General features: G+C 50.1%; 2 protein-coding genes and 1 long non-coding RNA gene across 3 annotated transcripts; all 3 read left to right on the top strand.

The window, feature by feature from the left end:
- Positions 1-21,535: 21,535 nt before the first annotated feature.
- Positions 21,536-35,249, top strand: LOC149346860 (uncharacterized). Its single transcript, XR_016292111.1, has 4 exons — positions 21,536-21,655; positions 21,757-21,780; positions 32,975-33,072; positions 35,160-35,249. It is a non-coding gene; the product is annotated as an uncharacterized LOC149346860 (long non-coding RNA).
- Positions 35,250-41,568: 6,319 nt separating this feature from the next.
- LOC149346858 (uncharacterized) lies at positions 41,569-110,220 on the top strand. Its single transcript, XM_089586700.1, has 8 exons — positions 41,569-41,910; positions 48,442-48,655; positions 50,863-51,013; positions 60,020-60,141; positions 70,421-70,571; positions 71,445-71,621; positions 93,911-94,027; positions 110,058-110,220. The coding sequence occupies exons 1-8, from the start codon at positions 41,652-41,654 to the stop codon at positions 110,205-110,207; spliced, it is 1,341 nt and encodes a 446-aa protein (XP_089442826.1). The 5' UTR covers positions 41,569-41,651; the 3' UTR covers positions 110,208-110,220.
- On the top strand, positions 85,899-86,913 carry LOC149346859 (uncharacterized). Its single transcript, XM_089586019.1, has one exon. It carries the CDS (start codon positions 86,002-86,004, stop codon positions 86,911-86,913), a length of 912 nt encoding a protein of 303 aa, XP_089442145.1. The 5' UTR covers positions 85,899-86,001.
- Positions 110,221-127,159: the final 16,939 nt, after the last annotated feature.

Raw genomic sequence — 127,159 nt, 5'->3', positions numbered from 1 at the left:
GGCCATTTGGGTAATTAAGCAATTAACTAAGCTCAGTCCCACTTAATTGGAGCATCACTATATGGTCCCTTTAATTGGTTGCATGGTTACTAGCCCAAGTACAATTGTCCCCGTTTGAAATTGGCGCACTGTGACGTCACGACCGTTTCGACCAACTGAAAAGCGTGACATTCTCTGTCGACAACTGCTGCTTACAACGATGAGACATTAAAGCGTTTCGCCTTAAAATTTTCCGTATCTCCGCAATGATGACTTTGTCCTACTTGCTGGGGCACGCTGTCAAAGACTTTTTAGAGCTGGAGAGGGAATTTCGGACGTTTAGTAGTTGTTTTATAGCTATGATATAGATAGTCACGAGAGTTTTGTTGCTGCAAATGTATTTTTCGCCTTATTCCGGATTTCTTCAAATTGTTAATACTGTTCATATCGGCACTCCCTGCGTTCAATCCGTATGCTTGAGAATGCAACTTTCTTACGTGCTCTTCAAGGGGATTGTTAGTATTACAAAGCATAAACCAAGTATAGTTTTCACAGCGGTAAGCAGTAAGAGCCGAGATTGCGGTGAAGTACTTTAATCTTCATCATTGTGTTTTGCAAAATGATTGTGCTGAGGGGATCTAAATGAATTCAAGCGTATGTGTTACCTTTCAGTTAACGAGAAGAAAGACTCGCTTTATTTCTGCAAGCCTCATCCACATCATATTGGGACAGGTGAGCCTATGGGTGGATCAAGCAAAGCCCAATGTTGAGCTAGTTGGTGACCGTTCATGATGTAAAAAATTAAGGGGGCGCTTTGTTGACCTAAAGTGCGGTGAGGCGAAAGCCTTAAGCGTGGTGCTGCTGCTTGTGTCACTCATATGTGGTTAATGACAAGCTTCGCCTCTAAGAGTGGAACGCGACAGCGTCTTGCAACGCTGCCAGGGAGTCCACAGAGCGCCATCGCCCGTTCGGCTGTACGCCTTGCTCCTCGGTAAATTGGTTTTTGAGGAAAGGAAATGTATCTGTCTCGCATGTCTCGGTGGACACCTAAACCTCGACGTAAGGGGAAGGGAGGAAGATCGGAGCGAACAGATACACCGTACTCACTAGAAGCGTCTTTGCTCAGTCCAAACCGTCGAGCGGTCATGGTGGAGTGGTTAGCGTGCTCGTCTCGCACTCCGGAGACCCTGGTTCGATTCACCAACTCTACCAATTTCCTACTCGGTTTTATTTATCTGGTATGACTAGGAAATTAGGTTAATTAGGCTGATTGGTTAATTAACTGAGTAACTAAGTTCAGTCCCACTTACTAAGAGGGTCACTATTGGTTGCATGGTTACTAGCTAAACTACAATTGGCCCTGTTTGAAATTCTCACACGGTGATGTCACTACAATTTCGACCAATTGAAAAGCGTGACATTTCTGTCGACAGCTCCTGCTTACAACGATGAGGCATTAAAGGCTTCCGCCTTAAAAATAGCGCGAAGGAAACACGACAGAATGGACAGGACGACGCAGACAAGCGCTTTTCTGCGTCGCCCTGTCCGTGCTTCGTGCTTCCTTCTATATTTTTCACTTTATATGGACACATGTTCAACATTCTCGGACGAAAAATGTTGAAAATTGAAAAATTGTAAGATACTGTTATGGAAATATTGAATGTAAAGGCCTATTCTTCTGATATGTAGCCAAATGTTTCTTTTAAAGTGTTGGTTGGTTTGGTTCGTTTATGGGGTTTAACGTCCCAAAGCGACTAAGGCTATGAGAGACGCCGTAGTGAGGGGCTCCAGAAATTTCGACCACCTTGGGTTCTCTAACGTGCACTGACATCGCACAGTACACGGGCCTCTAGAATTTCTCCTCCAAAGGAAGGAAGGAAGGAAGGGAAAACTTTATTTACACTAATGGTTTTTCCTGCGGTTTGGGAGCATCTTCAGAGACGTCTTGGTTCTACCCCCAGGAGCCTTCTCTGTCGAAGTCGTCCGCCTCTAATCAGTGGTCGGTTGCCCTCAGTCCAGGGCTCCGCTGGCCACTGCCGCCCGTTGAGCTCGCTGTACCAGACCTTGTTGGTCTTCGCAGCGGTCGCTGGACAGCAGAGTCTCCCACTGCTCCGCACTCGGGTTTTGTATTTCGAGGACCACGTCTATGTTTTGGCAGGCCCATGTGATGTGGTATAGTGTAGGTTTTTCGTCGCACCAGGGACATTTGTTCGTGTATATCGTAGATTGCATTTTGTTTAGTATATTGATACATGCATTCGAAGAAGAGACAGAAGTAGCGCATGCGCCCTTTTTGTGGTAGACTCCCCCGGTGTTCCTCTCCCGTGTGCTTTCCTTTTGCCTTTACTACGTACAGGTGAATACCAACCTTTTCCACCCGATTCTTGGCCGATCCCCCAGAGTGAGTATGTGCCATTCTGTCGTAGGCTACAACAACAACAACAACCACTAGGGGACCGCCGCAGGTTTTTCGTCTCTGCGCGGGTGTTCTTTTTGGCGTTGCACGCTACAGTTTGGTGGAGCAGTGCTGGGTACGCTTCCCGACCTGCAAACTCCGTACAGCGTCACTACGGACCTCACACCGGTTCACCAGCGACCCAGCCGCCGTCTCCGCGGAGAGTCGCCTGAATTTGGGCCCCTTCCCCCGCCAACAAGGACGACGCAGCCTCGACCGCCGAGTCCATCTGACATGGCCACTGACACCAGGACCCAGCCGCCGATCCAGCCTCTACCGTCGAGTCCAACTGCCATGGCCGCTGACACCAGGCCCCTGGCGCCGATCCTTTGCCACCCACCGCGAACACCGCCATCTTTTCACGGTGACGTGTTCGAAGACGCTGAGGACTGGCTGGAGACGTTCGAGCGGGTCGCACGCTACAACGGCTGGTGCGACGAGCGCAAGCTGGTCGCACGCTACAACGGCTGGTGCGACGAGCGCAAGCTGAATAACGTCTACTTTGCCCTGGAAGAGTCTGCTCGGACGTGGTTTGAAAACCACGAGGCTACACTTCCCACCTGGGAGACGTTTTGCCGGAGTCTCCTGGCTACGTTCCCCAACGCTGACCGCCGGGAGAAGGCCGAAGCTGCGCTGCACTCCCGAAATCAGCGCACGAACGAAAGCGTGCGCATGTACACCGAAGACATGGCCCGTCTTTTCAAGCGCGCCGACCCCAACATGACAGAGGAGAAGAAGCTGCGCCATCTCATGCGTGGGGTTAAGCAGGAGCTGTTCGCGGGCCTCGTGCGCAGCCCACCCCGCACGGTGGCGGAATTTCTAACCGAGGCGACCACGATGGAGACGACGCTGCAACAACGGGCCCGCCAGTACAACCGGGACATCAACTGCATGGTGCCCGAAGGCTTTTCGTCGTGTCTCGGCGGAAGTGTAGACACCTTGCGTGAACTAATTCGCTCCGTTGTCCGGGAGGAACTGCAACGGATCCATCTGCCTCAGGTTGCACCTGCGCCGCTGGCAGCGCTGTCCGAAGTTGTCAGGGACGAGGTGCGACAGGCTGCGCAGGCACCTCCTGTCCCCGAAGCGCCATCCCGGTTCGATGACCGACCCACGTACGCATCTGTTGTACGTCGCACGACAGGCTACGGTCCCATTACCCCAACGCCTGGCGTGAGCAACATCGGCACATGTCACGCAAGCGTGCCTGGCTACGGTGTGACCCCGTCGACCTCCGTGAGTAACATCGCCACGTATTCTGCAACCGCATCTGCTACAGCTGGGCCACGCCCTCGCAAGTCGGATTTGTGGCATACACCGGACCGCAGGCCTCTCTGCTACCACTGTGGGGAGCCTGGTCACCTCTACCGCGCCTGTCCGTACCGCCAAGTGGGCCTTCGCGGTTTCCATCCCGACGCACCCTGCCCTCAGAACGGCGAACGACCGCATGAGATTGCACAGCATCTCTGGGCACGCCAGAACCCTGCCTACTCTGGAAGGCGCGAGTCCCGTTCCCCTTCGCCTCTCCGTTATCGCTCTTCCAGCCCTGGCCGCCAGAGTAGCTCTGCTGGCCGTCGCTCGCCGAGTCCGCGTCGGGAAAGCTAACACCAGCGACCTCTGGAGGCAAGGCCGCTGACGTCGGGATGTGTCAAGATCCTCCATCGCGGAACCCTCGAGCCGACGATACCCGGACAGAGAGAGGCAGCGACAGTATCAGATACGCTGCATCCGATTTGCGTGTGACAATTGATGGCACTGACATTACCGCGCTGCTCGATACCGGTGCTGATTACTCTGTTATGAGCCGTGCCTTCGCTGGAGAACTTAAGAAGGTTCTGACACCGTGGACGGGGACCCCCATTCGCACCGCTGGTGGCCACCTAATTTCCCCTGTGGGCAAGTGCACGGCTAGAGTTGGGATTAGTGGTTTTACGTACGTTGGTGAATTTGTCGTACTCCCCGAGTGTTCCAGAGACTTGATTCTGGGGATCGACTTCCTGCAGTCGAACGGCGCTGTGATTGACTTTCAGGAGGCACGTGTCACGTTCTCGACCAAACAGGCCGTGGCGCGCTTTGACTCCCGCGATCCCTGCAGCAACGCTCTGCGCATTGTCGAGAACGACGTCACGGTGCCGTCGCGGTGCAGTGTTCTGGTGCTCGTGCGGAACGACCTCTTTCATGACTACGAGGGCCTAGCGGACAGCCATAGTCCACTGCTGCTTAAGCGGGGACTTGCCGTTGCAAGAGGTCTCGTCCAACTACGTGACGGCCGCACCCACGTCCTCCTGACTAACTTTGCCAACGAATATCAGCACCTGGCCAAAGGCATGGCTATTGCCTTCCTCCACGACGTTGCTGAGGTTCCAGGTTTGTGCACCGTGGGAGGACCCTCTCCGGATTATGCTGGCCCACATCACGTTCTTCAGTCAGTCAGAATAAATCCTGCCTTGCCGTCGGTTCAGAGGGATCTTCTGTCGGCCCTCTTGGCAGAATTTGCGGACTGTTTCGCTACGTGCTCGAAGGTCGGCCGAACTCCACTCGCCAAGCATCGTATCATCACTGACGAGACTACGCGACCCGTCTGCCAGCGCCCATATCGTGTTTCCCCGGTGGAGAGAGAAGCCATTCAGAATCAGGTTGCCGAGATGCTTGCAGACGATGTCATTCAGCCGTCCACCAGTCCGTGGGCATCGCCTGTGGTTCTTGTCAAAAAGAAGGACAATACTCTGCGTTTCTGCGTGGACTACAGGAAACTTAACAGCGTGACCAAAAAGGACGTTTACCCGCTGCCCAGGATAGATGACGCGCTCGACCGATTGCGGAACGCCAGATACTTCTCGTCATTGGATCTTAAAAGCGGGTACTGGCAAATCGAAGTGGACGAGAGAGACCGGGAGAAGACGGCTTTCGTGACGCCTGACGGCCTCTATGAGTTTAAAGTGCTCCCATTTGGTCTGTGCTCAGCACCGGCCACTTTCCAACGCATGATGGACACTGTCCTCTCCGGCTTGAAATGGCAGTCCTGCCTGGTGTACCTGGACGATGTCGTTATATTTTCGCCCACCTTTGACCAACACTTGGAGCGGTTGCGCATTGTGCTACAAGCGCTCAAATCCGCGCAACGCACCATCAAAGCCGAGAAATGCCATTTTGGCTTTGAGGAACTTCGCTTTCTTGGTCACGTTGTCAGCGCGCAAGGTGTTCGCCCGGACCCTGACAAGACTGCTGCCGTCTCAGGTTTTCCACGCCCAACTGACAAGAAGGCCGTTCGCCGGTTTTTAGGCCTGTGCTCCTATTATAGGCGCTTTATTCAAGATTTCTCGAAAATCGCGGAACCGCTGAACGCACTGACCCGTGACGACACGCCCTTCCTGTGGGGGACCGACGAAGAGGCTGCATTTGTCGAGCTTCGCAGCCGTCTGCAAAGCCCTCCGATACTCGGCCATTTCGACGAGCATGCTGCCACGGACATCCACACTGACGCCAGCAATGTTGGCCTTGGTGCAGTACTGATCCAGTGGCAAGACGGTGCAGAACGGGTCATCAGTTATGCTAGTCGGACACTTACGCGCTCCGAGACCAATTATTCTACGACGGAGAAAGAATGTCTTGCAGTGATATGGGCCATCTGCAAGTTCCGACCGTACCTCTACGGACGACCCTTCCGTGTGGTAAGCGACCACCACTCCTTATGCTGGCTGGCGAGCCTCAAAGACCCCTCAGGACGCTTGGCTAGATGGAGCTTACGCTTGCAAGAATACGACTTAACAGTAGTTTACAAGTCTGGCCGCAAGCATCAGGATGCGGATTGTCTGTCGCGCGCGCCTATCCCAATCAATACCGAAGAAACCACCGATGATTTCCCTTTCCTGGGCTCTGTTAGTACCACCCAAATGGCGCAGCTTCAGAGGGCGGACACGGAGTTGGCACCGCTCATCGATTACCTCGAAGGCAGTGAAGCTCCCATTCCGCGTGTTTTTCTTCGAGGGCTTCACACCTTCACTTTACGGTCTGGTGTTCTCTACAAGCGCAACTTTGCCAACAGCGAAGAAGTGTTCCTACTTGTCGTACCATCACAGCTGCGGTCTGAGATCTTGAGTGCCTGTCATGATGCACCATCCGCCGGCCACCTTGGAGTCAGCCGTACACTCGCGCGGGTTAGACAAAAGTATTATTGGCCCAGGTTACTCCCATCGGTGCGGGCCTACGCCAAAACATGCCGTGAATGCCAACGTCGGAAGACTCCTCCATTGAAACCGGCCGGATTTCTTCATCCCGTCGATCCACCGAAGACCCCTTTCCATCAAGTGGGCATGGACCTCCTTGGCCCATTTCCGAAGTCTTCGTCTGGAAAGCGTTGGATAGTCGTTGCGACTGACTACCTCACACGGTACGCTGAGACCACGTCTCTTGCCAAAGGCACTGCTGCTGAAGTGGCGCAGTTCTTCGTCCACAACATTGTCTTGCGTCATGGAGCACCCGCCGTTGTTGTTACTGACCGGGGAACTGCTTTCACGGCCCGCTTAACCCAGTCCGTGATGACTCTGACGCACACGAGCCACCGACGTGCTACGGCGTATCACCCGCAGACAAACGGGTTGGTAGAGCGACTCAACCGCACACTAGCCGACATGCTATCAATTTACGTTGACGTCGAGCATCGAACTTGGGACGCCATTCTGCCGTACGTAACGTTTGCGTACAACACCGCCCTGCAGGAAACAACCCGACTGACCCCCTTTCAGCTTGTCTTCGGTCGCCAGGTGACCACTCCGTTGGATGCTATGTTGCCCGTCGACCCTTACTGCGACTCTGACGCTGACATCGACGTAGATACCTTCGTTCAGCGTGCTGAGGAAGCGCGTCAACTGGCCCGCCTGCGCATCCACCGTCAACAGGAGGCTGACGCCACTAACTACAACTGTGGACGCCGTTTCGTCAGTTATGCTCCCGGCGACCTTGTGTGGATTTGGATACCTGTTCGTCGCCGCGGGCTCTCTGAAAAGCTGCTGCGCCGATACTTCGGCCCTTACGAAGTAGTGCGCCGCATCAGTGATGTGACTTATGCAGTTGCTCCCGCCCCGACAGCTTGTTCATCGCGCCGGTCGCACCGAACTGAAGTCGTACACGTTGTTCGCATGAAGCCTTACCACGACCGGCTACCTGACTGAACTGCGGTCCACTGCAGCTGTGTTCTACCCTTTCGCTGACTTTTCACTCCCAGCCGCATCGTGTCGATGCTGCAGAAGAGGGGGGCAGTGATACATGCATTCGAAGAAGAGACAGAAGTAGCGCATGCGCTAGAAGAGGAAGAAGTTAGTTGGCTCTCTCGCGCGCGCTCGAACCACTAGGGGACCGCCGCAGGTTTTTCGTCTCTGCGCGGGTGTTCTTTTTGGCGTTGCACGCTACAATATGTAGGTTTGGGAAAGAGCCTGTTTGTAATTGTCTCCAAGTGACAGCTTCCTCTCTGCTGAGAGATTTGTGCGGTGGTGGTGGTGGTGAAAACTTTTAATTACTGAAATAGAGTTTGGGAGCCACAGAGTGGCCCCGCTACATGGTCGGCGTCCCTAGTCCGGGACACCGCATGACAATGCCCCGTCTCTAGCCCGTTTCACCAGAGCCCTTTGGGACTCAAGCGAGGAGCAGTTGAGAAGGGCAGTCTCCCATGCCTCTCTGGAAGGGGTAGGGGAAGGGGGGAGGTGGGGATTTTGAGTACATGCCCACACCATGTGGAAGATATCATAGGTCTCCCCACAGTGTGGGCATCGCCCATCCGTGTTAGGATCGTAATGCTTTAAGATTGCAGGACAGAGTAGAGTACCTGTCTGCAGGCGCCTTAAAGTTCGCTCCTCCGTCTTACTCAGCCCCTTTGCAGGGGCCGGGAAAAGGCTGTGGATGCCGCTATAATGCGTTATAATTTCCTTGAATCGCAGCAGCGGCTGGTTAGTCTCCGAGCCAGAAGAGCTGGGATGAGGAGCCCGGTGAGTAAGCGCTCGGGCAGCCGCGTCAGCGGCCTCATTACCTCGTAAGCCCTGGTGGCCAGGAGCCCAAATGATTCTTTTGGGTGTTGGATCAGTGGCAGTCCGTCTTAGAATACAAGCAGCTAAGGGGGAGATCTCCCTGCCAAGTAATGATCACATGCTTTTCGGGAGTCCGTAATGATGATTCTCGAATTGGCGTGGGCGGCAGCAAGCGCTATCGCCACTTCCTCGGCTCGCATTGAATTCGGGGCTCGAAAAGAGAGTCCATCAACGTGCATTTCCTGGTGAACGACAGCGGCCGTGTAAAATCCCGTGGGCGATGGGCCTGCTACGTCTACATAATATACACCAGGTTGGCAGCCGTGTTGTCTCTCAAGAGCCCGAGCCCGCGCTTGTCGCCTGTTTACGTGCATGTCGGTGTCCATGTTACGGGGGAGCGGGGAGACCCAGAGCATATGGCGCCGGGATATCGCATTCTTCTGCCTCTATAGTTTTGTAGTATGGCCGAGTATTCCCTGGGTGCTGGCGCGAGTTCCGCGGTCTCGTCGGAAGCTCGGAAAGTAATGTATCGTCGAGCTATCCTGTCGGCCTCTCGGTTCCCTGCCACCCCCGTGTGCCCCGGTACGCACACAATTTTGTGTCGGATCTTGTCGTTTTGTTCTTCCCGGTTTTTAATTCTGTCACTCGCTGCGAGGAGTATACGGAGCGCATGACGACCTATCCTGCCATTCATGTAATTTCGGCAGGCTGTTTGAGAGTCCGTAAGTATTGTTAGTGACCGCCCGGTTCTATAGCCCTCCGCCACCGCTAGAGCAACGGCTACTTCCTCGGACTCTCCTCCAAAGAAATTTTCCATTGGTCGCATCAAACAGTTAAGACTGCCGTAGAAGACCAATGGTGAACACTTTTGACGAAAGCAAACACGTTATTAGAAAGAAATGCAAGACTGCCGTCAGGTGATCTGCAGATATATTAATTCTTATAGTGAAATCTTACACTATATGAAAAAATGGCGTTCATCAATGGTTTCCCGGTCAAAAATGCTTTTGTCCAGAAATGTTGGGTATGGATCGCAGTGCGCTCCTTGATCACTATTTCATGTTTCGGTATCTAGTTAATATCTATGCGGGAGTTGGGGGGGGGGATTTTTATTTTTTCAACTTACAGGATCGATGGCTCATATCGTCGGCTCCTCAGGAATCGGCATCGTCAATTCCATTCTGCGAGTTATACTCAGCTGTGGGAGTGGGGTTTCAGAAAGTCATATCCATTATTTTGCGCCGTTGATGCCAAATCACTTTGTCTCCCGTGGACAGGAGACCACCGTTTCATGCGTTCGCCGGGGGTGCAGCTCAAATTGCATTACATTTTTATTGTGTAAGCAATACCACGCCAGGTTTCAACCTTTCGCGTAGGGGTGGCGCGAGGCACGGTTGACCTTTAGAGCGACAGAAGATGGGCCCCCACTTCAAGCCGGCAGGTAAGGGCAGCGCGAGGCATGGGGCGCAACAGATGGAGCGTCGTGCAAGAACGGCCGTCGCTGGACTCCCACCTCAAGTCGTCGGATTAGGGCGCCGCGAGGCACGGCGCACTACAGCTGCCGCCGCGCCTCTGCCGAGTGGAGGCGCTGCCGTCGCCGCGCTCTCGCCAGCTGTGGAGTGTGGAGAGGACACTGGAGAACGGCGGGGGGGGGGGGGGGGGGGGAGTATAAAATAAGCGCCAGAGCAAGTTGAGTTAACTCGCCTGCAGGGGGTAGGTCAACTGGATTGACCCGCCTTTCTAAAAGCACGGAGTCGAATAGCCCGGTTAGCGAGAAGGGAGAGAATAAATAGGAACCGGTTTTTCGCCTGCGCCGTCGCGCCTCCGAGACAGCGGTGCCATGCCGCCATATTATAGGCTGTCACTGCCCTCTCCAGCTTGCGCTGTTTGACGCTTGGTGTCGCTGGAGTTGAAGCGTTCTCGACTCGTTCAAAACACGCAGTCGTCGAGTTGGGCTGACCCAGCTCGACGACTTTCGAGTTCATGTAAACGCCGCTCGTATTTGGGTCCTGAAAAAAGTTACCTGGATTTTGGCAGTGCTAATACGCGCGACGAGCCCATTTTGAGATAATGCAACGCAAGAAAGGCAACTCATATAGCTCGCGTAACTTTTAGGAAAGGCACAGTAGCGTAAAAGGCGTCCGTGTTCGCATTTTGCGCTACTGTGTCTTTCCTGAATATGCACCAACACACCAAGCTTCAAGTGCTTCTCGCGTAATTTTGACATGAGCAATTTTGAACCACGTTGCCAAAAGTAAAGTGCGGAACTGCGCTCACCTTCAAAGCTGACGCCATCAGTTTCGCAATTTAATCTTGCCCAGAGCAATAAAAAAAGCTAGTACCCTTTACTTACATTCAGCTATAGTGCCTAATTCAGCTCTTCAGCTTGTGTAATCTTCGCATATTTGTACCATACACCTACGGAGGCAGCACTGAGGCATGTGACTGTTTTTGAAAAAAAAAATCGTTTTACGTTAAAAAAATTGCTTTGTATATTCATTAATTCGGTCACACATCGATCACCTATGTGTATGCTGATGACATCGCCTTTTTTGCTTCAGAGAACGACATTTCCTCTTTGTACCAGTCCTTACAGTCCTACCTGAATGTCCTAGACCAATGGTTAGGAGACAATAATCTGTCCCTTAATGTCAATAAATGTGTTTTATTGGTTTTTCCGCTCTCTCGTCCAGTTAATATCTCTATTGTTTACCGGAACCATGTAATTCCTCAAGTGCAAAGTGTCAAATACCTCGGAGTAATTTATGATCCTTCTCTTTCCTGGGGGGCCCATATCGAGCAGATCACTGCGAAAGGAGTCCGAGCAGTCGGTATGCTGCGCAGGCTGAGCAATGTTCGTTCTGGCATGAGAAGGCACTCACTTCTTATGATTTATAGTATGTACGTCCGTCCAGTCTTAGAGTTCGGCTGTGTTTTATTCTCTGGTGCGCCAGCGTATAAACTTCGCCCCTTGATTCTCTTGGAGCGGGAGGCGTTGCGCCTTTGTTTGGGCCTTCCAAAATTTGTGGCGAATTCTGTTTAGTACCTGGAAGCGCGTATTCCATCATTGACTTTTAGATTTCGGCTCTTAACGGTGAAAACGTTCGTAAGAATGTGCGATTATTCGCTTCATGCCTCCAATTTGATCTTCCTTCGTCAGCCTCGGCCATTTTTCAACGAATCCTGGTCTCGTTTCCGTACCCCTCAGATATGTTTGGTGCAATCCCTCCTGGACCCCTTTAACGTCCGCATTTCGGACATCCGTCCGGTATGTGCCAACTCTTCATCTATTCAGATTGTCTTCGATGACATCTTCCCAAAACATGCAAAGTTAATGCCTTTTCATTTGCTCAGCGGTTTATTGCAGGATTACTAGCTGTGCTTTAAATCTCATGTGCTCATAGCGACAGACGCCTCACAGTGTGAAGAAAAGGCCGGTGTTGGCATTTTCTCCATCTCCCTTGACTGGTCATTCTCACTCCGCCTTCCCGATTACACCCCTATTTATTTGGCCGAATTTCTAGCAGTAGTCTTAGCGTTGCGCAAATTAAACAGCTCCTTGTCTTCTGTCATAATTATGACAGATTCATTATCGTTGTGTTCCTCTCTCACCGCGTCTACAACATCTCAGGCACTTCGGTTACTCAAATGCTTGGTTCCACCCCACGTGTGTTCATTACGGTTGGTCTGGGTGCCTGGGCACAGAGGAATCCATTTGAATGAGGTTGTCGATACCCTGGCGAAGGCATCTCTTCACGCCCCAGTCGTATCTGTGCTTCCACCCAGCGCATATATTACGGCGGCCAGGTTTCGCAGGTATCTGCTCTTGAAAGAATTCGCAGCATCAGCTCTGACCTCCTCTCCCGAATTCCGGCATCTCCTTTACCCGTGGTGCAGTAAAGGATGGCGATCACGCAAGCTTGAGGTTTCCTTCACGCGTCTACGTTGTCGCGTGCCTCACTTAAACTTCTACCTTTATAGATCTGGTCTGGCGGTCTCCCCATTGTGCCCGTTCTGCGGAGAACCCGAAACGATAGATCATTTCTTGTTGACCTGCCGCCGTTTCTCCTCTTTACGGAGCCGCCTGCTGGAGCTTCCGTTACGGCAGCTTGGTCTAAGTCTGTCTGCCGGGGTTGCTTTGTCTCTTGGGGCTTCCTCCCTTGGGCACAGCAACTGGAATGTGCTCTCCGCCATGCAAAACTTCCTTACAGACACTAAACGGCTGCCGTCTTAAAGGGACACTGAGGAGAAATTGAAGTTGGCTTGTATCGACAGAATACCAGCTCCTGATTACAAAAACGCCACTCATACTGACAACAAAGCTCTTGTAACGTAGAAAAGAGCAAGAACCAAAATACAGGTATCGCCGCCACAGGCCAAACTCGCAAGTACAAGCGTGATGAGATCATAGAACAAAACAGTGTTGCTAGAACGAATGGTTCTAGCTACACCAGGAACCGAGAAACCATGCATCACTGAGGCGCAGCCAATGCATGCGCAAATCTCCTTGACGTCGCCAGATGGCGCCACGTGCCCGGCTGCTACGCGCGCTCCTGAAGCATCGGGACAAATCAGCGCCTGTTTTCCGGCGGTAGGCGGGCTGCCGGTATTCCGCTAGCGGTAACAAGGTACACGGTATGCTAAAGGTGTCTATTTGCGAGAACTTCGTTGACGACTTCGAGAACGAGATCCATCGTAACGCTGGCAAAACGCCAGTGCAAACGTAATCGAAGCGACTGTAGCGACGGCCGCAATAGCCGATAGATGCCTTCAACGTGCGGCCGGCGGTAGCTTTCTTTTCGGCTGCTGCTAGGCCGCACTGCTGGCAGCCAGAAATCACGGAGTCTGCGTTACGTCATGTGCACGTCATGTTTCACGTCTCTTAGTCCTCTGTCGTCATAGACGAATCCCAAGTTTGAATCAGAGCGGCGGGAAAAACTTTTTCAACTTCGAATCCAAATTTCTTAGAAATAAATGCATCTTTCGCTGCCGGCCAAGTGGCAACAAAGCCATGACATGCCGAACTATCGGATTTTACTATAAAAAAAATATTAATAGTGCTCTCCTCAGTGTCCCTTTAAGCTCTGCTCTTTCTCATGATCAATATTCCTCTGGAACGAAAGCTTTCTGAAACGTGGAATATTTAGCCCCGTTCTCTATTTCAGTCGCCGATCTCACAGCATTTGTTTAGCCTATTTCAATTACACATCTGAGATCCTTTCATTTATTTCCTAATTGCTATTATTATCATAATTATTTTATTTTTCCCCACCATTATTTTCTTGTTTAACATTTTGTGCACCTATCAGTTGCCGCCTGTGTCTTGGCCAATCCCCCGCAGTGTGTACGCGCCATTACCTAGAGGACAACAACAACAACCGCTCCTGTGTCGTGTCCCCTCCCCCGTGGTGGGTACGTGCCATTTTATTTGGGGCCAACCAACCAACGAACCGCTCGAGGAACCATGAAAGAAGAAGAAAAAAAACGAACCGCTCGAGGAGCTCGCGCACACAGCGGCCAGGCCTAGTGTCACGTCACCATCGCTGCTGTTGGGTTGCGGCTAAGTACCAGGCGGTGCTGAGTTATTCCTCGAATTTCTGCTTGATTTCTTGTGTTTTCTTCCCATTTTCCAGGGTGACTGAACGCGGGAACGTGGACTGATGTCCACAAACTCTCCCGGCCAGGGGAACACCCCCTGGTCAGCTTGTCTCGCCCCAGATGAGCTGCCTCTTGATTGTTTCCTCCGTGGCGGAGTTAGCAGCATACCGGTTGCTCTCGTCCCCGCGGATGACGGCTCCATCAAGCTGAATAACCCCGAGGCTGTTCAGGCTGCGCTTAAATCTACCACCCCCCATTACATGAAGATTACAGACGTCCGGCAGTTCGGCCGTGGAGGGATCGTATGCAGATCGCCAGACCAGGCATGCGTAGCCGACCTGCTGAAGTGTTCGTCGTTTGCCAAGCACCCGGTGAGCGCGTTCATACCTCCTCATCTGGCGTGTTCGAAAGGGCTAGTCCGTGGCGTAGACCCACGTCTAAGCGCGTCCGAGACATTAGAAAAGCTCACTTCGGCTGGCGTGATCGCCATTCACCGATGCAGTCGTGTGGTGGATGGAACAAAGGTACCAACGGAGACTGTTATTGCTACATTTGCGGGGCTGTCCTGTCCATCTGAAGTTAAGGTGTGGCCTTTGATTTTCCGTGTGGATCAATTTACATCGCGGCCCCTTCAGTGCCGTAATTGCTGGAGGTTTGGCCATAGCGCCAAGGCCTGTAAATCGAGTTTTCGCTGCTGTGGGTGCGGAGAGAGCCACGACCCCGCTGGGTGTTCTGCTCAACAAGAGAAATGCTGTTTGTGTGGCGGTGGACACTCAGCAAGCCATTCCGAATGCCCAGCGCGGGCTGAGGAAGTGCAAGTATTAGAGTTGATTGACAAGCGCAGGTGCTCAAGACGTGAGGCAGTTGCAGTCATCAAAGATAGGACATCTGGCTATGCAAGTGTGGCAGCGCGGCATGCAACCGTTGTGGATTCCTCCTTGTCGCAAGCGATTGCGGCGGCGGTGGAGAAAGCAATGGCAAGTGCCATGGATCGCATAGTTGAAAATCTGTCCGCGTGCATTTCGCAGGTCATGGCATCCCAAATGTCCACTTTATTGCAAGCTTCTATTGCCCCCCTTTGTGGCACAATCACTTCTCCATTGGTTGCACCTCCCCAACCTTCTGTGCCCGTGACTTCCAATCCACTGAGTCAGACTCAATCACAGCCTTCGTCTATCCCTACAACCAGTTATCCACATCACAGTGAGACAGAACTCTCATCTGAAGAGTGCGTTGATATGGAGACTGAGATGCGTGCTCAAAAGCGCAGTGCGTCTCCGATAGGTGGTGCTAGTCCGTCTTGCTCTCAGTCGAAGAATAAAAAGAATCACCCTAGATCTACACCCAAAGGCAGCATTTTGGATCAGGCGGTCTCCGCTGCGGCCCTTTCGGCGACATAGGGTCGTTGAAGGTGTTGCAGTGGAACTGCCGGTCTATTCTTTCTGCTTCAACAGATTTAGTTTGTTTAATCAGTAAATTAAGTCCAGATTTAATTGCTCTTCAGGAAACGTGGCTCTCTAAAGATTCTTGGTACAATTTACAAAATTATCGTTCTTTCAGGCTTGACCGGCCCTCAAGAGGTGGTGGGTTGCTATTGTTCGTATCCACAAAATTTTGCCACAGGGCAACTGTGTCATTTCAATATATGGACAGGCAGTGCGAAATTCAGGCTCTTGATCTCAATATTCCTGGATATCAGCCACTCACTCTGGCTAATGTATATTTTCCAACAGGTGTGCATGACGTTCGGCCTCTTGACTCGTTTTTGTCTAGTTGCAGGAAACAGGTTTTAATTGTTGGAGACTTCAACTCGCATCATGTTTCGTGGGGGTTACGTACAGATCGCTGCGGTACGCTCTTATGGGACTGGGCTTGTGTGAATAACCTAATATGTTTAAATTCGGGTCTCCCCACATTTGTCCGTGGTCAGGCTCGCTCAGCGTTAGACTTGTCATTTTCTTCCCCCGGAATAACTGTGTCCTCTTGGGCGCCAGTTGACTGTGCCTCTAATAGTGATCACCTTCCGATCAGCTTCCAAGTTATGTGCCAGTTGACCTCTCCTAACAGCACACGGCGCACATTCATAAATTACGACAGTTTTAAAAATGCCCTCAAAGCAGACCTTCAGGAATTATCTCATTCCAACAGTGGAGATAATGCCATCCGCATTTGTTCAATTTTGGATGGAGCTCGTAAAAAATCGGAGTTCTTGGTTCAGGCACATAAGGGAACATCGCCGTGCCTTTGGTGGAACGCAGAGTGCGCTCGCGATTATAGGCGCCGAAAGGCTGCTTGGAAGAAACTTCTCCATAATCAGTGTCCCAAAAACTGGATCGATTATAAGTTCGTTGCAGCTACGTTTAAGCGCACCGTATCTCGTGCAAAGGAGTTGCACGATACTGAACGCTACGAATTCCTTTCAAAATCTGGTAATAGGCGTGCTCTATTCAATTACCTAAAATCCAGGAAACTAATCTCGTCCACCATGAACGCTGTCTCCCTAGTTCAGTCACCGGCTGAACTTGCACAGTCCCTGGAAGAGATAGGCAGAGGTCTTGAGCGCCGGTTTACGGCTCTTCTTCCTTCTCCTCAGAGATTTCTTGCCACTTTGGACGATTTCGAGGAGGTCACCCTCACTGAGCTCTCGAACACTGTATCCCGCCTTCCACCCGCGGCCCCTGGCCCTGATGGTGTGACTTCTTCTATGATTAAAATATTGTTCGAGGAATCTCCCACCGACTTACTGGCGCTTATAAATTACTCTCTTAAGGGGCCATGGATTCCAGATGAGTGGCGTTTAGCAAAGATTATCCCGTTGCTTAAAAAGCAGGGAGATGGTTATGTGTTAGACAATATAAGGCCAATTTCTTTAACTTCGAATCTCGTTAAGCTAATTGAGAGGGTGTTGCATAGTAGAATAATGTCTGTTATTTCAGAGGCTGGGTTGTTGAACCCTTGCCAGATTGGTTTCAGACCAGGATGCTCTATATGGTGTGCCCATACCGATCTGGAGAGCCGCATACAGTTAGCTCGGCGCCGAAATCAATACGCAGCGCTTGTTACTTTAGATGTATCTAAAGCCTATGACAGCGTTGAGCACAGGACGCTCTTGCAAAGACTGCAGGCAGTAGGACTTCCGAGATACTTTGTGGCTTGGGTTGCTGAATTCCTTGCTGACAGGGAATTTTACTGCTTTCAGAACGGTGTTTCATCAAGCAAATTTCGACAATCGAGAGGAGTGCCCCAAGGGGCGGTCCTCTCCCCTGTACTTTTTAACATCTTACTCAGCAGTATTCCCTGCAGTCCTCAGGTGGCCACCTATGTGTATGCTGATGACATCGCCTTTTTTGCTTCAGAGAACGACATTTCCTCTTTGTACCAGTCCTTACAGTCCTACCTCAATGTCCTAGCCCAATGGTTAGGAGACATTAATCTGTCCCTTAATGTCAATAAATGTGCTTTATTGGTTTTTCCGCTCTCTCGTCCAGTTAATATCTCTATTGTTTACCGGAACCATGTAATTCCTCAAGTGCAAAGTGTCAAATACCTTGGAGTAATTTATGATCCTTCTCTTTCCTGGGCGGCCCATATCGAGCAGATCACTGTGAAAGGAGTCCGGGCAGTCGGTATGCTGCGCAGGCTGAGCAGTGTTCGTTCTGGCATGAGAAGGCACTCACTTCTTATGATTTATAGAATGTACGTCCGTCCTGTCTTAGAGTTCGGCTGTGTTTTATTCTCTGGTGCACCAGCGTATAAACTTCGCCCCTTGATTCTCTTGGAGCGGGAGGCGTTGCGCCTTTGTTTGGGCCTTCCAAAATTTGTGGCGAATTCCGTTTTGTACCTGGAAGCGCGTACTCCATCATTGACTTCTAGATTTAGGCTCTTAACGGTGAAAACGTTCGTAAGAATGTGCGATTCTTCGCTCCATGCCTCCAATTTGATCTTCCTTCGTCAGCCTAGGCTATTTTTCAACGAAACCTGGTCTCGTTTCCGTACCCCTCAGATATGTTTGGTGCAATCCCTCCTGGACCCCTTAAACGTCCGCATTTCGGACATCCGTCCGGTATGCGCCAACTCATCTATTCAGATTTTCTTCGATGACATCTTTCCAAAACATGCAAAGTTAATGCCTTTTCATTTGCTCAGCGGTTTATTGCAGGATTACCTGCTGTGCTTTCAATCTCATGTGCTCATAGCGACAGACGCCTCACAGTGTGAAGAAAAGGCCGGAGTTGGCATTTTCTCAATCTCCCTTGACTGGTCATTCTCACTCCGCCTTCCCGATTACACACCTATTTATTTGGCCGAATTTCTAGCAGTAGTCTTAGCGTTGCGCAAATTAAACAGCTCCTTGTCTTCTGTCATAATTATGACAGATTCATTATCGTTGTGTTCCTCTCTCACCGCGCCTACAACATCTCAGGCACTTCGGTTATTCAAATGCTTGGTTCCACCCCACGTGTGTTCATTACGGTTGGTCTGGGTGCCTGGGCACAGAGGAATCCATTTGAATGAGGTTGCTGATACCCTGGCGAAGGCATCTCTTCAAGGCCCAGTCGTATCTGTGCTTCCACCCAGCGCATATATTACCGCGGCCAGGTTTCGCAGGTACCTGCTCCTGAAAGAATTCGCAGCATCAGCTCTGACCTCCTCTCCCGAATTCCGGCATCTCCTTTACCCGTGGTGCAGTAAAGGATGGCGATCACGCAAGCTTGAGGTTTCCTTCACTCGTCTACGTTGTCGCGTGCCTCTTTTAAACTTCTACCTTTATAGATCTGGTCTGGCGGTCTCCCCATTGTGCCCGTTCTGCGGAGAACCCGAAACGATAGATCATTTCTTGTTGACCTGCCGCCGTTTCTCCTCTTTACGGAGCCGCCTGCTGGAGCTTCCGTTAAGACAGCTTGGTCTAAGTCTGTCAGCTGGGGTTGCTCTGTCTCTTGGGGCTTCCTCCCTTGGGCACAGCAACTGGAATGTGCTCTCCGCCATGCAAAACTTCCTTACAGACACTAAACGGCTGCCGTCTTAAGCTCTGGTCTTTCTCATGACCAATATTTCTCTGGAATGAAAGCTTTCTGAAGCGTGGAATATTTAGCCCCGTTCTCTATTTCAGTCACCGATCTCACAGCATTTGTTTAACCTATTTCAATTACACATTTGAGATCCGTTCATTTATTTCCTAATTGCTATTATTATCATGATTATTTTATTTTTCCCCACAATTATTTTCTTGTTTAACATTTTGTACACCTATCAGTTGCCGCCTGTGTCTTGGCCAATCCCCCACAGTGGGTATGCGCCATTTTCTAGAGGACAACAACAACAACAACAACACAGCGGCCGTTTCTTGCACAGTCCCCGTCCTCGGAGCCGCCGTGTCCGCCATCTTGTCTTCGCCCAGGTCCCTTCTGCGAGCGAGGTGCCGTCCTATTCGGAGCGTCCCCGAGGAACCACCGGGGTCCCTTGCTGCTGCGTCTGGCCGCTGCTCTCTGGCCTAGTCCTGCCAGCTGTACACGAGCGGCCACCAAGGGCTTTCCTCGGACCGCACAGCCTCCGCCTCAGAGACGAGGTGGGCCAGACGCGTGTCAGTATGAGTGGAAGGCTTTGTTTCACGTCACGCTCGCCAGCTGTCATCGCCACCGAGCTCGACCGCGAAGATGTGCACAGCGTAAAAAATTGCAAGCTATTACAGAGGCGGAGCTATACTGTCGTCTTTGCAGTTGAAGCTACCAGTAGTCTACCAGCAAGTGCCGTGTCGGCAATAATGCGCTGTTAAGCTCGGCCTTGATAATTGGACGTTTTCAAGCATGAGTTTATGCCGGCGATTAGACATGAATGCTTTTAGCAGCGTATTTTACTGACACAACGTTGTTCATGAAGGGAAGGTATCTGTTGAATTGTTGGTTCATGCGACATTCACCCGTGTGTCGAAGTTCGAATCTGTCAACCGTACTTTAGCACCTACGGTACGGCGCTATACTGCTCACTCCTTCTTCGATGATTGGATTATGGCCACGACGGCCGCATATCGGTGGAGACTGAACGCAGGACATTATGCACTTCATGAATGATACGTATGGCGCTCTTAAGTGGTGTAGCAGTGGGATCTCCTTGAAACTTCCTTTGGTAACAGATGTGCGACCTCCACTGAGAGGGAACGAACACCTTCTCTTCTACTCCGCGGCATTGCAGTGAAGTGAGTCACTACAATGTATGCACACGTATCGTCTGTCCTGGAAGACGTGAAAATTTTTCTGACTTCTGCATTCCTGTTTAAGGCTTTTGGATTTCGAAGAAAACAGGTCCTCTAAGCTTAATTTCGCACCTTGTTCGTGTAATTGAGTGAAAAATCATGGCAGCACTGGATCTATTGCAGCAAATACTGTCTTGGGACTAAGTTAGGTGGCCGTACTTGCGCATGAAGAACCACCTGTGCTTAACGCACAGTAGAACGGCACACTTTTTGCGAACGCCGGACGCCTAGAAACTGTCAAGGTGATTCTTGCACATCCAGCGATGTAGGAACTGTCACTGTTCCTTCCCATGGAGGCAGAAAGAACAGCGATTGCACTGTTGCGCCCCTACTCTGCCTATGTGGGGCTCCCTTTGCTAGGTCTATATGTAGACCTCTCTGTATGTCCTTTGGGAAAGTGTGCATGATGTCACTATGCTGACACTTCTGAGGGCACTGTGGTAGGACCTTTCAGCTTGGTACATTGTCATGCAGCGTTGCATGTCGTGCCATGTTACAAAGACGTCATGTGCGATGTAGCTATATGCTGGCCAATCAGCGTGTCAAGTTTGACTCGCTTCGCTCTTTCTCCCCTTCCCACTTCATCCTTGCATTAATTGGTGTAACGTCAACACCGCAGAACCGAGAAACTTGCTCATACAGCTGACACTGCGAAGCCTTTCCCTGGTCATTTTTCCCTGCAGTTCACAAATGAATGCAGCGCTGGTCGAAATCAGTGCGGCACCCTGCACTGTTATTCCTGCATAACCCTTGACTCATAACTATGCATTAAGCACCACTATATAGTCAGTATTTTTGTCGCTGCTTTTTACTGGATCTCAGGCAGACTCTAAGGCACCGCTCAGACTCTGAGACTCAGCTCAGAGTCGTCCGACTGGCTGAAAACGCTGCCCGAGTCCAAGCACTCCAGGCCGTCGTCTAGGCGAATGGGCTGAAGCCAATCCTGTATCCGTCGGAAAATAAACTTACCTCCTCCTCCTCCTCCTCCTCCTCCTACTACTACTACTACTACTACTACTACTACTACTACTACTACTACTACTACTACTACTACTACTACTACTGCTACTACTACTACTACTACTACTACTGCTACTACTACCACTACTACTGCTACTACTGCTACTGGGGTAGACGTCATCAATGGGTTTTGTAACTTACTTGCAAAAACGCAGCATCATTTTTTTGCTGAACGCACAGAGGCAAGTGCAATCTCCTTACCGATCTTTTTTTGCAGGTTTAGGGCCAAGGAGGGACCGACAAAAGCACTGCACAGCACCGCCGTCCACTTTTCGAATAGATCCTTCTTTGGTTAGGAATACTTCTGAAGCGGAATCTTAACCAGCCTAACCATGGGTAAGTCGTAGCTATGCATGTATTGCTTCTGTATTTCAAACCTTGCACGTTTGCCCCATTTTCTTCCCCAACCATTCTCACATCTACATCTTCTTTTTCAGGTGAAGAATCAACCATCGAAGGAAGTAAGTATTCGGGCTCATACCTAACCACGGTGCTGAACTGCAGGAAACTTGAAATATTCAAAAGGCTTGAGGCTATAGTGTCATTCACATTAAAGAAAACCCACCATCGCGGATCAGAACGTGCAGCTGGTATGGCGCTGCTCATTTCAACGGAATCAGTCACTCGGATACTTGACGAGGACTAGACAGCATTCAATGTAAAGAGAGCCACGTTATTTGCTCAGCTAACAGCATTATAGTGTATAACGTTCTCGGCGTCATTTATACTGCCGCAGTGCGCAACCTATAGGGCCGCATTCTGTAAAAATTTCCCTCACAGTTCATTTGCTTCTCTGCCATTGGTCGCTGTTCCCGGTGATGTAGATCGTGGAGGTTCTGGCCGCTCTAAGCATAGAGGAGCATGTCCGTGATGCCACTTCTTGCAAAACGTGTCCCATGCCCAAAACCCACTGGCTGACCGATGCCGACGCTGGCAAATCACAGAGCAGGACGACGCATCGCGTACTGCCCCGGCTGACAAGCTTCATTGGTCCTAATCCTCATCTCGCGAGAGAGAAATTGTGTGCTGGTTCTGCGAGCAATTGTCGCGTCATGGGCCTTGGGTATTCTAACCGGGTGCGGAGGAACTAGGGCTACCAACAACGGCGCCGCGACCACACCATCCAGGCTTGTGTTATTGGTTTTTTGTTTTACCAGACCTCTCGTCATGGGCAAATGAAACGAAAACGACGTATTTTGTTACAAAATAAGGTCCGTGTTGCCGGCTTTTAAGTATAGACAAGCCCGTATCTGGAAGCGGAAATGAGAGGTGGCGCCACGATTTTCTAGTGGACACTATGTACACTGCATAATCATCATCATCACCCTGACTACGCCCAGTGTAGGACAAAGGCCTCTCCCATATCTCTCCAATTAACCCCGTCCTTTGCCAGTTGCGGCCCCCGCATCCCCGCAAATTTCTTGATCTCATCCGCGCACCTAACTTACTGCCGCCCCCTGCTACGCTTGGAATCTACTCCGTTACCCTTAAGGACCAGCGGTTTTCTTGCCTTCTCATTCCGAAACGAAGTATCAGAATTTATTGACACCCGAGTGCCAGCGCTAACAGCCGAAACATGCCCAGAAACCATCCTGCCATTCTATTTTAGCGTATGGAGCGTTGCGCTGGAAGAATTCCGCCTAGATGTAGTTCTGAATAACACTGCATCCTCCGTGTATTCAGCGACACTACGTACGCCTGAAAACAAAAAAAAAAACCGAAGCAGCGTTTCGTCATAAAGCGTCAATTGGCTTGCGAATATGCGTTGTCGCCGCGTCAAAGTCAGAACCCACCTGTTGAAAAGCAAATACCCACAGCAATCGCGCGACGAACCTTGCAGCGTGTCCAGTGGAAGCTTATTTCTGCCACCGGTTCATGCTGTCTGCGGTTAAAGCCAGCGTGAGGACAGTGTACCTTACCAGTACCATTGAACGTTCATATTTCTTCAGGCAGGCAGGCGCTGGGTTCTACCAAATTTGTGCGTTCTCGAACTAAATCCCTGCTAATTTCACTGACGTGCTTAGTATGCTCCCATTGCCGTTAGAAAGGCTGTCGTCAGAGGTAAAGTTGACTGCACGATTGAGCTTGCGGTAATGCGAGTTTCAATGCATTTTTAATGTTCAGCTATGTCCAGCCCAGCTATTCTGGGCAGAGCTCCTTCTTACCGATAGTTTTATGCAGTCATGGTGTGTCGAGTTGAAGTGCCGGGAGAGAAAGTGTAGTAAGGGGAGAAAGGGGGGCAAAGGAATAGGAAAGCGCGCGTCACGAGTGCTACGTAGCGTAAAACAAGGTCACGCATGTCACTTGTTCATTTTATTTTTCATACCCTCCATCGACGAAGCATTATACCAGGGACTGGGTTGACAAAACAAATCATAAGACCGAAAGCTGCAAGCAATAAAACAAGCAAACTCTAATACAATAAGGGAAGTATAAGTATAAACCCTTCCAGCAAGCAACAAACCTAAAATACAAACAATTCCGATGGGAGTTACAGAAAAACCATATCTATTGATGTTCCATCGGTATCGATCGATATCAAACATTTATTGAGCCATAATTAATGTTATTAGGTGGTCGGGAGTACAGCGTGCCGAACAAAGCGAGAGCGGGTGTAGAAGGAGGGGGGAGGTGGAACATCAAAGTCATGACTGACGTCACTGTGTTCAAAAGAATCAGTGGTTGCCATTCTGGCCAATCAGCGTCATGGAATAAGCGTCGTAATGCGAACGGCGCCGCGTAAAAGGAATACGCGGCCTTAACAAAAGCCACTGCGACACAGCAGATCGCGCATGGCGACCGCTGCATAAGCTTGTGATTGTTGCAGTTTACATTGAAGGGGCTTCCCCCTTTATCAAGTAGGCATGATGCTCGCAGCAATTGCCGCAGGCGAGCGGTAGCATATCATATTCCACAATCAGACAGGACGCAGAAACTGGGTGTTATGGATCCTCCAGATGGGCCTCAATATCGGCCAGAGGCGATAAATAAGGCTCCCCTGTACCCAGCGCAACTGCCTCGCTTAAGGACTAACACACACGTTGTTCGATCGCAAGACGTCATTTCTGGTTCCGCAGCTACCGTGCTGAAGACACTCTCACTGTCTTCGACACGTCTTCGACAGGGCGTATTAAGAAACCCCATGCCGGAGACAAAAGTGGCCGGATCCTCCATTAAGACGTCCGTCATAGTTAATGTGATGGTTTATGACGTTAAACCTCATAAACTATATCCCACATGCCATCGCATGTATTCGGCAGCGGCAGTGCCTTATGGGGCCCAGTGTCATTATCACTGAATTCATCAAGATAGCATTGGTTTGAGGCGTGTCTCCTCATTCACACGGTTTGCGTCGAGGTTGAATAGGCGCAATTACTAAGCGCTACAGCGGTTTCTGAGGATTAGAGCACCCAGCAGGAAAGATAATGGGCCCTGTCTTTTGTTAACAGCTTTTCCAGCTGGCACCGAAAAATGTCAACCGGTTGCGTTGAAAGTGATAAACAAAATCGCCGCAATTGTCGCAAGCGTCGGCGGGAGTGCACCAAGGAGTGCAATTTAAGGTATAAATTGCTGGATTTTTTATGAAAGATGGGGAAGACTAGATTTTTAGTATCAGGAATGTTTGGCAGAAAAAAATATACCGTTAGAGTCTTAGTCTATAGCACCACCTAAATCGTTTCGACTAGAAATCAGGAAAACTCGGGAAGAAGTCGATAGACTTACTCTGAATAAGATATTTTAAAAATATCAGCACGCTTAGGCTAAAAAACGAAAGATTAATCAGAGAGGGTGGATCAACACTGCTGCAAAAAACCAGAAAATGAAAAGGCCAAAAGAAAATGTCAGCACCCTTGCGGTCCATTCGCGCACCGTGAAATCATGAACCATGGACTGACGTCACAATCTGCACTGCTGTGGCGAGAAATGAGAATTCTATTGAGGCGCATATTACCGTTTTCGAGTAAAGCCGCCGCGAGGGCTAAAAGGTTATGGCGCTCGGCTGACCCTCAAGATGCGGGTTCGATCCCGGACGCGGCGGTCGAATTTGGATGGAGGCGAAATTCTAGAGGCCCCTGTACTGTGCACTGTCAGTGCACGTTAAGGAGCCCTAGGTGGTCGAAATTCCCGCAGCCCTTCACTACGGCGTCCCTCATAGCCTGAGTTTCTTTGGAACGTTAAGCACCAATAAACCACGATTCCGAGTAAAGACACTTTGCTACGTGAAAGAAAGTGAATAAAAATATTAGTTTGATTCTGTAGGCATATAAATTTCGTACTCTTACAGATATCTATTACTCTTAGATATCTCTTACAAAGGTATATCTTACTCATGCAGATATCTGGTGCAGACAATGAAATGTTCTAGCCCATCAGTGCTTGCACCCGGTGGAAAGGAACTGAAATATAAAGCCCAGACTCGTAAGCCTAAATATGTAATCATGGCGGCTAAAATCCTATAGCTTTGTCTAGACTTGGTATATACGTATAGTGTGCGGCAATTTCTCGTTACGTGTCATCATTTGCATATACTTCTCTTTTACAGCTGCGATGTCGACGATGGGTAAGCACCATAACCCGGGGTAGTCTCGGGAAAGAAATGGGCACTCATTGTTTTCAGCTTCATGCTCTTGCCTCCTGTGACTGCAGTAATCGACGCCTGACATCTTATGTATCTAAGGTTGTACCCGGTAGCAAGGACCTGAAATGGAAATGTTCACACTCTGTTCAAAGCAAATGTTTGACAGGATGGTGAGCTTCTATACAATCTCTGTGAAAGCCTCTGATATTTGACGCTGATTTTGGATCTGTTTGATAGTTCATGTAACGCGCTGAAATCCACGAACCAAATTGTGCAGGTGTCCTGTCACCAGCGTATTGAACATACCTTAATTGTTCAGTTCTACTTCGAGTCAAGACTTGACTTTCAGCTTTTTCGATTACGTGGTAGTACATTTATTTCATTTGTGGCGAGGATATTGAGAGTAAGACTCACTGTGAGTAAATGTGTGTCATCGGAATGGAACATTGTTCTTTGTACAATTTCCAGCTTGAATGCAGCAGTGGAGCAAGAGGTGTATCGGATGTATTCTGGTTAAAAGCGGTGCTGATGACTCTCACGCAATTATCTGAGCGAAACTAGGCCAGTCTCTTTTTTTTGTGCCAAGTATATGTGAATCCCTTTCTCAACGCCGCCGTCAGTCAGCGCTCAGAGTTATCAGTGTGATAGCAGCGTGTACATATGCTCGTTTGGCTGAGTGGTAAAAAGAAAGAAAACATTAAGCGTCTATGCCGCGAGCGGGAGGAGGATAAAGTTTTTTTTAATATTCAATCTGATTTTGTTGATAAATTAACCATAATATGTCACAACCTTCTAAGCTCACTTTGTGACGCCCATTTACTGCTCTCTTATACCGGGTGTTTCACCTAAGACTTTCTGCAATTTTTAAAAATAAGCTATTTGAATTAGATGCGCGCTTTTTCTGGCATAGCATTGTCAGTGGTGTAGTACATCATAATGCAGCTAAGACGTGCTAACTAGCAGGCTTGTTAACTAATATTTAATAGTTAACTTTTAAACTATTACCCTTGGGTTCCTTAATTATTCAGAGGCATGCAGCCCATCGGACGTAATGTCCATATCCGTATTTAGAATTTCGAGCACGCGATTATCCTCGGCGCTGTGGCCCAACACATTTCGCCTACATCGCGCCAAAATACATGCGGTTTGAGAAGCTTGCAGGCAAAGCAACCTCTCCAGTGAACCTAACTCGTCGAAATAGCCAAAATTTGTTGGGCCACAGCGCCGAGGATAATCGCGTTCTCGGATTTCTAAAAACGGATATGGACATTACTTACGGTGGACTACATGCCTCTCACTAATTAAGGAGCCCAACGGCAATAGTGTAAAAGTTAACTATTAAATATTGGTTAACAAGCGTACTAGTTAGCACGTCTTAGCTGCATTATGATGTACTACACCACTCACAATCCTATGCAAGAAAAAGCGCGCATCTAATTCAAATAGCTTATTTTTAAAAATTGCAGAAAGTCTTAGGTGAAACACCCTGTATGTGCTCGTTGGCATAGGCAGGGGAAGTGTTTCTGTTATGAGTTTCGCTGAACAACCACGCGTTTAAATTTGTATTTCATTTGCTTTCGCAAACCGTTCTTCCCCTGGGGAACTTTCTGCAGGATGTTTATGTCTACGTAGCTCTCTGTGACACATATCGCATAAAGGCTCGTCCACGAAATCGGACTTATCTGCCATTGCTCCAAATGTGAATGACACGCGCAGATATGGCATCAAGGAGGCAAAAAATAACCGCACAAATGGATGATGTTAGCCTATATGCAGTTTTGATAATTTTGCGTCGTACAAAACAAAAGGCAATGTCAGCTGCTCGTGCTCTATAATAAACACGACGCATTCAGCCTCTAATGTCAGAAGGTTGGCCCCAATAGAGGCAGCTGTTTTCCTAGCGAAGACGACAGAGGAGAGTGTAAGGTTAGAGGGCTTCGGCCTAAAAAAACAATTCCTGACGTCTGACAAGTGTGCCGAAATCATGGAAGCCTCTATAAAGCTCACATGCCTACTTCAGTCAGCATCGATTTGTTGGAGCTCCTTATATGAAACTATCGGCTCCGTTACATCAGCTGACACGTCTTTCTTTCTACCTCAACCCGGCAGAAATCGCACTGCACTTTGCAGGGATAACAGTAGCGCAAAAGTTGGCATTGAAAGAGGTGTGCTGTAAATGCTCTCGATTTATATATGCATACAGCTTTAGAATGCAGAGACCGGGGGTTGCATTTGAATTAAAAGCGTTGGCAGTTTACGCAGCTATGCTATTAGAAACGGGGGCGGTGAAATTTTCTGCTTTTGCAAACAAGATTCGGCGCCCATTCTAAAAAACACCATTGAGAAATCCTCACTTAGTGAGCACGTCTCGAATACGCCCTGGTCTACAACGACGCCGATAGGTAAACGGGCATCATGGGAAAGACGTTTTACCTTTGTGCATTTGCGATATTGTGTTTGAAAACTGAAGCTGTCCGTGATGTCCAGTGCTGTTCAAAGCGCTACTAATAATTTAACTCTGTTTTTCAGAGGGGAGCCAGATGTCGAGTAAGTGCCAAGAATCTAAACAATATAACTTATTCGCAGCTGCTTCCCAAGCTAAAAACGCAACACCTACACCTGCTTGAACCTAGGCAACGCGTGCCCAAAGAACGGCAGTTTAGGGGCGAGCGCCCGATTTAAAATCAAATCCGCCCTTAATAGCTCATACTGTCGTCTGTTAGCAGAGGGTGTCACACCATTGGCAGCGTTTAACTCGTGTTAACTCAGGCACTAAAAAAGATCAGAGAAAACGTATGGTTGCGTCAGAGAGAGGCGCAAAATAAACCTAGAATCCACGCTTGATGACTGTAGATAATTAGTTAATCAATTATAATCAAAAATGTTCAAATTGCATCGAAATACCGCGGATGTCGATATAGCCACGAGAACGGTATGACGTCAGATTCACCAGGAGTCGTCATGGCATAGTGAAAATTGTCACAGAATGGTCGGGAAAACACCGTATTTGTGTCAAATTAGACGGAAAAATGTCTAATTAAGCGTAATTACCTCTCAAGATCCCCGAAAGATGTATAATATTAGTATGGATATAGCCACGGGAACGGTGTGACGTCGAATCCACCGGAAGTCGTCACGGAATAGTGCCATCGGCTTTCGACTTTCAACTCTAATTGCTGAAGTGTCCTCTCTCTCAATTGGCTAAGGCTGCCCTTTTGGCGGAAGGTTCCATTAATCACACCGGCGCACCGGGAAAGCACCACGATGTAGAGACCGTATGCAAACTTCTCGCCAGAAAAATGCATTTCGATTCGACTCATCTTGTTTGGTAGCGGTATACAAATTCCATACTGCCCTGACCTGCAGAAGCGCAACCTTTGCCTAGTTGAGACGACAGCACGTAAATACGAACGCTTGAGCGATTTCACCTCTACACGCGACTCACATCACGTCGTTGCTCAATCCGGCAAACGTTAACGAAAGCAGCTCACAGCCGACTTCCAGATGGTAGCTGACACTTTGTCCTCATCGTCGTCATCAAATCATCGTCATTATTATGCTGCATGTAAGGGAGTCAGGAACTTGCTCAAAGCAAACTAAAAACTAATCAGCTTTCTCAAGTAGCGATGTAATCGGTTCGAAAAGTTATTTCTCACTTGTGTGTCAGATTTGTGCACTGTGTAGTTAGTGCACGAAGTGGCGGCTCGTTATAAAGAGCGACCACCATAATGCCTGCCGCAACACCTAGAAGGATTGTGCGCAGTGCATGCGTAGGAGTGCGACCACCCCGACCGCTATCGCTACGTTGACTGCGGTGCAAAAACTGACGTGTTTCGCCAGTGCACATACCACACGAAGCACGAATTTCCAGCGCTCCGCGGGGGCACCAACCCGCTGCAAACTATTGCAGCATACCTCAAGGTTGACGGAAGAAAAAAATGGCAGTGGCTTAGCTCAGCTAGACCAGGATATACTTAGCGAAAGCAGTTCCGTTTAATGACGTTTCGGTAGCGACGTCGCATTTCGGCTAGCAAAGCGAGCGGAGCCGTGCGCAACGACGAGGCAAGCGGTGTGACGTCATACCAAACGGCGGCGGCGGCTCCGAGGAGCGCGGTCTGACGTCATGCCACATGGCGCGGCAAACGCGCGGCGTTCCCCAGCGGCGGCGGTTGCTAGGCAATGGCTCAAGGTCGGTCTCTGTTCCTTCTCGGAGCACCACCACAGAGAAGTCGCAAGTTCGTGGCCAATGTAGCTAGCGCTATAATAAGCAAGGTTGTCTCAAGAACGACAAGCACAACACAGACTGTGCTCACGCACGGTTATGAACTGGCCACCTGAAGTTGTTGAACCTCGATTTCAGAGAAGAAATGTCATTGCTTTCTTTTGCATCCATGGCACATTGATTAGGGTTTATTGGTGCACTTTGTAATTTGCGCAGCACAGTTTAGGCTTCATGCCGGGCTCCGTAAGAATAAAGGAACGATGTCAAATTATTTCGATGCTATTCATGTTCATAATTAGTTGAATTTTCGCTTATATTACAACAAATACCTTATCATCAACGTCATCAGCCTCACTACTCCCACTGCAGGGCAAAGGCCTCTCCCATGTCTCTCTAATTAACCCTGTCCTTCACAAGTTGCAGCCACCGTATCCCCGCAAACTTCTTAATCTCATCCGCCCACCCAACTTTCTGCCGCCCCCCGCTACGTTCGCATTCTCTTGGAATCTACTCCGTTACCCTTAAGGACCACCGGTTGTCTTGCCTTCGCATTACATGCCCTGCCCAAGCCCATTTCTTCCTCTTGATTTCGACTAGGACCTCATTAACCAGTGTTTGTTCCCTCGCCCACTCCGCCTCCTTCCGATCTCTTAACGTTGCACCTATCATTATTTCTATAGCTCTCTGCGTGGTGCTTAACTTAAGCTGAACGCTCTTTGTCAACCGACAACGCACTTCCTCACCAGAACAAGATTTGGCCACCCTGGTGTAGTACTTGGCCGCGACCTTCTATGAACGTACCTTATAGTACGCCCAAAAATTACTTGCATTTCTTTCGAATTTACTTCAACGACAGTCGAAAGCGAGACAGAAAAACAAATTTGTTTAAACGGCCTTTGTCCTGGTGCAGCTATGGACGCGGTCGTTCTTTATATTTTGTTAATAGAATGTCCATTTCCTGCGCCAATATATTTTGACTAGCGAGGCGAATAGTGGCGTCTCCACCAGAGAGGCAGCTGGGGCTCCAGAACTTATCTAATTTTCTTCACCTGTCGCTTTTCACTCAACCCGCAAAGATGGGTTAAAAACGGCTAATCGCTTTGTTAGATTGATTCCTGCCTAAATCACTGTCCGAGTTATATCCAACGATGCACAAAACATAATTCATCAATAACAAACACAGCGACAGCGATTGACCACAGAAAAACAGTCAACAGAAAGGAGATACGACATTGCTTTCATTGAATACGGTGTTAGTTATTCGCCGTTGGCAGTTACCCGCCGTCCAACAGCGCGACACCACCAAAACATGGCTCAGAATTAACGTCGATGACGTTTCTACTGCACTAAACACGAAGAGTCGCGTACTTGAGAACGACGCCGTTAATGTGACATAACGTTAGACTTTCTTCTTCCCTGATTAGCGGCAACAGCTTTGTTGACGTCAGTCGTACATGAAGCCGCAAATCCGGGCTTTATTTATTTACTGCATGCCGTTCTTACGTTTCATTTCATTTTCCCTAGCAATCGAGGGTGGAGGAGGGTAAGTATAGATAAAAAAATTACTTGAGTACCTCAGGATTCTGTTTTTCTTTTTGAGTTAGTGGTGTCTGGAATGGACCCATAACCATCTCACCAAACAAATGTTCAGTTATTCAGGCTTCTCCATTGACATCAGTTCACGTAATGAGAGGAGCGCCACATCAAAACATGCAACTGCAAAACGGACGACCCCGTCATCCGATTTGGTATTCAAGAGTTTTTCTCGAACCTTCCGCCGCCAGTGATTGTTTTAATACTGTGCTCTTACCGTTACGGCGTGGCATTGCTATTCGAAGCCTGTCACCCCAGGGCCGCAATACTTGAGCTACAGACCGAGTGATTTTTTGAATCACTGCGTGAACAGTACTACATGCCTACGTACCGTCCTTATCATAGCATATGCTACACCAATACAGAGCAAGCGTTACTCACCAGCCGGTGGAGGAAAAAATCACCCATTCCGGCATGCAGGTAGAGGCTGCGTCCGCACTGCACTTATCGACATCACTTATTTCTGCGGCCACGTATAGTTACTGTAGCCGAACACAGGTTCGGCCATCTTGAGGCACTTTCTGTTGAACGCGAAGTTATATGGCCTGTTAAGCACTGCACGTTGCAGCACTAAGTGGAAAATATATTTTCTAGAGTGGCGCACAGATCCAAGAACTATACTCTTTATTGCGGCAGCTTTAGAACGATTATCGTAGCGCAAACCTGGTGGCGACGGGCGTTTATCTCAATAAGCGTAGAGTGGGTAACTTTGGCAGGGGAGGTCGAGGGAAGGATGTGATGTCATGCACTGCCGAAGGCTAGCAGGTGTGTAAAGGGAAGCGGGATGGTAGAAGCGAGTAAGAGCGACGTAATGTTTGACGTGGAACGTAGCGTTCCTGGCTCTCGGCCAGTCACAGAGGAGTATGGGTGAGGCCTCCTGTCGACATGCAGCCGCTGTCTGCTGGGTGGACGCAGACGCTAAACATAAACTGCAGTAATATAAGTTTAAACATAGGAGCAAAATGTCTCGAAACAGGAAAGAAACCGAATAGCACAAAATGTGAAAAGAAGAGCCAAGTAACTAAAGAGAAAAGAGCTCGAATGACCACCCCGATCAAGTCGGGAATTCAACAAAATCCATTCAAGTAATCTGCGCTCGTATTCAGTTCGGCTTGCACTTTGGCTCGTGGCACACAGTGATTACGGTTTGAGACTAGCAGTGTCCACGTTGGGTTAACCGGCACAAACCGCACTACCAGGCTTCTAGCCTGAAGACAGATTAAAGGCTCGAAATGGGAGCACCAAAAAATTTGCTTTGCAGTCAGTCCGACAACAAAGCTGGCCCGGTGATCCTCGTGGGCCTCTGTTGCCTGCTTCTGCTGGTTTTTGGCGTCATGTACATGATCTTTGGATCTTCAGGTAAGTACGCACTCGATATTATTTAAATTAGTGTGGCTGGTTTTAAGAAAGTTAGCAAACAGGACGGTTACCACTGCGTAACGCCATATTCCGCCGGAATGCTTTTCAGTGGTGAGCATATTTCCTGCGCATTAATATTTGTCTTCTTCGCTGGTAGTGTGCGCGTGGCGTCAGTATGCTGTCACTCGTGACGTCAGTGCGTTCGAACCAGTCAGCGTGGCGGATCTAAGAGGCCTCATACGTGACGTCGCAACTTTCCTACCAATGAGCGCGGCGCAGTGCAGCTGCGTCGCTCCCCCCCCAGTACCCTTTCCTCTTCGCACTCCCCCTCGTGACGCCAACACTTCGCAACTGGGAAATCTGCCCTCACAGCTGTCACAGCTAAGCGCACGCTACATACGCAGCATTCGCTTAGGACACAACCCACGAACTCGTCGCCCGATAAGGTCGGCAGGTCTGTGCACACGCATTTGATAGAATGGGACAGATTCCGACAGCCGGAATAACCCTAGTGACGCCAAGATAACGATATCATTTCCTTAATTCTCCTACTGCCAAACGTCGTTGTTCCAAAAAAAGACCACTGCATAAAACTCCCTGCTAGTGAAGGACACACCGGATGTGATCATTAGTTTTGTGATGTTGTCCCATTTCAAGAGTTTTTTTTTTCTCTTTAAGGACTCCAGAAACACACTTCTGTGAGAAGGCGTAAAAGCTGTCTGTATATCAGGGATATTTCAATTTCTATGTACAATCAGATAATAAATATGACAGTTGCGATGTTTTCCGTTCTTATATGGTGCAGTATGTGAAAACAAAATTTTTAAGAAAGGTGTGTTCTGAAGGAAGTTAGTACTCTGATGACATGATGACGTCTTTCAATTTGGGACATTGGCAACTAAAAAGTTAAAAAGGCGCAGCATAGGAAGGCCTCACTCCACTTACGATCCTTTCGATACGAACCTCTTCGCGAAACGTCGAGAAGAGGACAGAATCATTGCTTCCCCCTCGTCTCCGTGTTTCACCTTTTAAGCTTTCATTGACTTTTTCCTGCTCTTTATCTACCACATATCGAATGAATTATCTAGTGGGGTGTTATTTACCTTTATTGTTACCTGCAACACTAGTGTGAAAAGATGACTACAAAAGATAACGACTCTTTGTTTTTAGTCTCCCTTGCAATGTCCCGCACTGCGCCAATCAGAACCCTGAGTTCAACCGCTACGTGACCGCATGTGGCGCACTATAGAGCGCTCCGCCTCCTCAAATAACACGGTTCTCGTTGCTCAAGCCATGCATCTAAAGATGTCTGCCGAAGCCTGTCTAATTCTATGAAGCTTACGATGTAAAATCTTCACTTGGTCTTGCCGACATGCGGAACCTCTTCAATGACAGCCGCCAATCCCCTTTGTGCAATTCGCAGGCATTACGCTTCCACCTGCTACCAACGCCAAAAACAGATGCGCCTCCATTAATGTAAAGAGGCCGCGCACGCGCTCTTGGCACCTCATAGAAGTCCACTGAGCTGTGCTCCTGTGTAATATAAGCACCCGCAAACGCTGGAACACACAAAGTACATAAGCTTCCCTTCATAACCTTGTTCTTCATTGGGAATAGCAGAGTAAACAGCATTCTGGAAGTCGTCAAAGTCAGTAACTTCCTGGCGACGATCTTCAAGCGCATTGTCCCCAGGAGTATAAGTGTGGCCGTCCGAAAGGCATTCTTAGTGCTCAGAAATATAGCAGGCCGGGAGCGGCCCATGCATAGGAATCTGAAAGTGTGGCCACCAAGGGATCCAAAACAATGTTATAGCTGCTCTGTATGGAGCAGGAGCGGACGCTGTTTTGAAGAAAGAGCGCATCCTTTTCTTTCAGTTCTAGCGGCAGCGGAAGTGCTGAAGAGACTGTAGTCTCTGTCCACAACCAAGCTACTTCGTAAAAGGTATATAGAGGCAATAAGGACGGGAAAACTAGGAGTGCTCTTCGTTCTAAGGATCTGAGAAAAGAACTTTCGCCAGCGGAGTGCTGGCGAGTGGAAATTCGGCGTCTATGGTGATACAACCAAAGCTGTTTTTTCATTGTACGCAGATGTCGTAAAGGACCCAACTGAGGGCGGTAGTGGCGGCGGTTCCGATGGTTCACCTTCCGGATACAAGAATCCCCCGAAGCCGGCCGCAGGTAAGCGTCGGTGATCTATTTATTCATTGTGTAGGGGTGCGTTTATTAGGCGTCCTCGGAGAGACCGAGCCCCTGTGTAGGATCTGGCAGCGTAGACAGGCGTAGCCAGCACCAAGGGAGCGGGGCAACTTCGTCGTCGTCAGGCGCAGCGTAGTGTCTGTGCATGACGGTAGCGGAACTCGTGACATTTGGCACACTAGAATTTCGACATACTCTCGGGCAGACTTTCTCAGTCAGGAGAGACACTGTGAAAAAAGTGAAACGTGCGTACTCGAAACGCGAGTTATGTTCTAAGTCAGTAGAAGCGATAGGGACAGCACGGTATACACCGACGCTTCCCCGTACTATGGTGAACGAGGAAATAAAATGGTGGCGGTAGTCGTCAACCACCAGGGAGAACACATAACGATCCTCACGGCCAGGGCATCAAATGTAGCAGAGGCGGAGGAGATAGCGATAGCCCTAGCAATGAGGGAGGGGGATAGAAAGGGGAGACCCCTGAATATCTTAACAGACTCACAAGAAGCGTGTCGAAACTGCACAAAAGGAAGGGTAGGCAAAACGACACTCAGGATCCTCAGCGAGGGGACACCCTCGGGGAGGAGAGAGAAACATAACATAATTTGGATACCAGGCCACGCGGGGGTCTGGGCAACGAAAGGGCGGACGAACTAGCTCGAGGGCTTACTATCCGAGCTGGGGGGTCACAAGCCCCGGAGGAGCTCTGGACTAGCCTAGGGGCCGGGTACTCTGAAACACTAAGTTTATACAGGGGGCTAAGATACAAATACCCCCCACCACACAAAGAGCTAAGCAAGGAAGAAGCCGTAAAATGGCGGAAGCTACAGACAGGCTCCTTCCCCAACTTATATACTAAGTAAGATGTTCCCGACACAATACCGCGCCACATGCCCTTGGTGCGAAGCGAGGCCAACACTATACCACATAACATGGGAATGAGACAGAAACATATCGTTCCACAAACACGACACACCAAGTGCGGAGCAATGGGAGAGCCGGCTCACCAGCTGCGAGCTAGAGGCCCAAAGGGCACTCATAGCACACGCAAGCGAGGTAGCCAGACTCAGTGGAGCCCTGGACTAGGGGACCACCCAAGGCTAAGGAGGCAACCTCAAGACTTGAAGAGAAGACTTGAAGAAGACCTCCACCGCAGGCTAAATCTTAAAAATCAATAAAGTTTCTACTCACTCACTCCGAAGGAGGAGTTCCACGCGGCCTTATATAGCGAGAGGACTGCTTCAAAAACTCGTTACATAAGGGCTGTCCTTCATAGTGCAACGTACGCAGAGAACAACGGGTGGTTGGAAGTGTTTTTCGGGATAGGAATTAAAGGCAGCACTGGGCTTATTGCGTTGATTTCCGTTAGAACTCCAGGCTCTCACCTTAACTGTGATGTACGGAAGAATGATGCCTACTTTGAGGACTACTGTTTCAAATATTCGTTGACATTTCGTTTATGCTCGGAATACTTATAGCAACGTGTTATACTGCACATAATTTATTATGTCGTATCAATGCCATACTTTTGGGGCCTATTATAGATCTTTTATTAAGTGGTCGTTTTAGCAGCAGCCAAGAGGGTCGCCGCTCTGTCAGCCACGTTGCTGCCTTTTGTCTCGTCCCCCAAAGTATTTCTGCAACAGAATGTCTCCAAAGAAAAAAAATAAGAAAATAAGTAAACAAAAGAAAAGAAAGAAAGGAAGAAAGTGAGACAGAAACAGAAAACAAGAAACGAACATGTAAAGGAGAACAGAAAGAAAGAACTGATTGTTACAAAGGGGGGACTGTACATTACCCACGTATGGTCTTCCGCCAAGCGCGCTAAATGTTGTGTTTCCCGCCAGAAAAAAGTAAAGCTTTTTCTGAGCTATTCTAGCAGCAAATCGAGAGGTCAAGTATACCTTTTTCTTTTGCTACCTTGCGACCCAGGGCAAGAAGCTGGTTTCTTTTCTAGACGTAAACGGTGCCGAAGCGAAGCTTCGGTCGGGCAACCGCTTTTTCTGTGCGTTGCAGCTTTAGTCCCCGCGTGTACGGCGGGTATTTTAAATAACGAATCGACTATATTCACAAAATATGTGGTATATTGCACGACGGTGAATTAACATGGTAGCGACGCGACATTGCAGTGGTACAATGCAGCCCGGTAGAATAACGTTAATGACACTGGCGACAGCATATCGGTAGATGCGTATGAACCAGTTGTGGCTTAAATATTAATGCAATCTAATCAACATAATGTGGTTCTGGTAGCCCAGCAGGTTCCTGTAGGCTGTCAGGACAATGCGCAGCGACAGCACGAGCACGCTTGTGGGCGGGAGACGTCCGCACAGAGCAGCCCTCCAGCGAGAACCCTCTGGTCTAGCATTGCCGTTACACATTTAAATTCTGCCACGGCGCGCCTGGTCGGGTTTGCAAGTTCACGCAGGTCCGAACCGCTGCTGTTCCGAGGATTTAAATCTATAAGCGGCCCGGTGCCCATTCACGGGCGCCTCGTGCAGATATTCGTCCGTGTTTAGCGCTGTTTCCACCCGGTAGACCTTAGCAACGAAGTGCTAAGCACAAACCGCGTCTACCCGCCGCGGTGGCTCAGTGGCTATGGTGCTCGGCTGCTGGCCCGAAAGACGCGGGTTCGATCCCGGTCGCGGCGGTTGAATTTCTTTGGAGGAGAAATTCGAGGCCCGTGTACTGTGCGATGTCAGTGCACGTTAAAGAACCCCAGGTGGTCGAAATTTCTGGAGCCCTCCACTACGGCGTCCCTCATAAACTTAGTCGCTTTGGGACGTTAAACCCCATGAACCAAACCGAACCACAAACCGCGTCTACCGCGCCAGCTAGAATTCGCAGTAAATGGTTCTCTGTGAAGCCGGACCAAGTTATGTCCACAGCACACAGAAAAAACTTTGCTAAGAACACTTGCTCGGAGGTCTGCCATTTTCTGCATAGCAGCAAGGCGGAGCCTGAAACTAAAGATGAGCCATGTTCTGCCTGACGGCACTTTAAGAGAAACACTCAGATGCAGTAGCGAAAGTGGAAATATTTTGTTCTCTCGGTAGTGCGACTCTCTCTTGATGTCCTGAAGGACATCCGATTGTTCGCCGCTGTCCGGCGGCTGTTGGGTAATGAGGCGGCGGTAGTACTTTGAAAACTAATTCCCAGGTGTGTTTTGCGTCGGCGGACCAACACGAGGTACTCTCGTTAAAACAACACTCTAAGAACTGATACTCTCTATAATAGAGCATACCAGCTACTCTATTCTCTTTAGCAGCAGTTTACTCCGCCCAAATTTCCTAAGGAGTGAAACGCCTCCTTCGGTAAAGAGTAAAACTGCGAGTGCACTCCCTTTAGGTCCTGAGGGAGTTGGAGGTTGTTTGTTTTCTTAGTTTCTGTACTGCAGCGAAGCCATATATAGAGTGACCTGTAACTCGCATCTCACGCAAACTAGTGATAAGCAAAAAACAAACAAACAAGAAAGTGCGCTGTGCTCCGCCCACAGAGCCAGACCTTGTACATAACCTGTACGTGCAGTGTAAACTTTGGAGATTACTGCGTTGCATTGATACAGCATATTTGATCTGATTTCAGTGGATTTTACGTCCCAAAGCGACTGCACTGACATCGCGACATCCCAAACCGAAGTGCACTGACATCGCACAGTGCATGAGGCTTTGGCATTTCGCTTTCATCGAAATGCGACCGCCGCGGGGTTCTGAATAGCGTATACCATTCAGCGAAGTCATGCACTTCCGTACAAAGCGTATAAGAAGAGACTATCATGGTAACAGTCGCAGTTTATCCTAAACATAGGTTTATTGCTATGTGAATATATTTTATGCCCTTCGGAACCGGCATTCACATTTTACAACATCTGTTTCAACACAGCGACCTCCAAAGAAAAGCGGTTCGCAGAAAAGAGCGATGCTTCTGTTAAAGGAAAACACTTCTGTCAGATCCCGTAAACCTTCGCGGTCGATGGCGAAACATTAGTCTAAACACTATATATTGCATTGCTACTACGGTATGAATGATGGACGAGTGCTCTAGGTAAGCTACACATCATTTTAATACAAATAATTGTGCATCAGGACACCAGTTAACTCGTTCGCGAAGTACGAGTCAACGTACCGTGCACCATGAAATTGCTGTCGAGTAAAGATGTTCCGTGGCGTTCAGATGTTGCCTTTATTGTTTCATCGTTTACTGAGTTGTGCCAACTCTAACCAGCCAGCGATCTACCAATTTGGAGAACAGATTTCGCGACGTATACGCACGAAACTACCACTGAACTCAAAATGTAAGTATATATAAATATTCAAAAGCTCCAGCACCTGTTCCAAGTGTAGACGAGAGGTACCAATTTGTTCAGAAGAGTGAGGGATGGAGGACTCGGGCTTGGACATTTATTTGCGAAGCAATTGGTCAATAGATTCTTGTTTTTGCGCGATGTTAATGATCCTTTTCTGCGCACAGTGTGCCAAGTAAGGCTCGGTAGGGCTTTGCCAGACTTTGTGATTTCAACTGAGTGTATGACGGGTGGCATGTTTGGGTTTTTCAAGGGGATAGTTGCCAGCGTCCGATTTTTGAATTCTAGATTTTCAAAACAATATTTGAGTGATGTGAGCCGGAAAGATTTGTACAAGGATTTGTGTGACATCCTCTTTCCGGTGCCCTTGTACAGGGCCATGTACTGTGGAGGGCCGGGCTACAACGTATTGAAAAGAGTAAAGAAAATGAAGGTACCACCGGGAGTCAAGAGTTTCTTCCTTAAGTTGCACTCTGGAACTTTACCTGTGAAAACTTTTCTTGAGGCAAAACAGATATTTCTTCCTTGGGGGTCGCATTGTATCATATGCAAACAGCCGGAGACAATTGATCACGTCTTTTTGCACTGTTGGGAAGGGGTCTATTTCTGGGACGTGCTGCAGAGGACTTTAAAGAAACAGCTTCCAATCCACTCATACGGAATAAGGTTTTTGCCAACCAAGAACGAGGATGGGGTACCGTTAGACTTAGTCATGCAATGTAGTGCTCCCCGGTTCGAATCCACGCACCGGCACAGCTTTTTTTTTTTTCACCAGCCATTCGTGATAAAGGAGTGTATCTACTCCTGCAGAGGGAGTACGCCTTGAAGGAGTGCGGCGATTCTGGAAAAAGGAGTGAAATATGGGACAAGCGTATACTCCATCGAAAGGAGTTCCCCGCACTCCTTTAGTTCTTAGAGTGAAGTCATGGAATAGCAAAACTTATCGTGCGAATTTTAAAAGGCTGTTGCATGCTCAACTTCGCTTCTCTCTTCGTCCTGGCGAACCGTGGCCAAATGAATGCGTGTAGACGGATTGGCTTATACTCCTTAATTCCATAAGTATAGCGCGGCGAAAGGGACATCGAAGAAAGGAACATGCAGGGCCCTGTTGGTCGCGCTGTAGATTCCTCCCGTCACCAACTCGCCGAACAAATTAGCTTGCCGAACTTAGTCCTGCATGAAGGAAGGCAACGGTCCCCGAAACCAAGTAGCATGGGGGCTTTCTTTAGATATGTGGTGTTTATAAATTAAGAGATTAATAGAGTAATAATGGTTATAGGAAGCAGATGATAAAACAACCACATGCCACATGTATGTTCCCAATCAATGACCTTCTAATTTCGCATCCGGTGCTCTACCAACAGAAATACGGCGACGGCTGTCCAGACTTCTACTTTAGAGACTTCAAGACTCTAAAGTAGACTTCAAGGCTGCCAGAACCGAGGCCCTCGTTGTCTATTGAGCAGAAATGCGAAGGGAAAGAGGGGCGAGTTATGACATATATAGCCCTGTAGTGGGATATGAGGTAACCACTTTGTGAAAGCGTCAATTTAGGACAAGTTTGCTTCTACAAACAAATGCACTAGCCAGTTAGAGCCCAGTTCCAATTCCATTTTTCCACTAGAAAAAAAGCAATTAGGGCTATATATTCTTCAGAAATTGTAGTTTTTCACTCAAATGGGTTTTAACTCTTCGGCATCTCCACAGATGCCACGCCTATAAATTCTGTGTTGTGTTAAAATGAAGCTAGGCGAGGAATCGAGATTCCCCTACACGCGACGAACGCAGGGGATAACGCAGAACCTAAAACGTCTGCAAAAAACCAACCCCACTTCGTGTACGTTACACACTATATATAGGCCGGAATATGTAGCGGCGCTAGCTGCACTATAGCTTCAATCTGCACTCGGAACTGTCTAGATGCTACACTGAGGCTTGGCGTTTCCTCAGAATACATTTATCGGGAATAAAATATCTGTTTTCATTTTGCAGGTGCTGAACCTACAGAGAAGTCCACCAGCAAACCGAAGACCACGACTGAGGCACCAACGCCAACAACCGCAACTACTACTGGGACTACTATGACTACTATGACTACTACGATGGCCACTTCAACCACTATGGCGACGGAAGAGGCGACGACAACGGCAACAACGACGACGACAACAACGACAACGACGACGACAACGACGACGACAACGACGACGACAACGACGACGACAACGACGACTAAAAAACCGACGACGACAACTAAAAAAACGACCACTACTAAGAAAACTACAACGACTAAAAAGACTACGACGACTAAAAAGACGACCACGACCACCACAAAGAAGCCATGTAAGCTCAATCTTGAGTTTTCAATGCGCGTGCGACGTCGAACACTGCCATTTGTGTCTCGGCTCTCGGCATTGTGGACCAGCCACCTGCATTGTTAAATTGGATCATCATTAACGGTAGAGCACATGGAAGTGTCCATAAGGCCCCTAGCAGTGTTGCTAAGGCAGGCGCATGGTGTGCGATTTCCAAAGCACATTTCTCATAACAACCCCCTCGCTGCCTAGTGAATCTTAACTGTGCTCATTCTGTTAACCCTTCACAAATGCTGTTTAAGATATATGACGGCATCAGATCGCTGAGTAAAAATCTCAATATAACTTCAGAGGCCTCTTGGCCCGAGGAATGGTACTGTGGACCAGATATAATGCGCAGTGCCATCTAAGGTTCCGAAATATTTTATTGTAATAGCTGACCATTTCAAGTCTTGCCGTTCAGGGCTATAATATCCATGTTAACGATAGAGATAAATATGCTTACACAAGCGCACAAGTTTTTCACTCAATGGTGACATTTGCGAGAAAAGCACGTCACTTCAGACTTACTATAATTTATTTCGTACAGAATGCGAGGTAGAGATGCCACGTGCGTCATGTCACGTCATTCACTACCGGCTTGCAACAGCCGATGTAACTTCCTGCTAAAGAGCGCATTACAATGGTGCAAGTTGCATCGGCTCGTCTTCTGCAGCGACTGTGGTACATATACCCCAATTAAACTTGGTGTCCAACATTGTTGCGGTATTAGTTCCTTCTCCTCGAAGCAAGCCTGAGAAGTTTCAAGCCGCGCGAGGGCTGCCCACGCTAGCATTTCTTCAAAAGCTCACACGGTCGTAGGTTTTCCCACTTGAAATTCAGAGGCATATCGTATAGAACATGTAACAGGTGGTCCGTTAATCACTTTCGAGATATTGAGGCAAGCTGAATGTACGAAGGGGATGCGTTTATGAATCGCACCGTGTGCAGCCACTACGTTCATAATTCGAAATCTTTGCGTACCTCTCGTCCCCAAATAAACCGAAACCTAACCTGAAGGATACCGCGCCCACGCTGATGTAAATCCCGCGGTAACGCATTCAAAAAGGGCATGCAAAGACCTTCTCGCAGGGTTTTGCGGCGCTGCTGTAGGCGGCCGCGTTTGAGGCGGTGGAATCTCAGGGTAAGAGTTTTGCTGTAGAACGGTGCGCACGGCAGCCCCTGTACAGGGGTATTTAGATGTATGGATGTGCATTTTGGATGTGGGGCTAAGAATTAACATGCAGAAAACCAAAGTAATATTCAACAGCCTAGCAAGGGAACAGCAGTTCGCAATTGGTAGCGAGGTGCTGGAAATAGTAAGAGAATATGTCTACATAGGGCAGGTAGTGACCGCAAATCCAGATCATGAGAGGGAAATAAGTAGAAGAATAAGAATGGGGTGGAGCGCATACGGCAGGTTCTCTCAGATCATGAATGGCAGCTTACCAATATCCCTGAAAAGAAAAGTATACAACAGCTGTATCCTACCGGTACTCACCTATGGGGTAGAAACGTGGAGGCTAACAAAGAGGGTTCAGCTTAAGTTAAGAACAACGCAGCGAGCCATGGAAAGGAAAATGATAGGTGTAACGTTAAGAGATCGGAAGAGGGCGGAGTGGGTGAGGGAACAAACTCGGGTTAATGACATCTTAGTTGAAATCAAGAGGAAGAAATGGGCTTGCGCAGGGCATGTAATGCGAAGGCAAGATAACCGCTGGTCCTTAAGGGTAACGGAATAGATTCCAAGAGAAAACAAACGTAGCAGGTGTGGGTTCCTAAGTGGACACAGGCCACCACCCACCGCGGGTTCGAGCTTCGCGCGAGCCAAGGGCCCCGATCAGCCGTCACCACACACACACTGGGACACCGATGCGGTGCACTCAACCTCCGCTGGGAGGAGAGCGATTCGCCGCAAAGAAATAGGCCTCCAAGTTCACCAAGGAGACGTTTATTCACGTCGTCCTTCAGCAGTACACACGCACTCAATAGTCACCCCGTCCCGGGGGCGCGCGAGGAGCAAGGCTCCGCTGCGCGCACGAAGCGACTCGAGCAATGTGCGCCGCTAGCACGCCGCTGCAGGAGAATGTCCCCGCGGCAGTGCTGTGATCTCTCTCTCGTGTCGACCGTTGGGCCGGTTGCGAGAGAGAGTGGGCAATCAACGCAAGGTACGCCTGTCGGAGGTCGCTGGACCCCGCTGGACAGGCTCGAACCGCTGCAGGTCAGAGGACACGTGCGGGCGAGCTCGAGTAAGCACTGGTCCGAACGGCAAAGGCCGGCACGGACAAACAGTAACGTACGCACCTTACGCTGTCTCGGAGGGATCTCTCTCTCTGGGCCCCGCTCGGACGGTCGCGGGATGCGCGGCCGCCAAAACGGGTCCCGGATTCCCGCCAAAAGGCGCCAATGGCAAAGGCCCTTGGGGAGCCGGGGCGGAGCTGTGGCTAAATGACAGTGATTAGTCACCCAGCCGCCTCTCCACCGCCTGAGGCGGGAGCAAGGGAAAGAGGAGAAACAACGCGGGCGGCCGGCACAGCCGCGCAAAGGCGACGGCGGAAAGCCAGATTCCCACATCCCCCTCTCCTTAAATGCCCTCCTACCCATCGGCAAAGCACGCGGCCAAAATAAAGAAATCAATACACAAAAAAATAAGCTACACTTCAGTTCCAAAATAAAGAAATGAATACACAAAAAAAACTAGATACACTTCAGTTCCAGCCACAACAACGTAAGAAAAAAAAACAACACAAACAAAGGAAAACAAGGCAAACAAACAAACACGGGCATACGCTTCAGTAAATCAAAGCAGCCTGCAGATTATATACACGGTACACAAGGAGATGTGAATACCACTGTACAGCTGTGTTACAGGTGGATGCCAGCCTCAAAGTTCGATGGCGCGGCAAATTGGGCCGGTCGGCGACTCACCGCTCGCAGACTTCAAGTTGAACGGGTTGGGAGGGCCGACGACTGATGGCGGTCTTCTTTCCGTTGATGTATGGTGCGTTGATGACGACGGGGCCGCGGCAGAGCACTGACCTCGCGCCCTTGGACACGACATCACGTTCGGGCACAAGAAAGTTAGTGCACCCCTTTCACGCCGGCTGAAACGGGCGAGGACGTTCGGCGGCGTCCTGATGTGTAACCTTGGCCACAGCGAGGGGTCCTTCTCATCCTCGCGCTCACGCAGAAGCACACAACGGCACAACCTACAGGCGTCGCCTTGGCTCATGGTTACGCGCGCACACAGTCACAGCCACAAACACGCATACACCGGCACGTGCGCGGACGCTGGTCGGCGACAACGATCCCCTCATCAGAAGCGTCCAGAGGCGCCGCGGCGAGGGTCAAAGGGTGCACTTTCCGCCCCCCATCGTCCCAAACGCCCCGCCAACTTCCCCTCCATACGGGCCGCACAAAACTCGCACCGCGACACACGGCTCCTTAACGAGCCAACCACCCACAGTCGGGCCGGAAATGAGAAAAGGCGCGCTGTACAAACGACACCTAATCCAATCTATTCCTTCTAGAAGATAAGAGCAAGCACGAGCGGGCTGAAGTTTGCCTATGTACATCTCGGTACGTTAGAACGAAAACAGATGTACAAGCGGGGAAACGAAAGTGGCTAGAAGCTGACTCAAACAAAACAAATAAATAGATAAACACACAAGGCTGGAACTGAGCATGCTGCAAAAACAAAAAAAAAATAACACACCGTGCTTCGCCTAGGTAGGGCCTGACGAGAAAGCTCGCCAGCTAGCTGAGGCTGCGTGCCTTCGGTTGCGGAAAAAGTCCGCCGTCCGGCATTAATCACACCGGTGACCGTCGCCTCAGATTGTACCGGTGCTCCGTACGCTTGCGTTCCGCAGCACCTGTTGTGCATTTGCGCTTGCCTTTGATACCAATGGGTACCGGCGCAAGCTCGTCAGACCGTGACGCGTAGGCCTTCAGGTCTATGAACCCCTGCTTGCTCCTGGGGAAAGGCCCCATCAAATCGCAGGTGGCCATCTGCCACGGACGCACACTGTCAATCGGTTGCTTCATTCCAGGCGGCTTGCCGCCCCGTGACTTCACCGCTTGACAGACATGGCAGGAACGGCAATAGCGGAAAATGTCACGCTTCATGCCGGGCCACGTCACCGAATGACTCAGTTTTGCAAAAACTTTGGAGCCACTCAGATGACCGGCCAGTGGCTCGTCATTAGAGAATCGCAAAAGTGCGCCTCTTAGACTTTTGGGGATAACCACCTTGAACGGGTCGATGGACTCGTCATCGGTGGCTATGTATTTCAGCACGAGCCCGTCATGGTCCAGCAAATATGAATCCCCGGGGTTCGCCGCGACACACGCTGGCTTCTGCCCCCCTGCGCCCGCTACAATACAAGTAGCGTCACGGCGCTCCGTCTCCCTGAGACCGTCGCTCACCTCGCGACAAAAGGGGTCATTTTGCTGGGCTTTCAGTAGCTCTTACGGCTGAAAACGATTCCAGTCATCCCAGAGGGGAGCATGGTCTCGTCCCCACTCAGGTTTGCAGCCAAAATTTCCGTTCGCGTCGGCACCTCCGAGGCGCTCACGAAGAGCTTTGCCTCTCGTCCGCTTTGCGAAGCGCTGCTCGCCTGGTTAGCGGAATGGGTTAACCCGTTTGCGGGTTCCCCCTCCTTGCCGCCCGGCGGCTCGTCCGCTGTTTCGCCCCCTCCGCCTACAGGCGTCAAGGCGCCGCTGGCGAGTGGGGCACGGGATAGCGCGTCAGCTACCACGTTTGTGCTCCCCTTTCGACACTGCACGGAAAAGTCGTAATGCTGTATCAGGAGAGCCCAGCGCGCCAGCCGACCCGCAGGCTCGCGGAGCCGCATCAGCCAACTGAGCGCACTGCACCCCTGCCTCAGTGGAGGCTTGGGCGGGCTGCACGAACGAGGGAGGCAAGGCTCCTAGTTCGATGAGCGGCGTGGTTTCCACAGGGAACCGGTCCAGCGCCTCGCCGTTCCCAGAGCAGAATTGACTGCTCGCGGTGCACGGCTGCTGCTGTTCGAAACTGCCGGTTGCGGCAGCGTGACACGAACTGCTTTCGCACTGGGCGGAAAGCGTGCACAGCTGAGGCATGTGACCAGCGGATGCACCGCAGGGTGCTTCCGATACAGCTCCAATGGGAGCCGCGTGGTCGACATTTTGGGTTGTGTTGCCGTAAACCCCAATGGGGGCCGCGGCCAACCACGGTGTCTAGCTATTCGAAGGAACAGCAGCCAGCGGATCAAACGACGCTACAACTCCGTAGGGAGCCGACATGTAGCTGCCGAGTGCCCCGCTGGGGGTGGTAGACATGGTGCGCAAGCGTGATCGGCAAGGCGACCTGCTCGGCTAATGTGCCATCAAAGGCGTAAGCGCCAATGACTTAGCACGTTGGGCGCCAGTTGTGGGTTCCTAAGTGGACACAGGCCACCACCCACCGCGGGTTCGAGCTTCGCGCGAGCCAAGGGCCCCGATCAGCCGTCACCACACACACACTGGGACACCGATGCGGTGCACTCAACCTCCGCTGGGAGGAGAGCGATTCGCCGCAAAGAAATAGGCCTCCAAGTTCACCAAGGAGACGTTTATTCACGTCGTCCTTCAGCAGTACACACGCACTCAATAGTCACCCCGTCCCGGGGGCGCGCGAGGAGCAAGGCTCCGCTGCGCGCACGAAGCGACTCGAGCAATGTGCGCCGCTAGCACGCCGCTGCAGGAGAATGTCCCCGCGGCAGTGCTGTGATCTCTCTCTCGTGTCGACCGTTGGGCCGGTTGCGAGAGAGAGTGGGCAATCAACGCAAGGTACGCCTGTCGGAGGTCGCTGGACCCCGCTGGACAGGCTCGAACCGCTGCAGGTCAGAAGACACGTGCGGGCGAGCTCGAGTAAGCACTGGTCCGAACGGCAAAGGCCGGCACGGACAAACAGTAACGTACGCACCTTACGCTGTCTCGGAGGGATCTCTCTCTCTGGGCCCCGCTCGGACGGTCGCGGGATGCGCGGCCGCCAAAACGGGTCCCGGATTCCCGCCAAAAGGCGCCAATGGCAAAGGCCCTTGGGGAGCCGGGGCGGAGCTGTGGCTAAATGACAGTGATTAGTCACCCAGCCGCCTCTCCACCGCCTGAGGCGGGAGCAAGGGAAAGAGGAGAAACAACGCGGGCGGCCGGCACAGCCGCGCAAAGGCGACGGCGGAAAGCCAGATTCCCACACAGGGGACGGCCGAACGTTAGGTGGGTGGATGAGATTAAGAAGTTTGCGGGGATACACAGTGGCGGCAACTGACAAAGGACAGGGTTAATTTGAGAGACATGGGAGAGGCCTTTGCCCTGCAGTGGGTGTAGTCAGGCTGATGATGATGATGATGTGCATTTTGGCCATTAGTGTGTCGCGCCAGGCTGACAGGGTGACAGAAATGAGTTTCCTTTCTCTTTCACCGCCGTGCGCTAGCCGTGCGCTACGCAACGCCACTGGACGATCGCTGACTCACGCCATACCTTTCTCCCCACTCGCTGGCAGTCTCGGTCGAGGAGATGGTTTGCACGGTTGGAGCCCGGGCGGTTGTGAAGCAAATGATTCCCCCGGATGGCATCTGCCCTCTCCTCTACTACAGCGACGTAGTGGTGTATGCAAGAACACTGCATGCCACCCGCGTCGAGAGGAGCTGGAGAGTATTCAAGCAAGAGATCAAATCGCGCAGTAAGACCAAGGGTGGCATCTCATTCGACATCCGGTGAGTTCCGTTTCTTCGATGCGTATATCCGCGCCTTTTCCGATGTATCAGGGGGGGGGGGGGGGTGCAGCCGAGTGGTCGCAGTCTAGCTTGCCCTCTTGTTTGCAGTTCGCACACTGAGTTGGCACACTGTGGCGGTGCTTCTTTGAATGTACTAAGGCGAAAGCCTATAATGTCTCATCGTTGTCGACAGAAGCTTGTCAGCAGAGGTGTCACGCTTTTCGGTTGGTCGAAATGGTTATGACGTCAGTGTGCGCGGATTCGAAGTATAGAGGCCACCCACGGATGCCGGACGCCCCATTTTCGAGCACACGCAAACTAATACCTGTCGTCCGCTCCGACAGGGGGCGCAAGGCGTCCATGGGTGACCACATTACACACCTAATTACTGCGAACAGAGACATGGGTACCACCGAACTCGTTGAAGCAGAGAGTCGTGCTAAAGAAGCAGTCAAAGACGGCAGTCAAAGTGTGTAGTTGTAATATGTAGTCAAAGTGTGTAGTCAAATAAAGCATTATTACAGCACAAACAGTCTCGCAGTCAGTGCCAAACAGTGCGCCAGGAAAGGCTTTCGCCTTGCAGAACTTTAGAAAGCCAAAGTGCCCCCTGAATTTTTTTGGTGTTGTCCTTACCGAGTATTTGAAACGGTCAGGAATATCTCGATTGGGCCTGCTTGCTTCAGAAGAACGCGCATGGGATTAGTGCGCACAAAGGACCTTTTCATTTTGCCTAAGGCGGCAAACAATTTATAATATTCTCTTACGACATCTCAGCTTCCGTTTCAATATCCGGACGCTTAGCTATGGCGCCAGCTCTTCGTGCCGGTGACGACAAGCCCGGAAAAAAGTGTTAATTTATAGGTGCTTGAAAATGTTTTGTCATTCTGGCATTTTCGGCAAAGTGGCCCAACATCCTGAACATGCAGCGCTGGTAGACGAGGGACGAAGGAGAGACGACACACACAGGGCGCTGTGCCGTCTGTTCTTCGTCCCTCGTCTACCAGCGCTGCATGTTCAGGATTTCAAATCAATTTCCCCAGCAACACACCCTGCTCAAGTCAGCGCCCTCTGTGTGAAGTCTCTCCTTCGTCCCTCGTCTACCAGCGCTGCATGTTCAGGATTTCAAATCAACTTGCCCAGCAACACACCCTGCTCAAGTCAGCGCCCTGTGTGTGAAGTCTATCCTTCTTCCCTCGTCTACCAGCGCTGCATGTTCAGGATTTCAAATCAACTTGCCCAGCAACACACCCTGCTCAAGTCAGCGCCCTGTGTGTAAAGTCTCGCCTTCGTCCCTCGTCTACCAGCGCTGCATGTTCAGGATTTCAAACCAACTTGCCCAGCAACACACTCTGCTAAAGTCAGCGCCCTGTGTGTGTCGTCTCTCCTTCGTCCCTCGTCTACCAGCGCTGCATGTTCAGGATGTCAAACCAACTTGCCCAGCAACACACTCTGCTCAAGTCAGCGCCCTGTGTGTGTCGTCTCTCCTTCGTCCCTCGTCTACCAGCGCTGCATGTTCAGGATGTCAAACCAACTTGCCCAGCAACACACTCTGCTCAAGTCAGCGCCCTGTGTGTGTCGTCTCTCCTTCGTCCCTCGTCTACCAGCGCTGCATATTCAGGATGTCAAACCAACTTTCCCAGCAACACACTCTGCTAAAGTCAGCGCCCTGTGTGTGTCGTCTCTCCTTCGTCCCTCGTCTACCAGCGCTGCATGTTCAGGATTTCAAACCAACTTGCCCAGCAACACACTCTGCTAAAGTCAGCGCCCTGTGTGTGTCGTCTCTCCTTCGTCCCTCGTCTACCAGCGCTGCATGTTCAGGATGTCAAACCAACTTGCCCAGCAACACACTCTGCTCAAGTCAGCGCCCTGTGTGTGTCGTCTCTCCTTCGTCCCTCGTCTACCAGCGCTGCATATTCAGGATGTCAAACCAACTTTCCCAGCAACACACCCTGGCCCAACAGGCCACGCGGAAGAGATTAGGCAACAATTATTCAGTTATTTTTTGAGATTACATTATTTTTGAGATTACTTTCAGCTTAAATGAAAAAATCCTAAATTTGCACTTAAGCTAGAGAAGAGGCCTAGCGTGTTGTAGTAAAGATGCGCTAATGTTTTCTTGACCTGTTTTCGCACTTAGGCACAGGTTTCAGTGAAAAGGCCATATGTGACACTCGCTGTCTACTAATCAAGGCTTTATTCTGTTCTAGGTACACCACGGCCCAACAATTCGACAATAACGTGAAAAATCACATGAACAGTCTGGCAAACCAGAACATCAAGAACTACGGCTTGCTCACAGTTGTTGCGGTAACCTCGAATCTCGCAAGCGTCATGCAAAAAGCAAAAGCCGTGCTTGACGTGAGTACCGAAGATAATAGCTTAAATCCAGCAAACCACAGTGTCGATTACTGTATCGTGTGGAAGCTTTTAGCAGCGGGTTGGATACCAACGTCGTGCCCTTGCATGAAAGAGCAGGCATGACTTTACAGGCGGTACTTGCTTTTATACATAACAGAAGCCCTTTTATGAAAGAACAGATCGTTTTTCATACTGACGAGAGAGTCTGCTCACTTATTATTGTATAAGGACAGACTATTATAAAGCTTATGAAACATCAATGAATTTTGATTTTAGAACAACCGCTTTCAGTTACCCGTCTTTCGGAACAGGCCATTATAGTACGGCCAAGTACTAAGTCGGGCAGGATATAACATGAAATTTTCCAGCAGTCATTTTACGGCCGGATAAGAACATCCTCATCTTTTGTTTTTCTAGATTGAAAAGCAGCGCCTCACTCAGGAGGTCATTTTCAGCCTTTTTGTGCATGGACACTCTGGCTTTAAAGTACGCGTACCATCACTATTAGTTCAAAGACAATCTGAATGCTCACGCACCAACATTACATACAGAGATAAGATCAGGATTCTTCGGAGTATCTGATCCAATGAACATAATGCCTCTCATGGCAGATCTTTGAAGTTTGCTGACTTCTGAATAGACAGTCAATATTTATATTTATAACCTATTCCTCCAACTCCCCTCCCCTCTGCATTCTCATACAGCAGAACACAAGACTGCTACTCAAGTGCCTTCAAAATGTCTACCCAAACTTTAGGCTGTGAAAGAAAACTGCTCACAACACTGCTGCCTTTTCACTTATCTCGAAACTCGATCGCATGCGATTTGCGGCCTGTTTTTTTTGGGGGGTCCCTCACAAGGGCGTCCGCCCCTGCTTCCTAGGGGGAAGGGGGAGGATTCCGCGGACCGAAACCTTATCTCCGCCTTTCTGTTATTCAGAAAGGCGGTTATGTAAGCGTGTGTTCTAGTAGCTACGCCTAAGTCAGATAGGGCGCCTAGTATGGCTTTGTGCTGGACATTGTCAAACGCTTTCGTGAGGTCTAGGGCTAGTAGTGCTCTCGTGCGCTTGGCGTGTCTGGGGTGTAGAATTTCTTCGGAGATCTGGAGCATCACGTCCTGCGTGGACAGGTTGCTTCTAAATCCCAGCATCCTATGGGGGAAGAGATCCTGGTGGTGCATGTGGTTTTGGAGACGATGGAGTATGACGTGTTCGAGGAGTTTCCCCAGGCATGATGTGAGCGATATGCGACGGAGGTTCGCCAATTGAAGTGGTTTTCCTGGCTTTGGAATAAAGGTGACCTTAGCGTGGGTCAATTCCGGGGGGAGTGTGCCCTCCCTCCAGTGTTTGTTGAACAGTTTGGTTACGGCTTGGATCGAATTTTCTTCCAGGTTCCGTAATGCTTTGTACGAGATTTTATCTCCGCCCAGCGCCGACGTGGTGCGCAGTTTGTGCATAGCTGCTCTCACTTCCCAAGTCGATATGTCTTCGTCGAGCTCGGGGTTCGGAGGGCCTGAGTATTGGGGGAGTGGGGTCTTAGGTGTGGTTGTGAGATACCTGTCTTTTAAGTTCTGGATCAGGATGCTGTCGTCCACATCTAATTTGTGAGCGATGCGGGTCACGTTACGTTGTTGGAAGGCTTTAGTGCTCTCTGGTTCCAAGAGGCAACGTAGAAGTTTCCACGTGTCTTTCAGTCCCAGATTTCCCTCCATGTGGTTGCAAATCTGGCCCCACTGTTGACGGGTTAAGTGCTGCATGTGTCTCGATCTTTTTTACTCAGGCCGCTATCCTTAGTTTTAGAGGTCTATTGTGTTTGTTTTTGAGTCACCTTTTTTGCATGTTGGAGTGTGCTTCCCACATGTGAAGAAGTCTGCTGTCCACGATGTCCGTTTCCCGATGGCTGGGAACTTGGGATGTGGCACTTCCGACGTCCTTCGTGAGCGTATTCACCCATGTTGAAAGATGTTCTATCTCAGCAGGGGATTCCTTCCGGAGATTCCTGAATTTATCCCTATCTGTGATTGTAAGTTGTTTTACAGAGGGGGTGATTGACTTCAGTACGAAGGTTGTTTCAATGATGTAGTGGTCGCTGCCTAGGGAGATCTGCGTGTTGACGCACTGACATTGTGCGATGTTTTTGGTGATTGTGAGATCTGGGGTGGTGTTTAGCTGCTCGCTGTTTGTTTCCTATGCGCGTGTGCTGTTCTGTATCGTTAACGAGGGTTAGGCCCTCATTTTCCATTAATGTCCAGAGTTGTGATCCCTTTCTGCAGTTATGCTTGTAGCCCCAGCTTATGTGTCTCGCGTTAAAATATCCTAGGATTAGTAGCGGGTTTTTCGCGCTGATCTTTAACGCTTTTCTAATGACTGCGACAAGGGGGGCTCCGCTGCTTTTTGGGGCGCTGTACGTGTTGAGGATGAATAAGCTAGAGCTTCTTCTAGTGTTTGGAAGGAGCTCTATCAAGTGGCAGTCTATATTTTCTTGTTCGATTTGGTGATCTGTAGCCGTGTAGGTTCTATGGATATTGGTGAAAACAGCGCGAAAGAAGAAGCCCGAAGGCGAAACGAGGAAGTGACAGGAAAGAGCGCTGACTGACAACTGAATTTATTGAGCGAAACTCGCGCAATATATAGGAAGGCAGTGCCAAAGATAGTCAGATGCAGTCAACGTCACATGGTGCAAAGAGCACTAACAAAACATGCGAGCATTGCATGCAAGAGAGCTTCCAACTGCAGACCGCACGGTTAATACAGGCAGGTTTTCCGCAGACTGTGATTTCGGCAGTGACTGAAGCTCTGCTTCAGAAAGTTAAAGGCAAGAAGAAAAACGTTACTCAGGAAAGCAATAGGAGGGTGAGGCCTGCCGTTATCCCGTATTCCCACCGGGTAGCACATAATTTGAAAAAGGTTGCAAATAAATATGAGATTCCCGTAGTCTTTTCTGCCCCTTGCAAGCTAGCTACGTTGTGTCACAGGATAAATAATGAAAAGCCAAGACAGCAAACCTGTGGCGTAAAGCATGCCAACATGTTCGTCAGGTGTAGGGAAGGTGTGATTTATCAGATTCCGCTTACATGCGACAAAGTTTATATTGGTCAAACCGGAAGGTGCCTGAACGAACGTTTAAGGGAACATGAGCGCTCACTTGAAAAAGGCACTGGCTCTAATCTAGCGCTTCATTGCAAAGATTGTAAATGCATGCCTCGATTACGCGACACTATTGTTCTTGATAGGAGTAGAGACAGCGTAGCCCGGGAGTTGAAGGAGGCTTTCTTTATAAAAAGAAAGGGCTTGGAATGTGTCAGTGACGCGTCAAAATCATTGTACAGGAGTGAACTTGCCTTTTTGGAACAACATTGCTAAATTTTTATTGTTGACTACGCATGTTTCAATCGTTGAGTGTCACTGTTTCATCGTTTTATTGTTAAGGTCTGTGCATGTTTTAGCCATACGTTGTTACATTCAGTTAGTTTTTATTCTTTCCACAATTCCATTTCGTCATTTTTTATCGGTTTTACCCTTGTTACCTGCTATGGATGTTTTATCGGTTTTTATGGCTCTTTACACCTTGTGACATTAACTGTTTAAGTCATCATGTATTTTTTTTGTTACCATCCCCTTGAGATTCTGCTGACTTTTAGCCTTTTCACCCTGTTATTTTTTTATCGCTTTTATGGCTCTTTACACCATGTGACATTAACTGTGTATAATCATTAAGTGTAGTTTTCATTTTGTTACCATCCCTTTTGATATTCAGTTCACTGTTAGCTTTTTCACCTTGTTTTGTTTTTATCGCTTTTATGGCTCTTTGCACCATGTGACGTTCACTGCATCTGACTATCTTTGGCACTGCCTTCCTATATATTGCGCGAGTTTCGCTCAATAAATTCAGTTGTCAGTCAGCACTCTTTCCTGTCACTTCCTCGTTTCGCCTTCGGGCTTCTTCTTTCGCGCTGTTTTCACCAATATCAGAATGGACCAACTAGCCCAGCAAAAAGTTCTGCTAGGTTCTATGGACAAGGGTGGCTATCCGCGGGGTGGTGGATGTGTTTGGTTGGTGAGGGGTGTAGTTCAGGAGTTTTGCAGGGGTTTGCGTCTCCTGCAACGCGATTACCGCTGGGATCTCCGCGTCGGAGAGTGATTGTATGTAGAGCTGCAGGTTGCTGCGTTTAGAGCGGTAACCTCTGCAGTTCCACTGTCACACTCTAAGTTCCTTGCGTGTTACTTCCATCATGAACTAGCTTAGCGGGGGCGATTGGGTTGAATGTGGGTTGGGAGGAGGAGAGTTTCTCTAGGCTGCTTTAATGGTGAGCAATGATAGCATCTTGTGCACTCATCTTTTGCTCGAGCGCTGCCAGGCGGCTGTTGACTGTTGCTTCCCAAGTTTTTGTTTCCTTGGACATGTTTTCTATCTTTTGTTCGAGGATATTAATAGCCCTAAAGATTGTCTCGAGGGACATTGCGCTATCGGCTGTGGTAGAGGTCGGTTCCTTAGCTTTCACGCACTTTACCCTCCCCTTATACACGCTCGCGCTATCACCAAGTCTACACAAACCCCTCCTGTACCCTCTGCCACCACCCCAAAGCCACTCTAGAACCTATCGTTTTCCTCTGCCCGGCGGATCCTCCCCCGCGGGGCCTGGAGCACCTTACCACTTGGGAGACCCTACTGCGTTCTGAGGACCCGGCCAAGCAAGCCATCGCCGAAGGCCGGGCTGCCGGCGTCATGAGCCTACGGGACATGAACGTTTTATTTATTTATTTAGTAAGGAACCCACAGCGCCGTGGCATTACAGTGGGGGGGGGGGGGGGGGGGGGGGTGTGCAATGTACAACAAAGAAGCACACATGACACCTCCGCTCGCAAGCAGAGTTACAAGCATAAAACTTTCACCAGGTACATCTCACTTCAAAAGAACACATCACAATCGCATCACATCATTAAAGAACGAAAGAACGCATCATTTGATGTCACACTCGCAACATCGCTCGGTAGTCTGTTCCATTCTCTAATGGTTTTCGGAAAGAAAGACATTTTAAACAATTCAGTTTTTGCCGCGAATTCGCGGACTTTAAAAACATGGTCAACACGGTTGGATCTATAAAAAGGCTCCTGCACATACCTTTCGCGTTCAACCCGAACAGTTGAATAATAAACAGCATGAAACAGCTTCAGACGCAACTTCTTTCGGCGCGTGTCAAGCAATTCCCAGTTGAGTGCATCCTTCGTACGCGATGCACTGTAACGAGCCCCGCGTGTGCCAGACGCGAAACGAGAGGCAATGCTCTGCACCCTCTCCAACTTATCTTTATCTCTAGCAGTAGGCGGGTCCCAGACAGTGCACGCGTAGTCCAGAACCGACCTGACATAAGTCTTGAATAAAATGTCACGACATGACAGTGGAAAAGTGCTTGCATTTCGGCGAAGAAATCCCAAGTTTCTGCATGCTTTAGCAGAGATATAATCGACGTGACGGCGCCAGCTCAAATCAGGAGTAAAATAAACGCCTAGATATTTAAATTCGAATACCTGCTCTAACATTGTGTTCCTAATAACATATGATTACACATCAGGGTTTTTCTTTCTTGTAAACTTCATATGGACAGTCTTGGACAAATTCAAATTCATATTCCATTTAACGCACCACTCTGAGATTCTGTTCAAATCTTCTTGGAACATTTCCGCATCTCGATCACTAGTGACAACACTATAAAGAACGCAGTCATCCGCAAATAACCGCATTTCAGATACTATTCCGTCACCAATGTCATTCACGTAGAGCAGGAACAATAGTGGCCCTAACACGGAGCCCTGGGGAACACCAGACACAACCTGCACTCTTTGAGACTCGGCGCCATTCATAACCACAAACTGCTGCCGTAAACATAGGTAATCTTTTACCCATGATATCACTTGAGGGCTAATATTGTAAAAAGACATTTTTTGAATTAGTAAAGAATGCGTCACGGTATCAAAGGCCTTTTTAAAGTCCAAAAACACGCAGTCCACGCTAAGTCGCCTGTCCAGTGCCTCAGCCAAATCGTGCGCAAATTCAGTCAGCTGCGTAGTACACGATAGGCCCCTTCGAAAACCATGCTGACGAGGATTAAACAATGAATGTGCGTCCATATGTGCTGCTATACTGGTGAACAAAATATGTTCGAGTATCTTGCACGCAACTGAAGTTAGAGATACCGGTCTATAATTTGATACAGTGTTGCGAGGGCCAGATTTGTAGATTGGCACAACACTTGCAATTTTCCAGTCATCTGGAAGGCAGGATTCTTCAAGCGATTTTTCAAAAATTATCTTTAAGTAGGGTGCAACCGACTCAGCACACAGTTTGTAGAATTTGTTTGGCAAGTCATCAGGACAACCAGCCTTAGCAATCTTAAGATTCTGCAACAGAGACTGTATACCGTTGATGCTGATCACAACATCATCCATAACACTCGCCACTGGCTGGAAACTCGGGGTATTCATATCGGCATGTTCGATTTCAGAGCTGAAAACAGAGCTGAAATATTTATTAAAGAACTCAGCTTTTTGTGCATCATCGTCAACAAAGGTGTCACCAGAAACAAGAGGTGGTATAGTTACAGAGTCTTTTCCATTTCTCTTTACATGTTTCCAAAATTCCTTTGGATTTTCTTTTAATTTCGTCTCCATTGAAATGCCAAACGAATTTTTTGCAGCTGCCACAGCAAGTTTCATTCTTCCGGCAATTTCCTGAAGCTTGAACCAATTCTCACGCGTCGGATTTCCTTTAAATTTAACGTAAACACGTTGCCTTTTGCGCGTAATACTGCGTAGCTCCCGAGTAAACCATGGTTTGCTTTTACTCCTCCTCTTCGTTAATATCCATGCCGGAACAAAGCACTGCCTCAGTTCAAACATCTTATCCTTAAATCTAGACCATAGTTCAACCACTCCAGAGTTATCGGCATGCAGTGAGAGCAGTGCGGCCGTCCGGGCGACCAAGGACATGCGTGTCCCAAACTCCCCGTTCCAAATAAAATTTTCCACCAGGGGTAATCTCCTAGGCAAAGAATCGACGGCTTGGGACAGTCGCACTGCACAGAAGCGCGCACCTGAGCGTCGTCTTCGTTTCAAAATACTTCGTAGTCCTCCTAGCGTCCGTAGCAATATAGTCTCAGAATGTGGGTTCACTGAAGTATTTCATTGGAAGATGTTTAAATATAGCGATATATGTCTATTTTCAGCATGAATACTTGTTTTGTATCGGAGTGGACTGCATCAATGCTTTTATCACTTGGCGTGGATAACATACCAGTGCATTATGCGCAGCCTAATCAACTTCTGTTCTTTAGTTTGTGTTTTTATTGCAGTTCATTTCTGAGATTTCCGTAATACAACTTCACGGTCTTCAAATTTGAATGGCAAAGAAAAATGAACTAGTGAAGTTAGTTCAATAAACTTCGCACACTACACTAGTATATTGTCCCTTCAAGCGATAAGTATATACATGCTGTGTACCTCGATACACAGCACATACTGCTGCCCAAAATAGCCCCAATGTGCTACACTGAAAAAGCTGCCGTCCAATTACAGTTCGACGAAGGCGCATTCTTAGGCCATATGATACTAGATAAACATTTATTCTATACATAAGACAAATCAAACTGTCGTAACTGAAGTAGTTTCTTCAGAATTGTTCTCTCAAACAGGCACATCACCAAAACTACAGGCTTCGTTACCTGCGATAGCGCCTCTTGTGCACTTGATAATTCAAATACCCTATCCTGGTGTGCATCAATTTGCAGAGTGTACATAGCGACAGAGCGTACCAATGATCTCGAAATTGTGCTGTTTGAAAGAGAAAAAACGAAGAATGCTCGCATGCCTATGGCCTAAAATGGAGCATTCGCTCAGCTGGACCCCGCCTTACTGCGGTAGCTTTAGAATAGCCATGGGGGCAGAAACTGTCCGGCCTCGGCGTCTGTGTGAAGCCTATAGCTGTCAGTGGTGGCACATGGTGGTTAGGGGAATTTTCCTCTCAAAACCTTCCAGCCGTCCCCGCACTTCCCTCCCATACCACCTATTCACTTTTAGGTGAGTGGAAGAAACCGCCCTAGATGGCACAGCATACACCAGTAAAAGAAGCGATTATGACTAGAAATGCAACAGCAATTAATAGAAAGACTGACTTGAAGCAGGATCATCACCATCATCATCAGCCTGACTACGCCCACTGCAGGGCAAAGGCCTCTCCCATGTCCCTCCAATTAACCCAGTGAGTTGCCAGTTGCGGCCACCGTATCCCCGCAAACTTCTTAATCTCATCCGCCCACCTAATTTTCTGCCAACCCCTGCTACGCCTGCCTTCTCTTGGAATCCACTCCATTACTCTTAAGGACCAGCGGTTATCTTGCCTTCGCATTATATGCCCTGCCCAAGCCCACTTCTTGCTCTTTATTTCGACTAGGATGTCGTTAACCCGCGCTTGTTCCCTCACCCACTCTTCCCGCTTCCGGTCTCTCAACGTCACACCTATCACACAGGTGTCACCTTAAGCAGGATACGAATAGAAGATGCGAATACAACTCGAATATATTTGCGAGTGCGAGTAAAATGCCACCGCATACTCCCGCCGCACCAATTTCATTGAGCTCCCCCAAATATTTCATTTTGTGCTTGTCTACTTCGATTTCTTATTCTGGTGACAATGTAGAGCTTCTTGAAACAAGGGCTGCAGTTTAAAAAGATGACCTTTACATGCACCTCAAAAAAGCCGAACCCAAGGCGCGAAGCTCGCGCATAACGCATTTATCTATGACCAACCTTCCACCTCAAGGAGAAGAGCCCCTGAAGTACCACAAAGCTTCAGTTTTGTTGATTTCGTTTACCACTGTGCCCGTTCCTAGCACATCGTTACATGCGGCAACTGTTTACATCATTTTCGCAGGGAGGTTACAAAGTTCTTAGTCAGCCTTTGTTTGTATTGAGCGCATACGTGTCGTTCAGTTTCTATTGGGGTTTTGTTGCAGAAATTCAAGGAAATTCAAGGCCATGACCAGAACAAAAAATCAATTATAGCACTCGGCGTTTACGACTACCACGCCAAAAATGCGTACAGTACCTTCACAGCGCAGTTCAAATCGGCCGTCGAGTGAGTATACAATGATTGAGGCCGGCGTGTCTCTCCTTGCTATTTCCAGAGCTGGTGGGTATCGCTGGTTAGTAGATCAGGTGTAAGTGTTCTCTTGGATGTAACGGAGCGCGAGAGGTGACGGCAGAGGTCGTCGTGGAGAGAGATGGTTACGTTACGCTACGAAACCTCTGAATTAAGGCGCCTTAGCCGTTCCGCATCTCAACGGTTTACCACCTTCCCCGTCTCCTCTCCTAATGAAAGCAACGTAGCAGGCTAGGCGTCGACCTTATAATGGCTTAAAACATGAAGTGGTCGTCGGCTCATTCGGGTGGGCTGGCATATCATCGAATTACATGTCGCCAGAGCACGCGCTGCAATGAGACACAAAACGAGATCCTCTGCTGGGCTCATTTTGGAGGAAGGCAGGGGAGGAGAGATGAGGTTGCAGGAGGTTCCAGTAGTCCTCAACAGCGTCGTCATAGCACGGGCAGAAACATTTGCACAAAATGAGACCTAACAACCAATGACGCATTGTTCCAAGAAAAGTTTAAACCTGCGCGTTTAAACACAATACTATGTAAGTGCGCCCTGGCGGCAAGAACGCGCCAGAAATTATTTCTTGCAGCGTTCATAACGGTACTCGGTAGAAGAGTTATTTCAGAAATCGTTGTTGCAGATAAGTGCGGTCTGGACTTGTTCACCTGGTGGTGGCATGGCATGATTAGACCTTATACAGGGAGGGAGGGGTTCAAAGCAGGGGAGAAAAAAATAAACATGAAAAATGCCGCGGTGGCCAGGGGAAAAACATAAAGAAAGGCGAAAGCCGGCACGTGCAGGCACGTAATTCGGCATGACCTGAGGCGATGCAGGCAGGTGGCTTTCTTATCCGTGTGGAGGCTGTTGCTTCGAGGAAGTAAGGTGGATGGTATTTGTTGGCGGAAAGCGTTGGCGCCGCGATGATTTGATTGATTGATTGATTGATTGGCTGATTGATTGATTGATTGATTGATTGATTGATTGATTGATTGATTGATTGATTGATTGATTGATTGATTGATTGATTGATTGATTGATTGATTGATTGATTGATTGATTGATTGATTGATTGATTGATGTCGTGGCGGAATTTCATCAGGTCTCTGGCCTCTGGAGGGCGCGACAGGATGCCGGGGTTTTCATTTATCCCGGCCTGCAGTGTGTTAAATTAAAAAATGAAGTATGACTCCCGTTGTTCCCGCTTACGAGATCTGTGAAAACTGATCTGTAGTAGCGTAACCCTCAGCTTGTCGAACTCGTGATTTTTTTGGCTAAGGTGCTTCGGCAGAGGGAGGTAGGAAAAGATTTCGCGTCAGCACGATGGTTCTTAAATCTAATTCGGAATAAATTCTCAGTTCGACCAATGCATTGCATTTGATGCCTGCCACATTCGAGCTTGTACACAGCGTTGCTGCTGTCACAGTTCAAATTTCCGCGAATGGAGTGGTGAAGTTGGAATGTGTGCTTTGAGCTAGCATTGTTTTCTGCATGTGCTTGCAAACTTTACAGTGATTCTTAACGCAAGGTAGGCTCCTGCATACGTTCGTCTACTGATAGCAGAGTGGACTACCCTATTTTGTAAAATTTTTGTTCGCCTGTACGTAACACGCGGAACTGTTGGGAAAAGTTTGGAGAGCCGATCACTTTGCTCGATGATGTTGAAGTGTTTTCTCAAGATTTTGATGTTCGGAAGGTTACTTCGAAAGTTAAGGGGAAATTGGAACGATGGTCGTTTGGGGCTGCTGAATGATTTCATTACGATTTATTGTGTCAGCCTTTTTAATCGCGTCATCAATAATAGAGAGCGGATAGCGTTGATTTCGTAGAACCGTCCGCATACCATCAGAACATTTCACAAAGTCCTCCGAACGTGAGCAGATTCGCTTGTACTTTCTTTCTTGCTTCCCCTTTTAAAATCATGTGCAATACCTTCATTCTCAGTCCTGATGAAGGCCAGCTTCTGGCCAAAACGTCGACGTAAGAAATGCGTCGATATGAAGCGATGTTCCTCTCTCTCTCCCTATTCTCTCTCTCTCTCTATATATATATATATATATATATAAGAAGGGGTGAAGATCGGATGGATCCGGTAGAACATAAACGTAATTCGGTTGACACACGGTAGAAAAACAACAACTTTATTCTAACGGTTCGACCAGGGTCTGGCCTTCGTCAGACTCTGACGAAGGCCAGACCCTGGTCGAACCGTTAGAATAAAGTTGTTGTTTTTCTACCGTGTGTCAACCGAATTACGTTTATATATATATATATATATATATATATATATATATATATATATATATATATATATATATATATATTGCCACCTAGTATTGCCAGGTGGCGCATACGAAGTAGGGCGACGACGACGAAGCAGGGCTCGCGCCGTGTGGAGTCTGTCGCTGTTGTTGCCCCAGCTTGCCTGGCCTTCCCTTCCGTGCCTGCTAATAAAGCCCCCCTTGGTCAGCAAGTACGTTACAGTCTGGTGGAGGTGCTGAGGAAGATCCCTGTATATGTCTAATACTCCTCCGCATACCCTGGGCTCCAGTCCTTCGCTGGTGGACACCCCTGTGCACCGTGCTAGCCGGAGAAACCAAGGCCTACCTCCCGAACACGGGCTTTTGGAGTCTGCAAGAGCACCCACCCATCGACCTGTTATGCCAGCTGCAGCCTACTATACCTTGCAGAATCCGCGACTGCCCAAACCATTCCATGGCAGTCAGCTCGAAGACGTCGAAGACTGGCTGGTCGTGTTTGAACGCGTGGCCTCGTTCAACCAGTGGGACGACGCAGCCAAGCTTCGAAACGTCTTCTTTAGCCTGGAGGATGGGGCACGTACGTGGTACGAGAACCGAGAAGATGCGCTAACATCATGGCATGAGTTCCGCCGACGCCTGCTGGAGACCTACACCAGCACGGATCGCCGAGAACGGGCTGAACGGACTTTGCAGTCTCGCATTCAAATGCCGAATGAGTCTATAGCCATGTACGTGGAGGATATGACTCGGCTCTTCCGGCGAGCTGACCCGGCCATGCCCGAAGAGAAAAAGGTGCGCCAACTCATGCGCGGCGTCAAAGAACAGCTCTTTGCAGGCCTCGTGCGCAGCCCACCATCGACCGTCGCTGCATTCCTTGCCGAGGCCGCGACGATGGAAAAGGTTCTTCAACAACGTTCTATGACTTACAACCGGCCCGTGCATGCTGCTGCAGCCACCGAATCGTTTGCCACCGCCGTGAGCCACCCTGACGATTTGCGCGAACTGATTCGCACCATCGTGCGTGAAGAGGTCCTCAAGTTTTGTAGCCCTTTGCAGTCTGCACTTGGTTCGATTTCCGCTCTTGTTCGCGAGGAGGTGCAACACGCGTTCAGGGGTCCTACCGTCGAAACACCACCTCTGCCGGGAGACTACAGCCGCCCCACCTATGCCGAAGTTGCGAGACGCCCGGCTGCAGCTTCGCCACCGCCGATTCCAGTAACGCCTCCTGCACCGCTGTCCCCAGTTCCACCAGTCCCGTATTTCGACGATCGCCGAGTGCACTTGCGGAAGGCCGATGTCTGGCGCACACCTGACAACCGGCCACTCTGCTTTCACTGCGGAGAACCAGGCCATCTCTACCGCAATTGCACTTATCGACGCCTCGGTCTGCAGGGCTTTCGAGCCGATTCGCCCAGACCCCGGTTTGGCCACCGGCCTCCAGACATTGAAGACTTCCTCGCGGAACAGCGACTTTCAGCCCGTGCGCCGCATCAGCCGCGCTCATCTTCTCCGCGGCGCTCTTCCCCGAACCCGCACAGCTCCCCGCGAGCAGTACAGGGTCGCTCGCCGAGCCCTCGCCGGGAAAACTGAGACCAGCGACCTTCGGGGGCGAGGTCGCTGGGAGTCGCTGCGCTGAAGACCTCCCGCCGCCGCCGCTACGCTCCGACCGTGAACAGATAGTACCGTCATCTGACCAAGACAGCTGCGTTTCCTTGGACATACCTGTTCTTCTCGACGGTCACAGAGTCAGTGCATTAGTGGACACCGGGGCCGACTATTCAATTATCAGTGATAAATTGGCGACTCTTCTAAAAAAAGTCCTTACGCCTTGTTCTGTAGTGCATCTCCGTACTGTGGTCATCTCGTTACTCCAAAGGGTATTTGCACGGCTCGCGTTCAGATTCAGGGATCTACGTTCGTCGTCAGTTGTGTAGTTCTGTGCAATTGCTCCCGCGATCTCATTATCGGCATTGACTTTCTGCGGGAGTATGGTGCTGTCATCGACCTCCGCCGACGAATCATCACCTTTTCGACCAGTAAAGCGACCCACCTCGCCGAATCTTGCCACCGCAGTGCCGCCCTTCGTGTTTCTGCAGACAGTGTCACGTTGCCGCCACGAAGCAGTGTTTTGGTTGAAGTCACTTGCAACGACTTGCATGACGCAGAAGCAGTCGCCGAGGCTAACCGTTCACTCCTGCTTACTCAAGGCATCTGCGCCGCTCGCAGTCTACTGACGCTTCGTGGTGGCCGGTCTGCGGTCCTGGTCACTAATTTTTCTAATGAGTACCGGCACCTTTTTGCAGGAACGGCTATCGCTTCTGCCGAACCTGTTACCGATATTCCCGTTTGTTTTGCGTCCGCGGCAGCCGGCACTGACGAACCTTCCCTTGAAAACGTCGACATAAACTGCCACCTGTCTCGGGAGCAACGCCTGGCTTTGGAACAGCTGCTGAAGGAATACAAGTCGTGCTTCGCTTCCTCCTCGAAGGTTCGTCAAACACCCATCACGCAGCACCGCATCACCACCTATGACGACGCTCGCCCTATACGACAGCAGCCTTATCGTGTTTCTGCTAAAGAACGGGCGGTTATCCAAACTCAGGTTCAGGAAATGCTTGACGATGGCGTTGTTCAACCTTCCCAAAGCCCGTGGTCTTCACCTGTAGTCCTTGTTAAGAAGGACGGCACTCTCCGGTTTTGTGTCGACTATCGCAAACTGAACAGTGTGACCAAAAAGGACGTCTACCCGTTGCCGCGCATTGACGACTCGCTGGATAGATTACGGCGCGCTAAGTACTTCTCATCCATTGACATAAAGAGCGGCTATTGGCAAATTGAAGTAGACGAACGGGACCGCGAAAAAACCGCCTTTGTGACTCCAGATGGCCTCTATGAATTTAAACTGCTTCCTTTCGGTTTGTGCTCCGCCCCGGCTACGTTCCAACGAATGATGGACACCGTCCTCACAGGCCTCAAGTGCAAAGCTGTCTTGTTTACTTGGACGACGTCGTAGTTTTTTCGGAAACGTTTGACCAACATCTCCAGCGCCTGCGGGCTGTCCTCGAAGCCCTCCGCTCGGCAGACCTTACCATGAAGCCCCAGAAGTGTCATTTCGGTTACGAAGAGCTCAAATTTCTGGGTCGCGTTGTGAGCGCTGAGGGAGTGCGGCCGGACCCCGAAAAGACTGCCGCCGTCGCACGTTTTCCCGTTCCGACCGACAAGAAAGCTGTCCAGCGCTTCCTGGGTCTCTGTGCGTATTATCGGCGCTTTATTGCGGACTTTTCCACGATTGCTGAGCCGTTGACGCGCCTCACCAGGAATACCACCTCCTTTGTCTGGACCACTGAGCAACAGACCGCTTTCTCTACGCTCCGCCAGCGCCTTCAAACACCTCCCGTTCTTGCGCACTTCGACGAAGATGCCGATACCGAGGTCCACACCGACGCCAGTAACATCGGTCTTGGCGCGGTCCTTGTTCAACACCAAGACGGCCTTGAGAGGGTTATCGCCTATGCTAGCCGTACTCTCTCCCGCGCCGAGAGCAATTACTCCACGTCTGAAAAAGAATGTCTCGCGGTCGTGTGGGCCACCATGAAGTTTCGCCCTTATCTTTACGGCCGCCCATTCAAAGTGGTCACCGATCACCACTGCCTATGCTGGCTGGCAAATTTGCGAGACCCATCTGGACGCCTGGCACGCTGGAGCTTACGGCTCCAGGAATTTGACATTACTATTGTTTACAAGTCCGGCCGTAGACACGAAGACGCCGACACACTGTCGCGTGCACCAGTTGATTCTGCCGACGCAGCGCCCGATGACGACAGCGGCTTCCTTGGTACTCTCACCGCCTCCGACCTACTGACTCGGCAGAGGGCGGACTCGGACCTTCGCCCTCTCATTGACGCCCTTGAAGGTAGTGATACGGTTATACCTCGCCACTTCTCTCGACGTCTTGGCTCCTTCTGTTTGCGGCAAGGTCTCTTGTACAAGAAGAACTCGAGAGGCAACGATAGACCTTACCTTCTCGTCATTCCAGCCGACCTCCGATCTGACGTTCTTTTCGCCTGCCACGATGAGCCCACGTCTGGCCACTTGGGCTTTTCACGTACGCTCGCCAGAGTGCGGAACATGTATTACTGGCCTGGACTTTCTGCTGATGTCAAACGATACGTTAAAAGCTGCCGAGAATGCCAGCGCCGGAAAACGCCACCACTTAAGCCGGCGGGTTTTCTCAAGCCCGTTACTGCCCCTCGCGCTCCGTTCGACCAGATCGGCATGGACCTCCTCGGCCCTTTCCCCTTGTCGCAGGGCGGCAATAAGTGGATCATAGTTGCTACCGACTATTTGACTCGCTACGCCGAGACCAAGGCGATCCCTCGTGGCACAGCTTCAGAAGTCGCAGAGTTTTTCATGCACAACATCGTCCTGCGACATGGCGCTCCTTCGCACGTGATTACAGACAGAGGGACGGCGTTTACAGCGCAACTAATCGACCACATCTTTCGGCTGAGCTGCACAACACACCGCAAGACCACGGCCTACCATCCGCAGAGCAATGGCTTGACCGAACGATTAAACAGGACCCTTGCCGACATGTTGTCCATGTACGTAGATGTTCAACACAAAACTTGGGATGAGGTCCTGCCGTATGTCACGTTTGCCTACAACACCGCCCTGCAGGAAACTACGCGCTTCTCCCCGTTTCGCCTTGTGTACGGACGCGAAGTCCAGAGCATGCTTGATGCCATGCTCCCGTGCCCAGAGGATGACCAACTCGCCCCAGCCGCCCAACAGTTTGCCCAACGTGCTGAAGAAGCCCGTCAGCTGGCCCGCGTGCACATCGGGCAACAGCAGAGCTCGGATGCGCGCCGTTACAACCTTCGCCACCGACAGGTTGACTACAAACCCGGTGACCAAGTCTGGGTGTGGACTCCTGTTCGTCGCCAAGGCTTGTGTGAGAAACTGCTCTCCTGCTATTTTGGCCCTTACAGAGTGGTACGGCGTGTGAGTGAGGTTAACTATGAAGTGGTTCCGGACGGTGCTGCGCTACCGCGACGCCGACAGCCCGACTCTGACACTGTGCACGTTGTGCGGCTTAAGCCGTGCTATACACGGTGACGCAACCGTGCTGATGTTTTCGCGCGCTTCAGTTGCGCCAGTTTGCTTTTTTTTTGTTTATTTTTGTTTCACCCTTACGTCGACAGCGACAGCGCTCTTTTTTTTTCTTCATAAGGGGGGAATAATGCCACCTAGTATTGCCACGTGGCGCATACGAAGTAGGGCGACGACGACGAAGTAGGGCTCGCGCCGTGTGGAGTCTGTCGCTGTTGTTGCCCCAGCCATAGCCTCCTCTATTTTTTCTGTGCCTGGTCAAAGGCTGCTGAAGCGCCGTCTGACTCCGCCGTGTTTCTCCGCGGGGCGGCGCTGCCAGCCCAGGATGGATGGGCGTGCGCGTAGTTGCGGCCGGCTGCAGGGGCTTCGGCGGCCGCGGAATAAATGTGGCCTTTGCCTACTCCACGAACGACCAACTCGTCCTAAGCCATTACCAAAAGTATATAAAAGCAAACATTCGGCAACACAAAAACGACGTCCGCAACTATGCAAGAAAGCGCGCAGTCCTCTAACCGAACATTCCTAAGACACACAATCAACATCGACGAAACCAGCACACTCAGAGCCGGAACGAGTTAGCAAAAACGCGCCTAATCCTTGTGCACTGAAATGCGCAGCAACCCGGAATAAAGCGGCGCTAAAAACAGATTTCGAATTAGCTGAATGAAGCCCGGCCGGCGACAGAAGCAGACGGCCTGCACAAGGCGCCGAAGAAAAACAACAACACAAGCAAAGCGACAAAATCAAACGTTTAATGCGTCAAATACCTCATTGCTAAAGAGGGGTTCAAGTTTGTTCTGACCAGAAAGTTTTCTTCGGACCCCATAGAGTCGTTTTTTAGCTGGTTAAGGCGGTCTGCAGGAAGCAATGATCAGACAGATGCTAGAGCGGTACTCGCTGGCGTAGCGAAGGCCTTAAAAACTGGGTTAGTGTCTGCTTCCCAACACAGCAACGTAATAGAAACGGAAAGGCAAGCACTTGGAGCACTGAACAGTCCACAGAAACTTGCAGTCACCCAGCGCGCGGACGACTTTCCGCCGGAGGCGAAAAGTCTCCTTGAAGACCTTCTCAGGACACAGAAAACGTTGCTGCCAGCGCCAGACACTGCAGCACTTGCGATGTTAGGAGGTTATTTGGCTCACGTCGTTCAAGAAAAAATTGATTGCAGCAGCTGCAATGCTCTTCTCACGCGACCAGCCTCATCTGCGCCCAGTGACAGTTTGATCCGTCTTCAGGACAGAGGAGGCCTCCTTTATCCTTCAACGCAGTTTTTGTATGTTCTGTACGCCCTCAAGAGCTACGTCGAGGTGTTGCTCAACAAAAGACGGTTCTTATCAAAACCCCTGCAAGCTGCAGTCAACAATGCAGTTGAGGCTCTTGCAGAACATGGAGCACTGAAATGTGAGCTTGCGTCCAATGACCACCACAGCCAGCTTCTGAAACTCATCTGCGGAAAGTTTTTCCGCCCTGTTTTTGCGAACTATGCCTTATCGGTGACGGACAGGAACGATGTAGTGAAACCGCTGACATCAAAGCCTCTATCTAGAAAGATTTTGAAGTTGTGAAAACATTTTTGCATGTATGTTTTATTCTATATACGACAGTAAAATTTTTTCCATTCACTCATCGCTCACAAAAATGCTTCCTTAATGTTTCTGCTTATATATTGGGTCAGATACGACCTATGCTAAGAATACGTGTTTTGTACAAAGAGGCACAGTAACAATTACCGTCGATATAGATGTAAACTTAGGCATTCATCTCGGTACTGGAGCAACGTTCGATATGTATGCCCGGCCGCCGATTTCATATTTTCCTTGATGAGCAGCTTTTACTAAAGTACATGTGCACATGGCTTAACAAAAACAATTTAGCACTTTAACGATCGTGCCCGCACATCAATCTTACTAAACGGAGAGTAGTATACACAGTAGCAGAATTGCGCGCCGTCTTTTACGCTGCGTGCAACTCCTGCCGCGTCGTCTGCTCCATCCTGGGCTGCGCGCGCCACTCGTCGGCAGCTTCGCGCACTAGCACGAACGGCGCCTAACAACGGCGTTTCCCGCGATTGAGCGGGCACGAAAAAAATAGAGGAGGCTATGCCCCAGCTTGCCTGGCCTTCCCTTTCGTGCCTGCTAATAAAGCCCCCCTTCGTCAGCAAGTACGTTACAATATATATATATATATATATATATATATATATATATATATATATATATATATATATATATATATATATATATATATATATAGCTTTCTTGGACAAAAATTTTAGATATTGAGATGTTGTAAGATATAGTTATGGAAATATTAAAACCGTTGGTCTATTCTTCTGATGTGTAGAGATATATTTATTTGAAAGTGTTTCCAATGATCGTATCAGATGGTTAAGGCTGCCATAGAAAACCAATATGGCGCACTTTTCAGAATATCAGGACCGGTAATAAAAATATACAATACTGCCGTCGGGTGACCTGCAGATATTTTGACTCTGATAGTGAAATCTTATGTTAAGATTTAAGAAGGTTTCCGGTTAAAAACGCTTCTGTCCAAACTGGTTGGGCGCGATAATTTTTGGTCGTACGCGTTTTGTTTTTGAAGAACTTGCTTTCTGATGCAATGCGCTGTGTCACCGCTGCTTGCTTACTTATAGAATAGCAACAGCTAGCCCAACAAGTGATAGTATTACCACTTTTATTGCTACTTCAGTGGTTTCTGCACAACATCCTGAGTGCAACATGTTAGAAATCTATTTGCTCACGCCTTGGTGTTCCGCTGCGGAACGACGAATTGTCTCGTTGCGTACTATGGCTCCTCTCGACTCTGGGTGTAATTGGCGCTAAGGTAATCGCAATGCCGCAAAGAACATTCCTCTTTTCGTCTTCATTCAGGAACACCAAGGCGGATACCGTGATTGCCCTGAGTTCTACGGGATGGCAAAAGAGCACTTCGGACTGCTATGCAGCGCCACCTAGTGCTTACGCTGCCCACGAAACGTACCCTGACCGGCAGAAAATTTGGGGTGCGAGATACCCGGACATGGTAAGTATTAGTCTGTGCTCTCCTCCATGCTGGTCGCAGCTAATCAGTTGGGTTTCTTGGTTGTCGTTTCGGGATCTGTGAAAAACGTTTGTGTGGTAGGTCGATTAAAACACACCCTACGACAAAAAAGGCTCTACAAATCTTTGAAGGGCCTCTGAAACGAATTTAAAGCAGGGCATAGAGGAACGAGAGGATCATAACGAACCACCCAGCTTCGTCCTGTAAAACGTTTTGACCTGTTCTATGTAGCACACGCTCCCGCCCCGAAATCAGGCATGGTGGGCTGCACGTTATACAGAGGCTTGCACACACCTATATAGTATCGATGCTACGTGAAGATGCCTTGTAATCCAGAGGTGTAGAAGAGGAGGATTGAAAAAATAATTTCAGTGAAGAAAATAAAGGGAAAACTCATATCAGAACTCTACATCACCACCTAAGGCACATGCAGAACCGCTCCTAGAGAAGCAGCTAAACTTAAGAGCGTTTGATAGAGCACTGGATGGCAAAAGGCTGCCGGCAGAAATTTCCCCAAAGTCAGTCTTGCTGTTGCGTGCAAGACAGGCAAACGAGCATATCGAACCGCAGTAAATGAGACCGCCGCCATGTTTCCACAGCCATCGGGAATTAAAAAACTGGCAGAGGATAGTGAGCATCAACAACGGGGAAATTTCGAAAAATTCACATAAAGATATTAGTTCATCAGCCGGATTTAGACCGTCACCACACCGATAAAAATAGGAAGCGGCTCAGTTTTTATCCACCATGCTCGCTCCAGCATTTGCAGAGACCGAGATCGTGTATGAAGATGGCGCACACCCTACAAGCGAACACTTCCCAATGCTTGTGCGCGAACAACCATTGTGTGCGCAGAAACGTCAAGCAGGGAGCCTCATGGCACGGAACATCGCGTACAAGCGAAATATCAAGTTGGGTCTCTCGTTCGAGTTGGGGACACTGTTCTACAGGATGTACCAAAACAACATGCCGCTGGACGACGTAGCGTTCGGGGAGTGCAAAACATCCACCACTACCCACATGGACGTGGTGGTGAGTGAAAAACCATTTTTGTAGACGGTTCGCTTAAGAGGTAACCGCATCATTTCTCGCTAATCGACTGGTCTCCACGAACCGAACAAGTCTTGTCTGCATGTCTTGCAACCACTGCAGACACAAACATGGAAATAGTGATGCCTCAAAATCAAGGGCAGTACATACTCAAGCAGCGAAGGTAATCGGCCTGCCCAGTATTGCAAACGGATGGTTTCGCATTGGTCCTTTGCATGACCAGCCTTTGCCCATATATCTCTAATATTGAACCGATTAACTGGGCTGCTTGGGTGAGGCACGTATAACGAGTGCTACTGCTGATTATCGGTCTTCGGCAGACACATGTTTGGAATAGCCAATGGGCGCTCTCCTTGGAAGGGGCAGCGGCAGGCACGACACACAGATCTTGAGCCTAAAATACAGGTTCTGGTTCATGGTGCGCACCTGTTTGACACGAGCAAGGTGAAGCACGTGCAAGCGCGCTGTGTGACACATTGGGATAACTTATGCACAGGAAACTGAGAAGTTGCATGGCTGATACTGGGAGGCTTAGCATGGACGGGTCTGAATTACAGCTGCATCACCCGATGCCTCTTCCTGCAGCGTGCTTCATTTTGGTGCTGGTTAGCACCATCATAACTAGGAAACACATTCATTAATGAACAGTAAGTCTTTGGCATGCTTCGCAGGAGCGGCCTAATCATTATCGCGTGCCTGCTTGCACTGCATTTTATTATTAACAGCTGTATAAGAAGGGAAAAATGAACAGCCGCAGCCACTGAGGTCGTTGTCGTTTATTGCGTACCTAATGTGAGTGAGGTATCATGTCGCCGCTATGTCAGCCGCAGTGCTTTGAATCCGCCTTCAAAAATGGCTCGAGGTCAGTTTACGTGTGTGCCGCCTTCGTCTGTATTGCACTGCAAGGATTTGCACCAGTGTGTTAACAGTTGGAAATTTGATAACGCGTGAACACACGCGAACTAAGGAATGTCCTGTATTTTACTGCTTTAGTAATAGTACACTCAACGCTGGTTACAACGCATCCGGATAAGACGAGCATCCGTACATAAAGGACGACGTCATTAATCTTAATCGGTCCGCCCACATTTTAAATCGCACATGTGTCCGTCTTTACGTACGCGGTGTAATCAACTATTGGGTGCCGTGTACTAAATTTGGAGCCAGATTTCGTACTGGGCAAATTTTGAAGCAGACATTTCGGGCGTGTTACAAATCACCGGCAAAAGAAGCGTTCTCAACTGGGCCCGCTCCCCTGTCAAGCATGAAGCCTCAAAAGAAGTGTGAATTACGCCATAAAAGGAAATCTCATTTCCGCTGTTCTGGCAAAATGAATCATTCATTTCAATTCGCTAGGACGCATCAAAGCATGCGGCGACCTCATCCCTGTCGGCGTTTGCAGTCTTCGATTCGAGAGGGCAATATCATTTCCCCTCTTTTCGTTTGTCGCTCAATGTGTTTTTTTTTTTATTTTGGAATGATCCCGGCCGCGGCGGTCGCACTGTGATGGAGGTGAAATGCTATAGGTCTTTAAACTGTGTTCTGTCTAAAGAACCCCAGTTGATGGAAATTTCCGGGTCCTTCGGCTGCAGCTTCTCTGATAGCCTGAGTCGCTTTGGGACGCTAAACCCCATAAACTTAAACGAAACCGAAATAATAACTAAGGCTTCATGACGTTTGGTAAAAAAAAATCAGTTTGTGAGAGCAAGTTCGCACGTCGTCATTCTGCGCATCGCTGCAGTCAAGGGTTTCCTCTGCTCTGCTGAAGACCTGCAACCACATACTAAGTAGATATCCAGTGAAAAATTAGGAAGGGTTTCTTAAAGGACTACGAAAGTTATTCCTAACTCAGTTGTTATCTAGTAAACAAAGCTTTGTTAAGTTGTGTTGCAAAAGGCTCTGTTATTCGCATAGAGCATACTGCGGATACAACGGACATTTTTCAAAGGATCACGCGAGTCTGTCGTAGAAAGCGTTGACTGTAGTATCATCTGGTGAAACTCCTCCGCTGTCGGTATGCTTCTAGCTTAAAAAACAGTGTGAAATAAGTTTTTTTTTTCATTGCAATACCTCCTGTGCTTGTTATCCTGTCACCGCTATAACAGTCACACTACTATGAACGATGGTGCGAAACTAAACATTCGTAGCATTGCACGTCGCTTCTGGAGAAGCAAGGTGATCGAGTATGTTGCAAAAATACCGTACTTCTGACATCGGAATCATTTTTTTCTGCTTGCTACGGGAGTGAGTAGGTATTGTTCGCACTTCGCACGAAAACTGTCAAGACAGGGCGATGTCCTGAGATTGGCGCCCAACGTGGAGTCGTCTTCTAGCGCGGATCATACTGAGCAGCGACGGTGTTCCCGCGATTTCTCAGCATCGACACTTGACTCCGTAGGTACAAGCGACATCTTTGTGGGAAGAGGTGATGTCCATTTGTCCAATCTTAGTCCAGGTGGAGGTGACTGCTCCTCCCAGCCCGAAGTATTGACAGGCGTCCGCGAGTAACTTTTGTTTCCACCGTTGCCGAGGAGATTGAGAGCTTTCAAGGTCCCTCTGCTTTCAGGGCTCTGAACAATTTTGTGCCACAAGTAGTTTAGCGGGCGCAGTTAACTGCAAGACGGTGCCAGGGGTCCACATTAGGCCCCAGGGTGTAGCCCAAAATGCTGTTCTTGAAGAAACTATTATTTTTATTGACTGAAAATTTAATGATGAATAGTTCTCTAATTTTGAATACAAATTTTTTGGATAGAAGCGCAAAAATTCTATATTCTAGAGCTCTTATTCTCGGCATTTCTGACTGGATATGTCTCATATTTTCGTGAATTTCGGTGCAAGTCTTTCAAATTTTGTCAATGAAATACTTCTTTTTCCTAGACGACATATATTCTGTTATCTTTCTGTCATTGAAAATAGAATCTACTAGCTATACTATGAAGTGATGGAACGAAGACATATTTCTTAAAGAAAAATAATGGAAGAAAAAAAATTTATTCGTACAGCACTGAAATTTTCCATTTATCCGCTGCACGGAAAAAGTTACGCTGTCTTAGTTTTACGGGTTTTAGCATCGCTAACCGGCTCTGGCTGCCAGGGACGCCGTATTGGAAGGCTCTGGCTAATCTCGACCAGCTGGCGTTTAAAGGGGTAGAGACATCAAATTCCAAGGTTGTACAAAAGACTGCCATGCGTTTCCTTTGTATGTGAGGACCATAAGAGCGAAGTATTAAATTTAAGGGAGGTCTAGAACATATTTTAATTTCATTTTAAAGTTTGTGAAAATGCTCACTCTTGAAGTCTGAGCCATCGCTAGTGCATCAATGTGACGTAGGAACAGAGAAGAAAACACAAGCATTTCCTACGTCATCGCACAGTTTTCTGACGTACGGGACCAAGTTTTGCGGTTTCGCGGCCTAGCAACCTTGGTTACGAGTGCTCACGAGTCTTTTTTTTTTTCTGCACGCTCGCGAGTTCGATGGTGCTTTGCGCCCGGCGTTGCCGCAGGCGATGTCGTTGCCGAAAGATCCACTTTTGCAGAGGCATATTGCCCGTGCTCTAATGTAGGAAGCATTCTCTAGTATCATGTTTGTTATGTATTTTCTTGTGCGAACGTGAAGTACGCCGAGCATGCCGGCCGGCCGGCCAGCCTGGATCCCGTCTGCCGGCGTCATAAAAAGGAGCTAAAGTGTGTTCTTGACGTAAATAATAAGCCCTGGGATAAGAAATGTGAAAAATGTGTCATTTTTGAGGATCGCTGACGAATACTGAGCTGCTGGCAAAGGTAACGACTGTGATACGAGCAAACTTTTTACCACAACCGCCTCGCAGCTGCCGCTGGCCCGACGTTGCGGTCCGGCTCGCCTGCCGCCCGCTCGCTTCGCTGCTGAAGACGTCGTGGAGATTTACCATACTATTATTTTATTGTGAGATGATGCTGTTGACAGCAAAACGATGTGTAGAGTAGGCCTTTTATTATAGCGCAGGCGACTTCCGAAGCGCCGGCCGCTGCGACTTCGATGCGGAAGAGGCTATAGGCCTAGCGACGACCACGGCAACCAGGGAACAGAAGAGCTCGTCGCCCGGAGCGCCCGCGAGCGATGCCGTTGCCGAAAGCTCGAAACATAAGCAGGCATGCTTTGTCGCTGCTCGAGCAGTCTTTCTGAGGGACTGCTGTACGGCGGCGAAGTGCGACACCGGTTGCGGGCGGAGCTTGGGTAGAGCGGCGCAGCGATGCTCACCGCTCCATGTCCCTGCTTGCAGTGGGGCGGCAGTTCGCAAGCGACGATCAGTGCGGCGCGTCGGCCAAGTGGCCATATGGCTTGATGAATGTTGCTGCGCGTGCATTATTTGTCTAAATAATGATTGCACTTCGCGCTCTGAGCTCGCTACTTGTTTTCGCTCGGCCACCGATATGCCCAAGGCACGTCGGCCAACGGGTCTCGTTTTGGTCGGCGGCGTTGTCACACTAGGACGACGCTTGGTCGTTGGGGCGTCGTCGTCGCCGTCGGTGCAGTGTGACTGGCTAGTCGGGGAACGACCAGGTTGCCCGACGCGACCGTCGGCGTCGCTGTCGCGTTGACCTCGGGGTCCCGTCGGCCTAGTGTGAACGCGCCTGAACTGCGCGCTGGTCCCAGGCTGCCCTAGTCGTCGCTAGGCCTAGGTGGTCTCGCTTCCGCACTTGACGGCGCTTTGGAAGTCGACTGTGCTATAATAAAAGGCCTACTCTTCACATCGCTTTAGTGCGAACTCGTCCCATAATAGAAGATAAGTTCGATTTCCACGACGCCTTCATCAACGGAGCTAGCAGACGAGCAGCGCGCACGAAGAAGCAGCGTCGAGCTGTCGGGATGGGACAACGTCGGCTTGAGATCGGCGCTGTTGTCGGCAGTGTGACACAAGGGTCGGCCGACGGCTGCTATCTCGGCGACGCGACGGCGATGCGCTCGTCAGGCGACGACCGGTGCTCGGTCGGCGTCTGCGCAGTGTGACAGACGCAACGACGGCACGAAAATCGCTGCCGCCGACCATCGCCAGACTGAAATCGGCCGATCGTCGACGTAGTGTGAACGCGCCTTTACCATTTGACGTTGCCTACACGCTCGGCGTTCGCTGGCACAATCTGAGCTGCGTCGGTCCTGACGCCTGCCTCCTCTTCGGAATCGCTGGCCAGCGGATCAAAAATGAAGTGGTTGTCGGGGTTCGAACCGCGGCGTCTTCTTCCTCGTCTGCGTCATCCCGCGATTCCTCATAATCGGTGTCTTCGCCGAAATAAAACTCTTCTTTCCGACTCGGAGCTGTTCGACTTGCCCTCCGCCCGGCTCTCCGTGTTTATGCGCACCACGTGCGTGTCAAGCAGACGACATGCCTACACGACGTCACGGCTTTCCGGACCCACGTGACAAAGCATTGTCTGGTTTCTGACGTCATGAAAGAGCCTGGCAAAACCTGGCAACTACGAACCGAAACCGAAACTGCTGGGTACAAATAATACGATTATTAATTATATAATGCGAGTTCATGCTTCTAAGATGGTGTTCCATGCCCACTGAATCGCTACGCATTATTTACAACCTAGAGATACAACACAAAAATTTGGTGTCTCTACCCCTTTAACATACGCTCTAATCGCACAGTGCACGAGATTTAACCATTTCGCCTCCCCGGTGGCCGAATTTGTCCGCAGCCCTCCACTACGGCGTCCACCATATCCTGTTCCGCATTGGGACGTTAAACCGCGTAAACGAAACCAAACGATTTCGCCTCCGCCTAAATACTTCTGTCGCCGCCGGGATCGAACCCGCGTCTTTCGAGTGAGTAGCTGAGCATTACAACTACTCACCACCGCGGCGGCTTACACGTGTTCACTGCCAGCCTCACGCGTTGTTCGGTGGATATCGTTCTCACCATATTTCACCAGTTAATTCTGCGTATGTTCGCGAAAGCCGCGGAGAGTAAAAAAAAATTCAGGGGGGCACTTAGTTGACCTGGTGCTGGTGAAAACATTTATTAAGAAGAGCCAGGAGGTATGTTTGGATCAGCCCGTAAGGGACCGATCCTTACACGTACTAGGTCGAGGTCCCTAGTTTGGGACCCCAGTGGCGGTGGCCGCCGCCTGGGCGCGCCCGACTAAAGCTTGTTGGGCCTGTAAGTCGTGGCAGCCAAGCCGGGTTGCCTCCCAGTCCTTCCAGGTTGGGTTGGGGGCGGGGGGGGGGAATGGCCACGTTGGAGGGGCAGACCCACACTATGTGATAGGTGTCCGAAGACAGCGCACTACAGTGCGGGCAGCTGCCGCTAAAGGAGGGGTCAAAATGCCGGGCACAGCAATGTATTGGTGAGAAGGCGGAGAAGGAGCCGCTCATCCGCCTTCTTGAGGCCTTTACATGGGCTATGGTAAAGGCGATGCCTATCTTTATAATAAGTTGTAATATCTTTGTACGTATAGACCGGATTAAAATCGGGTTCCTGATCGGGTGGGGAGGAGAATACAGCCCGGTGAGAGAGCGCGCGGCCGGCTCCGTCTGCTGCCTCGTTTCCTGTCAACCCCTGATGAGCAGGGGCCCATATAAGGTAACGGTGTGCGGTGTCCGTATCCCGTATGCAATTTTGGTAGATTCGATAGGCTAGGAAGGGAGTGCAGCCTTGTTCGACGTTCCGACAGGCCTCTCGCGAGTCGGTGGTTATGCATTTTGAATCAGAATGTGCCCTCGCGGCCTCTTCTGTTTGTGTTGCACTGCGGGCTCTAAAGGTTAGGCCGTTAACTGTGTTCCTGTTGTGAACTACCGCGTCCGTGTATCATCCCCCGTGGTGAGAGCCGGAGGGGTTCACGTAGTATACACCTGTTTTGTTGCCATAATGTCGGGCTAGGGCTAGCCCTCGTGCCAAGCGCCGACCATTATGGTCTTCGTGTGACATGTTTGCTGGAAGAGGCCGCACGTGGAAGCACGTCTCCACAGTTCTTGGATGTGAAATCTGTCTTCCATGGGAGTGGTGTGTTGGATATAGAGTCGAGTAAGAAGGCGGCGACCCGAGTCCGTTAGCGACAAGCGCGTGTACTGGTTTGTAAGGTGCGCCTCCCGGAGCTCCCGGAGAGTATTCACCATCCCAAGGGCCATAAGCCGACGGTTTAAAGTAGTGATGGGGAGGTCAAGGGTACGTTTGACGATTTCGCGACGGATGACTTCAAGGGCATCCTCCTTATGTTTCCGTAGGTGGAGATAAGGAGTCGAATACAGAATTCGACTAGTTACGAAGGCGTTTGCCAGCCTCAAGGCATCCTTACTTCGTAGCCCCTCGCGTTTGTTGGACACCCGGCGGACCATGCGGCCCACCTGGTAGCCCACCTTTGAAGTTTGTCCAATGTAGTCTCTGGCCGTCTTTGTGGATGTAGAGTCCGAGTACCCGTATCTCATCCCTGTCGCGTGTGGGACCACTCTCAAGAGAACGATATATTTTAGTTTTGCACTTTTGTGAGGGGCGGAGGAGCCCAAATTCCTATTTTTGAGGGGAACATTGAAGATCGCCGCGGCGGACGTAGTGGTCTACTATCGTCGCCGCTGTTTTCAGGCTGCTTTCATTGTCCCTGTGCTGCCCTGCGTGGCCCACAGAGTGATGTCATCGGCGTACAGGGCGTGCTGCACGCCGGCGACACCACTCCACTGGGCCGGCAGGTGCATTATAGCTAGATTGAAGAGCAGCGGGCAAAGTAGCGCGCCTGGGGGGAGGGGGGGGGGGTGCCCCACGTGCCGAGTAGGCAGGGACCGTGCTCTCTATTCCGATGCAGATGTAAGACTGATGATCCATTAGAAATTGGCATATGTATTGAAATGTGTTGAGGCCACAGTGGCTCTGGCTTAGGTTAGTGAGTATGATCTCGTGTGTTACATTGTGAAATGCCCCTTTAAGATCCAAGGCGAGTGCTACCCGGTCATTATGGGCGCATTCAAGGGGGTCAAGGACTTCCAAATTGAGTTGCAGGAGGACATCCTGTGCGGATCTGTGTGGGCGGAATCCGAACATGGTGCTCTCAAAGACATGTTTGTGTTCAAGATGTGTCGATAACCGATCCCGCACCATCGTCTCCATTAGTTTGCCCACAAAAGAGGTGAGAGAGATGGGGCGGAGGTTATCTGCTGTAACTGGTTTGCCTGCTTTAGGAATAAAAGTGACCAGAGCCGTTTTCCAGTCAATTGGCAGGGGGGGGGGGGGTCCCCACGCCAAATTCCATTGATGTAGTCGAGGAGGGACTGGTATGCCAAGTCGGGCAGGTTCGTCAAACCTTTACGGTGACCTTATTCCTTCCTCGCGCAGTGTCCCGTTTCATTTTGGTGAGAGCCGCCCGCAGATCATGGAGTTGGAATTGTTGATCCAGCTCCGTGTTCTCTTTGCCTGCATAAGAGTACACAGATCCACGGGGGTCTTGGGCTGTACACAGATACTGGTCCCAAAGTTTCTGTGCCAGTTGAGTCGTGTTGCAAGGGAAAGCGTGCATGGCTCGTTTCAAATGTTTTAGAGCGCAGCTCTTTGGCGTCCATTCCTGGGTTTCGCGTCGGCGTCGGCCTCGTAACCAGCTCCGCCCCTAACGTCACGCTTTTCAATTGGTCGAAATGCTCGTGACGTCACAGTGCGCGAATTTCAAATGGGGCCAATTGTACTTTGGCTAGTAACCATGCAACCAATCAAAGGGATCGTATAGTGATGCTGCAACTAAGTTGGACTGAGTTTAGTTAATTGCTTAATTAATCAATTAGCCTAATTAATATAGAGGAGAATGAAGAGGTCAGAAGAAAAGAAAAGAAAAGAGACGCGCGCCGCAGCGACAACAGCGTCCGCGGAAGGAGACGCTGCTGAAAAAAACAGATAAGTACGAAGCCGCGTCCCCTCCACCACCACGCACTTCCCCACTCAGTAAGACGTTGCTCGTTTCATAGACGTTGTGTCGAACATCCTAGACAGTTCCAACAATTGACAGGTTAATGACAGAACACGATGGATAGAAATACAATAATATAAATATGAAATAGCCTAATTAACCTTTCTAGTTAGACCGCATAAATCAATAAAACCGAGAACGAAATTGGTCGAGTTGGGGAATCGAACCAGGGTCTCCGGAGTGCGATACGACCACGCTAGCCACTCCGTAATGCCAGCTGAATGGTTTGGAATGAACAAAGGCGCGTCTAGCTAATACGGCGTCTTCGTTCACTCCCATCTTCCCCCTTTCCCTTACGGCGAGGTGCAGGTGTCCACCCAGATATGCGAGAGAGATACATTTCCTTTCCTCAAAAAATAAATTTACCGTCCAGCAAGGCGTACAGTCGAATTGGCGATGGCGTTCTGTGGACTCCCTGGCAGCGTTGCAAGACGCTGTCGCGTTCCACTCTTACAGGCGAAGCTTAACATGTTAACCACACATCAGTAACACACGCAGACAGCCAATGGACGCGTCATTCGCTGGCAGCACTTGATTCATCATTCACAACCACATTCGTGACAGAATGCTGTACTAAGGCTTTCGCCTTGCACCACTTTAGTCGCCAAAGTGACTCCTAATTTTTGTTTGTGTCGGCATCGGCGGCGTTGTTTGGCACGTCACATGAAGTTGGCGAACTATGCGCCGCAAAGTTGCCCAACGGCTTGCTGGTAGTAGCTGCCTACATCGCCCCTACCGCACTCACGAAAGACGTTGTGCACTTCCTGCAACTCGCATTAACCGTCCATCGATCCACACCGATGTTAGTAGTGGGGGACTTTAATGTTGACATAAAGACAAACAGCAATTTCCTAACACTTATGCGGGAGAACATCCCGTTCCTCTCGCTCGTAACGCGTCCCACGGCTGTGACAACCTCGCGAGGCACTTGTATAGATCTCGTCTTTGAGAATCAAGCATTGGTGTACCAAGTCGAACATATATCAGTCTATTTCTCCGACCACAAAGCTTCCTTCATGACTGTCAAGAACTGTTAGTGGAGTCTTTGTTAAAGGAATACGTGTGAAAAATAAAAAAAAAATTCTGTGATAGCGCATACATGTGTTGCTCGATTTCTTTGTCTCAATCTATCGAAAAGGTGAAACAGCTTATTTGCTGCGCTCAAATTTCGCATTAGGAAGTAACGTAATCGTCGGTAATTTTTGTTTTGGTTCTTGTTTGGGTTGGGTCGATTAGGGCTCGAAAGAGACGCCATGTGTTGCGGCTAGACAGTTGTCGCGCGGCCCTGTTGCATCTATCCACCCATTTGGAGTCGGCTAGTTGGGCCGCGTACTCTGCCACTTTTTGGGTAAGCTCGGGAATTCAAAGCTTTAAGCGTTCTATTGTGTTTCTGGCGTCGCCAACGGCGGACGAGGCTGCGACGGGCTTCCCAGACGTGTAGAAGATGGTTATCCACGTCTGTGACCGCCTCTGAGAGCTGTATGTGTGTTTCATGCGAGGAAAGGTGTGTCAGCGGCTGTTGGGACCATGCTGGGTAGTTTTGCTGGGAATTGGGTGTATTATCAAGTGAGTCAAAATTTTGCCCGCATTTCGTCCAATCTGGGATACGAGCTTGTGTTCTTGGACGCTTGAGGGGCGTGTGCGTTGCGAAATGTTCAGAATGCAGTGGTCTCTACCGAGGATCTGTAGTGCGCCAGCCATGGCGCCAGCCCTCGCCGGCACAACTTACGCGTGCTTCTTCCCTATGCCTCCGGCAACGTGAGGTGAACGGCGTTGCGGTCGAAGTCTGCGGCGTCCCTTCAAAGGAACCCGACCGCACCCCGCGCGCCCCCGCATCTGGCGCGCTCTTTCCTTCTCCTCCCTTTTCCCTCTTGCAGGTGGTGGTGGTGAAAACTTTTAATTTCTGAAATAGAGTTTGGGAGCCACAGAGTGGCCGCGCTACATGGTCGGCGTCCCTAGTCCGGGACACCGCATGACAATGCCCCGTCTCTAGCCCGTTTCACCAGAGCCCTTTGGGACTCAAGCGAGGAGCAGTTGAGAAGGGCAGTCTCCCATGCCTCTCTGGAAGGGGTAGGGGAAGGGGGGAGGTGGGGATTTTGAGTACATGCCCACACCATGTGGAAGATATCACAGGTCTCCCCACAGTGTGGGCATCGCCCATCCTTGTTAGGATCGTAATGCTTTAAGATTGCAGGACAGAGTAGAGTACCTGTCTGCAGGCGCCTTAAAGTTCGCTCCTCCGTCTTACTCAGCCCCTTTGCAGGGGCCGGGAAAAGGCGGTGGATGTCGCTATAATGCGTTATAATTTCCTTGAATCGCAGCAGCGGCTGGTTAGTCTCCGAGCCAGAAGAGCTGGGATGAGGAGCCCGGTGAGTAAGCGCTCGGGCAGCCGCGTCAGCGGCCTCATTACCTCGTAAGCCCTGGTGGCCAGGAGCCCAAATGATTCTTTTGGGTGTTGGATCAGTGGCAGTCCGTCTTAGAATGCAAGCAGCTAAGGGGGAGATCTCCCCTGCCAAGTAATGATCACATGCTTTTCGGGAGTCTGTAATGATGATTCTCGAATTGGCGTGGGCGGCAGCAAGCGCTATCGCTACTTCCTCGGCTCGCATTGAATTCGGGGCTCGAAAAGAGAGTCCATCAACGTGCATTTCCTGGTGAACGACAGCGGCCGTGTAAAATCCCGTGGGCGATGGGCCTGCTACGTCTACATAATATACACCGGGTCGGGAGCCGTGTTGTCTCTCAAGAGCCCGAGCCCGCGCTTGTCGCCTGTTTACGTGCATGTCGGTGTCCATGTTACGGGGGAGCGGGGAGACCCAGAGCATATGGCGCCACAGTACTGGGATACGCTCCGCCTCCTCTGGAGTGCAGTCGTGTTGGATGTGTAAGCGGTTTAGCAGGCGGCGCCCAGGGGCCGTCTGCATGAGCCGCGTGTATTGGTTCACGAGGTGGGCCTCCCGCAGCTCCTGGTAGGAGTTTAGCACCCCCAATGCCTTGAGTTTGGCATTAGAGGTAGTCACCGGGAGATCCAGGGCTCGCTTAGTTGCCTTGCGGATGACAGCGTCTATTCGCGCCTCGTCTTGCTTAGTAGTGCGGAGATATGGCACGGCGTAGAGGATCCGGCTAGTCACGAAGGCATAGACGAGCCGAAGCGCGTCCCTGCCCCGCAGACCGCCCCGCTTGTTGGAAACGCGGCGGATCATGCGCCCTACCTGTTCGCCTACTCTCTTGAGTTTCAGAATGGTGGAGTCCGGTCTGAGTCTGTGGTGAACGAAAAGGCCCAGAATACGGAGCTCCTCCACCTCTCTAATAGGACCTCCTGACAGAGAGATGTGAATTGCTGTCCTATCCTTTGGGTTCGCTCTGACATGCAAAAGCTCTGATTTCGCTGGAGCACATTGGAGCCCACAGTCAATGGCATACGCATCGACTATGGAAGCGGCCTGCTGAAGGCGGGCCTCCATGTCCCCAAGGCTCCCCTCAGTGGTCCAAATTGTAATGTCATCTGCATACAACGCGTGTTGAATGCCTTCCACCCGGGCCAGTTGGCTTGGGAGGTGCATCATAGCTATGTTGAACAGGAGCGGTGATAACACCGCTCCCTGAGGTGTACCCCGTGTTCCCATCATGTAAGGGCCGTATTCCTCGCCCTCAATCCGAAGAAAGGCCTGGCGATTAGTCAAGAAATTTCTTACATACGCGTAGGCCCTAGCCCCACAATCGGTAGAACTCAAGTTGGCCAGGATGCTTCCGTGTTTAACATTGTCGAAAGCTCCTTTCAGATCAAGGGCGAGGATGGCTTTGTCATTGTGTTGCATAGTTGTGGGTCGTATTACATCCCTGTGCAGCTGGAGAAGGACATCCTGTGCAGACATGTGGGGGCGAAACCCGAACATGGTAACTGCAAAGAAGCCCTTACTCTCCAGGTATGGAGAGAGGCGATCCCGAACCATCGTCTCCATAAGCTTGCCCGCACATGAGGTCAGTGATATGGGCCTCAGGTTGTCCGTATTCACGGCCTTACCTGTTTTAGGGATAAACGTCACAAGTGACGTTTTCCACTCGGGAGGGAGTGGACGACCGTCCCAGATCTGGTTGATGTATTCTAATAAATTGAGGTAGGCTGAGTCCGGTAGGTTCGCCAACAGGTTCACTGTTATGTGATCCCGTCCCGGAGCCGTACCCCGGCGCATTTTTGCTAAGGCCGCCTTAAGGTCGTGCAACTCAAAAGGGGCATCAAGTGTTTCATTAGGCCTGCCAGAGTACATGTACTCAGGCCCAGGCGGGTCCTCCGTACGACAAAGATATCTGTCGCACAGAGTGTCCGCAAGTTGCGCCGTCGTACCTTGATACCCTTGCAGAGCCCGCCGGAGCTGCTTTTGCGTCTCCCCTTTCGTTTGAGAGGGGTCGATTAGACTGCGAAAGAGACGCCACGTCCCCTTCGAGCTCATCTGATAAGCTGCGGCGTCGCAGCGTGCTATCCAATTTGAATCTGAGAGTTCGGCAGCATACGCTGCAGCTTGCTCTGTGAGTTTGACTATGCGGTCGCGTAATTTGCGATTAGTTTTCTGCTTTTTCCACCGTTTAGTTAAGCTCCGGCGCGCCTCCCACAAATGCAGGAGGTGGGTGTCCACTGCGGGGATCTCTTCGGTGGTTTGTAGTGTTGTGACGTGTTGTTTCTGAATGTTGTATATGTGGTTAGCCCACTCCGCGTAGCCGCCGGAAAATAGTACGGGAGGGATAGTGTGATTTCGGAATTTGTGCCAATCGGTCAGCTTGGCCTGACCCCATTTTTTGCGCGCTGCCTTCGCCATGAGTGTAATCCGGAGAAGGAGGTGATCGCTGCCTAGAGAATCTCCCAAGTTCTCCCAAGCAGCCGCTCTAGCATTTTTGACGAGAGAAAGGTCTGGACACGTGTCGCGGGTTACCGAATTCCCCACTCGGGTGGGATACGCCGGGTCCGTGAGCAACGTGAGGCTGAGTGTGGAGATGAGCTCCGCCAGCTTACGTCCTCTTGCCTGTTCGAAGTGGTAGCCCCAATGAAGGCTGGGAGCATTGAAGTCTCCAACGATCACTAGAGGCTCTTTGGCTGCCATTTTTATCGCGCGAAGGAAGATTTCATTAAAAGTTACGCGCGGCTTATGCGGAGGGCAGTATATGTTGAGGATATGTATTGACGGGTCGCGGCGTCTGAGAGGCAGTACCCGGACCATTGTATATTCTTGCTTAGGCGGGGCGCGACTCCCGCGCTCCCCGCCGCAGCTCCGTTACTCAGAGAATAAACGGTTGAACAGAACAGACGTCTTGTCTTCTGTGAGGATCTCCGAGCAGCTTACGCCCTACAATTGGTGACCCGGTTTTCGACGAACCTAAGAAACGTAGAGCCAAGCTTTTCTCCACGCTGAAGACAGGACGTCCACTCACGCAGCTGAAATGGAACAAAATCAGCCACTTACGCCCAACCTCAACCAGACAACGCCAGATGTGCCCGGCGAAGCCGTCTCTGCAGTCACAGTGCGTCTCCCACCGTACTGGGAACGCAACCCAGCCGTGTGGTTCCTGCAAGTGGAATCTCAATTCCAACTTTCGAGAATTTCATCACAGAAGCAGAAATTTCACCACGTGGTCGGCGCACTGCCATCAACAGCTGCAGAGGAGGTGTCCGACTTACTCACCTCTTTCAGCACCAATCCTCCGGCACATCCATATGACGGCCTCAAGGCAGCCCTACTGCAACGCACGGCCGCGTCCGAAAGGACGAAAATACAGCAGCTACTCTCCTCCGAGGAGCTCGGTGACCGGCGACCAAGTCAGCTCTTGCGGCGGATGACGCAGCTTCTCGGTAGCAGTGCGCAGACCAAGGACAATGCTGTGTTGCGTGAACTTTTTCTGCAGCGCCTGCCGTCCAACGTCCAAATGGTGCTTGCCACAGCCACAACCATGGACTTAACATCACTCGCCGCGCTAGCCGACAAGGTGATGGAAGTGGCCACCCCGCACTTGACCGTCGCTGCCGTCAGCACTCCCACACAGTCGTCGCCGTTGGCCGTCCCCATCACCACTCCTCAGCCGTCGCATGTTGCATCCACCACCGCTACGCCTTCCGAAGTTGACCGCCTTTGTCAGCAGCTCGAAAAACTGATTGCGGCAACCACGCACTCAGAGCGGCCTCTACGCCGTGGACGCCAACGTCACCGCTCCTCAACGCCTCGACAGCGCGGACAGAGTGAGCGAAGTCAATCCGCAGGCCCACGCATGTGCTATTACCATTGTCGCTTCGGCGCCAACGCCCGCCACTGCCTCCTCCCTTGCAGCTGGACGGAAAACCGGCCGGCCGACCACTAGCGGCGACGAGCGGTCTGTGCCGAGAAGAGTGTCGCCTTTTCCACGTCTACGACAGAACCACCGGACAGAAATTCCTTATTGACATCGGGGCCCAGGTGAGCGTTCTCCCAGCCACAAAAGCAGAGCGTGCTTCCGCTGCAATTTCTTACCTGCAAGCAGTGAACGGAACGCGCATACCTGTTTACAAACAGCGCTCTGTGACGCTCAACCTCGGGCTTCGAAGGGTCTTCCGGTGGGTATTTCTAGTCGCCGACGTTGGTTCTGCGATAATTGGTGCCGACTTTCTAACGAAGCACGAGCTCCTCATCGACGTCAAGCGGAAGCGTGTCATTGACTCCGCAACTAAACTCTTTATTCACGGCATAGCAGCGCGCGCAACTACCGATGTAGCACCCTCATGTGCTACAGTTGCCAAAGAGCCGTTTGCAGCCCTGATGAATGAATTTCCAAAGCTAACGTCACCCCCGGATTGGACTCAACCCGTCTGCCACGACGTTCAGCACCACATCATAACATCGGGACCACCTGTTTTCTCTCGCCCACGACGCGTGGCTCCGGACAAACTGAAGGTGGCCCGTGCAGAATTCGAGCACATGCTGGAACTTGGCATTATTAGACCTTCATCCAGCAGCTGGGCATCTCCACTCCATCTTGTCCCGAAGAAGTCAGGAGACTGGAGACCATGCGGAGACTATCGTTTTCTGAACACCAAGACCGTCCCGGACCGATACCCATTGCCCAACATACAAGATTTCACGTCTTCTCTGCACGGTGCAACCATCTTTTCAAAAATCGATCTTGTTCGGGCATATCATCAAATCCCTGTAACAGAAGAAGATATCCCCAAAACAGCGATCACGACACCATTCGGACTGTTTGAATTCTTGAGAATGCCATTCGGACTTCGCAACGCTGCGCAGACCTCCCAGCGTTTCACATCGACTCCGTCGTACGTGGCCTTACCTTCGTGTTCGCCTACGTGGATGATATTCTTGTGGCAAGTTCATGTATTGAAGAACACCTGCACCACCTCCGCCAACTTTTCGAGCGTCTTTCGACTAACGGCATAGTTGTCAACACCGAAAAGAGTGAGTTTGGGCAACCAGCTCTCGTATTCCTCGGCCATCACCTGGACAACAACGGCATCCGCCCGCTTCCCGAAAAAGTGAAAGCAATCACAGAGTTTCCCAAGCCCACTTCAAGCACGAAGCTCCGCCAGTTTCTTGGCCTCGTAAATTTTTACCGCCGATTTATCAGAAACTGCGCCACCCTGCTTGAACCACTTGACCGTATGCTGTGCGGCAAGCACTCGGCGAAAACGCTACACTGGGACACCACGGCGGATGATGCCTTAAATGCCATCAAGCGCGCTCTGGCCGACGCCACTCTACTCGCCCACCCAAACCCCGATTATCCGCTGGCACTCATGACAGACGCTTCCAACACAGCGCTCGGAGCTGTCCTTCAGCAGCAGGTCAGTGGCGTGTGGCAACCCCTCGCATTCTTCTCAAAAGGCATGACTCCTGCCCAGACAAGATACAGTGTTTTTGGCCGCGAACTTCTCGCCATATACCTGGCAGTGCGTCATTTCCGCCACTTGCTTGAGGGCAGAGCATTTACCGTTTTCACGGATCACAAGCCTCTTACTTACTCAATTGACCGTCCTGCATCCCTATATACGCCACGGGAAGTAAGACAACTGTCCTTCATATCTGAGTTCTCGACTGACATCCGACACATCAGTGGTGCCGACAACACCCCGGCTGACGCCCTCAGTCGCGTCGATGCCGTTACACGCAGTCGTTCCGAAACATCGACTTCGTCCTCCTTTCCCTTCGACATACATGAACTGTCCGCAGCGCAAGCAAGCGACCCCGAGCTTTCCCGCCTACGTACAGCGCAAACATCTCTGAAGCTCGAGACAGTCCTCATTGAAGACGTGCCAATCGTTTGTGATACCTCCACAGGTACGCCAAGGCCCGTTTTGCCCATCCATTTCCGCAAGAAAATCTTCGAATCCTTGCACACCCTTTCTCACCCTGGAATTCGTGCAACTCAAAAGCTGATCACAGCCCGCTTTGTCTGGACCCGCATGAACACCGACATTCGCGACTGGGTCCGCGCGTGTGCACCCTGCCAACGTGCGAAAGTACACCGGTACCCTGTGCCCCCAACTCAGCGCTTCCTGCAGCCCGACGAACGCTTCGCAGTAGTCCATATCGACATCGTTGGCCCCCTACTCCACTGCCAAGGTTACCGGTATTTATTGACATGCATCGATCGCTTCACCCGATGGCCTGAGGCTACACCAATCGCCGACATCACAGCAGCCACTGTCGCCGCGGCCTTCGTCTCTACTTGGGTAGCGCGGTTCGGCTGCCCCACAACCATTGTCACGGACCGCGGTCGCCAGTTCGAGTCATCGCTTTTCACAGAACTCCTCAAACTGCTCGGAGCAGCACGGCTACGTACTGCATCTTACCATCCACAAACAAACGGACTCGTAGAGCGTTTCCATCGGCACCTCAAAGCAGCACTTACGGCGCACGGACCCCCCGTCAAGTGGCTCGAAGCTCTTCCGCTCACGCTGCTCGGAATCCGATCTGCCTTCAAAGAGGACCTTTCGTGCGCCTGTGCCGAGCTTGTTTATGGAACCTCCCTTCGTCTTCCAGCCGATTTCTTGGAAAGCGCGAAACCCGCCGTCCCGTCCACAGCAAGTGAATACGCCGACAGGCTCCGGCATATCCTCCGCCACCTTCAACCACAGCCGACGCGAGAACACCAACGCACTGTGTACGTGACTCCAGACTTAAACACAGCAACCCATGTTTTCGTGCGTTACGGCCCTGTGCGCGGTTCCCTCCAACCCCATTATATCGGCCCCTTCCCCGTCCTTGAGCGCCGTCCTTCCACTTTCCTGGTAGACTTGAACGGAACGCGAGATGCAGTGGCCCTCGAACGACTCAAGCCAGCGTACATCGAGGCCCCAGTCTCTTGCGTTTCGGCGCCTGCACTTGCGACAGCCCCATTCATTTCCGACCGACAGCAAGCTCCTCCGGCTCGTCGCGTCCACTGGCATCCCAGCTGCCCAAAGAAGTAAATCGTTCGTCGCCTTGGCTTCCTCTCTCGGGGGGGAGCCGTGTAGTGCGCCAGCCATGGCGCCAGCCCTCGCCGGCACAACTTACGCATGCTTCTTCCCTATGCCTCCGGCAACGTGAGGTGAACGCCGTTGCGGTCGAAGTCTGCGGCGTCCCTTCAAAGGAACCCGACCGCACCCCGCGCGCCCCCGCATCTGGCGCGCTCTTTCCTTCTCCTCCCTTTTCCCTCTTGCAGCGGCGGGGCGCGACTCCCGCGCTCCCCGCCGCAGCTCCGTTATTCAGAGAATAAACGGTTGAACAGCACACACGTCTTGTCTTCTCTGAGGATCTCCGAGCAGCTTACGCCCTACACATCTTCTCGGTGTTGAGCCAGTCTGCGTGTCGTATGTTGGGAGTGAAGGTTAAGTCTGGACACGTATCCCGTGTCTCGGAATTTCCTAGCCGGGTTGGGTGGACAGGGTCCGTGTGGAGGGTGAGGCCCAACGTGGACGCAAGCTCGGCCAGCTTACGTCCGCGCGAATCCTCCTTGCGATCCCCCCCAGCTGACTGGGAGCATTGAAGTCGCCAACAATCAGCAGGGGATCGCGACCCGCTACTCTGAACGCGCGGCTAAAGAGGTCCGCAAAAGTCACTCGCTTGAGTTTGGGAGAGCAGTACACGTTGAGTACATGCAACGGTGGGTCCCTGCGGCGGAGTGGTAGGATAGTCACCATTACATAGCAATTCTCGAGCTGGAGGACGAGATCCACTAAGTTTGCTTTGTAGTCTTTGTGAACGAGAACACAAGATGCGGGATCCTGTTGGAACGTCGTGTAATTTGAAAGTCTGGCGCCCAGGCCTGGCTCCTGGAGGGCATCCAGGGCTGGTAGGGACTCGAAAGTTTCAAGAGGCGGAAATTGGCCCGCTTAGTGTGGTCCTTAAAGCCTCTGCCGTTCCACTGTGCTATTTAAGTTGACATGGCCGAATTAGAGATTGCGGAACTCCTTTGACTGAGGTGTCTCGCCATGAATCAAGATTTTTAGCGAGGAGGAGGAGGTTGTGGCTGCCCCAGAGCTAGCAACGCGCGCCATCATAGGGGTGATGACGGAAGGGGCGGGGCAGCTGTCCTCATTATTCGAATCAATTATCAGTCGGTTGAATTTTGAAGGACGGCAAACGTCCTTAATGGGCCCCGTCCGACGGAGGAGGCGGGGGTTGTCCGAGATGTGTTTTGAGACCACCGATGGGACGACAGATTTGACCTTGGTGAAGATCTGGTCCATGGCGGTCTTGATCATAGATCATAATTCAGAGGTTAAGCGCTCCTCCATCGCGGAGATGGCTGTCACGAGGGCAGGCGAGATCTCCGCGTCGCTCTCCATTGCGTCCGAGTTCTGCGGGCTCGGAGCGGCGGACGCCAATTTTGACTCTAAATTTTGAATTTTGTTGAGCAAAAGCTCATTCTGTGCCCGGAGCATGTCGATTTGTTTTTTGTATTCCGCGTCGAGTACGGAGACGGGTGGTGTGGAGGAGGGGAGACAGGAGGAGGAGGAGGCGATCTCACCCCAGCTACTCACCTGTTTGCTGTTTTGGGGCGCTGATGCTCGGGCGCCGGTAGTGCCATTTGTCTTGAGGGCCCGGAAGTGGCCAGCGTCCCTGCCGCTGGGCGGTGGCGGTGGGGGCGCCGTCTTCTTCCCGGGCGGTGACTTCACCGACGATAAGGTGACGACTCATTGTGGTCGAAGCCGTGAGCGCCACGCGGCGTTCCGCCACCGCCACCTCAATTCGGGCGACTTGTCTGCTTGCCAGGTCGCTGGTTTCCTGGGCGCTCTGGGCATTTATCCTTAAGTCGTGCACCTTGAGCTGCCGGAATTTTCCCGTGCAGTCACGGGAGTTGGTAGCGTGGGTTTGCCTACACACTGCACAGGACGGAGTGCATTCATGCGGTGTCTTCACCTCGTCGACGGTCGGCACCGTTTTGCCACATAGGCCACACTTTTCATTCGGGCAGGGGCATGTGTCCACCGGGTGGCCCACAGTGCCGCACTGCACGCAGGCCGGGATTCATTTCCTATCGGCACGCACGTGTCACTTCCGAGTTATAATGGACGTATCGCGGCACCACTTTGCCCACGAAGGTAAGCATCACGACGTCTGAGTTGCCATGCTTGAGGATACCGGCAAGCTCTCCAGCACGCCACTGGATCTTGTTTTGGAAGGACTCACTGGTCTCGTGCTTGGTCACGATGATGACGCCGCGGCACAAGTCACCAGTGAGCTTCAACTGGCCGTACATGGAGAGCCGGCCCTTCGACGTTGTGAGCTCGAAGTCCCGAAGAACCTTGGCTGCCACGTGCGGCTCTCGGGTGCCTGCGACGATCAGGTTTTTTCTCCCATGTGGAGACCAGGCTGAGCGATGCTGTGGCCTTGGCGCCCAGGTAGGCCTCGAACGCTGCTCCCAGCTCGCCATGTTGATAAACATCCTTGAGAGCGACGGTCACCCGGGGCTCCAGGTTCTTCGGGATGATGTCGCGGAAGCGGCCTCGATTTCCAAGAGGGTCCCGTCTTACATTGGGGCCCACCGTGAAGCGCTGCAGCCCGTGCAGCAGCGTTGTGCCGTGTAGAGCGGCCTGCCGAAGTGGTGTCCGCGTTCTTGGGGGTGGCGTTCCGCTTGTGGGAGTGGCGTTCCACTAGCTTGAAAGTTCTCAATCGGCGCACAGTTCGGGCTATCAGGCGCTGGATTTGCTGGAACCTCGGACAAGGCCATGGCGTCCAGTTCGTAGCCATGTTGTAGGTACCTAAAGTGCGGTGAGGCGACAGCCATAAGCATGGTGTTGCTGCCTGTGTCACTGATGTTTGGTTAGATGTTAAGCTTCACCTCTAAGAGTGGAACGCGACAGCGTCTTGCAAGGCTGCCAGGCAATCCTCTGAACGCCATCACCCGTTCCGTTGTATGCCTTGATCGTCGGTAATTTGGTTTTTGAGGAAAGGAAATGTATCTGCCTCGCATATCTCGATGGACACCTGAACCTCACCGTAACGGGAAGAGAGGAAGACGGGAGTGAACGAAGACACCGTATTCACTACACGCGCCTTTGTTCATTATGAATCATCGAACTGGCATGGCGCTGTGGGTAGCGTGCTCGTCTCGCACTCCGCAGACCCTTGTTCGATTACCCAACTCGACCAATTTCCTACGCGCTTTTATTTATTTATCTGGCCTGACTATAAAAGATAATTAGGCTAATTTGTTAAATAAGCAATTAACTAATCTCAGTCCCACTTTCTCAGAGCATCACTATACGATACCTTTAATTGGTTGCGTGGTTACCAGCCAAAGTACAACTGGCCCCGTTTGAAATTTGCGCACTGGGACATCACGACTATTTCGACCACCTGAGGTCTCGCTTTGGCTGTAGGAGTGTTGCTTTCACAACAACAAAAAATAGTTTTAAGGCCACGAGTCTCGCAGTCACTGTGCCACATTTCCGCGTACACCTTAAGCGCGCTTTATACAACCAGTTCGCAGCAGCCTTATGCTTTCGGCGTATGCAACAGCAGCGTCTTCTACGCCAACGCTAATCATTTCATGTAAGAGCGAAACTGCTGAAAATAAACGGAAAAGTGAAAGTGTGAACACATATTTTCGGAATCCCATTGCATGATTGCCTGTAAATGTTTTTGTTTCTGATACGTACCCGTCCAGTTTAAAACCCTGATTGTTCACATGGCTATGATTGTTCAGATGACTGTTCACATCGCTGACTGAAAATTTACCCGATCATCGCTGGCCGTTCCTATGATAGCATGCGCGTACTACTCTTGAATAAGCCTTTCGAGCTCTTAGCGAGTTGTTGATCATCTATAACAAGGAATACGAGTCCTGGGTGGATCCACTCTTTCCTCCTTTCTCTCTCCAGGCCTGCAATGTTCGTGGCGTGACTCAACACTGGAGAGGGTACATAAATGTTGGGCAGCTGCCAGGCACGAAGGAGTACGCTTACCTCTGGGAGAACAATAACACCCTGCAGGAAAAGGTCAGTCTAGGGGCATCCTCTTCGGCCTCTGTTTTCTGGCTGGTGATCGCCTCACACTCTGCTGCTATAAATAGCAGTGCTTTATGTTGCGACAGTAGCATGAAATTTTAATAGCCACACTGGATTCTGAGCTGCATAATTTTCATTTAAATTTCAAACTTAAACGGAAACTTACCACTTGAACCTTTAGGGGAAGTGCGTCAAATAAGAGCCAATTAGGTCAGTATGTTATGTTTTAGTTTTTTTTAACTCTTGGTAGGCAGTCTACTCACCAAAGAAGTAGTTTTTGAAGTGGGCAAAAGCAACACCTTACCAGGCGATTAACGAAGCATGCGGGGCAATAAATTTATCCGCTTTAATATTTCCTTTTCGGTATCACTCTTATTTTCGGCATCAAGCAACAATGGACGGTAGAATGATTTTGTTCACTGCACATCACTTTCTCACCTTAAAGAGCAACACAGCTCTTTTTTATGCACATGTCACGTGCAGTATTTCTTTAAAATTATTTTTACGTGAAACAGCTTGTAAAAATGCATACTGGAATTCAGATTTTAGGCCCTCCAGTACTTGACATCTAAAAAATGACTAATAGGTTTTTGCTCATAACGGCTTCACGAACATCCTGACAAAAAAAAACAAATGTGCTTCACTTTTCACAATAATATTATAATAATATAAATGACAATAATAATATGCTCTTCTCAAGTAACCATAAAAAGTCACACATCTTTGCCAATATGTTTAATTTTATTCTTATATACCCGAAATATTGTGTATGCGGCGCATCTTCAATTAAGCTTTTCGCATTTGTTTCTTAGATTAGTAGTTGATGTCTAATTTCTTAAATCATGCTACTTAGTTAATGTCGCACATTAAAAATTTTTATGATCCGTTTTAAAAGGTTTGTATTGCTTCAAATGTGTATGACGTTTTCCTTTTGTTGGCCTCTAAATTTTATATGTGCCGATTTTTCGTGGGTCATTCCGTCAAATATCCTAGGTTTAGTACATAAGTGAAATGCGCAACAAGTTAGACAGGACACGGAAAGAAACACATACAACAGTTCACGAGCGCAACTACCAACTGTTTAATGTTTCTTTGGAGGAGAAATTCGAGGCCCGTGTACTGTGCGATGTCAGTGCACGTTAAAGAACCCCAGGTGGTCGAAATTTCCGGAGCCCTCCACTACGGCGTCTCTCATAGCCTTAGTCGCTTTGGGACGTTAAACCCCATAAACCAAACCAAACCAAACCAACTGTTTAATGGGGCGAAACAACAACAGCATATATACAGAAAAGCAGCGCATGCGTAAACATAGAGCAGGCACACACATCACAAAGACCGCAATTTTATAAAAACGAATCAAGATATGAAACTTCAGCATCATAGATCTGCAACGAAGCATCATTGCGCAGCGATCAGATAGTTTTTTAACATGGAAGGCCTCTAAGACAAGCTGGGCTTTTACATTGGTACTCCTGCCTAGAATCTTTGTCATCTCAAATCTTGCCCTACACTTGCAGGAAGAAATGTGCCTTACAAGGTTTGAATTTTTATCATTATTGTCAAAGTTTTTTGCATGCTCCCGTAGCCGGTCATTAATGCAACGGCCAATTTGGCCTACATAGGAAGAGCCTCAACTGTGGCGCACTTAACATGGGAAGTGCCATGCCTTTTTTTTGCAACCCCTTTCACAAACGCCAGAAATGCGGCAGCAAAGCTTTGATAGCTTGTTGGGGGCTGAGAACACCAAAGGTGCATGGTGTCTACCGGCCACTTTCTTCAGGTTATGAGACACCTGGTGCACATAGGGGACCACAACCGGCTTTGAAGCCGAATAGTCAGGTCTTTTTTGGGCGCCTTTTTGTTTCTGCAGGAGGGTTTCAGCGACGGCAGATATGACCGGACCAGGGAAGCCTACCGCCAAGAGGCGGGAAACCTGATAGTCGAGACTTTCCTGCATGCTATGAGGACACGACTTGTGAAGCGCCGACTCCAAACAGAGAGACGCAATGGCTCTTTTTACAACCTTAGAGTGTGAGGAGTCGTATCTCAGTAGCTCCTTGTTAGCACGGGGGGAATACATATGGCAAACGTGGCTGCCACGGAACATTAGTTTGAGGTCCAAAAAACGTAACTCATGATTATCTGGGAGTTCATGTGTAAAAACCAACCCTCGTCCTAATTGATAAAAAGCACTTGAAATCTGTGAAACAACCTGGTCAATGGATGTAAAGGTCCCAGACTTTAAAAGGATTAAAAAATCGTCAACATATCTAAAAACTTTTAAAACCGGGCCGTCACTTAGGGTTAGTTGCAATGAGTGGTCAATATAAGATAAAAAGATGTCGCATAAAATTGGTGCAACACATGAACCCATGCAAATGCCTTTGCGCTGCATATAAAACTGGTTGTCATGAAAGATGAAGGTAACATGCAGGTAATACTCTAAAATGTTTAAAAAATTATCTGTAGAAATAATAAATTGATTTGCGCTTACTGCAATCCGACAAAGATGGCAGATTTGTAGTTTTACCTAATGACTTCTTTCCAGAAAAAGCACTCGAGGCGGTTCGCAAGAACTTTGCACCCGTTAGAAAAAGCGAAGTGAGAGTAAAAACCAAATTTATTGACTTTTGTAAGAGCTTGCAACTGATGTCTTTAGCAAATGCAATCGATGCCAGTTCTGAGAATTCTTTGTCAGTATTTTTTACAGCAAAAACGCACAAACCTGATCTTTCATTTAGGACTATTGTAAGTGAGAAGAAATTCTGGCAACACCAAGTCAGCCCATTCCTTCTTGCTAAGCTTAAATGCCTTTCCATTAACGATCCGTTCTTGGTTAAAAAGTCAGCTGATGTTGTCGAGTTTCTGCAAAATAGCGATCAGATGGGTTCTGCCTCCTCTGTAGATATTCAAGATTTGTTTTATTCTGTACCACATGCTGACTTGGCCTCTGTTAGAGATTGTATCGAAAGCTCGGGGGCGGTGGCTTTCCAGAACATAGCCGGTATTTCTACAGATAATTTTTTAAAGCTTTTAGAGTATTACCTGCATGTTACCTTCATCTTTCATGACAACCAGTTTTATCTGCAGCGCAAAGTCATTTGCATGGGTTCATGTGTTGCACCCATTTTATGCGACATCTTTTTATCTTATATTGACCACTCATTGCTACTAACCCTAAGTGACGGCCCGGTTTTAAACGTTTTTAGATATGTTGACGATTTTTTAATCCTTTTAAAGTCTGGGACCTTTACATCCATTGACCAGGTTGTTTCACAGATTTCAAGTGCTTTTAATCAATTAGGTCGAGGGTTGGTTTTTACACATGAACTCCCAGATAATCATGAGTTACGTTTTTTGGACCTCAAACTAATGTTCCGTGGCAGCCACGTTTGCCATATGTATTCCCCCCGTGCTAACAAGGAGCTACTGAGATACGACTCCTCACACTCTAAGGTTGTAAAAAGAGCCATTGCGTCTCTCTGTTTGGAGTCGGCGCTTCACAAGTCGTGTCCTCATAGCATGCAGGAAAGTCTCGACTATCAGGTTTCCCGCCTCTTGGCGGTAGGCTTACCTGGTCCGGTCATATCTGCCGTCGCTGAAACCCTCCTGCAGAAACAAAAAGGCGCCCAAAAAAGACCTGACTATTCGGCTTCAAAGCCGGTTGTGGTCCCCTATGTGCACCAGGTGTCTCATAACCTGAAGAAAGTGGCCGGTAGACACCATGTACCTTTGGTGTTCTCAGCCCCCAACAAGCTATCAAAGCTTTGCTGCCGCATTTCTGGCGTTTGTGAAAGGGGTTGCAAAAAAAAAGGCATGGCACTTCCCATGTTAAGTGCGCCACAGTTGTGGCTCTGCCTATGTAGGCCAAACTGGCCGTTGCATTAATGACCGGCTACGGGAGCATGCAAAAAACTTTGACAATAATGATAAAAATTCAAACCTTGTAAGGCACATTTCTTCCTGCAAGTGTAGGGGAAGATTTGAGATGACAAAGATTCTAGGCAGGAGTACCAATGTAAAAGCCCAGCTTGTCTTAGAGGCCTTCCGTGTTAAAAAACTATCTGATCGCTGCGCAATGATGCTTCGTTGCAGATCTATGATGCTGAAGTTTCATATCTTGATTCGTTTTTATAAAATTGCGGTCTTTGTGATGTGTGTGCCTGCTCTACGTTTACGCATGCGCTGCTTTTCTGTATATATGCTGTTGTTGTCTCGCCCCATTACAGTTGGTAGTTGCGCTCGTGAACTGTTGTATGTGTTTCTTTCTGTGTCCTGTCTAAGTTGTTGCGCATTTCACTTATATACTACGAAGAACCAACTAGCCCGACAACACGCTCTTCTGATCCTAGGTGTGCGCAGCTCAACCTCCTGAACTTTGAAAGATATTTATGCTCTTGGAGTGCACGGGAATGATGGGGCCCCGAATTAAGTTGGCTACAAAAAACTTAAGAACCACAGGAGATTTCGTAATTAGAGCCCTGGGGATATACCAACCATCGAAAAAAGATATTCTATGAAATGAAGTGTTTGACGTTAAGGATTATATCTTTTAAATGCACACCAGTTCCAGCGTAATGCGCTAAGGCATCGTACAAATTTAGTTTTGGGCTGTATGAAAGAATGCTTCATTATAAAAAATGTTGCAATTTTTTTCGAAATGGTAGCTTCTTGAAGGCTTCATAGAGATTCTTTGCAACACGTCGTAGTACGCAAAAAAATGTTTCGCACCTGAGGTTATTACATATCAAAACAGAAAAGGTACAAATACTAGCAAAACGGCTTTTTGATTTTCAAAGCCTGCTGCAGATTGCACGCACTGGCGTTCCACGCAAAAATACGAAATGCGACTGATTTGACAGCCTTTTTTTGCTGTCCTTAATCTGGTGCTGTTTCGTCGCAACAATGTTTTTGTTTTAGAAGAGGAAATAATTGTACCATTTCAGCAGTCGCAGCCCAGTTTACGGCTCGGTACGTGGTCCGGGCGATGATGAAGCATTTGCATTTCCGGCGGCACCTTACAGTGAACATTTCCTTTCCGCCCAATATACACAAGCGCTATGTTAGCCTCTATAATTATTCGTCATTCCCCTCCCATCAAAGACCACTCTTAGAGAGTTACATCATAGGACGGTGCGCAATCCGCTACCGTGATCGGCTTTTCACAAGGGGCCACTGCGCATGCGTAGTTTGCCCGGAAGACAGCAGGGGGCGCCAGGTGCCGGTCACCAGCGCGCACGCCTGCCGCGTCCGGACCAATCAACGCGTGCGCAGTGTCCGCTTGCGGAAGTGGATCACCGTGGTGGAGCGCGGATCGCACCGTGCTATCACTCTATGACCTTCCCATGCAGGCTATGCGCCCGTCGTAGAATAAGCGGACCCGAGTGTCGTACACGACGAAAAAGGTCGAGGGGCTGGAATGCTAGTGCAATTAGTTTTTATAGATCAAGTTGCAACATTTTCTTTCCGGTCATTCCAAACCTTTTGTGCACAAAAAAAAATTCTGCAAAACGTGCATTAGCTCTTCATAAAGATACTAGCCAGGTGGCCTAAACTAATTACGAGCCCTGCACAACGGCCTCAATCATACACGATGTGTCGCTTCGGGACGGTGCACCCCACGACTTAGATTTATTAACATGACAGCGATACAGCGGACGTTTGAAGGAAAAACCACAAGCGTTGTCATATTGATTCAGGGTTGGTCGAAACTCTTGTGGCGTCGCACGTTGAGCTGTGGAATAATAATAATGTCACGGCTTGACGTACAGGCCGGCGGCGAGAACGGGTGAAGGCAGGGAGCACAGAAAAACAGGGCGGTCCACCAGCAGCAACGTCGTCGTCGGCGCGCGGCAAAACACTCCTCGTCTTTATCTTCCACTCGCGACACTACCTCCCCCTATAAAGAAGCATCGTCCCGATGCTAACACGAAAACAAAGGCACAGGGCGGAAAGCCGCACACGCGCACAAAAACTCCTGCTGGCCAGTGTAGAAGGAGGTGGGAAAATCAGTTCGGGGCAGACGATCATCGCGCGTAATACGGCTTAAGCCGCACTACGTGCACAATGTCAGGGCGGGGTGAACGACGTGATGACGGTCGTGTTCCTTCCGGCAGCACCTCGTAGTTAAGTTCTCCGAAGCGGCGAAGAACTGTATACGGACCAAAGTACCGCTTTATGAGTTTGTCGGAGAGACCTCGACGGCGTACTGGCGTCCACACCCAGACCTTGTCTCCAGGGTAAAAATGTACGTCGCGTCGACGGAGATCGTACCGTCGAGCGTCGGCATGCTGTTGGTGTTGGATGCGGAGTCTCGCGAGTTGCCGAGCTTCTTCCGCGCGCTCGCATACTATCCGGGCACCATCGTCTACGTCGACAGGCGGCTCGTGCGGTAGCATAGCGTCAAGCATCGTGGTGACCTGTCTGCCGTGGACCAGCTGGAAAGGCGTCATACCGGTCGTCTCCTGGACAGCGGTATTATAAGCGAATGTAACGTAGGGCAGTACCGAGTCCCAACTGCGATGGGCGACATCCACGTACATGGCGATCATGTCGGCCATGGTCTTGTTCAGCCGCTCCGTCAGCCCATTCGTTTGCGGATGGTACGCAGTAGTTCGGCGGTGGCTGGTGCAGCTGAGACGGAGGATCTCCTGTGTGAGCTTGGCCAGAAACGCGGCACCCCGGTCAGTGATCAAAACGGCAGGGGCACCGTGACGGAGCACAATGCACTCGATAAAAAATTTGGCTGCCTCAACAGCTGTCGCAGACGGAAGTGCTCGGGACTCCGCGTATCGCGTTAGGTAGTCCGTCGCTATAATAATGTACCTGTTGCCCGACTGCGACGTCGGAAATGGACCAAGAAAATCCATTCCGACGGTGTGGAACGGAACAAGCGGTGGTTCGAGTGGTTGGAGAAGACCAGCTGGTCGTATGGGTGGTGTTTTGCGCCTTTGACACTCTCGACAAGTTCTGACGTAGTGACGCACGTACTTAGGAAGTGTCGGCCAGTAGTACCGTTCTCGAATCCGTGAAAGCGTCCGGCTGTAGCCAAGGTGACCAGCTGTAGGATCGTCGTGGCAAGCTTGGGCGACCTCGGAGCGCAGGTCCTCCGGCACAACAAGGAGCCACGACCTCGGGCTGCTGTCGAAGTTCTGCTTGTACAATACGCCGTGCATTATCTTGAACGTCGGCAGCATGCGCTGGAAAACGCGAGGCACCGCAGCTTCGTGGCCTTCCAAGTGCGCCATCAGCTGACCAATCTGAGGATCACTGCGTTGCCGAGCAGCCATATCTGCCGTGTCCAATGCCCCAAGAAAGCCGTCCTCTTCGTCATTTTCGCCTCCCGGTGCCGGCTCCACAGGGGCTCGAGACAAGCAGTCAGCATCATGATGTTTGCGGCCGGACTTGTAGGTGATGGTGACGTCGTACTCCTGTAGCCGAAGGCTCCACCGAGCAAGGCGGCCTGCGGGATCCTTAATATTGGCGAGCCAGCACAGCGAATGGTGGTCGGTGACGACACGAAAAGGGCGACCGTACAGATAGGGCCGGAATTTGGTGATGGTCCAGATGACAGCGAGGCACTCTTTTTCAGTTGTCGAGTAATTTCCCTCCGCCTGCGAAAGAGCTCGGCTGGCATACGCAATAACCCTCTCAGCGCCATCCTGGAATTGCACAAGCACTGCTCCTAGTCCTTTGTTGCTGGCGTCCGTGTGGAGCTCAGTGTCGGCGTCTTGATCAAAATGGCCTAGTATGGGGGATGTTGCAAGGGCGTCTTTTAATTGGCGGAATGCTGATTGTTGCTCCTCGTTCCACTCAAAGGCAACGCTATCCTTCGTAAGGCGGTAAAGTGGCGCCGCGATCTGGGCAAAGTTTCGAACGAAACGCCTGAAGTATGCGCAAAGACCGAGAAAGCTTCTGACGGTCTTCTTGTCCGACGGTGGAGGGAAGGATGCAACGGCAGCCGTTTTCTCGGGATCTGGCTTCACACCCACTTGGCTGACGATATGGCCAAGGAACTTCAGTTCACTGTATGCGAAGCGGCACTTCGAAGGCTTGAGCGTAAGTCCGGCGTTCAGAAGAGCTTGAAGAACTGCTTCAAGACGCACCAGATGGTCTCTGAAAGTGCTTGAGAAGATGACGACGTCATCCAGATACACGAGACATGTCTGCCACTTCAGGCCGGCTAGCACAGTATCCATGACTCGTTGAAATGTCGCGGGCGCTGTACACAGGCCAAACGGCATCACCTTAAACTCGTACAGGCCATCCGGGGTTATAAATGCGGTCTTCTCGCGGTCGCGCTCATCCACTTCAATTTGCCAGTATCCACTCTTCAAGTCGATGGACGAAAAATAGCGGGCATGACGAAGACGGTCGAGGGTGTCGTCGATGCGTGGGAGTGGATACACGTCCTTCTTGGTCACCTTATTGAGTCGCCGGTAGTCAACGCAAAATCGAAGGGTCCCGTCTTTTTTCTTGACCAGCACTACAGGTGCGGACCACGGACTGTTGGATGGCTGGATGACGTCGTCGCGTATCATTTCGCGCACTTGCTCCTGGATGGTTTCCCTTTCCTTCAAGGAAACGCGGTACGGCGGTTGGCGAATCGGGTGCATTGCGGTGTCGACAATAATTCGATGCTTGGCGACTGGCGTCTGTCGAACTCGAGATGTCGTCGCAAAACAGTCGTTGTACCGATGCAAAAGGGAGAGCAGTTCGCGTGTTTGGGAAGGCTCAAGTTTGGGATCGATATCCAGGGGCAACGTTGTAGGGTCTCGTGACCCGGGCGGGGCCGCCTCCTTAGGCAGCGCAACTGCTTCTCGAACGTTGCTAAGCTCTTCCATTTGGGCTATTACTGACCCTTTCGTCAAGTGCTGCGGCTCGTTCCTGAAGTTGGTCACGAAGATGTTGGCTCGCCCTCGTTGAACATTTGCGACCCCTCGCGCAACACCAATGCCGCGCGTAAGTAACATCTGGACATTGCCTTCCAGAACGCCTTCTCCACATGCTGTTGTATCGGCTCGGACCGGCAGGAAAACTGTCGACAACGGCGGCAAGTGGACATGGTCGGCATCAATTTTCATCGCAAAGCCTGTGGCCCGGGGCGGTACTGGCGATGAAGAACGTGCGCGGAGGGTCAACCTGTTCTGCCCTATGTCGATTACGGCGCCATATTCACGGAGAAAGTCCATGCCCAGAATAACATCTTTAGAGCAATTCTCCAATATCACGAAAGTGGCGGGGCACGTCTCACCGTGGATCTCGACGCGGGCAGTGCACTTGCCAACAGGGTTTACGATGTGGCCGCCCGCGGTACGTATGGGCGGTCCGTCCCACTGGGTGGTAACCTTGCGAAGACGCCGAGAGAAACTGCCACTGAAGACCGAGTAATCAGCGCCGGTGTCCACAAGCGCCGTTACGTCGCGCCCGTCGATCAGAATGTTCACATTGCTAGAGGTTACAAAACGGTTTGCGTTTCCAAGGATACCATCGGTCGAGCTGGGACACACTAACGTAGACGGAGGTTCTTTGCTTCGTGCGACTCCGGCAACGCCACCTCCAGGCGTCGCCGTACTCAGTTTTCCCGAAGTGGCGAAAGGCTCTCACGACGAGACCCGCGAGAAGGGGATGGTGGGCGGCGAGGTGGCGGCGACCGAGAGGTGCGAGGAGCAGCTGTAACCGGTGAGGGAGAACGTCGAAGGTAGTCTTGTATGTCGCGGGGCTGCTCACCGTAGCGGGGGCACGGATCGGCCCGGTGAAAACCCCTTAGGCCGAGTTCGCGGTATGGACAGGAGCGATACATGTGATCAGGCTCACCGCAGTGAAAACACAGTGGGCGCCGGTCCGCAGTCCTCCAGATGTCGGTCTTCCTGCGTCTCGGCGGTCCCAGGCGTGCATCAGACGAGTGCAGGAACTCACGGCGTCGAAGGCCGGAATCGGGAGCGCTCTGGTCCTGGCGATGGGCGGGAGGAGGACGACGAACTGCGGCGGCGTAGCTCAGAGCTGGTGGGTCGGCTGCAGCTACAATTGGGACGTCTTCTGGCGCCAGCGCGTGTCGCAGTTCTTCGCGAACGGCCGACGCGATGGAGACAGAGGCGGGCTGCTCAGGAGTAGGGAAGAGCTTTTTCAGCTCCTCGCGGATGACGTCGCGAATTATTTCTCGAACATCGGCGAGACCAACTCCGCCCAGGTCAGACGAGGCAAGACTTGAGACGACAGGAAGGGCTCTCAGTCTCTGAAAGTGACTGGTTCTTGTCGCCAATGCCTGCTCGATGTTGGTAGCTTCGGCGACGAATCCGGCCACTGTGGTCGGAGGATTGCGGATGAGGCCTCCAAAGATGTCATTCCGGACACCCCTCATCAACGCCCGTACCTTTTTCTCCTCAGTAGCCCGCGGGTCGGCGCGGGCACTCAGACGCAGCACGTCTTCGACGAAGCTCCTGACGCTTTCGGTAGGTCCCTGGATGCGAGCGTGGAGAAGATCTTCAGCTTGTTGTCGCCGATGCTGGTTCGCGAACGTGCGTACCAGTTCGCTCTTGCACGTCTCCCATGATGTTAATGAAGCCTCATGGTTCTCAAACCAATACTTTGCCGTGGCTTCCAGGGAGAAGTACAGGTTTTGCAGGCATTGGTCTGGAGTCCACCCGTTATGTCGCGCTACTCTTTCATAGTTTTGGACCCAGTCTTCAACATCGTCAAGGCCATCGCCACGGAACGGCACGACAGATCTTGGAGTGAGAGGCACGTAGACGATCCTCGATGCAATCGCGGGGTCGGTTTGTTGTGACTGGGACGCCATGGTGACGTTGGCTGTCCTAGATGTCCGCGATCCCTCAGGCAAGAGTCCGAATTCCGGCGCTTGGCCTTGCTGGCGTCGGCTAGCGCGAGTCTCAGTTTCCGCCGAGGGCTCCTCCAAGAAAACTCGACGGCCAGGACTTAGGACGGGGCTCGAACTACGAGGCGGGGTGCGCTGCATGAGATGCGTTACCCAGCACCTCCACCAAATGTCACGGCTTGACGTACAGGCCGGCGGCGAGAACGGGTGAAGACAGGGAGCACAGAAAAACAGGGCGGTCCACCAGCAGCAACGTCGTCGTCGGCGCGCGGCAAAACACTCCTCGTCTTTATCTTCCACTAGCGACAATAATAGCTCAAGATCTATAAATCAAATGTCATTATGGCCTATGTAGTGTAAATTAATTACATCATCATCATCATCAGCCTGACTACACCCACTGCTGGGCAAAGGCCTCTCCCATGTCTCTCCAATTAACCCTGTCCTTTGTCAGTTGCCGCCAATGTATCCCCGCAAACTTTTAATCTCATCCGCCCACCTAACTTTCTGCCGTCCCCTGCTACGTTTGCTTTCTCTTGGAATCCACTCCGTTACCCTTGAGGGCCAGCGGTTATCTTGCCTTCGCATTACATGCCCTGCCCAAGCCCATTTCTTCCTCTTGATTTCAACTAAGATGTCATTAACCCGCGTTTGTTCCCTCACCCACTCCGCCCTCTTCCAATCTCTTAACGTTACACCTATCATTTTCCTTTCCATAGCTCGCTGCGTTGTCCTTAACTTAAGCTGAACCCTCTTTGTTAGCCTCCACGTTTCTGCCCCATAGGTTAGTACCGGTAGGATACGCTTTAATTACGCTTTGGGGTAATTAATTGGCAGTCGCCCATATGACTCGTGTTGAGTCAGAGCTGCCCCTAGGTTAAAGGACTCCTTTTGTATCTTATATCACAAGGTCTATTATGACTGCTGATGCATGCTACAGACTGTGTGCAACTTCAGGGGTTCTAATTTATAAGGAAAGTAGTAAATAATCATTGACGGCGTCGCTTCATACCTTCAAGGTAGAGCTTAAGTGTCCATTCAACTTTTATATTTGTTTAGTGGCACAACTATCGTCTTAACGTTTGGTCCGCATGAGGTGCAAATAAAGTTACTCAGAATCCTGCCTCGATAATGTGCTAATGCAGGTGTCGATTGGAGGTTTGCGCTGGGCAAGTGCTCTGGGAAATCAGGTGTAATTTTATTTTTCGATAATCCGAGCGGGAGGAGGTTGCGATCGGTGGGAACATTTCACTGTTCTATCCCGCCACACTGGTTTTCTGTTGCTGTACAGTATCATCATCATCATCATCAGCCTGACTACACCCACTGCAGGGCAAAGGCCTCTCCCATGTCTCTCCAATTAACCCTGTCCTTTGCTAGTTGCCGCCACTGTATCCCCGCAAACTTCTTAATCTCATCCGCCCATCTAACTTTCTGCCGTCCCCTGCTACGTTTGCTTTCTCTTGGAATCCACTCCGTTACCCTTAAGGACCAGCGGTTATCTTGCCTTCGCATTACATGCCCTGCCCAAGCCCACTTCTTCCTCTTGATTTCAACTAGGATGTCATTAACCCGCGTTTGTCCCCTCACCCACTCCGCCCTCTTCCGATCTCTTAACGTTACACCTATCATTTTCCTTTCCATAGCTCGCTGCGTTGTTCTTAACTTAAGCTGAACCCTCTTTGTTAGCCTCCACGTTTCTGCCCCATAGGTGAGTACCGGTAGGATACAGCTGTTATATACTTTTCTCTTCATGGATATTGGTAAGCTACCATTCATGACCTGAGAGAACCTGCCATGCGCGCTCCACCCCATTCTTATTCTTCTAGTTATTTCCCTCTCATGATCCGGATCTGCGGTCACTACCAGCCCTAAGTAGACATATTCTCTTACTACTTCTAGCACCTCGCTACCAATTGCGAACTGCGGTTCCTTTGCAAGGCTATTGAACATTACTTTGGTTTTCTGCATGTTAATTCTTAGCCCCACCGTTCTACTCTGCCTGTCTAGCTGATTGATCATGCTTTGCAGTTCTTGTCCTGAGTGGCTTAGCAAGGCAATGTCATCAGCGAATCGCAAATTACTCAGGTATTCTCCATTAACTCTTATCCCCAACTCTTCCCATTCCAGTCCCCGGAATACCTCCTGTAAGCAGGCAGTGAAGAGCATTGGCGAGATCGTGTCTCCCTGCCTGACACCTTTCCGTATTGGAATTTTATTGCTGACTTTATGGAGAACTATAGTAGCTGTGCAATCGTTATAAATATCTTCCAATATTTTCACATAGCACTCTTCCACACCCTGATTCCGCAATGCCTGCATGGCAGCTGAGGTTTCCACTGAGTCGAATGCTTTCTCGTAATCAATGAAGGCTATATATAGGGGTTGGTTATATTCTGCGCATTTCTCTATCACCTGATTGATAGTGTGAATGTGGTCTATTATCGAGTATCCTTTACGAAAGCCTGCCTGATCATTTGGTTGACTAAAGTCCAAGGTTGTCCTGATTCTATTAGCGATTACCCTAGTAAATACCTTGTAGGCAACGGACAATAAGCTGATCGGTCTGTAATTCTTCAAGTCCTTGACGTCTCCTTTCTTATGAATTAAGATAATGTTAGCGTTCTTCCAATCTTCTGGTACTCTCGAGGTCACAAGGCATTGCGTATACAGGGTGGCTAGTTTTTGTAGCACAATCTCTCCTCCGTCCTTCAGCAAATCTGCTGTTACCTGATCCCCACCAGCTGCTTTCCCTCTTTGCATTGCTCCTAAGGCTTTCTTTACTTCCTCCTTCGTTACTGGCGGGATGTCCCATTGCTGTGCTCGACTGCCTCCCTCAGTAACTTGATGATTACATTCGCTACTGTATAGATTCGCTGTACAGTATGCTGACATGAAATGCTGCATCATCGCCTCGACTTGGTATGTACTCATGTGCATGTGTAGGTCAGTACACTGCGGAACACATACGCTCCTCTTAAAGGACACGACGCAACAACCTGAGTCGTTATTTGCTACAGCCTTCCTTAATTAGGATCTGGTTTCAATTACGCATAATAGTCAACATACATCAGTATTGATACTAGAATACATGACACACAAGAGACTTCTCGAGTCTCAATGTGCCTCAGTGGCCTAGGGATGATGTGTCTGACTTGTAACTCGAAGGTGCTGGGTTCCCCGTTCACCGAGACAGCAGGAATTTGTTTCAGCGAAATCTGAGGTAGTCGAGCGTAATAACTCGAACGTTTGAGATGGAGTCACCTCCTCATTTTCTCCCATATTTTGCCTCAGACCTAGTGGTTAACTGACTGTTAATACTTCGAAACCTTTGTATGTTGTAAAGAGAACGCATTCGCAGTTCTTTTGCATTAAGTTCCGCCCAAAATGTCGCCCCTAAAGGACGACACAGCCGGACGACACTCGCATAATGGTGAAGCTTTAACTTTTTACTAAACGTTTACTGCATGCTTGCGTCTCTTTCTTCATATGGCGAAAAGATCAGAGAGAGGAAATGCAGTTCGAAAGCTGAGGCAAAAAAAGCATGAGATCACTGCGGCCACCCGCACTGGAGCAATGCGAAAGCAAAACGTCCACAAAGTAAATCGACGTCCGTGGGTGTTCTGACGTACATGTACCATACCGACATCCATGGCTCTTCGACTCCTAAGTGTATTTTTCGCGTTTTTTTCACCAAATTTTTCCCACCACCTTTTATAACACACTATCTGTCACACTCACGCTTTCACACATTTCACTTCAGAGAACGACATAATCGTGCGGACAAGTTTGCGGACACTTTTTACGGACGCCGCACATTAAAAAAAAGCTAAACTGATTGTTTTAACGCCGTTAAACCGAATGTGGCATGTTGCAAAAGCGTTGTTTCGTTTTGAATTAGCTGAACTATTGCCTAAACACTGTTTTTACTTGGGCTTCGAATTCGCTCGGCTCTTGCCTAGACATGGCCTTAGAGTCAATCAGTTTCTTTTAAGGTGTCGTACCACGTGACGTTCTCGTAGCCGCAACGTATGCAACTCATTTCATCTCAAGATTTAAAGGTCGAGGCTTCAGAGGCCCATCAGCTTTTTCAGGATTGCTAGTGCAGCCCTATTTTCACACTTAAAAAGCTCTGAAGCACTTTGCTCCCGACGCATGCACCTAAAAATGATTTCTTGGTTGGCGAGCCACACCGATGGCTTTCTGACGAATTTTTGCTCTCTTTAGCAAGGCTAAGGACGACGGTAAAGTTCGCGGTACACTTCATACGCGTATTTAGACTTCAGCAGTGTTTGCACTTAGTTAGAGAGCGCGGAGTATTTGCGTCTTTGCATCTTATTTTCTTGCCTTACAGTTTTTTCTTTCGCAGAGAATAAGTGCGAGCAGTGATTCATACTTATAAAAAGCTAAAAATGCACAAAAAGAAGACAGGGCGAACGAGAATACACGGGCAAGCTTCTTTCTTTCATCTGCTCACCACCTGTACGCAGACGCGCAGGCACAAGTTAAGCCTTTAGTTGCAAGTTCGGGCCTGACCACTGCGTGCGCGTCGTTTTTCCCTGCATCTGTGTTTCTTCAAGCGAGCACAGTTGTTGCAGCCTGTCCGTTTGACGCTAAATTGTCAGCGAGAGTAAACGAGCTCCTCCAATCGACGTCGGTTTGCACGGCCTATTGCAAAACCTGTGCGCCCTGAATTATATTTGCTGTGGCACTAGTGTATACTGTACAAATTCGAGCTTCGCAGCGCAACTATTGGTGTCGGAATTCGTATGATGCAACTTGGCCTCTCCCTTGCATCTGGTGAGCTAGGGCGGCTGGACCGAACCGGTGGACTTTTTAAGCACGTGAAAGTAATTTTCACTGCGTTGTCCTGTATCTCCTTCTTGCACCTCCGGTGTTTCTTACGTTGACTCCAACATCCCCCGTAACTCATCTGGCCACAAACTCAGGGCGCCCGACTTCTGGCAGTGAAATTTCGCGCCCCAGTTCACGTCTCCGGCATGAAGTCCCGCGCTCACACTCCATAGAATCCTCACGCATAGCCACGCTGCTAGCGGGAAGTGTTTATAGTCTTTATAATTTAGCCGCGAAAAAAAAAAAGAGATGCTTTTCACCCTACTTCATTCGTATAGTTTGCCCGCTGTTTCTGCTTTTCCGCGCAACTGAGCGCTTCTCCGATCTTTGCAGTTCGACAAGGTAAAAAGCAACATCGACCTGCGGCCCGGCATGTCCTGGCTGGTGAACAACGTTCACCTCGGCGACTACACCAAGAAGTGCGAGCAGGACCCCTTCAACCGCGTCAAGTTCATCAAGAACAACCTGTTCAAGATTCCCTGACGGTCACGGTCGAACCAAATGAGACTGAGGGGGGGGGGGGGGGGGGGGGGGTAGCATGTGCGGTGCGAGGCCATTTTCACGGATGAGGAGGACGCATGCTGCGGCGCTGGAGAGGAGACCGTGCCTCCTTTGGTTGTTTTAGTATAGGTTTAAAATTATTTAAAGAAACCATACAGTATAATATTTCGTATTCTACGAGGGAATGAAGTCCCAGACTATTATTGCTACTTGACAAGTACAGTCCTGGTCAAAAGTTTTAAAGCCACAGCGTTGGGCTGCAGCGAAATAAATGTTCCTAGAATGCTCCATGCAGCAGGTCACTGAAACGACAAGTCAAGCTGGAAGCTCCTCTGGCGCAAGAAAAAACCTTCTGCTTGCATTTCAAGGCCATTCGGTCTTTAGTAGTACCGTAATGGCTGTGTTACGCGGCTGAAGCGAAAAGCATTTATCCTTAAGACTTGATCAGGGCTTTACCTCTCATAACAAAAGGGGCAAGTTATAGCATTTGCTAGCTACAACCATAAAAAGTAAGACATGCGTGTAAAAAGAAAAATATAATATTAGCAACATTAACATAATAGTACGAACTTTGGCCAGCAGAGATATTCCCTGAAGCGATAAGCGAAAAGCGGGGAGTATAAGGGTTAGTAAAATATGAGAACAAATTGCAGGAGGTTGCGATCACTCATGACATGCAAATACTACAATATTAATTTAGACTATCATTGATGCAATGCCTAATAATACAATGTTAAAAAGGGGATATAAAAAAGCGCCGATATATCCTCAATCATTCTGAATTCTTGATTGTGAATGTGAGAAATACGTCAAACCTCATAGTTAACTTGAAACACTAATCCCGGTCACGGCACCAGTTAAGTTTCTCTTCCGGATCGTCGTCGGAATGGCCGGTTCGTCTATGATCTTACGTGGGGCGCTATGCTGGAAGGCCCAAGTTTGCTGAAACTCGGAATCTTCCCGAGCTCTGGCGACGCCCTCAGATGAGTTAACTAATGGTAGCAAGACAAAATCCCACCCTTGTCACGCCTCAAACTTCATTGGGTTATCTGGATATATTCCGTGCTTTATCATCACATCGTATCATGGGGTTTCTTGGGCGGTCTACAAAGAACGGGTCACGTGAGCCAACCGCCGGTGCACTTTTCATTTGTGTGTCGCTCCACCAAGTGCATTGCGTATGCAATTAGACAAACGAAGTTTGTTGAATTTTATAATGCACTTAGTACACCTTTATAAGCATTTTATAGTGTGCAAATTTTGGATTTAAAGCGCTTTAGAGTGATTCATGCATTATTAAATTTTGCTTTGTACCGCGAGGGAACGCTACCAACGCTACGGTCCCGCCATCAGCTGACTGCCAATGGCCACGAGGCACATGTGCAACGCTGTGAAGGCTACGGAAGTAGTCCGCAAAAAAAAAAGTGGGTGCATCACTCCGCGCTGTTCTATGGCCGTGTGGTCTAACGCGTCGCTCCGGAGAGTCGACAGGCAATGGGAGTGCGTGGGTTCAAATCCCGCATGCTGGAAATTTTTTTTGCGCACTTTTTTTTTTCATCGCAAGTTAAATTTCACGTGACTTGAATGAGAAAACTCGTTTTGTTGAGAATCGCTTGAATATTATGCCGTGTTCTGAAATGAACTGCATGCATCTGTTCATTTGGTGCATACCGCGTTAATGCGAGCTGTCCGAAATTCGTTGTCAATGAGCTGGCACCGGCTTTTGGTCAGCAGTGGCGGTTTTCTTCCCGATTCTGCAGCATTGTGACTATACTTTTTAGATGCAAGCGAGAGGTTTGTGCGAAAGATGACATTCATTCTTCAGGTTTAATTAATTAGCACAGTGGTGAGTGCTCTGCAGTGACCCGATTAACAAGTGGCCGTCTGCAACTTTCGATTTCGCCGTTGCCGAGGAGCCCACTTTTTTGTGGGCCTCTCTTAAGGTACCTGGTATGTTAGGAATTGTTCTGTGCAACCGGTTAGCGGCTGATCCGGTCTTCGCCAAAAGAGTCTGGGACCGACTTTGGCGCTGTGCTGTAGAGTAGCCCAAAGGACTTGGCGAGAACAATTATATTTTACTGATCGCAAAGTTCAGAAGCAAGATGTCTGTTAATTTAGAATGCTGCTTTATCATGCAGGAGCGCAGAAAACATGATCTAGACTTCTTAATCGCCTATTTTCTCACTGTATATGTGTCACATTCTTCTGCATATCTGCAATTCTTTAGTTTTTGTTAAGATATCTCCGTTCTTAAGCAAAGCGCCTTTTCCTTTGTCATTGAAGAGAGCTCTATAACTTGGCTATTATATGCGGCAAAAGAGCAGTATATTTAAACTGATTGGTCAAATTATTTTTACACACACCACCTCGATATGGCCTGTTTTCCCGTGGTAAGTGTTAAATTTTGAACATAGTGTTGATTCACACAGTGACAGAAAATAGTACTGCCTCAAGAGTCAGCTTGGCACGATTTCCCTGCTCTCCTAGAAGAGCAGAAGCTGCTCAGGCAGGATTTGCATGCAGCCAGGTAAAAAGAGTTCCAAAATACTTAAAATACTTCTAGGAAAAAATACTTCGAAAGAGCTAACAATAAATGAGACAGGACAATCAAGAATGCTGACCCCGCAGTGTTTGCGAGAAATGGTTTATCCTGGAAACAGCCAGTGGCGTGGATCACTGTGCATACAAATTAAAGGACACGTGCGGTGGATTTACACCACCACACAATTGGTCAAGTGCTCCAAAACTGAAAAAAAATGTGGACCCATCGAACAACACTATTTGACTAAATGAAAACCTGACCAATGTACTAACAAAGACGTGACTCGAAACAAATTCACACTCAACTGAGCAAGAGCCAGCTTGAAATCATTCACACCTCCGAAAAATTAAGGACAAAACATACAGTACTGGCTAACTCAACACTGGCAATGCATAACATGTCAAAACGACCAGAGATTGACAGTAATGCAAGACAACACCAAACCAGGAATCTCTTTTCAGGACATGAAGATCAGACACCCATACCTACCATTCCCAACCCTCACACACAAAATGAGGACAATGCCTAGAAGTTTCTGAATGTTGCAACTTTTCGGACAGCATAATTGAATAAATTCCTGTTCAGTTAGTCGAACGAATCAAACAGTATATGTTCAAAATTATTTTAAATTAATCAATTTGCTCTCAAATTTTCAGATACTTTTCGAATAATTGACACAAAGCTTGATTAAGCTCCACTGTATTTTTCTGCAATTAATCTTCCAAAAACTGCACACATTGACGACGTGTACCAGTATACGTATTCTAATTGGAAAAAGTACTATTTGCACTCCCTTACAAATTCTACTTCTATACAGACACTATTAACACGACCCTGCCCGATACACTTTGATGCAATGATTTGATGGAAATCTTACAATTTTTGATGGAAATGTTACAATTTCCTCGGTAGACTGATCAACACACACACCCATATGCACATATATTTCAAATTTCCACCCACACACGCACAAAGGTGATCACAGCAAGCCGATGAGTCCTCTCTCTTTCCTCGGTAGCATGTGTATTACACATCAATTCGAAGTCAGGCAAGTTCCTCGATGCCACTCAAATCTTCATCACTGGAATCAGTGCTCGACTCATCAGAGGAGGAGTTGCACAAGTCAGAAATGCTGAAGACAACCGGTTCAATTTCAGCGTCAACAGTCATATCGCGTTTGCATGCTTCAGCCTCAACTTTCTCCACATGAACACAACAGTTTTGCCAGTTTTCCTGGCTTACAGACGCCAGTGCTTCCGGCAGGAGCTTTTCCACTTCAGCCAAAGTGAAACATTTATTGCGACAATGAATATTGCATAAGAATGCAATCTGCCAAGTGAGACAAATGCTACCGTTTAAAAACCCATTAAAATGCATGCATGAAATAGCTGGAAAAATCCATGCACTTATTACATGCCCAAACATGAGGTAATACAAAAACTTATCTACATTGGGTGCAAAACTGCTCAGTTACTGACAAACCGAAGCGGTTATTGAGGTTTAATGTCCCAAAGTAACTCAAGCGATGAGTCATGCTATGGTGAAGGGCTGCCAATAACTTCGACCATATGGGGTTCGTTAACATCCACTGACACTGCACAGTGCACGGACCGCTATCACTAATAAATGGGAGAACATTTCATTACATGCATGAAAGCAAAAACAGAGCATTCCTACAGCCATTGTGTTCAATGAATAATGTGCTTTCCTCGTGAAATAGTTGGCCTTCATGTCAGGGCTGGACTTTGAAGGGGCCTTTACGCCAATGTAGGTCCCATCGACGCATCCCACGACGTCTGTGATGCCGCCGCTCAGAAGGAAACGCTCCTTGACATACGCACGCTCGGCCGCAGTCGTGGGGAACGCGAGGCACCGCTTCTGCACAGCCGCGTCGATACGCGCGTCGGAGACGTCCCTCACAGAGCGGCTCACAGTGCTTTAGTGGCGTCCAATAAAGCGGTCTGCGCCGACGCTCCCCTGGAAGCTCCCGGTCGCGAAGAACCGGGGGACGCAGAGGACTTGCTCTTCGACCGAAAGCGAATGAGGCCCGGTACGCACTCTCCGCAGGCGTGGGTCGTCGCCTAACTCTTCACACAACCATCGTACCGATGTTTTGGAGAGGGGAAAATATCGCTGGAATTCGTCGTCCGCCATGGCAGTAAACACCTCCAGCCGGCCGTACTGACATTTGCCGTCAGAGGAAGCGATGACCCAGGCTGCTGCTGCTGCCGCCATGACAGTCCCGAGATGAATTCGGGGCACTTCACCGTTCACGAGTTTAGCTCCGAGTTCACCTGTCAATCAAAACCATTGGTCACGCCCCCGGCGTGCCGTACATAAATTATAGGCGTACGCGCTATGGGTGGGCCACTCCCAACATCCCTGCCTGGTACAGGTATGCTGCTCGGCTGTGCTGATTGCTGACAGACATCGACGATGTTGACCATCGAAATATAACAGGCAAAACGGACGTCATCGCTGATTAATCTAAGCACCTCTGCGAAGGACACGCAACGTGGCGACAGCCGCCGATTTCTTCGCTCGCATACCAAGATTGCACAACACTATAGCCTGTTGCAACCACGTAACACACTGCACAATGCTGACGGCGCGTCACGCCTGCTTGCAAGGCGTCAAACACGGAGCACGACGACGAAACGGTGCTTTGAGCACGTCCTACTCCAACAACATCGCATCACAGGTGTTTGGCTTGGCCGTCCTTTCATCGGTGATAAAGCTCAGCATCAATGTGTCAAACACATCCGGGATCGACAAACGGTGGCTGCTCGAGACCCAGTGCGATAACGAGGTTGTAATTTCCAGCACGCAAGCACTGCGTACTTCACAACCGTAACACCTTTCTGTGTTATAAGTCCGATTCCATTATTACAAACAGGATCCCTCATCTGCCCGAACGATATTATTGCGATGTCACTGCGGTATACAACGGCGATCGACGTTAGTGACAAAACCAGTACGCAAAGCCTTGAAGTGCGCAACGTAAACAAATACTACGCAGATACGCGCGCCACCACCTTCACAGCTTTTAGTCAGCGTCTGATGACATAAGATGAGTTGTGCCGCTGGGTAGCAGATCTTCGCATCCGCAGTGCACTAAAGAGGCGCCACACACAACAGGTATACGTAATGAATCTCTTGAATACAGCCAAACAGCATTTTTTTTTCGCCGCATCACAGACGCTCGCACGGCCAATTTCTACCGCTGAGATTCGCCAAGAGCGTACTAAAAGCAATGGTACTAAAAGCAAGCGGGGTGCGGCAGCGGCCGTAGCAGCGGAGAACTCCACCTGAGACACTGCAGAGAGCAGCAGTGACGCGGGGGTGCAGTGCAGCTCAGTTTTTTGCTTTTGTGTATTATGCAAGCCAGAAGATGCATGACTAATATTTTAATATACGACACAATAAAATATATTATCGCAATGCCCGAAAAATAAGACAGATTAAGCGTGTAGTAGTTACCCAGTCTTTCCAGTCGAAGGCAGCGCTACCGGCGGCGTGTCAGCGCAGGAGCTCTCTCTCGTTTTCGGCACGGTGGGCTGTCGCTCTGGTTCGTATACAAGCTACGTTGCAAGCTATGGCCTCACTATCGCCACTAGCGGCAGAATGTATCAATTTTTTATTAATTCCCTAAAGCTATGCTCTTCAACAACGCTTCGTTGGATTCACATTTTAAAATACATTTGGAAATGAACAAAATGTTCATAATATCTTCTGCTGCTTTTTAACGTATTCGAGAGAAGAGAAGGGGTTGATACAAGAGTGCACCTAGTGCGCACTGTTCGTCTTCGGAAACGGCGAGACAGATAGAGCATGAAAAAGAAGACACGCCTTTGACGCGCCCGAAAAGGCGTGTCAAACAGCTAGCGGTGAGTGTGCAGATAGATAGCAGAGAAGTCACGATTTCGCGATTGCTGATATGGCGCTGATAACTTCAGGTAGCGCTGCGGCCTGGTATTGTGCAGTGTATTGTGTTTTAAGTGTGAAACAGGCGCGTAGGGTGCGCTTGTATCGCGTTTACGTGGCTTTATCTCTACATTTTATTGTCCGCTGCCTGCGCACGTTCCGCGCTATCTTCGATCACTGACTGCCGTCATCGCAAACTCGGATGAAACTCGGGCGAGCGCCAAACTCGGGCCTTCCGGCATAGCGCCCGTGGTTAGCAGTTCGAAGGGCACCTCGCACCTTCGTCCACTCGTCCGGCGACACGTTGCCGGTTGGGGCAGCCACTCAAAACTTCTTGACAACAAAACTAGTTTATTGAAGACGAGACCAAAACTAAAGGCAACAGGAGAAAAAGGCGGTTAAAAGAAAGGCTGTCTAAAAGAAGGGCTGTAGAAAAGCGGCCGAGATTGAGCCTCGGCGCGCTCCCTCGCTCTTTGTTTGCAGCGGGTTTTAATACCTTCGATAATTGGGCGGAGCTTTATTAAATCTGCTCTCGCCCAATTTCGACCAATATCGCTGCAATGGCACTGTACAGTACATACGAGTGGGAGGAGCCCATTGCTCGCGCACTTTTCCTCTAACATGCAACCTATCGTGGCACCAGTGAAGTCCGCCGCTTAGCCAGACAGTCGGGTCGTTTCAGAAGTCGCCGACCTTACTGACCCCCCTCCACTTGAGAGCTAATCTCTTTTAAATGGGCCCCGCCGCGGTGCTTCAGTGGTTACGGCGCTCGGCTGCTGACCCGAAAGACGCGGGTTCGATCCCGGCCGTGGTGGATGAATTTCTATGGAGGCGAAATTCTCGAGGCCCGTGTGCTGTGCGATGTCAGTGCACGTTAAGGAACCCCAGGTGGTCGAAATTTCCGGGGCCCTTCACTACGGTGTCCCTCATAGCCTGAGTTGCTTCGGGACCTTAAACCCCAATAAACCAAACCAAACCAATCTTTTCAATAGGAAACGGTCGTCGCATTGGGCAGCGTCCGAGGCGCGCGACGCGCTGTCACCATTCCTAACTTCTCCAGACTTCCGACAGACACGGTAGGGGGAAATTAGCTACTGGCGCCGTAGGCTTCTAGCTTAACACTCATGAAGTTACAGAGCAGTGTAAATGACTGAATACGTGCGCACTAGAGTGCCACCAATTTGCGCAGGTTAAAAAATGACGACTTTCATCCTCGTCTTCTAAGATATGGTACTTCTCAATATGCATGTTAAATTATAGATATCAGCCTAATAGAACACCAAGCCTTACGCAGTTTTTGCGGCCAACGAGCAGCGACCTCTGCGTGTGGTGCGTTGCGCATACAAACCAGTGCTTCTCTTGAATTTTGAGCGCATCTTAACGAAGCGAAGCACAATACTGCATCTCACATTGGCTCCAGCTGAGTCTTCGGCAAGTATCTTTGGAAAATAAATGTTTGGAAAATAAAACTCAAATGTTTGGAAAATAAAAGATCGACAAGAGCTATACGCTGACCGTCGCTGATATAATGCATTGCTGGGGCAATTTTATTCAGGCAGTGCCGCAAAGTGGCTCATTGCTTCATCAGAGCGTTTCCTATTCCACGCAGTGGTATGCCGGAACTTTTCATACAATCATCATCATCAGCCTGACTACGCTCACTGCAGGGCAAAGGCCTCTCCCATGTCTCTCCAATTAACCCTGTCCTTCGCTAGTTGCGGCCACCGTATTCCTGCAAGTTTCTTAATCTCATCCGTCCACCTAACTTTCTGCCGCCCCCTGCTAAGCTTGCCTTCTCGTCGAATCCACTCCGTTACCCTTAAGGACCAGCGGTTATCTTGCCTTCGCATTACATGCCCTCCCAAGCCCACTTCTGCTTGACCACCTTAGTACACAGCAAAAGATATTTCACGAAGCACACAGCGATTCTCCGCGCGGACATGACGAAATTGAGCTGTACAGTCTCCACCGTAATACGAAGGACGCTTTGCCGATAAAACTTTCGCGTAACCTGATCAAAATGAGGTGTTTATTACGTATGCTAAACTGATGCCGCTGGTGCGCCCGTGGGTAAATGCAAGAAAGCTTGTTATGCCTGATAAAAGTTCAAACGTTATCCGTGTAAATGCGGCCGCACCTTCGTACAACTGGGAATTTCAGGGGTGTGATTCAAAGATATTAGTCTTGCTGCTGAGCAATATTCGCTAGGTGCTTCGCCCTTCGTCGCTTTCATGTGTGCATAAGCGGAAGGAGAAATAGATAACAGAATGCAAACATTGTGAAATGGACTTGTTGTGTCCCCTTGTTGCTTTTGTGTGTGTGCGCCCCCGCGTCCTCCTCCTAACGACCACTCAATCCTCCTCCTAACGACACTTGCCCCTCGTCGCACGCTGTCACCGGATGCCCCCCCACGGTGCGCCCCCGCACCCTCCTCCTGTTCTGGGAAGCCACTCCCTGCCGTGGACGCTTCTCCACTCCCTCCTTTCTTCGGGCGGCCAGTTCGGCTCCTGCCTCGGTCGACGCTGGTCGCACCCTCATCGGCTTAAAATAAACGAAGTCTTAAAGTACCGTGTGCGTCTTTCGCTGCATTCAACACAGCGACTGGACACGACAGTGGCGACGAGAAAGTGGATTCGACCCGCGCTACGCAACGCTATTGACAAGCCATGGCTACGCGAGGGTTTCCCAATCAGATACCGGAATTCAACGGCTCATCGTGGTCATCGTGGGTTGGACGCCTTCAGTTCTACTTTGAAGCTAACAACATCACAGACCCAGCCTTGAAGAGGGCCAACCTGCTGACGCTGTGCGGGGAGCAGACCTACGATACTGTCTGCGCCCTTATTCAGCCAAGCACACCAGCGGCAGTGTCTTACGACGACATCGTAAAAGCGCTGCAAAAGCACTACGACCCAAGGCCATCCGAGGTCTACAGCCGGGCTCGCTTCCAACGACGAGATCAACTGGGAGGAGAAACTGTGAGCGCCTACGTAGCCGCGCTCAAGAAGCTCGCTGCCGACTGCAATTTTGGAACGCTGTCGACAACAGCTACCGGGCAGGAGGGAGACGCAGCTTCTTCTGCTAACACCACCATGCTTCCCTTGGACGTGATGTTACGCGACAGATTTGTGTGCGGACTGAGTGACGAGTCACTGCAGCAGCGCCTGTTCGCTGAGAAGGACCTCACATTCAGCAAAGCTTACGACATCGCCGTTCGAGCGGAGAGCGCCGGTCACCAGCAGAGAGGGATTCGCCGGAACACCGAGCCGGTACACCAGACAAGCAACCAGGTGCGCAAGCCTTCTGTTGTTGTAAAATCGGTCAAAAAGGCACAACGCTGCTGGCGGTGTGACGACCAACACAACCCCCAGGGATGTCGATTCCAGTCAGCCACGTGTAATTTTTGCCACAAGCGAGGGCATATCGAAAGAGCATGCATTACGAAACGGAGACTTGCCAAGATAAAGTCACCTTCCCAGCCTAATCACAGCGTCAACGCCTCAGAGAATACGCCGCTATCTGATCTCCATGGAGCAACATCAGCAACACCATCTGTGTTGTACGACCTGAACACCATGAATCTCGGCACGCGACCGAAGATTTTTACAGAAGTAAGCGTACATCACCAGCTGATTAAGTTCGAGGTGGACTCCGGCGCAGCCTGTACTCTGATCAGTGAGGACACGTTCCGAACTTCATGGCCATCTGACGCACCCGCCCTGCAACAAGACGACACGCACCTGCGAACGTGGTCAGGACAGAATCTGCCACTATTGGGCTCTGCCAACGTGCAGGTTAACTAGAACGGCCAGACCCATACGCTACCTCTGCTTGTTGTGAAGGGCACAGGATCAAGCCTTCTAGGGAGAAACTGGTTTTCTCCACTAGGCGTGATGATATGCGGCATACACCAGACGCCGAGCCAGAACATGGTTGAGCAACTGCAAGAGAAATACGAAAGAGTATTCTCGGAAGAGATTCCAGGAAACGAAGGGCCCCCGGTCACACTGGAGTTGTTGGACAACGCGCAACCCAAATTTCTGAAGGCCAGGCCGGTGCCGTTTGCTCTCCGAGATTCAGTTGAAAAAGAGTTGGACAAACTGGAGCAGCAAGGTGTCATCGAGCCGACGCAGCATTCCATCAAACTTTCAGCGTACGACTACGCTCTGGTCTACCGCAATGGGAGTAAACATCAAAACGCCGATGCGCTAAGCCGTCTGCCACTAGACGCAACTGTTGACGAACCATTTCCACCAGGAGACGTTCTGATGTTCGAAACACTGCCAGAACCTCCGCTTACAGCAGGCACAGTTGCAGCATCTACGCAGAAGTGCGCAGCTCTCCGGCTAGTTTACACAGCTGTTCAACAAGGCAACGTGCATAAACTCAAAGGGGACAACTTCGACGCTTACCGCAGGCGAGCTACAGAGTTGAGCACCCATCGCGGCTGCATCATATTTGGGTCCCGAGTTGTGATGCCGAGAGAACTACGCGCACAAGCTATGACTCTCATCCACGCCGGACATCGGGGCATCGTTGCAATGAAAAAGTGTGCCAGAAGCTACATGTGGTGGCCTGGCATTGACAACGACATCGAAACAGTGGTGCGAGAATGCAAGCCTTGCCAGAGCAGCCGGAGCGCCCCGCCGAAAGCTCCTGTCCCAGAATGGGAAAAGCCAGACACACCATGGCACACACTGCACATTGATTTTGCAGGACCAATTGAGGGCTGCACTTTCCTTGTGGTCGTAGATGCCTACACAAAGTGGCTTGAGAAAAGGCAAATGGGACAGACGACTTCGGCAGCAGTCATTGACAACCTCCGATCACTATTTGCAACGTTCGGCCTGCCGCGCAAGGTAGTGTCGGACAACGGAACACCGTTTGTGTCTGCGGAGATCCTCAAGTTTTATCGCGACAACGGGATCTCATCAGTTACATCGGCCCCCTACCACCCAGCGACAAACGGACAAGCCGAGCGCTACGTAGCCGAGCTAAAACGCGCCCTTGAAAGAGATCAGACAGGCTCGCTGCAGCGCCGCCTTGCGCGCTTTCTCTTCAAGCAGCACACGACGGTTCAGAGCACAACAGGCGAGACCCCCTCGAAAATGATGTTCGAGCGTGAAATGCGAACCCAGCTCACAGCCATCCTCCCCGAGCCAAAGGCAGAGACGTTCCGGGAAGAAAAAGCAATTCCGCGCTGCGGCACGCTTAATGAGGGGCAGCGCGTCCTCGCCCGACAGTTTCTGAAAAAGCCACGCTGGGAGGAAGCTACAATTGTCAGACGCATAGGCCTGCGCTCTTGGCTCGTCAACATACATGGCACAGTAGCACGCCGACATCTCAACCAGCTCCGTAGATTTACGACGCCGTCTGAGAGCTGTCCGCCAGCGGAGAGAACACGTGCACCATTTTCCCACATAGCCTGGCACCTCTTCCCGGAAGAAGAGACTTCGCCCAGGACAGACCTAGGAGACACAGCGAACAACAGCCAGCCTACAAGTGTTTCTCCCCCGAGCGCACAAAGCCAGCGCGCCTCCCCGCGTGAGCGCCGACCCCCTGCACGATACCAGGCAACTTTCTAAGGGGGAAGGAAGTGTTGTGTCCCCTTGTTGCTTTTGTGTGTGTGCGCCCCCGCGTCCTCCTCCTAACGACCACTCAATCCTCCTCCTAACGACACTTGCCCCTCGTCGCACGCTGTCACCGGATGCCCCCCCACGGTGCGCCCCCGCACCCTCCTCCTGTTCTGGGAAGCCACTCCCTGCCGTGGACGCTTCTCCACTCCCTCCTTTCTTCGGGCGGCCAGTTCGGCTCCTGCCTCGGTCGACGCTGGTCGCACCCTCATCGGCTTAAAATAAACGAAGTCTTAAAGTACCGTGTGCGTCTTTCGCTGCATTCAACACAGCGACTGGACACGACAGGACTCTAAAACACCTTCCGAGTAGAGCACATCAACTCTCTCAATCACAGCACTCTGTTTTCATGAACTGAGCTGAATAATACACTTCTACACTCAGCAGAGAGCCTACAATCTCGCACAAAAGTTGGCGAGCCCTTCAGGCGTCTTTTTGGTGCCCTTACCCTCCTCCGTCGCTCGCACATGAGTGCACAAGTTGATAGGTCGCTCTTCGTTAGATGACGTCAAGCAGCTACCATGGCCGCGGCCAATAAGCCGCGAAGCTACGGCTGCTCGGGAAGCCCCGCCCGCGGTGGTGGTGGTGGTTAAAATTTTTTTAATACTCAAAGAGAGTTTGGGGGTGAGAAAACCCCGCTGCATGGTCGGTATCTTTAGTCCGGGACACCGCACGACGAGGCCCCGTCTCGCGCCCGCTTTACTACAGTCCTTTGGGACTCCAGTGTACAGCAGTTGAGGAGAGCAGTCTCCCGTGCCTCTCGGGTGGGGGTGGGGAAGGTGAGGATTCTGTGTACATGCCCACACCATGTGAAAGATGTCGCAGATCTCTCCACAGTGCGGGCAGCGCCCATCTATGTTCGCATCGAAATATTTTGCTATGACAGGACAGAGAAGAGTTCCTGTCTGCAGCCGACGCAGAGTTCGCTCCTCCGCCTTACTGAGCCCCTTGGCAGGTGCCGGGTAGACACGGTGGCTGTCGCAGTAATGAATTAAGATTTCGCGGAACTGCAGAAGCGGTTTATGAGCTTCTCTACCAGGAGAGCTAGGAGCCGCGCGTTACTTTCAGCGAAATTTTCTATCGTGCACTCAAATTTGCTGACAAGGAACCCCTGGTGATTGTTGGGGATTTCAACGCCCCCAGCCCTCCCTGGGACTGGGGGCGACATTGTAGGCTCTCTACTGAGTGTAGAAGTGTATTTGGCTCAGTTCATGAAAGGCAAGATGATGTTTTGAGAGTTGAAAGAGAAGTTGTCCCGATGAGTCGGCAGTCATTACTTTGACAGTCTCAAATCCTGCGCGCAGCGGTCATTAAATTAACGCCGAATACCGTTTATTTACACTGAGTAATCGTTGCGCTTCCCGGCATGCGCACAGGCGCTCCAGGCCAGCAGTGCCAGTGGCAGCAGTGTGAGATAAGTGCTGGAAGCGCTGCGAGAGCCATGTAAAATCAACGTTCTCCTTAGAACAGCCATCTTCCAGGATGGAAACGCAATGAAGATTCCGATTACACCGCCAGCTAGCTCCTGCTGCCGGGCGCCCAGTCCAACATGGTGGTCATGTCTGGGCCGGTTACTAGGTGGCGCCACTTCTCCAGCGTGGCAGCACCCATCAGGAAATTGTGAAATGCGCAAGAAAATGCGCCTCAGCTTCGTATAACCGTTTATTTAGGTATTGTGCCTGCTTTGCAAGTGTTGCCCCTTCTCTCTATCGTCAGAGTCGTCCTGTCTGTTCGCTGTTTCTCTCCCTGGATGTGTGTTCGTGCGAAGTGCTTTCCACTTCGAAGACTCCTTGAGGAGCTTACAGATTGAATGCAGCCGCTTTTCGGAAATGCCTGAGAGCGCGAAACCTGTCGGCCCGGGCGCTGGATTGTATTCCCTGTCTTCTGCGTCTTTCCCTTCCCCTCTTGTTCTCCGCCTTCCATTTGTTTTCTTCTGCCCCTTTCTCGTCCAGAAAAAGGAAGGTTGGCGGCAAAGGACGCCTTTCAAGGCAAGGCATGGAGCCGGAGTACCCGGGTTCGAACCCGTCCGCGGCGGCAGCGTTTCGATGGAGGCGAAATGCAGAAGGCGCCCGTGTGCTGTGCGGTGTCAGTGCACGTTAAAAATCCTCAGGTGGCCAAAATTATTCCGGAGCCCTCCACTATGGCAATACTTTCTTCCTTTTTTCTGTCAGTCCCTCCTATATCCCTTCCCTTACGGCGCGGTTCAGGTGTCCACCGAGATATGTGAGACAGATACTTCGCCATTTCCATTCCTCAAAAAACCAATTATTGTTATTATTATTATTATTAAGGCCGCCACGGTGGCTCAGCGGTTATGGTGCTCGGCTGCTGACCCAAAAGACGCGGGTTCGATCCCGGCCGCGGCGGCTAGAATTTCTTTGGAGGAGAAATTCTAGAGGCCCGTGTACTGTGCGATGTCAGTGCACGTTAAAGAACCCCAGGAGGTCGAAATTTCCGGAGCCCTCCACTACGGCGTCTCTCATAGCCTTAGTCGCTTTGGAACGTTAAACCACATAAACCAAACCGAACCTATTATTATTAAGTTATCATGTGTATACTATAAGGAGTAATTATTATTATTATTATTATTATTATTATTATTATTATTATTATTATTATTATTATTATTATTATTATTATTATTATTATGGAAAAGGCGGCTCTAAAATAGTTTTTTTAGGGAATGAAATGGCGCAGTATCTCCCGCGTATCTTGGTGGACAGCCGAGCCGCACCGTACGGGAAGGGATAAAGGAGGGAATGAAAGAAGAAAGGAAGAAAGAGAACCCGCAGCGAAGGGTTCCGGAATAATTTAAACCACCTGGGAATCGTTTCATGCACCGGCGGAGTGCAGCACGCGAACACCTTTTGCGTTTTCCTCCGTCTAAACACGGCTGACACTGTAATTGCCTCACCTTACATCCCTTACGCTTCCCCTCCTTCCTGCAGCACTTGTCTTCACTCGGACCCGGCAGGTCGAATTTCGATGGAGGCGGAATTCTGGAGCTTACAAAACAGCACTCCACCTTCACCACAACACTTCAACCGAAAAGCTCCGAGCCTTAGGACTACACAACACCTTCAAGAAATTGAGAGAGGCGCAACTAGTCTCCCAACTGCGCAGACTACAGCAGACCCCATCTGGCAAGGAGCTCCTAAAGAAACTGGGCTACACCGATCAACTTCAAGAGAAACAGAGGACAGAAACAATTCCGGACGGGTATCGCAACACACTAAAACTAACAACACTCTTACCTAGGAGCATGGATCCCAACCTACACAATGCACGCAGAGAGGCGAGGGCCCATTACCTGCAAAGGACACTAGCACCCCAAGAAACGGCGGTACACGTGGACGCAGCCACATACACCAGAGCAGCGGGGCGGAACAACAGCAACACGGTAACAACGGTGATTGATTGGACCCTACGCGAGGTCACCAGCGCATCTCAACAAGACTTTACGATAGTCGAGGCTGAAGAAGCGGCCGTCGCTCTAGCGGCAACGGAGGGCTGTCGGTCTAAAGGGTCTCTAACAACCCTTACAGGCTCATAAACGCCGTGCTGCAACTACCTACGCGGCAGAATAGGGCAAAGAGTGCTCCGCATACTCCGCTCCAGAGACCACATAACACAACGACAACCAAACTAAGAACCAATCAGGCATACGATAGTATGGACGCCGGGACATACGGGAGTAACAGGGAACCAAGAGGCGGACAGGATAGCTCGAGGGTACACTTATTACCGAGCATCCAATGTAGGCGGCCTCGAGGGGACCGAACCTGTACCCCACGACTTTTCGAAGATACAATATTACTACAAGGGCTGCAGAAAGCGGTATCCACCACCGCACAACTCCCTTAGCAGAGTGAACTCTGTCGCGTGGAGGCAGCTACAAACGGGCTCATACCCGAACCTTAATGTAACCAGCGAAATGTATCCCACACAATACAATGACAAATGCCCCTGGTGCCAAGAAACACCCATGCTGTATCACATAACGTGGGCATGCCAGAAGATAGACGTGGTACCCGCTGTACCAAACCCGAGTGCGGAACAATGCGACGGAGTGCTCTCCAGCGATCGCCGGGTCGACCAAGAAGGTCTGATTCGGCGAGCACAACTGGCAGCAGCCTCCAGCGGAGCCCTAGACTAAGGGCAACCGATCGTTGCGCAAGAATATGGACGAAGCCATCTGAAGACCGCATAAGACCGGCGAATCTAGAGCTTAATGTAAGTTTTTCACTCACTAACTCACTCTGGAGGCCCGTGTACTTTGAGAAGTCAGTGCACATTAAAGAGCCCCAGGTGGTAGAAATTTCCGGAGCCTTTCACTAGGGCGTCCTTCATAGCCTGAGTCGCTTTGGGATGTTAAACATCCCCAAAGTCATAAACCAGATTATCAGCGGGCCTTCGCGGAACAAGCCCTCTTCTTCCCTGTGCCTTAGTGCTGGCCTCAATTAGTATTTTTTTCCTCCTTCCTTCGCAGCCGAGTTCGAAGCCGGGTTCGAAGCCAGGTGCTCCAGGGCCTCGTCATGCGGTGTCCCGGACTAAGGATACCGACCATGCAGCAGGGTTTTTTTTTTTTTACCCTCAAGCTCTCTTTGATTAAAGTTTTTCACCACCACCACCACCACCACAGCTCAGAGGCAAAGCGAAGTCAAAGAACCATTAAAGAATTTCAAAAATGGGTGGTGGCGGTGAAAAACTTTATTTATGTGAAGGCCTAAAAATATTATGCAGCAGCATTGCGGGCGGCCTTCAGACTGCCGGTTGTGGCGTCCAGGCCGCGCCTAGTCGCGACGTCCTCTGCCCAGGTCGCCATCCGAAGTTGG

This window comes from Amblyomma mixtum, chromosome 4 (genome assembly GCF_055824585.1).
Source record: "Amblyomma mixtum isolate Tamu chromosome 4, ASM5582458v1, whole genome shotgun sequence".
NCBI lineage: Eukaryota > Metazoa > Arthropoda > Arachnida > Ixodida > Ixodidae > Amblyomma > Amblyomma mixtum.
Note: the sequence above shows the minus strand (reverse complement) of the source record. Positions and strands in the feature narration are given on the sequence as shown.

Coding starts and splice junctions, on each gene's coding strand:
- LOC149346858 (XM_089586700.1), top strand. CDS start 41,652: ATGACTACTATGACTACTACGATGGCCACTTCAACCACTATGGCGACG. Junction 70,572..71,444: donor GTGCGAGATACCCGGACATG/GTAAGTATTAGT, acceptor TTGTGTGCGCAG/AAACGTCAAGCAGGGAGCCT. Junction 94,028..110,057: donor ATAACACCCTGCAGGAAAAG/GTCAGTCTAGGG, acceptor CGATCTTTGCAG/TTCGACAAGGTAAAAAGCAA.
- LOC149346859 (XM_089586019.1), top strand. CDS start 86,002: ATGGAACAAAATCAGCCACTTACGCCCAACCTCAACCAGACAACGCCA.